Source organism: Erythrolamprus reginae, chromosome 10 (genome assembly GCF_031021105.1).
Source record: "Erythrolamprus reginae isolate rEryReg1 chromosome 10, rEryReg1.hap1, whole genome shotgun sequence".
Lineage (NCBI taxonomy): Eukaryota > Metazoa > Chordata > Lepidosauria > Squamata > Dipsadidae > Erythrolamprus > Erythrolamprus reginae.
Genome location: NC_091959.1, coordinates 19,720,796 through 19,864,974, shown reverse-complemented (window position 1 = coordinate 19,864,974; position 144,179 = coordinate 19,720,796). Strand labels below are relative to the sequence as shown.

At 41.1% G+C, this 144,179-nt stretch overlaps 1 protein-coding gene across 2 annotated transcripts; it reads right to left on the bottom strand.

Annotated features, from left to right (window-relative positions):
* Positions 1-45,162: 45,162 nt before the first annotated feature.
* On the bottom strand, positions 45,163-141,750 carry LRRK1 (leucine rich repeat kinase 1). Of its 2 annotated transcripts, XM_070763610.1 has the most exons (34): positions 141,481-141,750; positions 126,286-126,490; positions 120,745-120,911; positions 119,971-120,142; positions 118,140-118,319; positions 116,653-116,801; positions 114,061-114,287; positions 112,465-112,592; positions 111,381-111,544; positions 110,092-110,229; positions 108,131-108,243; positions 107,974-108,050; positions 106,088-106,217; positions 104,639-104,751; positions 102,144-102,358; positions 100,087-100,251; positions 98,527-98,699; positions 97,123-97,243; positions 94,849-95,008; positions 93,291-93,567; positions 88,939-89,110; positions 82,407-82,570; positions 78,974-79,113; positions 71,967-72,216; positions 70,338-70,504; positions 68,292-68,489; positions 65,924-66,201; positions 63,875-64,069; positions 60,794-60,942; positions 56,770-56,887; positions 54,817-54,933; positions 50,853-51,670; positions 48,595-48,696; positions 45,163-47,806 (listed from the first exon to the last, which is right to left on the bottom strand). In XM_070763610.1, exons 2-34 carry the CDS (start codon positions 126,350-126,352, stop codon positions 47,629-47,631), a joined length of 5,982 nt encoding a protein of 1,993 aa, XP_070619711.1. In that variant the 5' UTR covers positions 126,353-126,490; positions 141,481-141,750; the 3' UTR covers positions 45,163-47,628. The 2 variants fall into 2 exon arrangements, with proteins under 2 accessions (XP_070619711.1, XP_070619712.1); XM_070763611.1 differs by lacking the exons at positions 45,163-47,806; positions 48,595-48,696; positions 50,853-51,670 and adding an exon at positions 54,214-54,264.
* Between the last annotated feature and the right edge of the window lie 2,429 nt (positions 141,751-144,179).

Sequence of the window (144,179 nt, the reverse complement as noted above, 5' to 3'; positions counted from 1 at the left end):
TCTGCACCTCCTGAGATGAGTGACTCAGGAGAAGTGGAGGAGCCTCTTCTTGATGATAGGGCGTGCAGGGCCTCTAGGAGGTATGAGTGGTTATTTAGGAGGAGGTTTACTCATGAGTAGCACTGCTGGCTATTGGTCTATGCCCTCTGGCTGTTTAAAACAGTCATTTGTCGTTTCAGTACAGAGAACAGTGTCGTTCATCCTAGAAATCTAGATTCTGCTCTTGTATTTCAGCTTGTGTTTAAAAAGATCACATTCTTGGCTTTCCTGATGAGCTCCAGGCTTCCAGCCAAATTCTGTAAGTCGAAGATAAGAAACATACTACAACCTAGTAATTGTCTGCTGTATTTATCTATTCCTGAGACTCTGGCCAGCTGCTAAAGAGCGGTGAAGCCTTGTTAGCATTTAACTTCTTTAGAAAAAGACTCAAACTGCATAAGACTTTTGTACAAAGTAAAACCTTTATTAGTTAATCTGGTGCTGTGCATCTGATTCTTAGGGGGTGGCTGGGCTCAGCGCTTGGACAGAACAGGTTTGCCTATGAAATGAAATAAAAGGTTCAAGCAACATTTTTGGCCAATTTGCTACTAGAGTTATAAATCCTTTAAAAAAGTAAATGTGAAGAATTGATTTCAGTAAGATTAACACTGCTGGATTGTGCTTTGATTTCACTATCTCTGAAATTATACATATTACATTATACAGTACTACTGTATATATGCTGCAGAAACCCAGATGAACACCAGATTTTTGGAATTATGTTATAGACCATGTAGGGATGATCTTGTGGCACTTTAAAGACTTGGGCCAGATGTCACCTGGAAGACACACTATTCAAAATAGTGTCAAATTTCTTCTTTAATTCTATATAGCAGCAACTTAGAAGAGACTCTTCCATTCAACAAATGGAAACTATTTCTCTACTAACACCAACTGCTACCATATCTTAAAAGAGTCATTTACCCTGACATACACAAGAACAAACACATAAAATACACATAAAATACATTGAATAGGGCAGGGATAGGCAAAGTTGGCTCTTCTATGACTTGTGGACTTCAACTCCCAGAATTCCTGAGCCAATCATGCTAGCTCAGGAATTCTAGGAGTTGAAGTCCACATGCCCTGTTCCAAAGAACAGGGAGAGGCAAAGAATTGCAGCAAAACAAGCAATGTGAAGACACTGAAGAAATGTTATGTTAATAGATATATTTAAATAGATATGTAAATAGATATATTGCTCTTGGGTCAAGTGGACTATACAAGAAACACCCACCATTTGGTGGTGGGGAATGTGTGTGTGTGTGGGTGGTGGGCACATTTCACTATGCACTGTTTTATGTTGTGTGTAATATACATTTGTTAAAAATTAATTAATTTTTTTTTTTTAAAGACACTGAAGAAAACCATTAAAGGGCAAAGAAAAAAGACCAATTTAAGAAAAATACAGAAATCCTGCAAACTTTTAACAAATATATACATATGGGATTTTTAGTGAAAGACGGGCATGGTGGAAAATTGGATCACAGCTAGATAAAACGTAATGTGAATAGGAAGACTCTTTTTTTTTTAAAAAAAGGCCTCAAATTGATTCTATGTTTTCTTACATAGCTTAAAATGTTTTCAATGAGTCATATGAAGTCATTATTCATGGAGAAGACCCAGATGTTGGGAAAGCCAAAGCTAATTGGTTAAAAGGTTAACAAAAGATAAAGTGCGTAGATACTATCCTTAGGCGCTAGCGTAAGTTTACAAGAACTGAAGAAAGCCATTGCCAGAAGACAATCACAAATGAAATTATCAAAAAAAGAGAGCAGGAAGCAACAAAATCATCAACACAGAAAACAGAGAACAGGATGTGCATTATCTGAATTGATCTGCAAATATTTCTTGATGAGCTCAAAGGTTACAACTCAGTTGTGGCTTGTACATCAGAGGCTCTATTCTTCATGGCATCTTCACCCAAGCATTGTTTGAGAAGGAAGTTTCAGTAACTTTGAGGATTATCTAAAATACCATTTAATCTATTTCCTCCTATGAAGGAGGGGACAGCTTTTCCATTGTAGTAGAAATGGCAAACTAAAATCGTTGTCTCAGTTTATGTGAGCTAAGTATTTAAAACGGATGAAGAAAAAGAGTTCCGTGCAGATTATGTAAATTTTGATAAATGTCAAGAGTTTTGTAATGACCCAGCTTTATTTCAATGTTCAATCGAGAGCATTGTTCACGAATTGGAATAGCAATAGCACTTCTGCAACTGGATGACTTTTATTTTATTTATTTCATTTTATATTATGTTATTTACTTCATTTTATATTATTTTACATTTTATATTTTATATTATTATATCATTTTATATTTTATTATTTTATTTCACTTATTATTTTACTTCATTTCTTTTCTTTCATTTCATTTCATTTTAATTGCATTGCTTTGTTTTTGGTTTTTTTCTACCTTGCATCCCCCCCCCCCCCCTGTCTGAGCATGTTAATCTCTTTCTTTTCAATCAGAATAGAGCTGGAAGGGACCTTGGAGGTCTTCTAGTTCACCCCCTGCTCAAACAGGGCACCCCAAACCATTTCAGACAAGTGACTGACCAGTCCCTTCTTAAAAACCTCCAGAGATGGAGCACCCAAAACTTCTGAAGTCAACTTCTGTTCCACTGGTTAATTGTCCTCATGGTTAGGAAGTTTCTCCTTTATTCCAGTTTTCATCCATTATTTTTTGTCCTGCCTTTTGGTGCTTTCGAAAATAAGTTGATCCCCTTCTCTTTGTAGCAACCTCTCAAATACTGGAATATTGTAAACATATACTTAACGGAAGTGTGTGTTTCAAATTCTGTTGACAGAGACCACCTTTTTTTTTTTAATGGTCAAATACCAATAAACTAGTCAAAGAGAGAGAGGGAGTGGGGAGGGAGAGGAGAGGAGAGAGACGGAGACCTATAATTTGATCTCCCTCTTCTGAAAATTGATTATAATCAAAAGCTGGGTCTTGGGACCATGATAGGGGCAGGGAAGAGAGCAGTGAAAGGCTGCAAAATTTTTTACTACCACACTGTGGGCATGGTTTATTGTGTGGGTTTGGCTTGATGGTCATGTAACTGGGTGGGAGTGGCTTGTTGGTCATGTAACCAGGTGGGAGTGGCTTGACAATCATGTGACCAGGTGTGGCTTAAAGGTCATGTGACTGGGTGGAAGTGGATTACCGACCAAGATGAGTGTTCAAATAGATGCTTGGACTCTTTTTCATTTGATAAAGTCCCATTATTTGAATAGCCACAAAAAGGACCAATAATAGACAGCATTATTTGTTGAGGAGCACAGGAACATTTTAAGGCTTTGTACTTAACCCACAAGACTCAGTAGGATAACAGATTAGGCAAGTAGCTCAATTTGCTTTAATTGCTATAAAAGTTCAGTTCTAAGTAATGATTAAAATGATTAAAAGCGTTTATGGGTAAAATCATGCTATTGAATTATTTTCTATTTTAAAAGTAATTAAAGATCATACTAACGTACTAGAGAAGGAAAGACAATAAAAGAACTATTAAGTATTAAATAAATAGTGCATAAATTTACTACCGCAGCAGTCCATCACTGGAAGAGATAAACTAACTTATTGCCAAATGACTACATGTTTTCTTCCTGTAACTGCTCTTAATGCAGCTACTATATGAACCAGACAAAGGACATATTCAAATTACTCCACCCATTTTTTATGTTGCAAGGATTCTGCTTTATCCTCTCAGTCCTTCCCTGTCCTCAATCTGGAACACTCTGCTACTTCCTAAATCTATTGTTTTAAAGGTGTTTTCAAAAAGCATCTAAGTTTCCTTGTTCAAACATCCTTATCTTAGTCATGGTTGACCTACAAACCGATGTTTGTGAAGCTCAGCGGTTTAATCTCCTGGAAGCAAAACTTGCCTTCTGGTGAATGGCTCTCGATCAACTTGGATTTGCCGAAATCCTGGAGATTTGTATGTTTTCAGAGCTGGTTCTTTCTCATGGCTTAGTTCTGATACCTCTGAGCATATCAGCAGGGCTTCCCCAAAAGGATACCCCCACTTGATGGATTGGGATTCCAGCTCCCATAATTCTCAGCCCCTGTAGACAAAACTGGGAAAATTTCCCTAGCATTTGGGGAAGTTTTGTTATCTTTTGCCTCTTACGTCCCGTCAAAATATCAAGCAAATAACTGACCTTTAAAGCCCTACATGGCATTGGGCCAGAATACATCCGGAACCGCCTTCTACCGCACGAATCCCAGCGGTCAATAAGGTCCCACAGAGTTGGCCTTCTCCGGGTCCCGTCGACCAAACAATGTCGTTTGCCGGGCCCCAGGGGAAGAGCCTTCTCTGTGGCGGCCCCGGCCCTCTGGAACCAACTCCCCCCAGAGATTAGAACGGCCCCCACCCTCCTTGTCTTTCGCAAATTACTTAAAACCCACCTTTGTCGCCAGGCATGGGGGAGTTAAGTTATCCTTTCCCCCTAGGCTATTACAAGTTATGCATGGTATGTTTGTGTGTATGTTTGTTTTTTTTTATAATAAGGGTTTTTTAGTTGTTTTTATTAATTGGATTGTTCATGTTGTTTTACCACTGTTGTTAGCTGCCCTGAGTCTGCGGAGAGGGGCGGCATACAAATCCAATAAATAATAATAATAATAATAATAATAATAATAATAATAATAATAATAATAAATAATGAAGGGCTGCAAAATATTTTACTACCATGCTGTGGGCGTGGCTTGCCAGCCATGTGACCAGGTGGGAATGGCTGGATGACCATGTGACCAGTATATGGCTTAAAGGTCATGTGACTGGCTTAAAAGTGGCCAACTTGACGTCACTCACGTCAAGGATTTGGGTCAGGGTGCCTGGCCTCTCCTTGCCTCAAAGAGACACAATTTCCCTCTCCATTTACTATTACTGAACATCCAAAATATACTATTTGATTCTGTGTATATATGTCATACGTGTACATACATATTACACACAGGCACACAAAAATATACATTATCTACTATGTAAAGTATACGTACACACACGCACGCACAGCTTTTCTAAAATTATACACATTCAACCTCATTTACTGCAATAGGAAAAACATACCCAGAGTCCAGAAGGGAAAAAAAGAAAAAAATGCAAATTTTTTCTACTTGTTCTGCGTACCTGACTGTGCCCCATAGGAGCCCATCACTGGTCTGAGGTTGAGAGAAACGGAGTGCCTATTTTCCCTCAAAAGAGCATATACAGGTAGTTCTTGTTCAGCACTTCTCATTTAGTCTCATTTAGCAACCATTCACAGTTACAACGGTAATGAATAAATAACTTTACAACCAATCCCCCCATTTATGACCTTCACAGTTTTGTAAAACGAAGGAAAACAGAAGTTAGATAGTGTTGTGGTTAGCTCTGGCCCAGCTCCTGCCCCAAGGAATGTGCAGGTGGATGTGGGGGAAACATCCACATGCCGCAGGCCTGTTTTGCTCCCGATGGAATCTGCCGATGAAGCCTCCTCTGACCAAGGAAGCGTGAGTGACAGGGAAGAGAGGAGTTTGGTGTTTTAGCCTCATGGCAGTTTATCTGATTCATTATTTCGTCAAGATCGTGGTTTTTGTGCTGTTCAAGATTGTGTGTGGACTCTCTGGACTTTAAAATTGGACTCAATTTCCCAGTTACTGTGTGAGCAATTGTATTGCATTTAACCTGTGCCTTGTGTGTACCAGAAAATCCCTTTGACATTTAAAAAGGGAGCTGTTTCTGTTTTTGTGTTTATAAAAACTTTTGGGTTTTCCTTTTATCGTGTGGTGTATGTCTTCCTGGACTAATTACCCTGTAATTACAGGCGGTTGAAACACGCTGGCAGAACAGATAGTAAGCACAGTTATGGTTCCATTTAGCCACCCTTTGTTTAATCACTAAGTTGGCAGTCCCAACTGTGGTCACTGAACAAGGACTGCCTGGTATATCTTTGCAATTCTTCTGCTGGGATGCTTATCGTTCAAAGTAAATTTTACAAATTGAATAAAAAATCGTTAGTGGTTTAGACATCCACCTGAACTCAGTTTAAAAAAACCCAAAAACACCAGAATCCTCTTTCAGAGAGGAAGAAAAATTGGGGGCTAGGGGAAAAAAGATTTTTGGCACAATGGCAATTTTGAATACCCTTTAATTTATCCTGCTAACAATCAAAGAATGTTGTCCTTCTTTCTGGGACTTTTAGGATGAGAAATAACAGAAGACCAACAAAGAAATGAAACTTGATGTGTGAATATGCAAAAGCTATTCTGGAAGCATTCACAATTGGCCTGTCCATTAAAAACACCAATCCCTTGGTGTGGCTTCACACCTTCTAATGGTATTCTGGGACTCAGCCTTAATAAGGATTTCCTTCTGGGCCTAGATCCAACCCTTTACATGTGGCCTTGCTGAAGGGAAAAGTCAGACAATTAGAACGGTTTGTGAAAGTGGGGGACAGCTAGAGAAATGCAATAGCGTTGTTTGAAGGCAGTCCCTTTAAAAGACTCCTTGGCTGAGTGAATCTGGATTCGGTTGGCAAATTCTGAGATAGTATAGTATAGTATAGCATAGCATAGCATAGCATAGCATAGCATAGCATTTATTTATTTGATTTTTATGCCGCCCTTCTCCTTAGACTCATGGCGGCTTACAACATGTTAGCAATAGCACTTTTTAACAGAGCCAGCATATTGCCCTCACAAACCGTGTCCTCATTTTACCTACCTTGGAAGGATGGAAGGCTGAGTCAACCTTGAGCCGCTGATGAGATTTGAACCACTGACCTACAGATCTACAGTCAGCTTCAGTGGCCTGCAGTACAGCACTCTACATAGTATAGTATAGTATAGTATAGTATAGTATAGTATAGTATAGTATAGTATAGTATAGTATAGTATAGTATAGTATAGTATAGTATAGTATAGTATAGTATAGTAGTATAGTTTTTTTAAAAAATTTAAAAAATTATTTTGTCCAATACAAATTGAAAGTTAAAGAGAATAAAAACATGTAGTAGTAAATATCAGGGAAAGGATAGAAGAAAAGATATGAGAATAGAATACGTCAATGAAGAGTAGAGAAAAGGATAAATGAATGGGAGAAAAGCTATATAAAATATAGGAGAGACAATTGGACAGGGGACGGAAGGCACCCTAGTGCACTTATGCTCGCTTCTTGTATATAGTATAGTATATAGTATATATGTATATGGTATTGTATAGAACAGTACAGTACTGTAGTATAGAACGGTATAGTATAGTACAGTACAGTACAGGTTAGACTAGGAGTAGAATGGAATGGAATGGAATGGAATAGAATAAAATAGAATAGAATAGAATAGAATGAGTTGGTAGGGACTTTGGTGGTCTCTAGTTCAGCCCCCTGCTTAAGTAGAAGATGCTATACCAAGTGATGGTGAACCTTTTTTGGTTCGTCTGCCAAAAGAAGTGTGTGTGTGTGTGTGTGTGTGTGTGTGTGTGTGTGTGTGTGTGTGTGCCAGCATTAATGCGTGGGCCCACACACCTTCCCTTCCGGGATGCATTGCGCAGGCACGCAGGAGAAATGAAGCTGCCTGCTCTTCGCACTGATAGTGGCAGTAATGGGAATCCGACCCAGTTGTTACTGGTTTGGGAAATCCGGTCTGAACCCGGAGGAACTCACCCCTGGTTTTAGTCTCCAGGCCTTGAAGTAGTAACAACATGACACAACTAGCCCTCTCCTCCCAAGACAGTTTTGTGTTGTTATAAAGAAGAGAAGTCCATTGTTTGCCTCTGCTTTTATTTTTTCCTTTTCTTTTTAAATACTTTGTTAAGAAGTTTTGAGCATATAACAAACATTGGTCACACTTCTTTACACGCAAAGAAACCCCCGCTTGAAAAATGTCAGGGAAAAAAAGAGACAGAGGATACATCACCCCGGCCCCAAATAAATTCTAATGAGAAGTCCAAAATCTAGCACTTATTGGGGGAGGTAGGGGGGAGGAGGAAATGATCTTTCTTAAATGGATTCCAGGTTGGCTGCAATGATATCATTAATTTTCCTAGTTCACAGCTTGACAATAAATTTTAATTTGAGCCCTTTTTTCGTAGATGAAATGTTATGATTTCCAATTCTGAAGCCAGGGAAAAAATGTTGTGCTTTCAATACAGCTGAACTGTGGTTTTTTGGGAATTGTTCAGCGGTGTCTTCTCTATTGAATAAATAATAAATCACAGCTGCAGTGATAATTCATCTCCAGCAAATATACTTTGTGTAACAAATTACATATATATATGTACATGGCAAAAAGGAAGCTGTGATGCTCCTTCAATATACCAGGGTGATTGAACACAAAAAAACATGTCACCCTTCCCTGGTACAGAGCTGAAGGGATTGGATACTGTAGCCTAGAGGTTAATTCTCTGCCTTACAAGGCAAAGGCTGCAAGTTCAAGTCCCAGTGAGAAGGTATGGCTAGCTGATGATGCCAGAACAATGCCGAAATAGATCTATCCTAGTCTCCCTTAATTTTCAAATTAAATCAAAAACATGTGACATATATATACACACATACATATATGTGGTGAGTCCCTGTGTGTTCTAAATATGTACATTTCCCAGTAAATGGCAGCATTTAGCTGACCTCAGCTGATCTTGGAAAAGCTAAGGGAGGTCAGATCTAGTTATAACCAAGCTAGGAGCAGTGGTGAAATCTGTTTACCTTCCCTATCAGTTTAGAAGTGTGTGCAGGGGGCAGTGAAGGGCTAGGGATGTTTACTATCACCCTGCATTTTCTTTCAACATCTTTCAGTGCAAATTGGGTGCTCTCGGGTGGAGCTCCATTTTTGCTACCCCACTGCGTTCCACCCCGTCCAGGTAGTAGCCTGGCAGGGGGTTAAAAAAAGAAAATGGTGGCATCCGAGTGGGTGGGCAGAGCCTCATGCTGCCACCGCTACAGGTTCTCCAAGCTGGGCAGAACTGGAAGCAGTTCACCCCTTGCTAAGAGACTTCAAGGAAATTACAGCCCAATCAGTTAAACAGAGAAATCGAAACATGTCAGAAGAACACAAGGGCAAGACACTTCTGTATAATAATAATAACAACAACAATAATAATAACAACAACAACAGAGTTGGAAGGGACCTTGAAGGTCTTCTAGTCCAACCTCCTGCTTAGGCAGTGTTCTGCCGGGTTCTCTAATAGGAGCCTCCCGAAAATTCAAGAATACAAATTTCAGACACACACACATTTGAAAATTCAAAACAATGTTCTTTATCACAAAAGTCAAAATAAACTAAGCACTCTTTTTGTATTGCAAAGAGCACTCTTCCCAAAACAACCAGGTAGTCTGTACAATTTCCCTTAAGCAGTCATTAAGTACTTAGCCAGCAGCTGTGGAGAAACTTCACACCCCTTCTTCTTCCAATGAAGGGAGACACACAAACACACGCTGCTCTGCTTTGGTTTCAAAGGCGTGAAAAAGCAACAAAGTCCAGGACACAAGATTCCTGACGAAACTGCAACAGATATTCTTCCACAATGGCCAAACCCACATGCTGCTATTTATAGCAGCAGCCTTAATTCCTGGAGCCCCACTCAAACACAGGCAGCCTCCCTTATTTCCTGTAATATGTTCTTACTTGGTCTCTTCTACGCATAATTCTGTGCTTGCGTGGGTCCAAAATGTCATCATCTGAAGCTATAGAAGATAAGGAAGATTGACTGCCTGGGCTGTGTACCAAGCCCTCCTCTGCCGAGTCACTCCCACCTTCTTCTTCGTCCGAGGAAACTAAACTCTGAACTGATTCTGTCGACAATAACACAGGCCTGTGGCATGTTGAAGTTTCCCCTGAATCCACCTCCCCATTCCCTGGGGCAGGAGCTGGGCGAGAGCCAACCACAACAGGCAGGAAACCCTACACCACTTCAGACAGATTATTATTATTATTATTATTATTATTATTATTATTATTATTATTATTATTTAGGCTTGTATGCCGCCCCTCTCCGAGGACCTGTTATCTAACATCTTTAAAACTTCCAGTGTTGGGGCATTGCTGCCATAAACTTTAGGGATGTATTATGAAGTCAGATTTGATTTGAAAGAGGCTTTGCTAAAAATCTCATGACCTCAGCCTCAGAATCGATAGTAAAAATATCCAAGTGATAAGTAGCTTCTGCCTTTTAAGACCAATCATCAACAGTACAGAGGCAATCAGTCAAGAAATACATTGCAGACGAGCACTAGGTAAAGCAGTCATTAAAGTCTTGGAAAAGAAATTCAATGTTTCTACAAACATCAAAATTGTGGAAGCGCTGCTAGTTACTGTGATAGTCTACAGAAAGAAAAGTTGGGTTTTGAAGAATAGGAAGAGTATTGAATTTTGGTTTTGGAGAAGATAATACCATGAACAGCCAAGAAAACAAATTGATGGATCATGGAACAAATCAACACAGTATTCTTACTTAAGGCACGAATGATCAGGACTAAATTATTCTACTTTGGACAAATTTGATGAAGACCCTAACTCTCTGGAAAAAGCTTGAATGCTGCGAATGGTGGAAGGAAAGAGAAGATGAACTCCATTATAATGGCAATGGGTGCATCACCTGGATACTTGAAAGAACAGGTTAGGGAAGAGTTTGAGGGTTGTCTGAAGTTTTATGAAGGTTGAATCATTGCGATTGGACTAATTTACTAAAAATTACTTCTGTTGGAATGATTCAATCTTTAGGCAACTTCAAACAACCTTCAGACATTTCTGCCTATATGATTGATAATCTTCACCATCAGGTTAGGGACAGATTGTCAGAATATTCATGAACTGGGAGAGCAAATGGTGATAAAGTCTGCCAATGAATAGGCATCACAACATGGTCAGCCAATAGGAGCTAAACACATGTGAGTCTGTGCAGAGAATCGAAACTGTAGCTAGAAGGCTGGGCGTGGCTCAGCCCACTCTGTACTCTTGTCTATGCTGAACTCTGAACTAGAGGCTGCTTATATTTTGCTCATAACTACATGGCATTGGACCAGATTACATACGGGACCGCCTTCTACTACATAAGCCCCAGCGACCGGTCAAGTACCAGAGTCGGTCTTCTCCAGGTCCCGTCAACTAGACAATGTGGCTTGGCGGAGCCTAGGGGAAGAGCCTTCTCTGTGGAGGCCCCAGCCCTCTGGAATCAGCTCCCCCCAGATATTCATACTGCCCCCACCCTCCTTGCCTTCCGTAAGAATTTGAAGACGCACTTGTGCCAACAGGCCTGGGGACACTAATTCAGCCCCTGACCATGAATGAATGTACAGTAAGACCTCACCTATCGCTGGTGTTACGTTCCAGACCCGGCCGCGATAGGTGAAATCCGTGATGGGGAATTTATCAACTGATAGTACTTATTTAAGTATTTATATTGTAATTGTTTGGTACGTTTTCATTGTTTTAAGTGTTTATAACCCCTTCCCACACAGTATTTATTTTAGATACAGTATTTAAATACAGTATTTACAATTTTAGATTATTTTTTTTTGAAAAACCTGCCAATCGAGTTCCGCAGGCTGTTTAAATCTGCCGATCGACTTCCTCAGAAACCCACGAACCAGCAAAGATCCGCAAATGATTTTTCTCATTAATATTTCTTGAAAACCCGCAATGAAGTGAAGCCGCAGTAGGTGAAGCGCGATATAGCGAGGGACTACTGTATGTTGAATGGAAAGTATGTTGGCGGATTGGAAAAGACTATTTTTATATATTAAATTGGGGTTTTAGACTGTTTTAGTTATTGGATTTTAGAATTGTATTGTTTTTTCACATGTGTAAGCCACCCCAAGTCCTCGGGGAGGGGCAGGCTATAAATCCAATAAATGAAATGAAATGAAATATGAAAGAATTCTGTATTGTAGATACTCATCTGTTATTCTTGCATATAAAGAAGTTTCTTATTTAAATCAATCCTGCTACATCAGTCTGCCTGTGTGTGCTTCCTGGATTTAATTTTCTGCAACAAATTCTGATACAAATCGTCATGAAGAAAATCTGTTTATGTACACTTTATTCTGCTTAAAGCCTAAATACCACTTAAAGATTTAATTCTCTATATTTTTAGTACATTTTCATTCATTTGTTCACTCTGTTTATTTTTAAAATATCAGAGCAAGATAATTTAAAAAACGATATAACTCTATTTTTCAGACAAATGTGCAGATGTCATGGGATTGCAACTTGATTTGGGGCAAATCTCAGTTTTTGATCTTGGAAGATTTAAGGTTGGAGAAAGCTGTTCAAAATGGCTACCATAATCTCCAGCTGGTTCATGAAGTTCACACATCTGGAAGTTGCCTAGGTTGGGAAATCTGAAATAAGTCATAAATTATGGTTTAATGTGATGTATCAAGGCAACTTAAGCTTGGAAAAAGAACAAGTTTTTTTTTTCTCCAGCAGAAAGTTAAAAAAAATCAAGATGGGGGCCATGGTTGCACGACTGGAGCCCTACCTTTAAAAAAAAAAAACCTCCCCAAAACTACCCAAAAGTTTGGATATCATGGACAGGACCATCAGGAGGAGAGGGGAAAAAATCTTAATTTTTCTCACAAGGCATAAATAAAGGACCTTGGTAGAATGAATTTCTTGGCTGCTATTTGTAGTGGTGTTAAACTGAAGTTGAAACTCTATTGTGATTTGAAAAACAATATTTTTGTTTTATTGACTGTTTGAATACTGAAACCAAGCTTTGGTGGGTGAAGAGTGAATTAGAAAAAGGTTGGCTTTTTGTGCTTAATATGTCAGAATGTGTTTAATAACTATGTCAGCATTTCAATTAAATCAGCGTCCAAAACTTGGCCTTCTTCCAAGTTCCAATTTATTAACAGAGTCATGCTGGTTACGAACTTTAGTCAACCGATACTAACTTTTCTTATAGTTCTCCACCCAGGTTAAGGTTCATCCCTCATCCCCACACCCACAAGTTCATCACATGGACCACTCCGGTTCTCTCAACATCCACGATCTTCCCCTGTACTTCCGGCTGGTGCCGAACAAAAGATGACCTTGAATCTCTGGAAAGAATTTTTTGTGGCTAGTATTTTCCCCTCTCATGCAACCACCCCTCCCCAATCCCCACAGTACTATTCTACTTGTGGCAGGCCAAAGTCTCCAACTCAAAATGATGGCTTCAGCCTGACAAAATCTGTGTGAACTGGGACACATTCTCATTCCAATTGTCAACTTAATTTGGCAAATTGACAAGAGTGGCTCGAACTCTTAACTGGGATGGATTTGATTAAGGTTTGTTGAAGAAGGAAACCTATTTTTCAGGCAGGAACAAATCCAAGACTTTCAAATCAAACTGAAGGCAACTCGGTTGAAGGCATCAGTCAATGGTTTGAACCGACTTTCAGAAAATTGATTCAATCCACACATTTTAATTAAAATGGCATTGAATTAAACCTCTTCATTGAATAGTCTCATTGGTGGGTCTTAACTCACCATTAGTGATGGGCGAACCGAACCCGGACAATTCGGGTCCGTACCGAATTTTGCGGTGTTCAGTATGCCGAACATTCGCAGCTTTGACGTCACCGGCAGGTTGCTAAGGATGCCAAGGTGATCACTTCCTGGATTCCATGGAATCCAGGAAGTGATCACCTTGGCGTCCTTAGCAACCTGCCGGTGACGTCAAGGCTCCGCCCCTGGAATCTCTTCGTGGGAGGGATTCCCCAGCTCCTTCAAAGGGAGGTCTTCATGTAAAAATAAACATTGTTATTTTTACGTGAAAGGACTGCCCTTTGCTTGCAGCACCGCTGCGGTGTCCTTTTTCATAAAAATAACAATGTTTATTTTTATGTGAAAGGACCGCCCTTTGCTTGCAGCGCTGCTGTGGTGTCCTTTTTCATGACGTCAAGTCTCCGCCCCCGGAATCTCTTGGTGGGATTCCCCGTTCGGGTTCGGTTTGGGTTCGGCCAAATTTTGCGTAAAGTTCGTCCGAACTTGCCGAACCCGAACACCATTGGGTTCGCCCATCACTACTCACCATTGCTACTCAAAATTCCATATTCATTTATTTATGCATTCATGTATAATAATAATAATAATAATAATAATAATAATAATAATAATAATAATAATAATAGAAACACCACCACCACCAATAATAATAACAATAATTCATTAGATTTGTATGCCGCCCGTCTCCGAGGACTCGGAGTGGCTCATGTAGTTACATATATATGTGTGTGTGTGTATGTGTATGTGTGTGTATGTTTCTGTCTGTCTGTCTATCTATAATCTATCTATCTATCCATCTATCCATCCATCCATCCATCCATCCATCCATCTATCATTCTATACTGTCCATCTCACCTTGTATATAAAAAAAATAAAAGATTGTCTACCTGGTGAAAAGACGTAGTAGGGGGTGAGACGAAGGCAGTGTTTACATATCTCAGGTGTTGCCACAAAGAAGAGGGAGCCATGCTGATTATCCAAAGCACCTGAGGTAAAACTCTGTACCACATGTGCTTTTCTCCTGGAGGCATGGACTTCACTTAGAAATATATTAACATTAAATACTAAAATCCATGCTATGATACGATAGCAGTATATCTAAGGGGCTGCCACAAAGAAGAGGGAGCCAGGCTGTTCTCCAAAGCACCTGAGGGTAGGACAAGAATCACTGTGTAGAAACTAATCAAGGAGAGAAGCAACTTAGAACTAAGGAGAAATTTCCTGACAGTTGAAACAATTAATCTATGGAACAGCTTGCCACCAGAAGTTGTGAATGCTCCAATACTAGAGACTTTTAAGAAGAGATTAGACAACCAGTTGTTTGAAAAGGAATAGGGTCTCCTGCTTGAGCAGGAGATCACCAAAGACCACCTTCTAATTCTGTTATGTTTTTCTGATAAAATTTGCCCTTTTCCTCCCAAAATAAAAATAAAACAGTTGGGGGGGGGGGGGCGACATAATAAAGAACAATAGAGAACACAAAAAGAGAACATTGCTTTATATTTTTCTTTTCTTCCATTCTGATTCCAGGAACTGTTTTTCGTTTCTATGTCAAGGAATTACTTATACGCGATTCCATGAAATATGCCATTTGGAGTATTGACCATACTGTCTAATTGTTGGGCTTTGATCAAAAAAATAATGAGCGAGCCAATAGTTAGGGAACATTACATAAAAATCACTGCCAAGCCCAAGTGAATGGCTGAATGTCTATGGGTCTGGAAGTTTAAATGGACACAAATAAGCCACTCCTTGGCTTTTATTTGCAGAACCCTCAAGTCAGGTCAGGATTTAGCACCTGCGTTCATACAATGTGCTGGTAACTAATAATAATAATAATAATAATAATAATAATAATAATAATAATAATAATAATAATAATAATAATAATTATTATTATTATTATTATTATTAATTAGATTTGTATGCCGCCCCTCTCCGAAGACTCGGGCAGCATACAACAATAATAAACAGTGTACAATTCCAATATTTAAAAAACTATTTTAAAACTCTTATAGTAAAATAATCACACAATCCATACCCAAACCAAGATAGTTGGGGGATATGTCAGTTTCCCCATGCCTGCTACAAAGATGAGTTTTTAATAATTTATGAAAGGCGAGGAGAGTGGGGGCAGTTCTAATCTCCAGGGGGAGTTGATTCCAGAGGGCTGGGGCCGCCACAGAGAAGGCTCTTCCCCTGGGTCCCACCAGATGACATTGTTTAGCCGACGGGACCCAGAGAAGGCCAACTGTGTGGGACCTAATGGTCCGCTGGGATTCGTGCGGCAGAAGGCGGTTCCGGAGGTTACAGTAATTAATGTTACAGTAATTTCGATAATCAGATGTCCTTGGTGCTTTCTTAGCTTGAGTGTTTTCTTGCGAGTTTCTTGTTACTTAAATTAGCTAACATCAGATTAGAACCAGGATGGTGCAGTGGTTAGAGTGCAGCACTGCAGACAGTGAAGGGTTACCAAACTTTTTACTACCACACTGTGGCCGTGGCTTATGCAGGATGCCCTCCATTATCTTTCAATATCTTTCAATATCTTTCAGTGCAAATTGGGTGCTCTGGGGTGCAGCTCCATTTTCGCTACCCCACTGCGTGTCCCCCCCCCCCCATCCGGGCAGTAGCCCACCCTCACCAACCGCTCAAGGTTGACTCAGCCTTCTGTCATTCCGAGGTGGGTAAAATGAGGACCCAGATTGTTGGGGGCAAGTGGCTGATTCTGTAAATCGCTTAGAGAGGGCTGTAAAAGCACTATGAAGCGCTATGTAAGTCTAAATGCTGTTGTTTAGCATCCTATTATTATGTGTTGTATCTTCTGATTCTTGATGAATGTATTTTTATGTACAGTGAGAGTTTATGCACCAAAGACAAATTCCTTGTGTGTCCAAACATACTGATTCTGTAAACCGCTTAGAGAGCATTGTAAAAACACTATGAAGTGGTATATATCTAAATGCTGTTGTTTAGCATCCTGTCACTAAGTGTTGTATCATCTGATTCTTGATGAATATATTTTTATATACAGTGAGAGTTTATGCACCAAAGACAAATTCCTTGTGTGTCCAATCACAATGATTCTGTAAACCGCTTAGAGAGGGCTGTAAAAGGACCATGAAGCGGTATATAAGTCTAAATTCTATTGCTATGCTCAGTGCTAGAATACAGAGCAAACCCCACCCGCTTCTAGTACTGATGATATTACCCAATGGTGGATTCTGGATTTGTTTGCCACTGGTTCGCGCATGCACAGAAGCATCCTGGGTGGTGGGCGGAGCCTCCCACCCACCACCGCTACTGGTTTTAAGAATCGGTCTGAACCAGGAGCAACTTACCACTGATGTTACCTAGTTGGTTAAAAAAACATCTGCAGGAAAATCATCAAATTCAGAGAGCACCAAGGAGTCCATACTCATCACTGTCCTCCTCTTCCTGTCTGCACACTCCATTCCCCCTTGTAGCACTGATGAAGTTACCTAGTTGGGTAATGAAACATCTGCGAGAAAACAACCAAGCTCAAAGAGCACGAAGGACCTCTCACTTTAATCCTGAACTACGATTATTCTATCGCTAACCAATATGATATATTTTTTTTTGTAGTTTAGTCTTTGGTTTGAATATAATTCTCTCCAACATCTGGGTGGTTTTTGTTTTTTTATAATTGGGGTAAGATGGTGTCCCTTTCTAGCCAAGGATTTCATCTGGCTAGTTTTGCATTGCAACATCGATTGTGCAGATCAACCGAGCTCCTTCCATATTTCTGCAGGTGGCCAACTTATCTGGGCCAACCTTATCTAGGCATGATAATAAGCAGGATCAGCTGTGGTTAGTATACTAAACCCTCAGTTTATTGGGTCATTTAGAGGGAAAGGGTGTCTGTTAAAACAGAATGTCAGTGAAATCCAAAGTACTTTTTGTGCTCTCGCCCTGATGACATTCAGGAACTTATTAAAGACCTGGCTATTCTCCCAGGCTTTGAGCTTCTGTTGGATGGTTATTTTATTTTATTTTTTTCTTTATTCTTGGGCTGCTCATGATTTTTGTTTGTTTTTAAACATTTTGTTCAGTTTTAAACTGTGAGCTTCCCAGAGTTGCTGGAAGTTGGTGGCCTCCAAACTGTAAATAAATAAATTAAAAATAAATAAAAATAAAATAAAATACCCATCCAACCTTTGGTGAATCTATTACATTCTCTATTAAATTCTGTTGGCCTGCACTTTATAATCTTCCCAGGTTCCTCCCCCATTACCAGACTGTATGAACTACAGTCCTGCCAGTATTTCCCCACTAGTCTACATACCCATGTTAGATTGGATTTAGGGATTTTATAGGGAGTTACTTTAGTATATGGGTTTATAATGGGGTTTTAGAATTATTAATATTTGACTTCTTTTTATTATGGTATTGCTTCTGGTATTGTTGTAAGCTGCTCCGATTCCTACGGGATTGGGCAGCATAGAAGTCGAATAAATATTAAATAAAATTAAATTACCCTACCCCTGATCTTCCCTAATTTTCCCTGAAACAACAGGCCCTTGATTTAATGGACTTCCTGTTATTTAAGGAAGCTGAAGTTTGGGCTAGTATAGCTGAAGTCTGTTAAATCAAGACCCACTTAAATCAAGAGCTTAATGTGCTTGAATGCGACTCCACCAGTTCTGTAGACTGGACTAGGAAGATCTTTAATCAAATCAAGATGCATTTCCCAATAGCAATAGCAATAGTATTTAGACTTATATACTGCTTGATAGTGCTTTTACAGCCCTCTCTAAGTGGTTTACAGAATCAGCCTCTTGCCCCCCCAACAATCTGGGTCCTCATTTTGCCCACCTTGGAAGGATGGAAGGATGAGTCAACCTTGAGCCGGTGGTGAGATTTGAACTGCTGAACTATAGCTATCAGTTAGTTGAAGTAGCCTGCAGTGTTGCACTCTAACAACAGACAAGTACTTTATCTGTTCTTTTCAGTAATAAATATCCAATACAGCTGGTCCTTGACTTACAATGGTGCATTTAATGACCGTTTAAAGTTGCAACATTGCTGAAAAAAGTGACTAATGGCTGTTTTTCGCCCTTACAGCATTCCCACAGTCGCGAGATCAAAATTCAGACTCTTGGCAACTTACTCATGATTATGACGGTTGCAGTGCCCTGGGGTCATGTGATCAGCTTTGGTGACCTTCCGACCAGCAGATTCATTTAACTAGTGTTAATTTATTTAATTAGTGTTACTAATTAATTTAATTTAATTAAACTAGACTAATTTAACAAGTGCAGTGATCCACTTAACAAGCTTTAAGCATGAAATGTTGCAAAAGGAGGACAAAACTCAACAAATGTCTCCCTTAATGACCAAAGCTTTGGGCTCCAATTGAGGTCGTAAGCCAAGGACGGCTTCCATGTTTCCTATTGCTCAAGTAAGAGGTGGGTTCCAGTTTTCTTCACTGCTGGTTTGGTCAGGCACACACTGCATGGGCGCGCGGGCGTTGTGAACCTCACATGAGCATTGCACATATCTGTGCACATGCACAGTGCTAAAACAAAGCTTCTGTGCATGTGCGGAACAAAAAAAAAGATGGTGGCACCTACAGGGAGAGAACTGGCTTGGGGGATTGACAGGCCTGGGTCGCTGCCGTTCCAGTAACCCAGGCCACCGGTTCAGTACCGGGAGGGATGAGGATGCCACAACAGTAGTAAAACTGGAGCTGCGTGCTCCAGTTTTACTCAGCTGTGTGCTCCAGTTTTACTCAGGTCTCTGGCATGCACGCCTGTGTGTCCAGGTGATATTTTGCTTCTGCGCAAGAGCAGGAAGCAGAATCTCATGAGGAGACAGAGGCGCATGCGCAGAAGCAAAAAAATCATCGAAATCTCATGCACATGCATGTCCCTTCATGAGATTTTGCTTCCTGCGTATGCGCAGAAGCAAAATCTCGCCATGACATGAGTGCACGCCAGTGACCCAAAGCTGCATGCAAGGGCGCACAAGGAGCAGTAGGACCAGCAACCCCTACCTGTACTGGTTCTATAGAGCTGGTATGAACTGGGAGGAACCCACCTCTTGCTCAAATCTCTTTGAGGTGACTGTCTCATTTTCCCAAACAGCAGTTGATTAGAACAGTGTTTCCCAACCTTGGGAACTTGAAGATATTTTGGACTTCAACTCCCAGAATTCCCCAGCCAGCGAATTCTGGCTGGGGAATTCTGGGAGTTGAAGTCCAAATATCTTCAAGTTCCCAAGGTTGGGAAACACTGGATTAGAAGACTGGCCTGTTCCAGGTTCACACCACTCTCCTTGTTCTACTCAACGAAAGGTTAGCGAATGGACAGTGTTCTCCTACAGATTTGATTTGTCTGCCTTCCCTACTTTGCAAAGAGACAAGCTGCTTCTATCCTCCCCCCACCCTACTTTTTTAAGATCCCTAAGAATAAGGCAGTGTTAGGCCTTCTGATGACATCAGCCTTGGTGAGCTAAGTCATGGGTGAGTGTGTCTAAATACATAAACCGAAAGGAAGCCAGCTGGCTTTGTGAGATTTGAGCTGCGGTGAGAGTTACAAGAAGCCTGGGCTCCTTGCCCTGGAGATGCTCTCCTCTCCAATCTTACTACAGCAGACAACGCAGTGACTAAGACTGGCTTGCTGGTGAATGCCAGGATTCTACCAAGAAAGTCCGTTGCTACCCAGACCCCTACATTGAATTATTAAACAAACAAACAAACAAATTATAAAATAAATTATAAATTATAAAATAAAAATGCCATTCCTTGTCCCTGCTTCTTTAATCAGACTGGAGATACTTGCATATTAAGTTTATTAACCCTGGCTTTTCTGGTTTACTGACAGCACAGGAATGGAAATGCCATTATTTTTGTTTCTTTGTTTTCTTTGTCAAGTACGTATTGGTGGTATACAAAGATATAATAATATTTATATACCTGACACTAGTAAAAGAGAAACATAAGGACAGAGGATGGAAGGCACACTGCTGCTCTTATGCACGCCTTTCATTGACTTCTTAGGAATCGGGAGAGGTCCACAGTGGATAGTCTAAGGGTAAAGTTTTGAGGGTTAGGTGATGCTACTACAGGGTCTGGTAGTGAGTTCCATGCATCAACTACTCGGTTACTAAAGTTGTATTTCCTGCAGTCAAGTTTAGAGCGCTTTACATCAAGTTTGTATCTGTTGTGTGCTCGTAGACATACCTGCGTGTCCGTGTACTATTTCGCTAACTGCCCAGGTGTAGTTCCATAATTGTGCTGGACTCCACTAGCACTCAGAGCCACAGGGGCGAGCACACATCACCATTCCACCTAGGGGTGGGCTCCAGCCGGAACATTAAATTGCCACATCAGCTCATGAGTGTTTGCGGAGCCAGTGCAATTTTGCAATTTTGCTACCTGTGGAGATAGCAAATTTGTGCACATGTTTCGCGTGTGTTTCGGCATGCATGGAAACAAAAACACCTCACCGAAACATGGGCGCACCTTTGGCTCCGTGTGTGATTTTGCAAACACTGCGGCGAGCCCAATATAACCTTCTGGCTAGCAGCCCACCCCTGGTTCCACCTTAGCAGCCCACCTCTAGATAGGGCCCTCAGCACCCTTTGTGGTTGCTTAGCCCTTCCAAATTAATCCTTGGGCCTTTTCTTGATCAGGCTGGCTTTTTCAAGCCTTCCTTTTGGAGCCTGTCGAATGGCCAAGGGATCGCTGAGTTAAGCCAAAGCCATAAAGCTTTCTTCAGGAGCTCTGGCTTCCTATTGATTGCTGTCTTAATCCACGAAAAAAAAGGACACCCCTCGTCTCTCCAGTGGACTGCATCCCTACAGGCCTCAAATTTACCACCGTTCCATTGCTTACCTTAGCAACCGCATGCCTGTGGTCTTTGGGGGTCTGCCAGTGATGATCCCAGTAGTTTCTTCTTGCTTCCATTTTGAATTCATTAACTCCCTCTCCATGTGGTTGGTGACCATTGTTAAGGGCAACATGAAGCCAAAGCGGCCATTTTAAGAGGGGTTCAGGGAGCTGCCTATTTTGGAGGACACCATAGAGCTGAGGTGGCCATTTTGGAACTGGTAAAGGGCGATGGCCATTTTGGAAGACCTTTCTAGGCCACCATACGTTGACTTGCTGTATCCATATGAGGGTGGCCATTTTGAATGGGCCTGCTTATGACGGTAGCCTTTTTAAATTTTAAAAAATAAGGGGGAAATGGCAAATAATAAGAAAAATTGAATTACTATGCATTTACTGTAACTAGAGTAATATTAGACAATGCAACATAGCAAATTGTGTACTGCAACACGCTATTCTGATCAAGATCTTCTCTTTGTTATTTCTGTGGTAGTTAAGCAGAATTTATTTATTTATTCATTTATTTTTTATGCCGCCCTTCTCCTTAGACTCAGGGCGGCTTACAACATGTTAGCAAGAGCACTTTTTTAACAGAGCCAGCATATTGCCCCCACAATCCGGGCCTTCATTTTACCCATCTCGGAAGGATGGAAGGCTGAGTCAACCTTGAGCTGGTAATGAGATTTGAACTGCTGACCTGCAGATTTAGCAGTCAGCTTTAGTGGCCTGCAGTACTGCATTCTACCCACTGTATCACCTCGGCGCAGTGTTTTTTCCTGGTGCTTTTTTCCTCTATCTTGCAATGTTCCAGGGCGTATTTATGGAAGGGGAAAACTAAATAAATTCAAGGCGGCAGTTCGACCCTGTAATAAAAGCCCTGTTCCTTTTTAAAATGTGCCGCATATGAAACACACATTAAAAAGGGATTTAGCATTGATTGCATAGTCATAGTGGTAACTTGGGGTTTGTTGACCTTCCCCTTCAGATATATTGGCCGGTTCTAAAATGTTTTACTTCTTGAGCCGTTAAAGCAGCAAATGGTTTTGCTTCATTGGTTTCACTTAAAATATTCTGCTAGAAATTGCAACCGCTCAAGCAGACTGAAGCAAGGTCTGCAGTTTTGCTACTGAAGTTGTGAGATTTTCCTGGTTCATTGTTTTTAGCTTTAATTTACGCTGGGGATTAGGTGCCTTAAATTCTACTGAGCAAATAGTTCCGAGTTTCAGGAATCTCCCAGTTGCAAGAGATTTGCACTGCTAGGTAGAAAAGGTTTGAACTGTTCCAGCGGTGAAATCTACTTACCTCCCCTACTGGTTCAAAAGTGCGTGCTTTTTCACCCTCTGCACATGTGCAGAAGGCTTTGCACATGTGCAGAGGGTTAAAATGGCGACATCCGAGCGGATGGGCAGAGCCTTGTGCTGCTGTCATTCCTGGTTCTCCAAACCACTGGCCTGCAGCTACCGTTACACCTGAAATTGCCCGATACGGTAGCATTTGACCCCTGGTTTGAATTGTTCTCTTCCAAAGATGCGACAGCAGTAGTTACCCAACTTTGATGGGAGCAGTAATGGGCTGCTGGTTACGCGGTCCGATGCGCAGTCCCGGTAGGAAATTCTGAGGTGAGCACGCATCTGCGCATCCCCAATGGGTGCACACATGCCCATCGGCACGAGATTTGTCTTCTGCGCATGCATAGCGAGCAAAATCTTGCATGAGGATGCTTGCACGAGTGAAATTTCGGTGATTTCTGCTGATTTTTTGCTTCTGTGCATGCGCAGAAGCAAAAATATTGGCGAAAATTGCCAAAATCTCGCTCATGCACATGTCCTCACATGAGAGCACATGCGCAGAAGACAAATCCCATGCTGATGGGCGCGCCTGCAGTAGCCGTGGAGGGTATACCGGTAGCACCAAAGATGAGCGGCCCTTCGCTGGATAGGACATGGAGAACTTGAGAAATGAGGAAGGTTTTTCCCCATAGGAGATACTTCTGGTGGGACCCAAGGGCTTTCTCTGTGATGGCTTCCTCTTTCTGGAACATCATCTCCCCCACCGGAGATTAGACTGGCCCCCACTCAGGCCCTGAAGAGATGGTTCTGCCAGTGGGCCTGGGGAGCCCAGAGCAGGATGGAGTCCATTAAATGCCTTGCATGAATGTGTGTTATCACCAGGTTTGGAGTTATTTTATTATCTTTCTTTTTTATTATTTTTATTTTTCTGTCTTTTATATTGTGTTTTTATGTCCTATTAAGCCACCTTGAATTGACATGTGCGAGTAGAAATAACAGCAACAACAACAAAACAATAATAACAGCAACAACAGCAACAGCAAAGCTAGACAGGACCAAATTGCTAAATTAATCCACTGGACATTATGAAAAAAGATATGAATTACCTTTATCCAAAAAATCATGGGAGCACAACATGGGAAAAGTTACCGAAAATGAGAAGGTGAAGATCTTGTGGGACTTTTGAATACAGACAGATCGTCATTTGGAACGAGAGTATAGTTTATTGATATTGTTGTACCAGGGGTTTAAGAAAAAGAACTGGAAAAAAAACACAAAAATATTGCGACCTGACCATCAAAACTACGAGTTTATGGATGAAACATGGAAGAGTGATACCCACTGTCATCAGAGCACTTGGGACCATGTTCAAGAATTTTACAAAATACATCATGGAATTGCAGCTTCCTGCAATAACACCAGTGGAACTGCAAAAAACTGCAATAACACAAGTGGAATTGCAAAAAACTGCACTACTCGGAACATCATATATTTTAAGACGATATTTGGTTGTATCAACCATTAGCATCAATGGTATCTATGGCACATCTTTAAATGTTCAGTTGACTCAGTTTCAAGTTTAATGGAAACAACAACAACAACAAATTTCCAGTTGATACTACCCCTTAAACTGAAGAATTTATACAGAACCTCGGTGGTGTAGTAGTTAGAGTGAGTACTGCAAGCTACTTCTGCTGATCACCAGCTCCAGCACTTTGGCAGATTGAATCTCAGTAGGCTCAAGGAGATGGAAGACTCACCCTTCCATCCTTCCAAGGTCGGTAAAATGAGGACCCAGATTCTTGGGGGCAATAGGCTGACTCTCTAAACCACTTAGAGAGGGCTGTAAAGCACTGTGAAGCAGCATATAAATCTAAATGCTATTGCTATATACAGGAAGCACCAGTTGATAGTTGATTCTATTCCATAAATTCAAGAATTTACATACAGGAAACACTAGAAGTTACCATGCCTTTCCCAACCTAGTATCATCCAAATATTATGGGAACTCCCATAACTCTCAGCCAATAGGACCAAATTCTGGGAATTTGTAGTCCCACCACATCTGGAGAACACCAGGTTGGGGAAGGAAAGCTGACATATACCACCCTACAGACACAGATTGCCTGAAAATTGCCAGGAAGTTATCATCAGATCTTCAAAACTGGAAGCAAAACTCCAAAACTGGAGTAAACCCTGACTGCCCTCATACATCTTTAACTAAATATATGAATTAACACTCTTCCTTAGTTCTTGCGATGTTGGACCACAAGCTAATCAAATCATGATGCTGAAATTAACATGCTAAGCTGTAGAGAACTCAGCTTATGTTTGCTAAATTTAATGAAGTTTAATAAACAGTTTAATTAATCCAGCTTGGCTTCTTGTGTTGCTTGTATCCTTTTATTAATATGGATTGTTTCCTGCTTGCTTATTTGACCCCTAGGACAATCATTAAGTGTGGTACTTCACGATTCTTGACAAATGTATCTTTTCTTTTTTATACACTGAGAGCATCTGCACCAAAGACTTGCATGTCCAATTCCTTGTGTGTCCAATTAAACTTGGCCTATTCTATTCTAATCTAATCTATTCTATTCTAGTCTAGTCTAGTCTGTGAACTGTAAATGCGACTGCTAACTTGAAACTTATTTATTTATTTATTTATTTATTTATTTATTTATTCATTCATTCATTCATTCATTCATTCATTCATTCATTCATTCATTTGGATTTGTATGCCGCCCCTCTCCATTGTCATAGTAAGAAAAATATTAGAAAATAATGTATTATATATGCCACACCTTCAGCTTCTGGAAGAAAAGGTAGAATATAGAATGAATGAATGGCAGAAATAAATGTTTTTAAATGGAGAAATGAACAAAATGTAATGAGCAAAATATAAATTGTAGTAGTGGTGGGTTTCAGCAGCGTCTGACTATTTCTGGAGAACTGGTAGTGGAAATTTTGAGTAGTTCAGAAAACAGCAGAAATTTTGACTAATTCAAAGAACTGGTGGCAGAAATTTTGAATAGTTTGGAGAACTGGTAGATACCACCTGTGACTGGTTCCGGTCCCGTCTATTCTCTGCCTCCCGAGTCCCAGCTGATCAGGAGGAAATGGGAATTTTGCAGTAACCTTTTCCTGGAATGGGGTGGGAATTGAGATTTTACAATATCCTTCCCCTGCATGCTCACCAAGCCATGCCCACCCACCAACATCACCCACATCACGCCCATCAAGCCATGCCCACAGAACCGGTAGTAAAATATTTCAATCCCACCACTGAACTGTAGCATCATTTCCTGGTTTATGCATAGCAAGTATCTAAACAAAATAATAGTAATCAAGTTAACCCTGGGTTATAGATCCACAACGTACAGATACTTCTGAAGCTGGTACCCCTAATTGCTGTTTTTCATGCATGGAGGGACATTATTAAACACACTGTTTGTGGAGTCAAATAAAGTCTTTAATTCCTCATCTTCAAGCCTTGGGACAAGTTCTTTCTACAGAAGTGTCAATTTCCAACCAAAGAGGACTACGTTGATGAAATGTCTGCAAGAAGAGAACCAAGCTTAGAAAACATAGGCTGTGTGGAAATGGACAGACTAACTCTAAAAATGTTATAGGAAGAAACTGGCCGGCCATGCAGAGGAGAAACCATCTTAGTGCCAATAGCAGTAGCTGTGAGAAATCATTTCTTTACATCCAGAAGTTAGAGTTAAGTGGGAAGAATATCAATAGCATGATTTATTACACACTGCCCTGAGAACAGCCAAACCAGAGAAAGATTGATGTATTTGCATTTTTTTTTCAGCTAGGAGGCCAACAATTATGACAATGACATATTGGGCAGGGGGAGGACTCGTTCTTTGCATTTAAATTGTAATTCAGCTGGTGCAAGAAAGATACTCACATGTAATGAAGGGCATATTAACACTGTTGAAAGTCTTCCTCCCACAGTGTCTACAGGGATTCTCAGTCATCCACGACATAGTTTTCACAAAGGTGCTTTTTAAAAAAAATGATAAAGAAGATAAAAGGTAAAAATCAGCGCTGATAAAATAGCCTCAACAACTTTCAGAGAGAATGCTTTAACAACCAGATGACTGCAAAGAAGCACAATCTTTGTCAGGGTTAGCAATCCTGGGTGATATTTCATTGTATTACTTTATAAGGTAAAAGGTAGACTGTAAGCATGTTAAGGCTGAGTCATAGGATGTGAGCAGCAACCTGATTGGGTCAGAGCATTATAAGATGCAAATCAACTGTACCATGATTATTTTTTCTGTCTGCTGTTGTTTGCTGTTGATGGTGACGGTTGTTAGTTGGCTGGCTGGAGCAGTTTGAGCGCGAGTTAAATATTGAGTAGAGTAGTAGCAGTGATAAGAAGAAACCTGGATTGGTTTAGTATCCACTAGAAACCTGGATTGGTTTAGTATCTACTTCTAACCTGGATTGGTTAAGTATCTACTTGTAAGTAAGCTGAATATAGCTAAAGTAAAGTAAAGTTCCTGTATATAGAAGATTGAAGCAGAAGATATTTTGCACTGAAGAGTAAAACAATTGTTTGCTACAAATGTGTCTTCGTCATTTATCTGGTTCCTTAATTGCCACAATTAAAACCCTCATTGTGTATTGGACAAAATCAATCAATAAATTAAAAAATAATAAATATATTCTTGTATCAGAACTGCAGAAAAAGCAATTGCTGCCAACCTGCCTTCCATTGAGGACCTGTATACTGCACAAGTCAAAAAGAGGGTGGGGAAAATATTTACTGACCCCTCACATCCTGGACACAAACTGTTTCAACTCCTGCCCTCAAAACATCGCTACAGAGCACTACACACCAAGACAACCAGGCACAAGAACAGTTTTTTTTCGAACGCCATCACTCTACTAAACAAATAATTCCCTCAACACTGCCAGACTTTCTACTAAATCTGCACTTCTATTCTACTAGTTTTTTTCATCATGCCTATCACCCATTTCATCCCACGTTGACTGTATGACTGTAACCTGTGGCTTATATCCTAAGATTTTTATTAATATTGCTTCTTCATTGCTTATTTGACCCTTATGACAATCATTAAGTGTTGTACCACATGATTCTTGACAAATGTATATTTTATTTTATGTACACTGAGAGCATATGCACCAAGACAAATTCCTTGTGTGTCCAATCACACTTGGCCAATAAATTCTATATAAGTATCTTATCTAGTCCTCCTGTGTTGCTCTGCATATATCCGGACAATCCTTTCAAGATGATTTGGGGTCTGGAGGTTAACCCATTTGGTGAACGATTTATGGAAAATAGGAGTGTCACTTCTAACAAAAGAGAAAGCCTAGGGCTATGATGGCGAACCTATGACAAGCGTGCCACAGATGTTGTTGCTTTTCTTTGCACTCTTTCTAGGGTTGACAATCTCCATAGTGTCCCCTGGGTCAATTTTAGCCCTCTTTACACGTGCTGTTCTGCACGCTGCAGCTGTTTCCAGTTTCCATTTAGGACAAGGGAAAATATTATGAAATTTGTTGAGGCTCCTGACGCTGCTACATTGATGGATCGGTCCTGCAGATAGACACCCTTTGGCGACAATTTAAAGGACTCTGTTTTCTTTGAAAGTAGCCCTCTTTGAAGCCAACCATTTGCAATTAAGAGCAGAAAAATATAAAACTTTCTAACCACAGGCTGTCAGTTATACGCTTTTATAGATTCATTCCTGTTGGAATTGCCGTGTGGTTGGGGGGGGGCGGTTTAATTATTTTTTAAATCCTACCCTTTTTCTCCCCTCTCCAAATGATTTTTCTCCTGAATTGCAAAATGCTCTTGGAATCAGCATTTTTGATTCATTAAAGGGGCTCAGTTTGGCAGGTTACAGTGACATCCATTCACACAGCGAGGAAGTGGTAGTTCCAGAACTCCCAAAATTCCGGATTCCATTCAAACCCAGGCACTAGAGTTTTTGGCAAGAGGAAAACCCCGTAAAATCTTCTCTGGAGTTTGGCTGTTTCCCCTTCCATCAAGGTTTAGCAACTGTCCTGGTAGCTTCTTGATTGCTTATTTGTACCCTATGACAAACATTAAGTGTTGTACCACATGATTCTTGACAAATATATCTTTTCTTTTATGTACATTGAGAGCATCTGCACCAAAGACAAATTCCTTGTGTGTCCAATCACGCTTGGCCAATAAAGAATTCTATTCTGTTCTGTTCTATTCTATTCTATTCTATGGAGTCTACGGAGAGGGGCGGCATACAAATCAAACAAACAAACAAACAAACAAACAAATAAATAAATAAATAAATTCTACTCTACTCCACTCTACTCTACTCTACTCTATTCTATTCTATATATAATAAGAGGAGCTTGGGTGTCGCAGTGGTTAGAGTGCAATACTTTAAGCTACTTGTGCTGATCATTGACTGCCAGCAATTTGGCAGATCGAATCTCAGTAGGCTCAAGGTTGACTCAGCCTTCCATCCTTCCAAGGTCAGTAAAATGAGGACCCAGATTGTTGGGGACAAGATGCTGACTCTCTGTAAACCGCATAGAGAGGTCTGCAAAGCACTGTGAAGTGGTATATAAGTCTAAACGCTATTGCTATTGTTCTGCCGAGCTCTCTGGTAGGAGTCTCCCGAAAATTCAAGGGTACAAATTTCAGACACACACACGTTTGAAAATTCAAAACAATGTTCTTTATCACAAAATTCAAAATAAACTAAGCACTCTTTTTGTATTGCAAAGAGCACTCATCCCAAAACAACCAGGTAGTCTGTACAATTTCCCTTAAGCAGTCAATAAGTACTTAGCTAGCAGCTGTGAAGAAACTTCACACCCCTTCTTCTTCCAACGAAGTGAGACACACACACACGTTGCTCTGCTTTGGTTTCAAAGGAGTGAAAAATCAACAAAGTCCAGAAAACAGAAACACAGGATTCCTGAAGAACTGCAATCAGATACTCTTCCACAACGGCCAAACCCACACACTGCTATTTATAACAGCAGCCCTAATTACTGGAGCCCCACCCAAACTCAGGTGGCCTCTCTTATCTCCTCTAATATGTCCTTATGTGGTCTCTTCTACGCATAATTCTGCGCTTGCATGGGTCCAAGACTTCTTCATCCGAATCAATGGAAGATAATGGAGATTGACTGCCTGGGCTGTGTGCCAAGCCCCCCTCTTCCAAGTCACTCCCACCTTCTTCTTCGTCCAAGGAAACTAAACTCTGAACTGACTCTGTTGGCAATAACACAGGCCTATGACATGTTGAAGTTTCCCCTGCATCCACCTCCACATTCCCTGGGGCAGGAGCTGGGCCAGAATCAACCACAACACCTATAATGCTATTGCTATAATATGCTGCATATTATACAGCATATTAAAAACTAAAGCCCTTTCTCCATTGAAATTAAGATGCTTTGTTAGCATGCCTATCAGGATGTGACTGTGTTTGAATTATTATTCAATTCAATTACCAAGACCAGTGATGGCAAACCTATGGCATGGGGTGCCACAGGTGGCATGCAGAGCCACATCTGCTGGCACTCAAGCCGTTGCCCTAGCTCAGCTCCAATGTGCATGTGTGTGCTGGCCAGATGATTTTGGGCTTGCACAGAGGCTCTGGGAGGGCGTTTTTGGTTTCCAGAGAGCCTCTGTAGGGATGGGGAAGGTGTTTTTGCCCTCCCCCAGCTCCAGAAAAGCCTTTGGAGCCTGGGGAGGGCGAAACATGAACCTGGGAAACAGGCTGTTTCCAGCCTCTGGAGGGTCTCTGGGGGGCGGGGAAAACTATTTTCGCCCTCCCCAGGCATTGAATTATGGGTGTCGGCACTTGTGCATCAGCAATAGTGTGTGCCCATACTCTTTCGAATGCGCCCACACTGTCCTTTTACCAATTTGGGAGGAAAGAGGGCTCTGAAGACACATTGGGGCTTTTGTTGATTCAACAATATCGGATCTGAGCAATTTGGAGGGATTCTTCCGGAAGGTGAAAAGACAGGTAAAAAAAGTTTTCAAGCTGTGCGTCAGGATTACATCGGCCTCAGAGAATTCTCCTAATGCACTATGGCAGATTAATTCATTCTCAGGGATTGGCAAATCTCTGCCCTGAGTCTACGGAGAGAGGCGGCATACAAATCTAATAAATAAATAAATACTATTGCAAAACAAATAATAGGTGTGCAGAATTAGCATCTGTTTCAAAAGATTTGGACTAGGAGCACATGTTTTCACTCTGGGATTGGCTCCGAAAGTAATAAAGGAAGTGTGTGAAATAAGAACGTTAAGATCAACTTTGAGGATCAGGTCAAAGCTCATTGTGTTCCAGAAACTTTAGTTTCTCACGTTGGTCGATAAATATCTCCAGGGTATTCCAGCAGGAGATCTTCTTTGCTCTGCTCTTCTTCTGTCGCTGGAGTTAAGAAATTCATTTTCTTCAACGAGTCTTCCAAACTAAGAACCCTTGGCAAACCTGTCTTGTTTCTCCAAGTGAATAGCCATCACCACATTTGTAGCAATCGTATTCCAGAAGCTAATTATGTATTGTGGAAATAAATATTTGGTGTTGTCTGTTCTGAATCTTCTTCCAAACTTCACTTGATGTTCCTTAATCCTAATGTTTGAACAAAACAACTTCTCCTTGTCCACGTTCTCTATTCCATGTGTGATCAAATGTCATTTCTCATAAGATTAAAAGAAAAACAAAATTGGAAGGGATCTTGGAGGTCTTCTACTCCTGCTCAAGAAGGAAACCCTATACTATTCCAGACAGGTGGCTGCCCAGTCTCTTCATAAAAGCTTCCAGGGATCGAGCAAAGACAACTGAATGAAGGTTTCACTGGCTAATTATTCTCACTGCCAGAAAATTTATTTATTTATTTATTTATTTATTTGTTTGTTTGTTTGTTTGTTTGTTTGTTTGTTTATTTACTTACTTACTTACTTACTTACTTACTTACTTACTTACTTACTTACTTACTTACTTACGTCAATCAAGTATAGGATAGTAGTTTATATAAACATAACATAGAAGGTAATGATAAAAAAAGACAATAGGGCAATAGGATAGGGACAGTAGGCACAATGGTGCGCTTATGCACGCCCCTTACAGACCTCTTAGAAATGGGGAGAGGTCAACTGTAGACAATCTAAGGTTGAAGATTTTGGAGTTTGGGGAAGAAACCACAGAGTCAGGTAGTGAATTCCAGGCGTTGATCACTCTATTGCTGAAATCGTACAGAACAAAGTATTCAATGAGAATATTTCATTCATTTAGATCTAGGATGTGTTATTTGAGTGTTCCGTTTATTTTTTTGAATAGTATACACACACACACACACACACACACACACACACATATATGAAGATTTCTATTAATATTGATTGTTTCCTGATTGCTTATTTGAACCATATGACAATCATTAAGTATTGTAACTCATGATTCTTTTATGTACCCTGAGAGCATAGGCACCAAAGACAAATTTCTTGTGTGTCCAATCACACTTGGCCAATGAAGAATTCTATTCTATTCCATATATGAAGTTACATTTATTAAAATGAATTGCACTTACTATCTCAAGATCCTTTGGGAAGTCCTCACAATGCTAGATGGACCAACGTGAAGACCGTAGAAAATCACTTCCTTATTTTCCAGGGAAATTTTCTAATGGCTCATTTCCCACATTTGGTACCTTCCAGATGTTTTGATGCTACAACTAGCATAATTCAAAGCCCAGGGGATTCTCCGTTGCCAACCAACAGGTTCCAATATATCCTGAAGACACCCTGTATAGGGAAAAACTGAGACAAGCTTTCTTTACAATCATGCATTGCAGACGTCCTATGTTTTATTTCATTTTGGCTTGATATACCATGTAAATCCAGCCATTGTAGTCTTTTATAAAAATGCATCTTTTCTCCAAAATGTGTAGGGGGCCTTAAACAGTGCAGAGACGAGTGACAATTAGGGGACCGGAGACTAAAACATATAAAGAACGGTTGCAAGAACTGGGTATGGCTAGTTTAATGAAAAGAAGGACTGGGGGAAACATGATAGCAGTGTTCCAATATCTCAGGGGTTGCCACAAAGAAGAAGGAGTCAACCTATTCTTCAAAGAACATGAAGATAGAATAAGAAGCAATGGGTGGAATCTAAACAAGCAGAGAAACAACTTAGAACGAAGGAGAAATTTCCTGACAATTAGAACAATTAATCAGTGGAACAGCTTGCCTCCAGAAGTTGTGAATGCTCCAACAGTGGAAGTTTTTAACAAGATGTTGGATAACTATCTACCTGAAGTACTGTAGGTTATCCTGCCTAAGTAGGGGGTTGGACTAGAAGACCTCCAGGGTCCCTTCCAACTCTGTTGTTGTTGTTGTTGTTGTTGTTGTTGTTATTCAATTCAATTCAATTTATTAGATTTGTATGCCGCCCTTCTTCAAAGATTATTATTATTATTAAACCATGCAAGACTTAGGAACTTGAAATTTTGGTCTTAGATAGCTTAGTGCTATGTTGCCTTCATTATGATCTAAATGTAGTTCATAAAATCATCTATCACAATGTCCAAGCTGTCAATTAATACTTCAGCTTCAACCATAACAATGCACAAGTACACAATAGATTCAAACTCAATGTAAATCGCTCCAAACTTGACTGCAGAAAATATGACTTTAGCAACAGAGTGAACAATGCCTGGAATGGACTACCTAACTCTGTGGTTTCTTCCTCAAACTCCAAAAACTTTAACCTTTGATCAGTGGTTCCCAACCTTTTTTTGACCATGCCCAACCAAAGCATCTCTAAAATCCTGAGGCCTCCTCCCCCACATGACATATAATTCTTATTATTCAAAAAAGTGAATAAGTGATAAGCCATTACAGATAAACTCGATGTATTGTAAAATAATTTCATATAGTCACATTACTATTTCTTTCTTTCATGATGTGTACCACGTACAATCACATAATGGGAACTGTTTATTTCTTCTCTCCTTTCATGTCAAATCATGTCAGACTAATCTCATTGATTTCTTTGACTATGTCACAAAGGTGTTGGATGAAGGTGGTGCCGTGGATATTGCCTATCTGGACTTCAGCAAAGCGTTTGATATGGTTCCACATAAAGAGCTGATAGATAAATTAGTGAAGATTGGACTTAATCCCTGGATAGTTCAGTGGATTTCAAGCTGGCTGAAGCATAAACATCAGAGAGTTATTGTTAATGGCAGGTATTCTGAGCAGAGACAGGTTACAAGCGGTGTGCCACAAAGGTCTGTTCTGGGTCCTATTCTTTTTAATATGTTTGTGAGTGACATAGGGGAAGGTTTGGTAGGGAAGGTTTGCCTATTTGCCGATGACTCTAAAGTCATAGGGTTGATATTCCTGGAGGGGTCTGTAATATGGTAAATGATTTAGCTTTACTAGATAAGTGGTCAAAGCAATGGAAACTGCAGTTTAATGTTTCCAAATGTAAAATAATGCACTTGGGGAAAAGGAATCCTCAATCTGAGTATTGTATTGGTAGTTCTGTGTTAGCAAAAACTTCAGAAGAGAAGGATTTAGGGGTAGTGATTTCTGACAGTCTCAAAATGGGTGAGCAGTGTGGCCGGCCAGTAGGAAAAGCAAGTAGGATGCTTGGCTGCATAGCTAGAGGTATAACAAGCAGGAGATTGTGATCCTCATATATAGAGCGCTGGTGAGACCACATTTGGAATACTGTGTTCAGTTCTGGAGACCTCACCTACAAAAAGATATTGACAAAATTGAACGGGTCCAAAGATAGGCTACAAGAATGGTGGCATAAAACTTATCAGGAAAGACTTCATGAACTCAATCTGTATAATCTGGAGGACAGAAGGAAAAGGGGGGACATAATCTAAATATTTAAATATGTTAAAGGGTTAAATAAGGTCCAGGAGGGAAGTGTTTTTAATAGGAAAGTGAACCCAAGAACAAGGGGACACAATCTGAAGTGAGTTGGGGGAAAGATAAAAAGCAACGTGAGAAAATATTATTTTATTGAAAGAGTAGTAGATCCTTAGAACAAACTTCCAGCAGACATGGTTGGTAAATCCATAGTAACTGAGTTTAAACATGCCTGGGATAAACATATATCCATCCTAAGATAAAATACAGAAAATAGTATAAGGGCAGACTAGATGGACCATGAGGTCTTTTTCTGCTGTCAGACTTCTATGTTTCTATGTTTCTATTGTAAAATAATTTTATATAGTCACATTACTATTATTTTCTTTCATGATGTGTACCACGTACAATCACATAATGGGAACTGTTTATTTCTTCTCTCCTTTCTGTTTTTCTTTGTTATATATGTTTTGTTTGTCTTTTTTAATGTATATAACCAATAAAGATTTTATTTTTAAAAAAAGTGAACTACTCACGTGGAGGAAGCCTAAAAGGCCATTAACTAGGTTTAAACAAGGTTCCAATTACCCACATTAAAAATGAAATTGCCCCCCTGTAGGAACCAGAGCCTTAGGTTGTCTACAGTTGACCTCACTCCATTCCTAAGAAGTCTGTAAGGGGCGTGCATATACGCACCAATATGCCTATAGTCCCTGTCTTACTGTCCCAAATTTACCTGTACCTACTTTGCTAATGTTTATACTAATATTAATACCTGCTATCTTGTACATGTTTTTGACAAACAAATAAATAAAATAAATAAATTGGAATACTCATATCAAATCATCTAAGTGCCAAAGCCCATTGCAACAACATGACCAAAAAGACTTCAAGAGTTGTTAACTTTAATCCTACTTAGCTTCTGTTCCGGTAATATCACACTACTAACCAGAGCATAAAAAACTTTCACCAGACCAATTCTTGAATACAGCTCATCTGTCTGGAACCCACACAACATTTCAGACATAAACACTTTAGAAAATGTCCAAAGATATTTTACTAGAAGAGCTCTTCACTCCTCCACTCGTAATAGAATACCCTACGCAACTAGACTTACAATCCTAGATTTAGAAAGCTTAAATACGACTTAAGCATAGCCCATAAAATCATCTGCTACAATGTCCTTCCTGTCAATGGCTACTTCAGCTTCCACCACCACAACACACGAGCACACAACAGATACAAACATAAAGTAAACCACTCTAAACTCAACTGCAGGAAATACGACTTTAGTAACCGAGTAGTTGATGCATAGAACTGACTACCAGACTCTTGTAGTATCATCACCTAACCCCCCACACTTTACACTTAGATTATCCACTGTTGACCTCTCCTGATTCCAAAGGGGTGTGCATAAGTGCACCAACGTGCCTTCCGTCCCCTGTCCTAATGTTTTTCTTTTACTAGTATCATGTGTATAAATATTATAACTTTGTATACTTGACAAAACAAATAAATAAATAAAATAAATAAATGAACTCCCACCAACAAGGGGGGAAACGGATTTGAGGGTGGGTTTTAGAGTTTTAGGCAGAGTCTCTAACTCAGTGATTTTCAACCTTTTTTGAGCCATGGCACATTTTTTACATTTACAAAACCCTGGGGCACATTGAGGGGGGGAGCTAAAAAAAGTTTGGACAAATTTTTTTTCTCTCTTCCTCCCTTTCGCTCTATTTCTCTCTCCCTCCTTCTTTCTCTCCCTTCTTCTTTTTTTCCTCTCTCTCCATCCTTCTTTCTTTCTCTCTTCCTTCCTTCCTCTTTTTTGCTTTCTTTCTCCCTCCCTCCCTCTGTCTTTCTCTCTCCCACCTTCCCTCCCTCTCTTTCTCTCTCTCTATCTCTTGCTCTCTCCCTTGCTTTCTTTCTCTCTCTTGTTCTCTTTCTCTCTCTCTTGCTTTCTCTCTCTCTCTCTCTTTCTCTCTCTCTTTCTTTCTCTCTCTCATTTTCTTTTTCTCTCTCTTGCTTTCTCTCTCTGTCTTTCTCTCTCTCTCTTTCTTTCTTTCTCTGTTGTTTTCTTTTTGTCTCTCTTGCTTTCTTTCTTTCTCTCTCTCTCTTGCTTTTTCTCTTTCTCTCTTGCTTTCCCTCTCTCTCTTGCTTTCTCTCTCTCTTTCTCTCTCTCTTGCTTTCTTTCTCTCTCTCTCTTGTTTTCTTTCTCTCTCTGAGCTTCGCGGCACACCTGACCATGTCTCACGGCACACTAGTGTGCCGCGGCACACTAGTGTGCCGCGGCACACTGGTTGAAAAACACTGCTCTAACTAATGCCCACCATGCCATCTCCCATCCTTCACTATTCCCAATGAAAAGGCTTCAAAACTGGACGGCACGGATCCAACCTCTTAGCATAACGGTGAATTTGGCCCCCGGGTGGAACTCTTCCCAAAAGACTCCCGAGAACAAGCAACCGCATTCCGGCCTCCACCCAAAGCACAAAGAGCTGGTGTTGCCTCGAATGAAGACAGTTAACCATTTGACGTATGCCAAAGACTCTTCTCTGAAACATCTGCCGGCAACAGGAGTGCGGGGCTGGGGGGGGGACGAGTGGGAGAGGGAGGGAGGATGCGTTAAAAAACAGGAGGTCGAGTGACATTCGCAGGAGTGAAGGGATGGGAGCCCTGGGGCAGCTCTTATGCTGCCGCCCCTCGGCGTTTCTCATCATTCATGGGACGCAGCCGTTGTTGGGGTCCAGCTGCCAGGAAATCGTCTGGCTTGAAATGAAAGCCACTCTGGAAGGGCTTTTCAGCTGGCCCAACCTGTGATAAGGGACAAGGAGCAGGAAATGAAAAGAGGGAGGGAGCTCGGGGGCCTGGGGCTGTATCCTGTGGAAGGAGGCACGCGATGAAGGGATGGAGGAGGAGGAGGAGGAGGAGGAGGCGTGGGATAACTTTGCCTTTTGGAGGATCTGAAGGGGCGGAAGCCAAGAGGGGTGTGTGTGTGTGAGAGAGAGACACACATACACACACACACAAACACAGAGAGACAGACAGAAAAAGACAGAGACAGACAGACAGATAGAGAGAGTGTTGTGGGAGTGAGGGAGACACATACATACACACTTGTCTGGACCAAGAGAGAGAGACAGAGAAGGAGACACACACACACACAGAGAGACAGAGAGACAGAGAAGGAGACACAAGGAGAGAGAGAGAGAGAGACAGAGAGAGACAGAGAGAGAGGAGACACACACACACACAGAGAGACTGAGAGACAGAGAAGGAGACACACACACACACACACAGACAGAGACAGAAAGAGAGAGACAGAAAGAGAGAGAGAAGGAGACAGACAGAGAGAGAGACAGAGAGACAGAGAAGGAGACACACACACACACAGAATGACAGAGAGACAGAGGAGACACACACAGAGAGAAAGAGACAGAGACAAGAGGAAGACAGACTGAGAGACAGAGAAGGAGACATAGAGAGAGAGACAGAGACAGAAAGAGAGACACAGAGAGAGACAGAGAGAGACAGAAAGAGAGAGGAGACACACACACACACACAGAGAGACTGAGAGACAGAGAAGGAGATACACACACACAGAGAGAGAGAGAGACAGAGACAGAAAGAGAGAGACGGAGAGAGACAGAAAGAGAGAGAGGAGACAGAGAGAGAGACAGAGAGACAGGAGACACACACACCCCGAATGACAGAGAGACAGAGAGACAGAGGAGACACACACACAGAGAGAGAGACAGAGACAAGAGGAAGACAGACTGAGAGACAGAGAAGGAGACACAGAGAGAGAGACAGAGACAGAAAGAGAGAGACAGAGAGAGACAGAAAGAGAGAGGAGACAGACAGAGAGAGAGACAGACAAAGAAGGAGACACACACACACAGAATGACAGAGAGACAGAGAGACAGAGGAGACACACACACACACACACACACACACACAGAGAGACAAGAGGAAGACAGACTGAGAGACAGAGAAGGAGACAGAGAGAGAGAGAGACAGAAAGAGAGAGACAGAGAGAGACAGAGGAGACACACAAAGAGAGAGACAGAGACAGAAAGAGAGAGAGAGACAGAAAGAGACAGAGGAGACACACAGAGAGAGACAGAGAGAGACAGAAAGAGACAGAGGAGACAGAGACAGAAAGAGAGAGAGAGAGAGGAGACAGAGAGAGAAAGAGAGACAGAGAGGAAGGCAGAGAGAGAGGCAGAGAGAGAAATGAAATGTCTGTAAGAAAACAAGCAAGCTCAGAGGACCCCTCATTTCAACTCTGAGTTACCAATATTCTCCTTTATAATAACTGACGAAGCTTCTTGGATTAGATGTGAAAAGTGAAAAGCCAGGAAAGTCTATTTGCCTTTTGGAAAAGGGACTATTGGGGTAACCATGACCTGGATAATTGAGAATCTCCACAGACACCCTGCAGCCATGGTTCCTATTGTTGTTGTGGCTTGGGGGAAAAAATAACAATTCTGTTCTGGCCCGTTTGCATCCTGTGTAATTAGCAACGTATCCAGAGGACTCAGAGACAGTGGAGGCATGGTATAAGCGACTGGTGTTCCTGGCACCCAAGACTGACAGCGAAGAGGATGTGGTGTCAGAGGCTGAAGACCAACCAGGACCTTCTGCACCTCCTGAGATGAGTGACTCAGGAGAAGACAAGGAGTCTCTTCTTGATGCTGGGACTCACAGGGCCTATAGGAGGCAAGAGTGGTTACTCTGGAGGAGGCTTCCTCGTGAGTAGCACTTCTGGCTACTGGGGCACGCCCTCAGGCTATTTAAGGTGGAGTCATGCGACACTCTGGTGCAGAAGACAATGCCATTTCGTTCCAGACTCTTGCTGTATCTATTGCCTCTGGCTTGTGATTTTAAAATTAGCTTATAAATTGCAATAATAAATAAATACTAAATAAATAAATAAATAATAAATAAATAAATAAAATAACTACTTTATTGTCTGCATTAATTAGCTCCTGGCTTCCAGCCAACCTCTGTAAGTCTATGATAAGGAACTATGCTACAATATAGTAATTACTGTTGTGTTTGCTTATTCTTGGGAGTCTGGCCAGCTGAGACATTATTAGCAATGTGGGGAAGACTTCATAGATTTTACTTTCTTTTAGAAGAGACTCAAAACTGCTAAGACTTTTATTAGTAATAAACTTTTAATAGACAAATCCAGTGGTGTGCATCTTATTTTGGAGGACTCGACTCTGGGACAGAACAAATTCTCCGCGTGGCAAATAGCCAGAATGAAAATCCAAGCTAAGAAATTTAAGTTTCTCTATAAACCTATTGGGCAAGAGGCTGGAACTGGATGCCTTAAATCCTGCTTTTATAGTGTCTTTGTCTGGCTTCACGCTTCATTTTAACTTCATGTTCTGCTTCGTTTCCCACACTCACAACCCCCCCCCCCCCAATTAATGTGATTATGTTTTCATTATCTGTTGCATCACGTTTGATCATTCCAATTTGGAATAATAAAAGTTGATGGGGACGATGAAGGTGTTGATAACCCCAGCAAAAAAAGCACACAACCTAACAATAATAATAATACAGTGATACCTTGTCTTACAAACTTAATTCCGGGACAAGGTTCTTAAGGTGAAAAGTTTGTAAGACAAAACAATGTTTTCCATAGGAATCAATGGAAAAGCGATTAATGCGTGCAAGCCCAAAATTCACCCCTTTTGCCAGCCGAAGTGCCCATTTTTGAGCTGCTGGGATTCCCCTGCAACATTGCAAAAACACAGAAATCCGGAGGTGGGATTTCCCATGGAGGGGATCCTCTCGGGAATCCCAGCAGCGCAAAAATGGGTGCTTCGCTGGCAATGGAAGTCCGGAGGCGGGACATCCCAGCGGCGGTGGTGGGTTTGTAAGGTGAAAATAGTTTGTATGAAGAGGCAAAAAAATCTTAAACCCCGGGTTTGTATCTCAAAAAGTTTGCATGATAAGGCGTTTGTAAGATGAGGCATCACTGTAATAGAAAGAGTCATTTAATTTCTTACTGTTTGTTTTTCCAAGGACTAATAATCTACAGAAACATCTCTTTCTAGTCTTCCTTTCATATCAGGAAGACTAGAGATATGAGACACAAAATAGAACTTTGGGGTCTTCAAACAGAAAATCCCAAAGTCAACCCTGTATAATGTAAGATTATAAACATTAATTATACAAAGTGAAGGGGTGGAAATAAAATTGTTATTTAGTTAATCAGCTCTTCCCCGTCCCAGGGAGCTTGCATCACTGAGCATTTGCAAAAAGGTTGGATATAAATGCTTTTAATTAACTTTTGGGTTCCTTAATCATCTGCAGAACAGGAGGGCTTTCATTAAAGAAAAGGAAAAAGACAGCAAAAGGGTAAAAGGCAAATAAATCTCCAGCAGTGAAAAGGAGCTAGACAGGAAGCCTGGGTTACACAAGAGTAGGAAGAGCAGGAAGTTTCAAGAATGCCAGCTGAGCCTTTACCAATCGTCTTATAGCCCAGTGTGGTCTGAACTGGTTCTCTTGCCAGGTTTTTTCTTTTTTTTTAAGATTATATGTTCCCTCTGCTAAGATAACAATGTCGAAAGTATATGAATGGGAACCGATGTTTAATGTAACATTTCTTGAAAGAAAGAGTATTAATAAGGATCACCCACACTAACAATCACTCACCATAGCAAAAACACTTAGACTTATATACTGCTTCACAGCCCTCTCTAAGCAGTTTACAGAGTCAGCCTATTGCCCCTCACAATTTTGGGTCCTCATTTTGGCCACCTCGGAAGGAGGGAAGGCTGAGTCAACCTTGAGCCGGTGAGGATCAAACTCCTGGCAGAGGGCAGAGTCAACCTGCAATACTGCATTCTAACCACTGTGCCACCACGACTTTGTACAATGAAGCATATAAGGGAACACAGTATGAACATGGCACCGGACCAGATTATCTCAGGGACCGCCTTCTGCTGCACGAATCCCAGCGACCAGTTAGGTCCCATAGAGTGGGTCTTCTCTGGGTCCAGTCAACTAAACAATGTCACTTGGCAGGACCCAGGGGAAGAGCCTTCTCTGTGGCGGCCCCGGCCCTCTGGAACCAACTCCCCCCAGAGATTAGAATTGCCCCCACCTTCCTTGTTTTTCGTAAGCTTCTTAAAACCCACCTCGGCCGCCAGGCATGGAGGAACTGAGATACTCTTTCCCCCTAGGCCTTTACAATTTTATGCATGGTATGTCTGTATGTATGTTTGGTTTTATAATAAGGGTTTTTAACTATTTTAATATTGGAATGTTATATGCTATTTTTATTACTGTTGTTAGCCACCCCGAGTCTACGGAGAGGGGCAGCATACAAATCAAATCAAATCAAATCAAATCAAATCAAATCAAATCAAATCACAAACAAACTAAATAAACAAACAAACAAACAAATAAAAAAATGAACTAGTCAAAAGATACTATATTTCTATCTCTCAAAAAGTCTACAGTGCTGGGGAAAGTTGTACAGAGGAGAAGTGGATGAACTTAATCACAATAGTGTTGCGTGGATTGTTTGAAGGATCAGGTTGAAGTCTAATCTCTCTATGTATTTGCTAAGAGTTGGAACAATTTGATGGCAATCAGTCAGTCAAGGCAGATTTTTTTCACTCAGGGCATCTGAGAGTCAACTTTACTAAATTTAGCAAGACTCGCTTCTGAAAAGACACATTTTGAATAGTAGTGTGAGATATTTAATGCATGGAAGCAATTTTCTTTTTGGTGTGCCTGGGATACTGAGAAAATCAGAAATGCAGAAGGATAAAGATAATGTCCCCAAGAGCTTTCTACTGGGTTATGCATTTTGAAATGTTATGACATTCCCAAGAACATGTGTTTGTGTACACCGGAGGAGCCAAAAGTAACAGTGTTATTGCATTATCATTTTGAACATAAAATTCTGCCTTCCACTGAGAACCCCTGATGGTCTGTTTTGGCAGCTTTCTACAATTTTCAAGAGATGCTTTTTCCAACTTCGCTACTGCAGGTAGCTGCAGGAATAGGAGAATATAGATTCTGTGTGAGCTATGTGAAGTTTGTGGGCCGAAGTGTTCCAATTCCTCTCCTAAATTTCTGAACAGCTTAATTTCCAACTTTTTGATTTTAGAGATGTGGAAACATTAGGAAACTGTGTTCAGTAGAGAACAACAGTATTTTTCAAAAGACCAAGACAAATATGATAGATTCTCAATCAATTAAAGGACAAGATTCCTAGATTTCAGGTTTGACTTATTTCAGGTAGAGAACAGCAATATTTTTTAAAAAAAAAAAAAGAAGACAGAGACAAATAAGATGGATTTTCAATCAATGAAAAGACAAGACTGCTAGATTTCAGGTTTTGACCATTACTCCCCCCCCCATCCCACCCCAAAAAAGATTGGTTTTGAATTTTTTAAAATTTTGGTGCACTTTTAATTCAGTTTTTGATCCTTGGTGTCTGACTGGAGTTTTCTTGGCAAGATTTTGGAAGCAGTTTGCCGTTGCTTTTTTCCTAGGGCTAAGAGAATGTGACTGGCCCATGGACATGCAGATGATTTTATACTTAAGGAGAGACTAGAACTCACAGCTCCTCAATTTTGAACCTGATGCCTGTATTTATTACAGAGTATGGAAATTCACAAGACAAAGTATTTGCTGCAATGCTTAGCAAAAGATGAACATCTTCAACTGGTAGTCAAACTCATGGTGTCTCTAGTTTTAGGTTGGAAGGATGCGATAAAATGGATGTTACAAAACGGGTATTGGTACATGGTGGAACACATTCAATTTGAAATTATGGAAATTAAAATGAATTCAATTGATGAAAATCAAGTGGAAAAACTGATGAGAAGATGGGACAGGGTCAGAGGTTTTATGGCTCGTAGAATTCGAGACCGAGCCATAAAGAACAAATTGGAATCACTCTACATTTTGCAAATACGTTGATGTTCCTGGTTGTAAAAAAGTATAAATTAGTACACCCTTATTTGGTGGAGGGACTGAATGTATGTTGTTGGGTGGCAGGCGTACAATTCAATGTCCACTGTTTTGTGTTGTGTGCATTTTTATACTATAAAAATCAATTTAAAATTATTTTAAAAAACACTCATGGTGTCTTCATATTAATATATAATTCTTGAAAGAATTCCATTTAAGTGCTTGTGGATGGGGAAGCCCTGATGTCTTCATGAGATGTGCTGAATTCATACTCTAGTCTTAAGCCACAATTTCTGGAATAAATCACTGAAGGTGGCTTCACATCGCACTAAAACAAAACCAAAGCAATAAAGTTGGCTTAGAAATTTCATTGGTCAAGTTCTGATGCTACAACTGAAGGCAAAAAAGAAATAAAAAAGACGTACAGCGTTTCATTCAGTTGTCTTATCTTGGTATCCAGCTGCTAATGGAATTATGGAAGTTGTTTGATTACTCTGTAGATCAGACTCCCTCTAGTGTCTTGATTTAGGGGCATTATTAACTTAAGCAATTGTCTCCAAACTGGTGCCCCAGAGTGGACCAGGACACCTGGATTTTGTAATCCCTCTACATCTGGAATGACACTGTTTTAAGGCAGAGTGGTCAAAGCCGTTCATCGTTATGCTCCAGAAGTAACAGCTTTTCCAAAAAAAAAGATGGTTTAAGATTGGTGCTTTAGCTTATCATGAGTCCTAAAATACTAGGTGTTAGCTTAGTCCAAATTCAGATTCTCATTACAGGCTGAATTTGTAAGCTACAAAATAGACCAGGCTTACAGAACATTGACTAAGAAACAAAAACCCCATAACATTTAAATTTAAACAAATTAATACAAAGAGAAGATAGAGACAAGGCCTTCTTAGTGATGGCCCCAGACTGAGGAATGTAATGCCCCTCCAAAAAAAAATTCAGGGTCCTTACTCTTCTGATGTTTCCAAAAGCCTTAAAATGATTCTTTTGAATGGATTGCTGACTGGATGAAGATTCTCAGCAGCCATTTGACTGCAGAGGTCTTCAAACTTGGCATCTTAAAGACTTTTGGACTTCAGCATAGCTGGCTCGAGAATTCTGGGAGTTGATGCCCACAAGTCTTAAAGTTGCCTGTCCTGTCCTGTCCTGTCCTACCCTACCCCACCCCGTCCCGTCCCGTCCCGTCCCGTCCCGTCCCTTCCTATCTTATTCTACAAGGTCCCTTCCAACTCTTTTATTCTATTCTATTCTATTCTATTCTTCATTTTTGTAGGAGAGGGGTGGGTGCTAAACCTCCTTTGCCAATTTTGTACTTGTTCACTGTGTAAATGTCCAAAATACGGCTTTGCTTCCAAACCAAGCTTATTTCAGCTTCCTGTAACAAATCTTAAATTGATGTGGAAGGTACCATGACAACTTCAGCAGATGTAACTCTCACCTGCTGACCAAGTGTCTGAGTTGCATCCTCTGATTCTTGGGCAAACTGATTTATTTTGAGAAATCCGTTGTTCTGGAATAAGGTCACTGAAAAGCAGCTTGCATCTAAATTCTAACAATTAGCTCCCAACTGATGTGTGTATTGTGGACAACTCCCAATTTTCAGCAAGGACTCACCACCCAGTAGCCACGTTGAAACAAAAGACGGGCAGCAAATAAATGTAACAAATAAATAAGTTTCAAAATGCAGACAATGCACAAACATTTTTTAAAAACCAGGATGTTTTTTTAAAACAAACAAACAAAAATCATCTATCCATGCATTTACAAAAGGATTCCTTTTATATTTGCCACAGCACAGCCTTGGTGGCATTTTTATAAACTTATTTCAGACAGTAATATAAACTCTGTTAATATGTATAAAGCCAACAACTATCTCTATTTCTGGGTTGGAGAAGGATACCAAGGGTTAGTGCAAATGCATAGTATGAATAATGCTCAGGGCTACTTCACAAAAATGGCAGTTCTGCATTCTACTCTCTGTCTCTGGAATCATTTCTCACCAAATGTTTTAGAATTGGGAATGATAGTTTAACAATCTGGAAGGCTTGTTTGTTCCAACTCTGGATTATAGGAATGGTAAGAATAGAATAGAATGAAATGGGATGGGGTGGAGTGGAGTAGAGTAGAATAGAGTAGAATAGAGTAGAACAGAACAGAACAGAACAGAACTGAAAAGAAATGTAGAGTAGAGTAGAGTAGAGTAGAGTAGAGTAGAATAGAATAGAATAGAACAGAATAGAATGTTTTATTGGCCAAGTATGGACACACAAGGAATTTGTCTTTAGTGCATATGCTGTCAGTGTACATAAAAGAAAATGTACATTTGTCAAGAATCACAAGGTACAAATACTCAACCTTAGAGTAGAGTAGAGGAGAATGGGATGGGATGGGGGATGGAATATAGTAGGAACGCAGTAGCAATAAGAGTGAATGTATAACAAACCAAACCAAAATGAGATCAGAATGCATTTTCTAGTTTCCTTCTGTTGGAAAAACGATGTCAAAAAATCCTCTTCCAATTGTCAATACATTCCTAAAAATATAAATGTGATATGTTTTTGTTGTGTCTTGATTGGCTCCGATAAGGCTGAAATGATAGCAACAGCACTTAAGACTTATATACCTCTATATATTTCTAAGTGGTTAACAACGTCAGCCTCTTTCCCCCAGCAATCTGGTTCCGCATTTTACCAATCTCAAAAGGATGGAAGGCTGGGTCAACCTTGAGCCGATCAGGATCGAACGCCTGGCTGTGGGCAGAATCAGTCTACAATATTGCATTCTAACCATTGCACCACCACGGCTCTTAATTGATGATGATGATAAAATGATAAGAACACATTACACACACACACACACAAACAAACAAACACACTCATCGCAATTTAGTCCCTGATCCCTAAATGATTTCACTTGCATTCATTTGGGGCCAGCCTCAAAACGTGGTGGAAACTTTGCTTCTGTGGAACTGAGAGTTTCCATGTTTTATAATTATATTCTTAAGTGCATTGGGTTTAACGTGGAAGAGTTAATCTAGAATCGTGATGGCAAACCAGAGGTGGCACGTGGAGCCATATCTGAGAGCACACAAGGCATTGCCCTATGTCAGCTTCAGTGCGCATGTGCATGCTGGCCAGCCAACTTTTTTGCACTTCCAGAGGGCAGGGGAGACCATTTATCACCCTCCCCAGGCTTCAGGAAATCCTCTTGAGCCTGTGGATGGTGAAAAACAGACCCAATGGGCCTACAGGAAGTTCTTCTGGTAGGCCCACTGAGCTGTTTTTCACCCTCCTGGGGCTTCAGGAAAGCCTGTGGATGGCAAAAAAGGGGCCCAATGTGCCTACTAGAAGTTCAGCCCGTTGGGTCTGTTTTTTACCATCCACAGGTTCCGGAGGCTTCCCTGAAGCCTGGGGAGAGTGAAAAAAGGCACAACAGGCCTAACAGAAGTCTGGAGGCTTCAGTGAGTTCTGCACGCATGTGTACTGGGTGGGTGTTGTGTGCAAATGCGTGGAGAGGAGGGCATTGCATTATTGGTGCACCCCCTTTTAATACCCAAGCAAAAAAACGAGCTTTATTTATTTATTATTAATTTGATTTCTTTGCCATCACTGACCTAAAATATACTGCAAATATATTCTGAGACAGGTTGAGTAAGAAATATGAAGGCCCTTTCCACCACAACCAGGCGTTCTTCATACACCTTCATTTAACCTACTGGTAGTTTAATTGTTTTCATACTGTCAGAACTGGAGAATTTCATACAGGCACAATTTTTAATCACAACTGGACTCCCCCCCCCCCCCCCGTAGTCTACTACAAGAGTGAAAGTTGACGTGCAATTGTCAGTCATATTCTATCCTGGAAGAAAACACCTCCAAAGCGTTGTGTTTAGCAATGGGCTACAACACAAAACAGCATTACAGAGATGGAGTTGGTTGGTTTACATCCACATCGGATTGGAAGAAGGAGTTGTGGATGTTTGTTTGATAGTTATGTGGCTGGGAATCCAAATGTATGAAGATGAACAAGCTTCTTTGGTTTCTTCTTAGCAGCAGAACCAGGGAGCGACCACTCCCTTTTTTGAAAAGTTTGGGCGTCTTCAAAATATCAAAGGGTGTCAGTTTTCTGTCCGGGGCCTCTGATCTACAGACACTACCTTCTCTTGCGCAAGCAAATTTCAAGTCTCCCCAATTCTTCATGCGATTGGTAGAAAAGATCAAAGTCTTTGGCCCCCCAGCTCTTCCAAAGAGCCAAGCGCCATTCCATCGACTCATTTTGGAAGCAACACACAACCCGGTCTTTGGCCAGAACAGCAGCATCAACCAGGGACCTGAAATAATAAAACACGGAATGATTTAGAAACATAGAAGATTGACGGCAAAAAAACCTCATGGTTCATCTAGTCTGCCCTTATACTATTTCCTGTATTTTATCTTAGGATGGATATATGTTTATCCCAGGCATGTTTACATTTACATTTGGAAACATTACACTGCAGTTCCCATTGCTTTGACCACTTATCTAGTAAAGCTAAATCATTTGCCATATTACAGACCCCTCCAGAGAATTTACCAAGGAGAATTATTTCTTGGTAGAACAGGCAGCCCTGGACATACAACAATTTCAGTCTCTTTTGGGGAGGAAAAAGGTGCATCCTATACTCTGAAAAATACGGTAGTTCAGGTTCTTCCTTGTTTTTAGCATAATATTGTAAGAGGACAGGCAGAGCCTGGAGGGGCAAAGTTCAGAGAGTAATCAGCCTAGAATCATTACATTCCCACAAATGCTCTAAGTCTAACCTCTCTTGAATTCCGTTGACTGTTATCTAGTATCAATTTAGTACTGACTGTTGGTTGACTATATTCTTGTGTATAGGCATGAGCAATACATCAGACTAACTGGATCTTAACATGTAGTCCTGATAGTTTGCACCTGATAGGTAGATACATTTTCTTTTATCATAATTTGTTAGTTTTGAAGTTAACTTTAATTTAAGTTTCATCTTGGTGCAGAACAGGATCCTTGCTCAGCAGCCCTTCCCTGTTCCTGCCTAAAATTAACCCTTTGACTGTGGACCAGTCACTCATAGCATCATTTGTCTTTCCAGTTCCCCTTTACCCGTAGGAGGCCAGCTCCACAGCCTTCAGCACAGCAATGACTCTCCCCCGCTGAGAGATGGCTTCCTTCTCCAAGCCAATCACAATGATATCACCACCTTGCCTAGAATGGAGAAATGAGCTGGTCATGGACTTCGGCATACATCGGAAAGGGAAGTAGGGGAGAAGAGTTTATGGAAGAGGGCAGATCTTAACTGGGATTTCCAGATTCACAGATTGACTTTTTTCTTTTCCCCAGTGTTAATTCAGCTACTAATAATAGGAAAAAAATCAGATCCATATATTTACTCCATTGTCTTGTTCCCCAAAGTGGCCAAGTAGATCTTTACACAAAACCCAAAAGTAGGGCATGAAAGAATAGGTTTTTGCCCCCCATAAATTTTCTCCAACCATCAGAATTCAGTTTACATAGACTAGAACAGAATGATGAAAGATGATAACTGATAAAAGATAATAAGGACAGGAGGAAAATTAAAGTTAAGTATATAATTGACTTACAATAGCGATACATAATGCTGTAATATATGCGTACGGATATGAATATATACATACATACATACATACATACATACATACATACATACATATGTGTGTGCATGTGTATCCTTTTCCCTTTTTTTCTTTCTTTTTTATATACAGTATGTTGATTTTGTATATATATGTATGTATTTTGTATTATGTTTTTGTATTTTGTATGTTGTATGTGTGTACAGTAGTCCCTCGCTATACCGCGCTTCACCTACTGCGGCTTCACTTCATCGCGGGTTTCTGAGGAAGTCGATCGGCAGATTTAAACAGCCCGCCGAACTCGATCGGCAGGTTTTAAAAAAAAAAATCTAAAATTGTAAATACTGTATTTAAATACTGTATCTAAAATAAATACTGTGTGGGAAGGGTTTATAAACACTTAAAACAATGAAAACTTACCAAACAATTACAATATAAATACTTAAATAAGTACTATCAGTCAATAAATTCCCCATCGCGGATTTCACCTATTGCGGCCAGGTCTGGAACGTAACACCAGCGATAGGTGAGGGACTACTGTATGTTGATTTATTTTGAATTCAATAAAACTGTTTTTTAAAAATAGAATAGAATAGAATATTATTGGCTAAGTGTGATTGGGCACACGACAAATTTGGTTTTGGTGCATATGCTCTCATTGTACATGAAAGAAAAGATAAGTTTGTCAAGAATCATAAGGTACAACACTTAATGACAGTCTTAATGACATCAGGAAAAAAGAACCTCAGGTTTATATGAGCATTTTAAAGAATTTATTTAATCTGAACCACTGGGCATTTTTTTCTGGCATGAAATCTTGAACATCAGCATTGTTCTGCTCCTTGATGTATGAGAATGTCAGATGGGAATTTGAGAAAAGTATCACATAATAAAATCTTTAAATAGCCAGGGAAAGGGATAAGCAGCCTTATTAATTAAACTTCATGCATTCCCTATGGTTCCCAACACAATTTATCTGAGAAAATGAGATCTTCAGAAACTGCTATGGCTCTAAATTCAATTAAACTTTCACGAGATCTCCATGATTTTCCAAAACAATTTATCTGGAAGCATGGGAAGACATCTAAACATTTAGCAACAGCTCCCAATTCAAGTAATAAATGTTTAGATGCTTCCCATGCTTTCCAGAGAAATTATTTTGGAAAATCGTGGAAATAATAATAATAATAATAATAATAATAATAATAATTATTATTATTATTATTATTATTATTTATTAGATTTGTATGCCGCCCCTCTCCGAAGACTCGGGGCGGCTCACAACAACGATAAAAATAATATTATACTGGCACAAATCTAATATTAAAAAAACTAAAAACCCTATCATAATTAAAAACCAAACAGCACATACATACCAAACATAAATTATAATAAGCCTGGGGGAAAGGTGTCTCAAATCCCCCATGCCTGGCGGTTTAGGTGGGTCTTAAGTAGTTTACGGAAGACAAGGAGGGTGGGAGCAGTTCTAATCTCCGGGGGGAGTTGATTCCAGAGGGCCGGGGCCACCACAGAGAAGGCTCTTCCCCTGGGGCCCGCCAGACGACATTGTTTAGTCAACGGGACCCGGAGAAGGCCAACTCTGTAGGACCTTATCGGCCGCTGGGATTCATGCGGTAGCAGGCGGTTCCGGAGGTACTCTGGTCCAATGCCATGTAGGGCTTTAAAGGTCATGACCAAAATCTGGTGAAAGCACTGAAAATTGTGCTCACCGTGGCTCCCAACCCAATTTACCTGGGAATCCACAAGAGATCTTTTACAGGTAAGACCCGCACAGCTTGGAGAAATGTTTCAGACTTCTCGGAAGGAAGGTTTGGCTCCTGAAGCTTGTTGAGGTCTTCACAGTCGGTCAAAAAAGGTGTGCTAGAGGAACTTGCAGGTGAGCTAGGGAAACTTGAGGAAGATCTCAGGATCCTGTTGGGAGATGATGGCGAGTAAGAGGACATGGAGCAGTAGTCTGTCAGGGAGTCCTGATGGTTTAGTATTTGAGTGCCCAGTTCTCGGCTCTGAAGGATGCTCACGTTGGCCAAAGCGGTGCTTTCAGGGGCCACGTCCCTGTTGGCCGTTAGCGTTGTAGGAATCAAGGTTGAAGGCTGCTGAATCGTGAACATGTCCCTCAGGGGGCTACAGTCCCCACAGAAGTATCGGGCGCAGAGCTGATAGGTAGAGGTGTAGTACATCACCAGGAAGTTGGTGGTATCATCTAAGCACCAGACCACTTCTTCCCCATTGCAATCGGAGCTGCGCACGATGGATACCACTGCGGATGGCGGGCCGTAAGGCTCCAGTCGCCTGGTGATTTCCATGGCTTTGCAGTCTATGATAAGGATGCCAGGGCCATTGCTGTACCAGACTTCCGCTCCGCTGTTCGCCGTTTCCATGGCTTTCACAGGGTAAGGATTCTGGCGGGGGTCGTCATCACAGATGTTGAACAAGCAACGGTTTGCCGTGTGGGAGCAAAGATAGCAGCAATTGTCCTGCGGGACATCATCCTTGACTTGGAAAACTGCAACCAGTCCATCAGATAAGCCAGCCAGGACCACACAGCAGTTCTAGAGATAGACAAACACAAACAACCAGGTCAAGGTTTTGCACACATGTAGTTTTGAGCAGAGTAAACATAGAAACATAGAAGATTGACGGCAGAAAAAGACCTCCTGGTCCATCCAGTCTGCCCTTATCCTGTATTTCATCTTAGGATGGATATATGTTTCTCCCAGGCATCCTTAAATTCAGTTCCTGTGGATTTACCAACCACATCTGCTGGAAGTTTGTTCCAAGCATCTACTCCTCTTTCAGTCAAATAATATTTTCTCACATTGCTTCTGATCTTTCCCCCAACTAACCTCAGATTGTGCCCCCTTGTTCTTGTGTTTACTTTCCTACTGAAAACACTTCCCTCCTGAACCTTATTTAACCCTTTGACATATTTAAATGTTTCGATCATGTCCCCCCTTTCCCTTCTGTCCTCCAAACTATACAGGTTGAGTTCATTGCATCTTTCCTGATCAGTATTATGCTTAAGACCTTCCACCATTTTTGTAGCCTGTCTTTGGACCTGTTCAATTTTATCGATATCTTTTTGTAGGTGAGGTCTCCAGAACTGAACACAGTATTTCAAATGTATACAGGCACAGTGCAGGTAATTCTCAACTTACGACTACAGTTGCAGTCATATGTGGGTGAAGATGGATGATAGCAACGATGAGAAGACTATTGGTAATAGTAATGCAGACTTAGTGAATAGTTTGTTGAGGGAATTATTTGTTTAGCAGAGCGATGGCATTTGGGGCAAAACTGTTCTTGTGTCCAGTTGATCTGGTGTGAAGTGCTCTATAATGTCGTTTTGGGGGTAGGAGTTGAAACAATTTATGTCCAGGAGGCGAGGGGTCAGTAAATATTTTCATGGCTCTCTTTTTGACTCACGCAGTATACAGGTCCTCAATGGAAGGCAGGTTGGCCTTAATTGCTTTTTCTGCAGTTCTGCAGTTATCAACTCATAATCCTGAGTATGCAAGGAATAATACCTATTTCCCTTGCACATACATAATTTTTATAATAATGCGGTTACGCAGATGATTCACAATCAGGTCATTTGCATAATGCTATCTTGGCAAATGTTATCCTTTCCAATTAAACAATCAGGAATAATAGGCAATCTCTCAAATCTATTAAAATTAAATTTATGAACTTGGGCAAGGCAAGCCACTTTTGAGCATGGCACTCAAAAGAAGATGGAAACGAGGAAACAATTGAACTGAAAGTTAAAAGAAAGCTTGAAATTCGCTAATCATTTTTCATGGTGTATTTGTACAATCAGGATATAACCAAGTATTACAAGGCAAGTGATTAATCTTGCTGTGCATCATTATAGCGCTATCATTTTAATATATCTTTAAATAATGCTCTCCTGCTGTTTTACTGACTAATGTAAAATTATTTGAGAGAACAATCTATCTTGCTAAAAAAAAAAAAGGAGTTTAAAATATCCACCAGGGAGATAAAATGAATAAGAAGTGTGGGGGTTAAAAAAAAAAAATATGGACCCGGATCACAAAAATAATCCATGAGCTTCCCTGTAAAAACCTCTAGGAAAAAATTCCCGGTGAAGAAAGGCAGAAAGAAAATATACAGTTGTAAGATCTGGAGTGGAAAAATAATTACCTTTGAGGCAGAATTTTCACATATTCCACCCACCCTTGCATGAGCCATACAGGAAAACAAAGCCGTGTTTAAACAGCTTTTGCATTCCTAGCAAAGTCCAGCTGATCAAACTTTTCTAGTTCCAAAGACATTTGAAAGTCAGATATTGTTCCAAAGATGCCTTTTTAAGAATAGTTTTGGAATTTTTTTAAAAAAGGAGAAATGATACCGGGACTGTTATAACCTGTTGTGGTTAGCTCTGGCCCAGCTCCTGCCCCAAGGACTGTGGATGTGGGGGAGACATCCACATGCTGCAGGCCTGTTTTGCCCCCGGTGGAATCTGATGATGAAGGCTCCTCTGACCAAGAAGACATGAGTGACAGGGAGGAGGAGAGTGTGGCAGACAGCTCAGAAGGAGATCAATTATCTCGCTCCTCCTTGGATTCAGAACAAGAGTTAATGATACAGCCACGCATGCGGAGAGCGATGCATAGGCAGCAACAACTGAGAGATTATTATCAAAGAAAATGAGGCCACCTGTGGTTGGGTGGGGCTGTGGTGATTAGTGAGGCTGCTATAAATAGCAGCCTGTGGGTTTGGCCATTGTGGAGGATTATCTGATCATTGTGCTTCATGCCTGCTTTGCTGCCTTTGACCTTTTGTGTGCTGATTTTTCCACGCTTTGAAACTAAACCAGAGCAAAGTGTGTTTCATTTTGTGAAAGAAGAAGGACTGTGAATTGCCTCACAGCTGCAATCTAAGTATCACAGAACTGATAAGGGACTTGTACAAATTACCAGTTTGTTTGGGGACGAGTGCTCTTTGCTATACCGAAAGAGGGCTTAGTTTAAGTGAATTTTCATTATAAAGAACATTGTTTTGAATTTTCAAACGTGTGTGTGTGTCTGAAATTTGTACCTGTGAATTTTCGGGAGGAGTCTGCCAGAGAGCCCGACAGAACATAACCACTTTTTTTTTCTTAATTCTGTTTACGGTTGCTGAACTAACATAGGAAAGACCAGGATAGACTGTTAGCTTAGGAAGGTCTGAGGGAGAAATACAGAAGACCAGGTCATTGACTGAGATAGAAGTTATCGTAATCAATATGAAAAGTGGCAAATAACTTGGATTTTTTGGCTGCCCAACTTAAAAAAGAACAATTCTGAGTCACTCGCAATCATAAAACCTAGGCTTATACAAATTAGACAAAACATAAATTATAAAACCAGTAAACCAAGTAGCTACTGTTAGTAAATGGTGATGGCATGATGACGACGATGATAAAAATTTGATTCTGCTGATATTTTGGTAAACTAAGATTGGCCACGCCATGTATTATAGAGCGGAAGGAATGCTCAAGCATTCAAACAGGGGGGTTATTTAATTCCCTAACCTATCAGCAGGTGGAGGTGTTGCTTTAATTCTGCCGTGAAATTGACAGCCCTTCAGGTATCTTCAGCTATTCTAAGAAAAAAAAATAAAGAACATTCAAATGTAATTTTTGGTGTACGTGGAAGTTGTGAGTGCCTTGTGTTTGAAATCTCTTTTGTTTTACCTTTTTCATCAAAGGCACTGCAAGGAAGCAGGTGACGACAGCTGGCGTGTCTATGCCTTTCTGTGGAGTCTTCAGAGGACACATTCCTTGTAAACTATATATGTAAATCTTTTGGTCCTGTAAGAGATGAAAAGAAAATTTATTTATTTATTTATTTATTTATTTATTTATTTATTTATTTATTTATTTATTTATTTATTTATTTATTTATTTATTAATTATTTGGATTTATATGCCGCCCCTCTCCGAAGACTCGGGGCGGCTCACAACAAGTGGAACAAATCATAAATAATCCGACTAAATTTAAAATATTTGAAGATTTAAAAAGCCCATATACTAACAGACACACACACAAGCATACCATGTATAAATTAAACATGCCCAGGGGGAGATGTTTCAGTTCCCCCATGCCTGACGGCAAAGGTGGGTTTTAAGGAGTTTACGGAAGGCAGGGAGAGTAGGGGCAGTTCTAATCTCCGGGGGGCGCTGGTTCCAGAGGGCCGGTGCCGCCACAGAGAAGGCTCTTCCCCTGGGGCCCGCCAACCGACATTGTTTAGTTGACGGGACCTGGAGAAGGCCCACTCTGTGGGACCTAATCGGTCGCTGGGATTCGTGCGGCAGGAGGCGGTCTCGGAGATATTCTGGTCCAATGCCATGAAGGGCTTTAAAGGTCATAACCAACACTTTGAATTGTGACCGGAAACTGATCGGCAGCCAATGCAGACTGCGGAGTGTTGGTGAAACATGGGCATACCTAGGTAAGCCCATGACTGCTCTCGCAGCTGCATTCTGCACGATCTGAAGTTTCCGAACACTTTTCAGAGGTAGCCCCATGTAGAGAGCATTACAGTAGTCGAACCTCAAGGTGATGAGGGCATGAGTGACTGTGAGCAATGAGTCCCGGTCCAGATAGGATTTAATGGATTTAAATAGTGTTTACTCTCTCATTTTTTCCAAGGATGAAAATACGGAGCAACAGTTTGCAAGGAAAAGGGAGTCTTATAAGTATCTCAATATTGGCAAAAAATATATAATGGTAAAGCTTCTGTGCAGCCATTTTTAAAATTACATTAAAATATATTTTAGGAAAAAACAAGTTATCTGACATTTAGAGTCTCTTACTAAGTTCAGGATTAAAGAGAAAACATCAACACTAGTTAATTGTAAGAAGGTCACTTTAAAGGGTGGACAGAATCTTGCAACATTCCACCTTGCGCTATTTTAGAATTATTTTCTGTAATTGGAATTTCTTTCTTTCTTTCTTTCTTTCTTTCTTTCTTTCTTTCTTTCTTTCTTTCTTTCTTTCTTTCTTTCTTTCATATGCTGCTCACTCTGAAATGGACTCTGAGTGGCTAACAATAGTTGTAAATATAATACGAATAAAAAGAACAATAAAAGCATCAATAAAAAGTACAATACAAAAACTAATATATATATATATATATATATATATATATATATATATATATATATATACACACACACACACACACACACACACACACACACACACACACATATATGTGTGTGTGTGTGTTTTTCGTAGATTTTCACGGGTACAGGTATGACGGTCTTGGCATATTCGGGTTTCTTCCCATGTAGGATTTGGAAATTTCTGGCGACGTTTCGACGAGGTCCCACCGAAAGTCAGGAAATGAGGGAGAGGTGGGATCCTGTGCAAATGCACGAGGGACAGGGGAACCCTGAATTGTGGGTGTAGGCATACACACTTGTAGTTTCGGCACCCGAGGAAAATAAGTTTTGCCATCACTGGTATGAAATCTCCTGCCCTGAGTAGGGGATTGGACTGGAAGACTTCCAAACTCCTTTCCAGCCTTGTACGTTGTATGTCTGACCAACCTCAGAATCAGTTTAGCAAGGCCAAAGCTCTCCAGCCCTGATTGCAGAGAAGAAAAGAGTTCAAATTCAGAAGAGTTGGGTTGAGAGGCCTACCTCTGTTGCAGTCCAAAGAGAGCTCTGAAGTTTCAACTGGCAGCAAAGCTTCATTCCTGGACAACTCATTTTGGAAACCTCTATGAATCCTTTCTCTGTATTTACTACGGTGTAGTTCCTGAAATCAGGAAAGGGGAATTAAATCAACCACAGGACAGCACCAATGACAAGCAAAGAAAAATCACAACTCTGAAATGGGTTTGGAATTGGATTTTTTCCCTAAAAAATACATGTCACCATAATTTATTGATCAGATTACTATCTAGCATTTTCTAATCAAATCTAATGTCTGAAGGTCTGCACAACCCCGACTTGTATTCTTGTCCTGCTGCGCATCTTCCGTTCCCACAATTTATGTATGTAACCCAAATTAAGTTAGGTTGCCCATAATGTTTGTAGACCCATCTTCAAACAATGTATGAGAAGAACTTTTCCAAAGAGGAACAAAGAACTTGTTTTCCCATTAACCTCAAGATGATACCGTTTGTGTTTGCAAGGGAAAACCACAAAGAACTCATAAATTTAATCAGAAAATACTGGACATCTTTAAATGACTCGAGACAAAAGAGACATTATGCAGCTAAAGATTTGAATCAGATGTGCTCTTTTGATTTGTTGCCCTGTGAGAAAACACACAAACGCAGGCACGACAAAACCGTGAAGAATGGGAATTGTTGAAAATGAGCAATCCGTTATTCTTAACCTGGTCCACTTACCTTAGTCCTGTATATAATGGTCATTTTGTTAGCACAAAATGATCTCAGGGAATTTGTAATGAACTTCTAAAAGGTTAAGAAACCCTTTTGAGGAAAGCATGGATACTTCAACTTGCCAAATTTTGAAAGTTCAAATTTGAAAAAGGTTTATTTCAAGACTATCAGGATACCTAGATGGTTCTTTATTTTTCCCAGTGTATATCCACAATTGATATCCACCCCCGCCTTCATATTCACATATTCATATTTGTGATTCCCTAATTTCTTAAATATTATATGTACTACTCCGTACATATTGTTGTGGTTAGCTCTGGCCCAGCTCCTGCCCCAAGGACTGTGGATGTGGGGGAGACATCCACATGCTGCAGGCCTGTTTTGCCCTCGGTGGAATCTGATGATGAAGGCTCCTCTGACCAAGAAGACATGAGTGACAGGGAGGAGGAGAGTGTGGCAGACAGCTCAGAAGGAGATCAATTATCTAGCTCCTCCTTGGATTCAGAACAAGAGTTAATGATACAGCCATGCATGCGGAGAGCAATGCATAGGCAACAACAACTGAGAGATTATTATCAAAGAAAATGAGGCCACCTGTGGTTGGGTGGGGCTGTGGTAATTAGTGAGGCTGCTATAAATAGCAGCCTGTGGGTTTGGCCATTGTGGAGGATTATCTGATCGTTTGTTGTGTTTCATGACTGCTTTACTGACTTTGACTTTTTGTGTGCTGATTTTTCCCTGCTTTGAAACTAAACCAGAGCAAAGTGTGTTTCACTTTGTGAAAGAAGGACTTTGAATTGCCTCACAGCTGCAAGCTAAGTATCACAGGACTGATAAGGGACTTGTATAAATTACCAGTTTGTTTGGAGACGAATGCTCTTTGCTATACCAAAAGAGGGCTTAGTTTAAGTGAATTTTCATTATAAAGAACATTGTTTTGAATTTTCAAAAGTGTGTGTCTGACATTTGTACCTGTGAATTTTTGGGAGGATTCTACCAGAGAGCCCGACAGAACCCATATTATATTTCATTATTATATCGATTTATTACTTTACATACATTACATATTTAATACCATTTTATTAATATTTTCTAATTTATAAATCATCGCTATTGTATGGTTTCTTACTTATTTATTCCTAACCTCTAACCATTTACACCATTTGTTCCATATTAAATAATATTCCGTTTCATCTTTTTCTTTTATTTCTTTTGTCAATTTATCCATCTCCGCACAGTCCAAATTTTTCCTTATCGCCTCTTCATCTTTTGGTATGACATTATTTTTCCGGTTCTGTGCATAAGTTATCCTAGCTGCAGTTATTATATGGAGAATTAGCTATCGTATTTCTTTTATTATAATTTCTTGTAGGTATGCCTAATAAAAATAATTCCGGTTTCCAGTCTGATATGATGTTTGGTTATCTTTTTGAGCTACTTTTTAATTTTAGTCCAATACTTTTTTGCTGTTGGACAAGTCCACCATACATGATAATGTGTCCTGTATGATTTCTTACATTTCCAACAAATCGGTGATGTGTTTAGGAACATCTTAGCCAGTCTCACTGGCGGAAGGTGCCAACTATAAAATATCTTGTACTGGTTTTCCTTATAAGCCGCTGACATCATCAATTTCAAATTTATTTTTAAAGTATTTCCCATTTCTTCAAATCTATGTTGTATCCGAAAAAGACCTTTCTTTTTCTAATGGCCCAGTAGATCATGTTCTTCTAGTACAGTATATGCCTTCCATATGGGTTGGGAAGTAACACCCATAGTTTCTAGCCACTAAACTTAAAGGCCATATTCTCCAGGACCAACAGGCAGGTTAGTCTAATCAATTAATATTTTTTTAGTCTGGGTATGAAAGCAAAACAAATCACAGGTATCAATTGAAGAAAATACTTTTAGCTCAGAGTTGAATTGTGGGGCCTTTGGTGGTGGTTCTCTTGTAAAGATTTCACTACCCAACTAGGTGAACAGTAACAGTGAACTGATGATGTTATCTAGTTTGGTAATGAAATGTCTGCAACAAACCCCAAGGACCCCACAAATTGCAGTGTTTCTGATAAAAAAAGAAGGTGAAGAAAAAAACCCTTCATACAATATTTGAGGATAGCATAGAAACATAGAAGTCTGACGGCAGAAAAAGACCTCATGGTCCATCTAGTCTGCCCTTATACTATTTTCTGTATTTTATCTTAGGATGGATATATGTTTATCCCAGGCATGTTTAAATTCAGTTACTGTAGATTTATCTACCACGTCTGCTGGAAGTTTGTTCCAAGGATCTACTACTCTTTCAGTAAAATAATATTTTCTCATGTTGCTTTTGATCTTTCCCCCAACTAACTACAGATTGTGTCCCCTTGTTCTTGTGTTCACTTTCCTATTAAAAACACTTCCCTCCTGAACCTTATTTAACCCTTTAATATATTTAAATGTTTCGATCATGTCCCCCCTTTTCCTTCTGTCCTCCAGACTATACAGATTGAGTTCATTAAGTCTTTCCTGATACGTTTTATGCTTAAGACCTTCCACCATTCTTGTAGCCCGTCTTTGGACCCATTCAATTTTGTCAATATCTTTTTGTAGGTGAGGTCTCCAAAACTGAACACAGTATTCCAAATGTGGTCTCGCCAGCATTCTATATAGCGGGATCATAATCTCCCTCTTCCTGCTTGTTATACCTCTAGCTATGCAGCCAAGCATCCTACTTGCTTTCCCTACCGCCTGACTGCACTGTTCACCCATTTTGAGACTGTCAGAAATCATTACCCCTAAATCCTTTTCTTTTGAAGTATTTGCTAACACAGAACTGCCAATACAATACTCAGATTGAGGATTCCTTTTCCCCAAGTGCATTATTTTACATTTGGAAACATTAAACTGCAGTTTCCATTGCTTTGACCATTTATCTAGTAAAGCTAAATCATTTACCATATTACAGACCCCTCCAGGAATATCAACCCTATTGCACACTTTAGAGTCATCGGCAAATAGGCAAACTTTCCCTACCAAACCTTCCCCTATGTCACTCACAAACATATTAAAAAGAATAGGACCCAGAACAGACCCTTGTGGCACACCGCTTGTAACCTGACTCTGCTCAGAATACTCGCCATTAACAATAACTCTCTGATGTCTATGCTTCAGCCAGCTGCAAATCCATTGAACTATCCAGGGATTAAGTCCAATCTTCACTAATGTATCTATCAGCTCCTTATTCACAGCTCAAGAAATACTTGGCAAATCATCTATTCACACTGCAGAGCATAAGAAAAAGTTTGTGGGTTTTTAAAAAAAATACAAACCTTGCATCTTCCTTCCCATCCCAGAATACTACGGTGTGGTCCTGTCCTTGAGAAGAGAAGGCAGAGTGTTTCCCACAGGGCAAGCAGTACATGAAAGTGGCAAAGGAAGGACTTTTCATTTGTCCTATAACCGAAATGGCCAGGGGCCGCTGTATAAAAGGAAGGTTAGACTTGAAAAATGAATAGCAATAGCACTTGCATACTTATATACCGCTTCACAGTGCTTTTACAGCCCTCTCTAAGTGGTTTTACAGAGTCAGCCTATTGCCCCTGACAATCTGGGTCCTCACTTTACCCACTTCCAAAGGATGGAATGTTGAGTCAACTTTGAGCCGATCAGGATCAAACTGCTGGCAGCTGGCAGTCAGCAGAAGTAGCCTGCAATACTGCATTCTAAACACTGAGCCCTCTTCAGAACTCTGCATTTACAAACTGGATTTACCCAAAATACTAAACCAGGGGTCCCCAAACTTTTTACACAGGGGGCCAGTTTACTGTCCCTCAGACTGTTGGAGGGCCGGACTATTAAAAAAACCTATGAACAAATCCCTATGCACACTGCACAAATCTTATTTAAAGTAAAAAACAAAATGGGAACAAATATAATATTTAAAATAAAGAAGTAATTAAATAATTAAGTAATAAAGTAATTTATACTTCTTTATTAACAAGTAAATTTAAACTTAAATCAACAAACTCCCTCCATTTCTCCTTCCTTCCTTCCCTCCCTCCCTCCTTCCTCTCCATTTTTCTCTTCCCTCTCTTTTCTTCCTTCTCTCTCATTTGTTTCATTTTCCTCTCCCTCGTTTTCTCTCCATCATTTTCTCATTTTTCTCTTTTCTCTCTCTCTCACTCTTTCCATCTATCCCCCTTTCTCTCTTCCTCTCTATCTCTCCCTCTTTCTTTCTCTCTCTTTTTTTCTCTGTCCCTCTCTCTCTTTCTCTCTCTTTCTTTCTCTCACTCATTCTCTTTCTCTCTCCCTCTTTGTATCTCTCCCTCTTTCTCTCTCTCCCTCTCTCTCTATCTCCCTCCTATCCTCCCCGCCCCTTGCCTCTGTACCGCCTCCTCGCTCAGCAGCAGACTGCAGTGAGTTGACAGGAGATTCGGGAGCTTATTATATCTATTGATAAAATCTCGTGGGCTGCTGCAGGCCGGATAAATTGTCTCAGCGGGCCGCATCCGGCCCCCGGGCTGTAGTTTGGGGACCGCTGTACTAAACCATCAAGGCTGCAGCTTGCCCAATAAACCATAGTTTCAAGAAAAATGTATTTATTTATCATTTATCATTTATTTATTTGTTATTTGTTATTTATTTGATTGATTGATTTCTATGCTGCCCTTCTCGATAGACTCAGAGCGGCTTACAACAAGAATAAATACAAAGTACAAAAAAGTTTGTAAGAAATCTAATATTAAAATAATCTAAAAAGCCCCAATTTCCTTAAAAAAAAAATCCTATCATCCACACTCCTTCTATTTAAGTTACTCACTCATAACATCAGCCAGAGCTAGATATTAATGCTCAAGGCCCCCAGGCCTGCCGGAAAAGAGGGGTCTTCAAGGCCTTGCAAAAGGCAAGGAGGGTGGGGGCAGTACGAATCTCTGGAGGGAGTTTATTGCAAAGGGCTGGGGCCGCCACAGAGAAGGCTCTTCTCCTAGGCCTCGCTGGGATACATGAGGCAGACATGTGCTCCCATCTTATGACACAATCAAGCACCATCAAAAGATTGAAGCATTCGTTAATCTGCAATATGAGTGCTGCAGCAACCACAAATAAAAAAGGGATGGAAATCAATCTTCAATCCATTTCTGTAACTTGCAGATGTCCTGAGCCACAATTGCAGGGTCTCACTTAGATGGACCAAATAGTTGGCTGAGAAGATGGGGCATAGGGAAAGCTCCGTTTGGGGAAAGAGGTTTTCTCCCCATCCTGGCTCCGTTTGGCAATGGGAGGCTTCTCCCCTCTCCCACTGCTGTTTTGAGATGAGAGGCCCAAATGTGTGTGTGTGATGTGCACATGTGCAAGGGGCAAGATGCACAGGAAGGACATTGCATTATGTGTGTGGGCACTTACACATATGCGACAGTGTGCACACTTTTAGTACCCAAAGAAAAAAGGGTTTGCCATCCCTGATGTATATTACTACTACTACTACTACTACTACTACTACTACTACTACTACTACTATTATTATTATTATTATTATTATTATTATTATTATTATTTATTAGAGTTGAAATGGACCTTGCAGGTCATCAAGTCCAACCCCCTGCTCAAGCAGGAAACCCTACCCCACCCCAGCCAGATGGCAGTCCAATCTCCTCTTGAATATGTCCAGAGTTGGGGCGTTCACAACCTCCACTGTTAGGCCATTCCATTGGTTGATCGCTCTGACTGTCAGGAAGTTCTTCCTTATTTCCAGGTTGAATCTCTCCTTGGTCAATTACCATCCGCTGTTCATCATCCAGCCCTCTGGTGCCCTGGAAAATAGCATGACCCCCTCCTCTCTGTGGCAACCCCTCAAGTACAGTACCTGTATACTGCTATCATGTCCCCCCTGGCCCTTCTTTTTACCAGACTATCCATGCCCAGTTCCTGCAACCTCTCTTCGTATGTCTTGGTTTCTAGTCCCCTAATCATTTTGGTTGCTCTTTTCTGTACCTTTTCTGGAATTTCTATGTCTCTTTTGAAGTCTGGTGACCAGAACTGAATGCAATACAGTGGTACCTCGACATACGAGATTAATTCGTTCCAGACCCGAGCTCGTAAGTTGATCAACTCGCATCTCGAACGAATGCCTTTAGACTTTGTTTTTCGCGCCGAGATAACTGGAAGCAAGGAGATTCTTGCGCCACCTAGCGGAAGCTCGGCTCGTATCCCAAATTTGAGCTCGGGTGTCGAACAGAAATTTCGCTCGCGTCGCGGCTCGTAACTTGGAATACTCGCATGTGGAGCAGCTCGTATCTAGAGGTACCACTGTATAGAATAATGGCCAAGACAGACTAGCTGTGTTCTTTTAAGTTTCTTTAGCTGAGAAAGGTATCCGACATCGCTGCCCGAACGCCAAAATTCTCTTGTACCTTTTCAGGTTTGGTGTCCCAACACTCCACCATGAGAGCCTGCAGCCGGTGGAACTGGACTTCTTCCGCCTGGCCCAGCGTGGGCCGAATCCCCTTGGAGAGTTTCTTCGCAATTTGCAGCTGATGCTGTCGCAGGACAGGACGTTGCCCCGACAGCAGCTCATACAACACCATCCCATACGAAAACATGTCCACCTAAGCCAGAGCAGAACAAACAGAGAAACTGAGATTCAGAGACGCGGCAGTGGGGAAGGCAAGGGAGGGAGTATCAACTCTGCAGAGCTCCATGATCCTATCGGCCACTGAAGGGCCTCCCGCTGCCAGTGCTACCAATGCGGTGCCGGCGGTGGGCACAGACATGCACACGTCTGGCGCATAGGTGCGCATCCCTCGCATGAGATCCAGCTTCCGCACATGCACAGAAGCCAAATCTCATGTGAGGATGTGTGTACAAGCGAGATTTCAGTGATTTTCACTGCTAAAAAATCATCAAAAATCATCAAAAATTGCCAAAATCTCACTCGTGTGAGCATCCTCACACAATACTTGGCTTTAGGTACATGTGCAGAAGCCAAAACTCACATGGGGGCATGAGCATGCCCATTGGGGGTAGACAACTACACATGCATCCCGGAATTTACTACCACTCTCTAGAGTGGCCTGCATTGGGAACAGCCCATTACTGCTATCAACATGTGATTGTGGTAGTTGTATTTCACCAGGTTGCTTGCCCCTTCCTTTATGCATCACATTGTGGCCTCCCTTTTATTTCCAAAGGCTGGAATAATAATCAGTGCAAAGCGGGGGGGGGGGGGGTAACAGAGGAAAAGACACAAAATTAAAAGGCATCGGGGAAAAACACTAGGTCACATTTCAACATAAAGCGGATGTAAATCCTATTTAAGATTGAATGCAATCTAAGTTAGACACAACTGCACTATTGTTTCTCTGTGTGTCCTAATGTTGAAGTCAGGGACAAGAAATATTCCTTGCAAAAAAAGACTGAACTGTCAAGAAATATAGCTATAGCACTGAGACTTATATGCAGCTTCACAGTGCTCTATGGCCCCCTCTAAGCGGTTTACAGAGTCAGCCTCCTGCCCCCAACAATCTGGGTCCTCATTTGACCCAGCTCGGAAGGACGGAAGGCTGAGCCTGGTGAGATTTGAACTGCCAAATTGCAGGCAGCAGGCAGGCAGCAGAAGTGGCCTGCAGTACCACATTTTAACCACTGCACCACTGCAGCTCCTATATATAGCTTCACTTGTTGTCATGTTGATGGGAAATAAAAACTTGACTGTGGCTAACAGATGGGATATGAACTATAATTTGGATGGAGAGCCTGCCATGCAGTGGTAGGGTTCCATTTTTTTACTACCGGTTTTGTGGCAGTAGCTTAGTGGGCATGGCATGGCTTGGTGGGTGTAGCAGGGGAAGAATACTGTAAAAATCTCAATTCCTCCTCCAGGGGAAGGATACTGAAAAATCTCCATTCTCTCTCCACTCCATGGGAAGGTTACTGCAAAATCCCCATTTCCTCTCGATCAGCTGGGATTCGGGAGGCAGAGAATAGATGGGGGTGGGGCCAGTCAGAGGTGATATTTGCTGGTTCTCCAAACTACAGTGGTGCCCCTACCTAAGAATGCCTCTACTTACAAACTTTTCTAGATAAGAACCGGGTGTTCAATGTTTTTTTACCTGTTCTCAAGAACCATTTTCCACTTACAAATCCGAGCCTCCGAAACTATAATCGGAAAAAGCAGGGAAAAGCCTCCGTGGGGCCTCTCTAGGAATCTCCTGGAAGGAAACAGGGCCTCCACCCTCCCTATATTTTCCCCAATCGCACACATTATTTGCTTTTACATTGATTCCTATAGGAAAAATTGCTTCTTCTCACAAACTTTTCTACTTAAGAACCTGGTCACGGAACGAATTAAATTCGTAAGTAGAGATACCACTGTACTCAAAATTTGCGCTACTGGTTCTCCAGAACCGGTCAGAATCTGCCGAATCCCACCTCTGCTGCCATGGCACCTTCTATACACGTACCTTTTCATCGTAGACAATGCGAGGTCGTATCTCCGGAGCCTGATAGCCAGGCGTGCCCTCCACCCCCAAAGCTCCTTCGTGGAAGGACTGGCGAGAAATCCCGTAGTCCGATAGTTTGATATTGACGGTTTCCTTCACATCTAAGGACCATACGAGGATGTTGTCGGATTTCAAGTCACAGAAAATGATTTTCTTCTTGTGAAGGTAGGCCAGTCCTGCCGCAATCTGATAGGCGATCTTGAAGGTCAGCATATGTCCCAAGGGTACGAAGGAAGCTCCTAGACCAAAAGGCAAGAGAAAAGACTGACAAACCAGACTGACAAACCCAACCAAAGCAGGCACGGTCAAGACGATCCAAACTCTTGAATGCCAAACTGCATCATTTCAGCATTGATGAGGGCAAAACCAGATCTAGCTAATTCCCACGCAAACCCACCTAATTAAACTATAGTATCCTTCCTCCCCCTATTACTGCAGGTCACATTGTCCAATTGAATGTCATTGTATTGTTATGAGAAAAAGTTTTTGGTTTTGGCAAACACCTGCCAAAACATCCTTGGATCTCTCGGCTCGTCTTCTTGATGTCTGGAGCCTACATTCCAACTCCCCCTTCCCTCTCTCCCGGTTCGTTGGCAAGCTGAGAAGCGATAATGGTTGCAACAGCAAAAGCACACTTTGAACTTGACAATCTGATTGCCAGCTACACTAATATCCACCCCTAATAGTGTAATGGCATGTGGATAAGGCCTTGGGAGTTCAAAGATGCCACTGAATAGATAGTGCCACTCAGATAAGAGATAGTATAGCCCACAGCTGGATAGTGGATGGGGAAAGAAGTTCAGAAGACTAGAAACTCTCTACAGTTTCTTGGGCTGTACAGGAGTTGTTCGAGAGGATGTTAGGAGTGTGCAGAGTGATCTCTGAGTTATCAAAGATACTCATTCATTCATTCATTCATTCATTCATTCATTCAATTCATTCATTCATTCATTCATTCATTCATTCATTCATTTATTCATTCAATTCATTCATTCATTCATTCATTCATTCATTCATTCATTCATTTATTGGATTTGTATGCTGCCCCTCACCGCAGACTCGGGGTGGCTAACAACAATAATAAAACAGCATATAATAATAATCCAATACTAAAAACAGTTAAAAACCCATTATTATAAAAACCAAACATACATACAGACATGCCATGCATAAAATTGTAAAGGCCTAGGGGGAAAGAGTATCTCAATTCCTCCATGCCTGGCGGCAGAGGTGGGTTTTAAGCAGCTTACGAAAGGCAAGGAGGGTGGGGGCAATTCTAATCTCTGGGGGGAGTTGGTTCCAGAGGGCCGGGGCCGCCACAGAGAAGGCTCTTCCCCTGGGTCCCGCCAAGCGACATTGTTTAGTTGACGGGACCCGGAGAAGACCCACTCTGTGGGACCTAACTGGTCGCTGGGATTCGTGAAGCAGAAGGCGGTCCCTGAGATAATCTGGTCCATAGAGGAAACATGGAGTTATAGCATGAGTATATGAGTAATGGTTCAGTAAGACAAACCAGATACATTAAGTGTATAAAATACTCACTTAACAACTGTCTTATTTAGCAACAGAAATTTTTGGGCTCAATTGTGGTAGCACTATGTACATAACTGGTTGGGTTTGGCAATATATAAAACAAACCAGCAATGCATTGAAACACTAATGCTTTAAGAGTTAGTGTTACAGATGTCCATAAGAGGGAGCCAGAAGCATAATTCTCTCTCTGCTAATTCTATTATGTTCTCTGTGACTGCTATAGTAGAAACAGTGTGTTAAATATTGGTTTATGTATTTGTAAGCTGAACAAGGAAGACTTATAGTATTGTATATGCAGGGATGGGCTACTGCCTGGACAGGGGGGAATGCAGTGGGGTAGCAAAAATGGAGCTCCACCCCAGAGCACCCAATTTGCACTGAAAGATGTTGGGGAAAAATGCATAAACCACGCCCACAGTGTGGTAGTAAATATTTTGGTAGCCCTTCACTGTGTATATGTATTGATTGATTTAATAGTGTATGACTAGGACTGTTCTTGACTAAGATATTTGCCAAAATAAATAATAATTTACACACTTTATCTGGCTTGTATTACTGAACCATTACTCATATCTTTGGGTTATCAGCTGGATATCTGCTAGAACTCCATGTGTATGTGGATCTTTGACAACTCAGAGATCACTCTGAACACTCCTTAACAAATTGTGGTCATAAATCAAAGACTGCCTGTGCAATTTTGACTAAGGATCTCATTCATTCATTCATTTATTGGATTTGTATACTGCCCCTCTCCGAAGACTGGTGGACATATCTGGTCAGAAGATCTTCCTTTTACCTTTAGAGCTTTCTGAGAGAACAGTGGTCAAGCTGCCCAAAGGAGCCAGTTCTAAGGCCAAGCTGAGTGGGTGGACCCTGATCCCAACCAAGGAGACCACGCAGGGGTACTGCAGGGAGTGGAGCATGCTGGCTTCTTGACGGAACTCCGAGAAGTTCTTCATGACATCCATCGCCCGTAGATGCCTCAGCATGGTGTCTGTGCAAAGGAGAAGAGACATGTGTATGAGGTCCATCCTCTTGGATCATTTCCCAAGCCCATGAAATCCTGCATTATCATGGGGGGTGTCCAAATGCCTCTTGTAAGCCACTGGTCCCAAGAGTTACTTTTGCAGGATGAATTTGCACACCACAACAACTAGACACAAGGACAGTTTTTCCTCAGCATGCCACCACTCTGCTAAACAACTAATTCCCTCAACACTGTCAAACATTTTACTAAGGCTGTACAGTGGTACCTCTACTTACAAACTTAATTCATTCCGTGATCAGGTTCTTAAGTAGAAAAGTTTGTAAGAAGAAGCAATTTTTCCCATAGGAATCAGTGTAAAAGCAAATAATGCAGGCGATTGGGGAAACCACAGGGAAGGGAGAGGCCCTGTTTCCTCCCAGGATATTCCTAGAGAGGCCCCACGGAGGCTTCTCCCTGCCTTTTCTGGTTACAGTTTTGGAGGCTCGGGTTTGTAAGTGGAAAATGGTTCTTGAGAAGAGGCAAAAAAATCTTCAACACCCGGTTCTTATCTAGAAAAGTTCGTAAGCAGAGGCGTTTGTAGGTAGAGGGACCACTGTATTACTATTCTTCTTCTCATCCTTCCTGTTACGTATCTCCTTTTCTACTTATGACTATAGCCTTGTTGCTTGTATCTTTACGATTTATATTGTTTTATTTAGTTTCCTAGTATGATTTGATTGCTTATTTGGCATCCTATGACTACAACTAAGTGTTGTATCGTATGATTCATGATGGATGTGTTTATGGTGATTATGATCATGATTTATCACTTATATCTTTGAGGTACGCTGAGAGATTATGCACTGAAGACAAATTCCTTGTGTGTCCAATCACACTTGGCCAATAAAGAATTCAATTCAATTCAACTCAACTCAACTCAACTCTACCCTACTCTACTCATTTGAATTTGAATTTGCAAGTAGCAGTCAACTCGTAACTGTTGCCCACTTTGCTATGACTCTTTGAGATATAACAGGGCCTTGCATTCTGTATTTTAATTAAATTCAGATGCTTTTAATATGCAACTGAGGGGGAAGGTGTGATGTAAGACAATATGACTTCATCAGTTGTCTCTGTGAAACCAAGAACAGATCCATATTTCATCTTATCTTGTCATACATTATGCATTCAATTGTCGTCCGGATGTTAAAAATTCAATGGCCCCAGGCCTGTCGGCAAAGATAAGTTTTTAAAACCTTGCAGAAGGTTGGGAGGGTGGGGGCAGTACGAATCTCCATGGAGAGTTGATTCCAGAGGGCCGGGGCCGCCACAGAGAAGGCTCTTCCCCTAGGCCCCGCCAGACAACATTGCTTGGCTGACGGGACCTGGAGAAAGCCGACTCTGTATAACTTAATTGGCCCCTGGGATACATGAGGCAGAAGACAGGCCCATAAGTAGTCTAGTCCGATGCCATATAGGGCTTTATAGGTCATAACCAACACTTTGAATTGCGTTTGGAGACCAATCAGCAGCCAATGCAACTCACGAAGTGCTGGAGAGACATGGGCATATCCTGGAAGGATTTTGTACTACCTGCATTTTGTACTACCTGCAGTCTCCGAACGTTCTTCAAAGTTGGGGATGGGGATCTTGTAGTATCCTTCCCCTGCCATGCCCACCAAGCCATGCCCACAGAATCAGTAGGGAAAATTTATGAATTTCACCCCAGTTTTAAAGCTCCAAAAGTTGGAGACCCTTGATCTAAAGGCTACATTTAAACAGGTTCTGCTGATACTGAAACGGAGTAACAATTTGCCTTCATGTGGAAGGAAAAAAACACCACTCTTCCGCATTGCTCAATGCTGGTTCCATTACCTGCTGCTGAATTGGCGGAAGTCTTATATTTTTTAATCTGATAGCGCTTGATGGCTACTGGTTTCCCTTGATATTGTGCCCGATAGATAACCGTTCCGCTTCCTCCTTGGCCGAGGATACTGTTTTCATTTTCGACATATTCCAGTTTGCTATTTTCCAAGAATAATCTGCCAAGCATACCCAATGAAGCAAAGAGAGAAATGGGATTATTAAGCAATTCCGGTCAACGCCAGCCAAGATTTAAGATCATCCATTTCTCCTCTTCCTAATCTCCCAGAACATACAGTGCCCACTTCCCTAGCCAAGATGGGTCTCTTTTTTTCCCCTCCAGCCATCTGCTGACTAGAAGATAATCAAGAAGAGGACACATTTTTAATTACTATGTTTGATAGACAGGCTGTTTTATTGGCAGCAGCTAATGTGTTTTTTTTAATGGGTAGCATCACTTCAAAGCACAGATATGGGAGACTCGGGTAAGACAGGTGGCCAATAAATTTTACAGACGAACAAATAAAATAAAGAAGAAAACCAAGGAAACATGTTTTGACCTGTGCAAGAGGATGCTTTTTGAATGACAGTTTTCCCACCATTGAGGACCTGTATGCTGCACGAGTCAAAAAGTGGGCTGTGAAAATATTTACTGACCCTTCGCATCCTGGATATAAACTGTTTCAACTCCTACCCTCAAAATGTTGCTTTAGAGCACTGCACATCAGGATAACTGGGCACAATAATTGTTTTTTCCCAAATGCCATCATTCTGCTAAATAAATAATTCCCTCAACACTGTCAAACTATTTACTAAATCTGCACTACTATTACTATTAGTTTTTTCTCATCATTCCTATCACCCATTTCCTTCCACTAATGGTTGTATAATTGTAACTTGTTGCTTGTATCCGTACAATTTATATTAATATTGTTTCTTCACTGCTTATTTGATCCCAATGACAATGATTAGGTGTTGTAACTCAGGATTCTTGACAAATGTATATTTTCTTCTATGTATACTGAGAGCATATGCACCAAAGACAAATTCCTTGTGTGGCCAATCACACTTGGCCAATAAAAAATTCTATTCTATTCCTGGGATAACATGTCTGACTGCAGTAAAAATGCACAACAAATAGCTATCCAGTCTCTTCTTCAAAACCTCCAGTGATGGAGTACCCACAACATATAGAGTTTCCACTGAGTAACTGTTGTAACTGTATGAAAAATGCAACTGCCCAGATTTTACTGGTGGAAATTCTGGAAATTGAATTTTTTAGCATACCTAAAGAACATCAACCTCGAAATGATTGCTGAGATAGACTATGGTAGGCAGAAATATAAGGAATTTGCAACAAACATGACCCAAATATAAATTATTGTGCACAGTAGGTGATGGGGAAAATGTAGGAAACCCCAGGAAATGAAACTCAAAAGTCATAATTTTTGAATATAGTGTTTGAATCATTTGCACATATTTATTTCCAATATTCATCACCTTTAATTTTTTTGATAAGGAAATCCCAATTAAAGTTATTAAAGGCCTTTTGTGCATTGAGGAACGTAAGTTTCATGGGTCTTTTATTTATTTATTTTCAAAAGTCATAATTTTGGGAGAAAAAATGAAGTTCCTTATTACCTGGCTGGAAAGTCTGTCATGAAAAGTTCAGGGACCAGCTCCTGTAAAGGGACAGGTAGATCTGGATGCTGGGCACAGGTGATGTGGTCCTGCTCAATAGCTGTGAGAAAACAGTCTTCCATATTGAAGTACTGTCTATCTTCTTTTCTGGAGCTGTGTTCTCCGTCCTGGGTCTTTGTGGTCCAACAGATGGGGCAAGGTACATATTGCTCCATCAGTAGAGTCCCGTCACTCTCGGTGGCAGTGAGGGCTGGAAAAATATGTTTTTTTTATTTATATGTCAAAGTTCTGAGCCATCCATCTCCCTCACAGAGGGGACACAAGCATTCATACTTGAGATATCTCTTTCAAGAACTGGATAAGGAGGTGAAGAATGAATAGAACAGAACAGGAACATGTATAAACCATGCTCACGGAACAGTCCTCTGCATAGACTCTCCACAATTAATTGAAAACTATACTTCATGGATAATTCAAAACTACAGAACGCCTAGGGACTTCCCAGAGTGTTATTTGATGGATATTTCATTTCATTTCATTTATTGGATTTATATGCCGCCCCTCTCCGAAAACTCGGGGCTGCTAACAACAGTCATGAACAATATACAGTAAAAATCCAATACTAAAAACTAACTTAAAACCCCTTAATATATAAAACCAGCATACGTACAAACATACCATACATACAGTTGTATCAGCCTAGGGGGAGAAGAAGTCTTAATTCCCCCATGCCTGGCGGCAGAGGTGGGTTTTGAGTAGCTTACGAAAGGCAAGGAGGGTAGGGGCAGTTCTAATCTCTGGGGGGAGTTGGTTCCAGAGGGCTGGGGCCGCCACAGAGAAGGCTCTTCTCCTGGGTCCCGTCAAGTGGCATTGTTTCGTTGACGGGACCCGGAGAAGACCCACTCTGTGGGACCTAACTGGCCGCTGGGATTCGTGCGGCAGAAGGCGGTTCCTGAGATAATCTGGTCCGGTGCCATGAAGGGCTTTATAGGTCATAACTAACACTAACAAATAAGAGCCATGGTGGTGCAGTGGTTAGGATGCGGTACTGCAGGCTATTTCTGCTGCCTGCTGGCTGCCTGCAATTTGGCAGATCCAATCTCATCAGACTCAAGGTTGACTCAGCCTTCCCTCCTTCCGATGTGGGCAAAATGAGGACCCGGATTATTGGGGGCAATATGCTAACTCTGTAAACCACTTAAAGCACCGTGAAGCTGTATATACAGTGATACCTCGTCTTACAAACGCTTCGTCATACAAACTTTCTGAGATACAAACCTGGGGTTTAAGATTTTTTTGCCTCTTCTTACAAACCATTTTCACCTTACAAACCTACTGCCGCCACTGGGATGCCCCGCCTCTGGATTTCCATTGTCAGCGAAGCACCCGTTTTTGCGCTGCTGGGATTTCCCTGAGGCTCCCTTCCATGGGAAACCCCACATCCGGACTTCCATGTTTTTGTGATGCTGCAGGGGAATCCCAGCAGTGCAAAAACGAACACTTCGCTGGCAAAGGAAGTCCGGAGGTGGGGTTTCCCAGCGAGTGGAGCCTCAGTGAAATCGCAGCATCGCAAAAACACAGAGGTCCGGAGGTGGGGTTTCGAGGACTTCAATGTTTTTGCAATGCTGCGATTTCACTGATGCTCCCTTCGCTGGGAAGCCCCACCTCTGGACTTCCGTTGCCAGCGAAGCGCTTGTTTCTACGATTCCCCTGCAGCATCACAAAAACACAGAAGTCCGGAGGTAGGGTTTCCCATGAAGGGGAACCTCAGGGGAATCCCAGCAGTGCAAAAACGGGCGCTTCAGCTGGCAAAAGATGTGAATTTTGGGCTTGCACGCATTAATCCCAAGTCTTCGGAGAGGGGCGGCATACAAATCTAATAAAACTTAAACTAACTTAATCACTTTTCCATTGATTCCTATGGGAAACATTGTTTCATCTTACAAACTTTTCACCTTAAGAACCTCGTCCTGGAACCAATTAAGTTTGTAAGACGAGGTATCACTGTACTGTATTCTTCTGAGCATAAGCTGCACTTCCCCTCCAAAAGTGGCTGAAAATTTGGGTGCGTCCTATACTCTGAATGTAGCTTTTCCAAAGCTTTTTTTCCAGTTCTAACGCTAGTGAGTGAAGTGCTTTTTCAAGCTTTGCCTGTGTTTCTCATTGCTGTTCCCTCCAGCAACCAACTATGCCAGGGGATAAAAAACACACGTCCATGCTCAAAACCAGCAAACTCATGTGCTGAAGCTGACCAGACTAAGGACTAAGGTAGCCAGACAAATATCTGGTAGGCAGATTCACCCCCCCTTATTTTTCTCCCCAAAAACTATGGTGGGTCATATACTCCAGTGTGTCTTATACTGAGAAAAATACGGTAAATGCTAAGTGGTATGACTATCAGAGGAAGGGGGATTGCAGTGACAGGACAGCTGAAATCTGCACTTAAATCCAAATAAGATAGTGTGCTAGAATTGGAAGTATTGGAAGGCAGTCATAGTCTTCAGTATCCAAAAATCTGAGAGAATCTGCAGTTCCCACCGCCAATTTATTAAAATGCATAAAAAATGCTGACGGACTTCTAATTTTTGCCCTTGCGTTGGATTTCTGAACCCAGTTGCCAGAAAATTCAAACTCTCTCTGAAGAGGTGCTAGTTTCCCTGCCAAATATTTTTCAAGGTCTGAAAGGGCCATTGCAAAGAAAACTCTCTTCCTGTAGGCTTGCTGAGAAACTTGCTAGAAACACTACTTACTTAAAAACACATTCCCTTGCAGGAAAGTCTAAATCTTAGGAAGTTAAACTGGTGGGGAATAGTTAGGGATAACAGCTTAGAGGACCTATTTATCAAAATCATCCATTTCAGGTTTTTCTTAAAAAAAAAAAATTCAAGTTGTACAACTTCTTTCAAGTTAAGAACCATAATTTGCATTTGATGTGCCATGCCAGGGACACTATAGTAGCAGCATTATATTATTATTATTATTATTATTATTATTATTATTATTATTATTATTTAGATTTGTATGCCGCCCCTCTCCGTAGACTCGGGGCGGCTCACAACAATAACAAAGACAATGTAAGAACAAATCTAATAATTTTAAAAAAACTAAAAACCCCATTATTAAAAGCAAGCATACACACAAACATACTATGTATAAACTGTATAGGCTCGGGGGAGATGTCTCAGTTACCCCATGCCTGACGGCAGAGATGGGTCTTAAGAACTTTACAAAAGGCAAGGAGGGTGGGGGCAGTTCTGATCTCCAGGGGGAGCTGGTTCCAGAGGGTCGGGACCGCCACAGAGAAGGCTCTTCTCCTGTGTCCCGCCAAACGACATTGTTTAGTCAACGGGACCCAGAGAAGGCCAACTCTGTGGGACCTAACCGGTCGCTGGGATTCATGCGGCAGAAGGCGGTCCTGGAGATATTCTGGTCCGATGCCATGAAGGGCTTTATAGGTCATAACCAACACTTTGAATTGTGACCGGAAATTGATCGGCAACCAATGCAGACTGCAGAGTGTTGGTGTAACATGGGGATACCTTGGGAAGCCCATGATTGCTCTCGCAGCTGCATTCTGCATGATCTGAAGTTTCCAAACACTTTTCAAAGGTAGCCCCATGTAGAGAGCATTACAGTAGTCGAACCTCGAGGTGATGAGGGCTTGAGTGACTGTGAGCAGTGAGTCCCGGTCCAGATAGGGCCGCAACTGGTGCAAACGCCCCCCTCGCCACAGCTGAAAGATGCTTCTCTAATGTGAGCTGTGGATCGAGGAGGACGCCCAAGTTGCGGACCCTCTCTGAGGGGGTCAATGATTCTCCCCCAGGGTTATGAATGGACAGATGGAATTTTCCCTGGGAGGCAGAACCCACAGCCACTCCGTCTTATCTGGGTTGAGTTTGAGTCTGTTGACACCCATCCAGACCCCAACAGCCTCCAGGCACCGGCACATCACTTCCACTGCTTCATTGACTGGATAATACTAGATTATGTAAGTTGTATATAAGTCATATCATTATAGAAGTGACATATACCTTCACAGTGCTTTCTAGGAGGTTTACAGAATCAGTATATTGCTCCCAACAATTTTGGGTCCTCATTTTACCCACCTCGGAAGGATGGAGTCTGTTGGGATTCGAACTGCCAAATTGCAGGCAGCCAGCAGTCAGCAGAAATAACCTGCAATACTGCATTCTAACCACTGTGCCACCACGCCTCATTCCCCAAATATTTCCCAATATTCCCCAAAGTCTTGTGACCGAAACCTAATCATGAAATCAATGACTTAACCTTTAATTCTGTATTTTTAGTACTTAGCTTCTTCATCAGTTTAAACATCCCAACTTATTCAGATCACAATTTGAATTAAGATTCCAAAATACCATTCCTTTCTTCTTTTTCATACTTCACCAGCTTTTGGAAATGATCAAAGCGTTAACTTAATTAATGGAGTAACGTGATGATTAGTTGACAAATCAATTTACTGGGGAGGTTAAATGATCTGCATCTGCTTTTGAACAAAGACAACCTTCTGAAATTAAAAACAAAGTATTCTTTGATTTTCAATGATGCATGCATATTTCATAACTGACATTTCAGGGATAGGAAGGAAATGCGTCTTCAAAATGCATTTATGGATATTTTTTTAGCCCGTTAGTTGTTTTTGAGCGCAAGATCAAAGGCATGCATGCGCACGCACACTTTGTATTACATTATCTTCAAGTCTGTGAACTTTTTAAGTGAGCAATCACATTAACACAATATGACACCAGATGAAAAAATTTATGCATTTTCCACAAACCATTCTGAAGTGGCCAGTGCAATATTTTACAAATTATAGTTGAATTAGACCACCTGATATTGGGGTTGAACTCATAACCATGTGGAATTACGGTTTCTTAAATAAATAATAAGGGATTCACACCGTATTCGTAAACCACAACGTATGACTTATATTCATAATAACCGTATCCATAACATCTGTTCTCACAGGTGTTGAGCCAGAACATTAAGTGAGATCGTTTAAATAGTTTAAGTGATTACTTTACCATAGGGAACTGTCTCTGATATGGTATGTTTCATTGTTTTGTTCTATTTTATGTTTTTAGCTCATTGTTAGGATAACAGATAGGTGGCTGTTATGAATGAATGAATGAATGAATGAATGAATGAATGAATGAATGAATGAATGAATGAATGAGATGGATTCACAAAGACCAATAAGCCAAAGCAGAACAAATCACATAATTCCTAAGAATGACAATACAGTGATCCCTCGATTAGCGCGTGGGTTACGTTCCAAGACCTCCCGCGCTAATCGATTTTCCGTGTTATAGTGGTGCGGAAGTAAAAACACCATCTGCGCATGCGCGCCCTTTTTTTTCCATGGCCGCACATGCGCAGATGGTGGAGTTTGCGTGTGGGCAGCGGGGAAGACCCAGGGAAGGTTCCTTTGGCCGCCCAACAGCTGATCTGCTCCGCAGCGCGGAAGCAGCGAGGAGCCGAAGATGGAGTTTCCCCGTTGCCCAGGCAAAGGGGAAACCCCATCTTCGGCTCCTCGCTGCTGCCGCGCTGCGGAGCAGATCAGCTGTTGGGCGGCCAAAGGAACCTTCCCTGGGTCTTCCTGCTGCCCAGGCAAAGGGGAAACCCCAAGAGAGCCAAAAGAGCACCGGGCCGGTTGGTTCCCAACCAAAAGAGTTTACCCCGATTGTCCTCGGTGGGGGAAAACAGCGCGTCGCCAGGCTCCCCATCTTCAAGAGAGGCGCGACGGCTAGCCAGGATCCACGCAGGGGAGAAAAGGCGCGCGCTCCCAGCCGCTGCGCCCCGCTTGGAGAGCAGCGGCGAGCAGAGCACAGAAGACGACGAGGCTTTCGAGGGCTCCAAGGCGGGCGGCAGCGCGTCCTTCAAGCACGCCGGCGGCGACCCCAAGCTGAAGGCGGCCACCACACACACACACGCCGCCGTCGCCATCCACCCCGCCAGGTTCCCCGCTTGCTACCTCTTCGCCTTCTCCCGCCTCCGAGGCCGACCAGCCCAAGCCGCAACAGACACACACACACATACACGCACTCCCTCTCTCGCGCTCACACAGACGCACTCAGACAGAAAAGAAAAAAAAATCCCCAAAAGAGAGGGACAAGAGGCAGGCACAAAGCGGGGGCACAAGGGGAGCTGCCCGGCAGAGGTTGCTTTTTTTCTTCTCGTGGGCAAGTGGAGGGGGGGAGAGAGAAGGAAAGAGAGAGAAGGAAAGAAAGAGATGAGAGAGGGAGGAAGAGAGTGTGAGAGAGGAAGAAAGAGAGAGAGAAATGATAGAAAAAAGGGGAGAAAAAAAGAGAAATGAGAAAATGATTGAAGCAGAGAATGACAGGAAAGAAAAAGAGACAGAGAAGTGACTCTTGGTGATGACGTATGACGTCATCGGGTGGGAAAAACCGTGGTATAGCAAAAAAACCGTGGAGTATTTTTTAATTAATATTTTTTGAAAAACCGTGTTGTAGCGTTTCGCACTAATCGAGACCGTGCTAATCGAGGGATCACTGTATTTCAAGTTTAGGCCACTTCATCCCCATTTTAGCTGAAATGATAAGATAAGATAAGGTAAGGTAAGAGTAGGGCAGGGCAGGGTGAGATGAGATGAGACGGGATGAGATAGGACAGGACAGGACAAGACGAGACGAGACAAGATGAGAAAACCTTTATTGGAGGGGTGATGCTACAGGTTCAGCCCAATTCGCAGGTACTGGTAGCAGCCGCCGCTGGTGGTTCAGAGAACTGGTAACAGCGGCAGCATGAGGCTCCGCCCACCCACCCAGATGTTGTCATCTTCTTGTTTTTAACCTTCTGCGCATGCACAAAGCCTTCGGCGCATGCACAAAGGGAGAAAAAGTGTGTGCGATGGTGGTGCGCATGCTTCCAAATCAGTAGGGAAGCTAAGTAGATTTCGCCGTTGCTTTATTGCCGCTTTTCTGTGTATACAGCAGCACATATAAAAATGCAGAAATGATCCTTACCGGGAAACCACTGGTCGATCAAAGAATTGATATGATCGGTGATGAAAGCCATGGCTGAAAAATCCCTCACGTCTGATTGGCAGATGATTTTAATGCCGCCACTTTTCTTCTTCTTCCAATTCACATCCGAGGACTCCACGCTGCCGGAAGGAAAGCGAAGAGAAAGAAGATTGAGAAACTGATCAAATGGAAGGAGAATTGGGTATATTTCCTACTGAGACTCAGCAGCTAAGAAATCTCCTTTGTCCACTGTTAGCTGCTTATTTTAGAACCGGGGTGGCACAGTGGTTAGAGTGCAGCACTGCTGGCTACTTCAGCTAACTGCCAGTTGTAGTTCAGCAGTTCAAATCTCACCACCGGCTCAAGGTTGACTCAGCCTTCCATCCTTCCGAGGTGGGTAAAATGAGGACCTAGATTGTTGGGGGCAAGAGGCTGATTCTCTAAACTGCTTAGAGAGGGCTGTAAAAGCACTATGAAGCGGTATATAAGTCTAAATGCTATTGCTAAATCCAATAGGGGCGGCATACAAATCTAATAAATCTAATAAATAATAATAATAATTCATTTAACAACCATTTCACAACTGCACTGATTCTCTTTAACCACTGTGGCAAGAAGCGTCATAACATGGGGCAAAGTGCACATCAGAATAGAACTTTTGGGTTCAATTCCGGTCATAAAAGTCAAAGGACCACTTGTATTCCTAGTCACTGAACACTCCATTTTCATTTCCCAGTTCAACAGGATTCTTTTTATAATCAGAAAAGGGAAAAGGCTGGTCGTTGGAAATAAAACAGTGGGAGGTTATGTATACAACCCTCTGTGTGAATGCACAGCATGAATCCTGAAATTGCTCTTCCTTGTATGAGAATCAAAGAAGTTTAAAATTTGCATTTCTGTGTGGAAAATCCTCATTTGAAAAGATGGTGCAGATACGCTTAGCAAACTTGCAGGACTTAACTCTGCTTTCAGTAGGTAAGGGAATGATTCCCCTGCACATGTGTGCTGGTTGTTCCCACCTCTAGGGGGCGGTGCACATCTCCATTTCAAAGCTGAAGAGCCAGTGCTGTCTGAAGATGCCTCCGTGTTTTCATGTGGCCAGCAAGACTAAACGCCAAAGGTGCACGGAATGTTACCTTCTCACCAAAGGTGGTCTCCATTTTTCTACTTGCATTTTTACGTGCTTTCAAACTGCTAGGTTGGCAGAAGCTGGGACAAGTAACGTGAGTTCACTCCATTAGGCAGCCCTAGGGATTTGAACCACTGAACTGCTGACCTTCCTGTTCTACAAGCTCAGCAGCCACTGAGCCACTGTGTCTTCTTTCTTTCTTTCTTTCTTTCCTTTCTTTCTTTCCTTGCTTTCTTTCTTCCTTTCCTTGCTTTCTTTCCTCCTTTCTCTCTCTCCCCCCTCTCTCCCTCTCTTTCTTTTTCTTTCTTTCCCTCCCTCCCTCCCTCTCTTTCTTTTTTCTCTTTTTCCCTTTCTCCCTCTCTCTCTTTCTCTCCCTTTCTTTCTCTCTCTCCCCTCTTTCTTTCTCTTTCCCTCCCTCCCTCCCTCCCCCTCTCTTTCTTTCTTTCTCTCTCTCTCTCTCCCTCCCACCCTCTCTCTCTTTCTTTCTTTCTTTCTTTCTTTCTTTCTTTTTCTTTCTCTCTCCCTCCCTTTCACTATTCATCCCAAATTTTTTCCAAACAGAACCAGGCTCAAAACAGTGTTTATGGGGAATAATTTATTATTGAAGATTAAAACGATTTCAGAAAACTGCGCAGTCTGGAAATGTGTTTACAACATCAGAATAGAACTCATCACTCAAAAAAACCCATTGATCTCAAAGAACAAAAAACAAAGGAAAACATTACGGAGCCTCTAGTTAAGGCAAGATGAACGTTGTATGAGCAGGAGAATACAAATATCTATTTTGGCCTCCCAGCGTTCTGCTTTTAAAAATGTTTGATCTTCATCATTTTCAAACCTGAGGAGTTTTTTTTTCCTTTCCCTTTGGAAACTATAACCTAAAAATGTGAGAGGTTCAAATAATGAGTTTCAAAGTCTAAAGCTGGCCTTCAGGATAATAAAACAAAGAGAAGGAGGAGGAGCAGATGAAGAAGATGGCCTTGAGAAAAATATGTATCACTTATCTATGATTAATAATAATAATAATAATAATAATAATAATAATAATAATAATTTATTAGATTTGTATGCCGCCCCTCTCCGCAGACTTGGGGCGGCTCACAACAATAATAATAACAATGTGGCAATGTAACAAATCTAAACAAATCTAATATTTAAAAAACATCTAAAAACCCATCATTTAAAACCATACAAATTACAGGCAGCCAGCAGAAATAGCCTGCAGTACTGCACTCTAACCACTGTGCTACCGTGGCTCAAAATGGCAGTTTCCTGCTTTTCCCAGGCAAAACAGTGGCAATAACTATAGATAGTTCTTGACATATGGAATATGTGCCTACTTTCTAAAAAAAAAAACCCTCCTCTTCAATAGCTGAGACTTTAAGCACCATCTACGAAGTATCTTTTAGAATTTATTTATTTATTTATTACTTAGATTTGTATGCCGCCCCTCTCCGAAGACTCGGGGCGGCTCACAACATGTGGAAACAAATCATAAATAATCTAACAAATTTAAAATTAAAAGATTTAAAAGACCCCATATACTAACAGACATACACACAAGCATACCATATATAAATTAAACATGCCCAGGGGAAGATGTTTCAGTTCCCCCATGCCTGACGGCAAAGGTGGGTTTTAAGGAGTTTACGGAAGGCAGGAAGAGTAGGGGCAGTTCTAATCTCCGGGGGGAGTTGGTTCCAGAGGGCCGGTGCCGCCACAGAGAAGGCTCTTCCCCTGGGGCCCGCCAACCGACATTGTTTAGTTGACGGGACCCGGAGAAGGCCCACTCTGTGGGAACTGATTGGTCGCTGGGATTCGTGCGACAGGAGGCAGTCTCGGAGATATTCTGGTCCAATGCCATGAAGGGCTTGGACTGTGCGAGAAACAATAGTAACTCACGTTTCTAACATCACTGTAACCTTGAATGATTGTTAAGGAAATGGTCATAAGTCAAAGATTACTGTAAAAAATTTCAGTCTTAAGAGTGAATAGATCAACACTTATTTTAGTCTTTTAGACTGCAGTTGCATTTACAGTTATTGGAGAGAAATCGCCACTAAAACCTGTAGAGGTAAAACCAACAGCATAGAATTGCTCACCAACTTAATTAAAACTAAATAACCGATGATACAGTACTTGAGCCACTTTATATGGTTTCTGTACCGGCTCTAACCAGGATTGTGAAAAAAATTAAGCTCATATCTTTGCTTACCAAGAAATGTCAATGATGAGAGGCATTTTTAAGTTCCATCTTTGGGTTTGGAAGGCCTTAGGATTGAATCTACCTTCCGTAATATTTACCTCAGATAGCCTCCGTCGAAGGAGACAAACAATCCTTCCTGCCAATAGATTGTGTGGTTTCTTTTAACCCGGAATGTGCTGCATCTGTTTCTTTGCGTGCCCGCAAAATTGTAGATTACAGAACTTTTATTTCTGTTCTTGGTCACTCTCTTGTTTTCAAAAAACTAGAAGAGGGGGGAGGGAAAGGAACATATTACAAAAAGAACACTATCAGATCAATAATAAATAAAATAAAACCTTAATAAGACCTAGAATACTGCATCCAGTTTTGTTTACCACTATACAAAAAAAATATATGCTGAGATTTTGGAAAAGGTGCAGGGAAGAGCAACAAAGATGATTAAGGGTCGGGAGATTAAAATATTTATTTATTTATTTATTCATTCATTCATTTATTTATTGGTTTGTTTATTTGTTCGTTTGTTTATTCATTTATTTATTCATTCATTTATTTGTTTGTTTGTTTATTTATTTATTTATTCATTCATTTATTTATTCATTCGTTTATTTATTTGTTTATTTATTTGTTTATTTATTTGTTTATTTATTCATTTGTTTATTTATTTGTTTATTTATTCATTTATTTATTCATTTATTTATTCTTTTATTTATTTATTTATTTAGTCATTCATTCGTTCGTTCGTTCATTCATTCATTTGATTTTTATGCCGCCCTTCTCTTTAGACTCAGGGCAGCTTACAACATGTTAGCAATAGCACTTTTTAACAGAGCCAGCCTATTGACCCCACAACCCAGGTCCTCACTTTACCCACTTCGGAAGGATGGAAGGCTGAGTCAACCTGGAGCCGGTGGTGAGATTTGAACCGCTGACCTACAGATCTACAGTCAGCTTCAGTGGCCTGCAGTACAGTACTCTACCTGCTGTGCCACCCCGGTTCTCTCTTCTAGATATGTGAAGATATGTGAAGAATGGTTACAGGATAATCTAAAAAACAGAGGTCTGGGGTGACATGATAACAGTATTCCAGTATTTTAGGGGCTGACACAAAGAATAGAGGGGTGGAGGGTAGTCAACCCTGCCATCAAAGGTTAGAAGCGGGAGGGAGAATAGATGGGCAATCAAATGGGAATAGCAGGTGATAAAGACCAGAGAAGTTCAGAACCAATTTAATTTAATTTATTAGATTTGCATGCCGCCCCTCTCCGTATACTCGGGGCGGCTCACAGCAATAATAAGAACAATATACGGTAACAAATCTAATAATTAAAAAACTAAAAAAAACCTTCTGCTGTTCTGTTCGGGTCGTATGCGACCCGAAGCCAAGTTTGAGTCCCTGTAAAAAATTTTCCCTGCATATCTGAAACTTGAAATTTCATGACTTTTCATCATTTCAGGGGTTCTCTCTATGAAAATTTTTTTGGGGGGGTGGGGGGCTTAGTTTTTGCTGAGCAAAAAAAGTTCCTAATGTTATGTTCGGGTCACATACGACCCGGACCGAAAACACTTCATTTGAAGTGCTTATGTTTGGTCAATTTGAAAACTTTTTTCACTTGGAAAGTAGTCTGAACATTTCTGCACACAATGATATGAAAATTGAAATGAAAAAATTAATCCTTATTGGTTTATTTTGCACATAAATGTGCCGCACCCCCCGTTTTTGTGATTTTTTTTCAATTTATGGATAGTTTTGCTTGCAAAATCCATTCTATTTTACTGGAGTTGGTGTGGGATTGGTAGCTTGAACATTTCTGAATATAAGAAAAATATAAAGGAACTGAAAAAAATGATTCTTACTGGTTTTTTAACATCAGAAATAAGGCCTCCCCCCCCCCCTCGGCTGCTTGCAATCATTTTCACTTTTTATTTTTTTATGCTCCAAATCCGAAATATTCTTTAAAATCTTAGGCATTCATTTACTCAATTTAACAATGCTGGTCATCAAAAAATATTTTTGGGGTGGTGGCTAATTGTTTTCTGGGCAAAAAAAAATCATAACTTCAAATCTGTTTCTGTTCGTATATGACAGGACCAAAAATATTTTTTTTAGGTACTTGAATTTAATCTTTTTGAAAACTTTTTCAACTGGAAAACTAGTTTGAACATTTATGAACATAATGATATGAAAATTGAACTGGAAAAATTGAGACTTATATTTTTATTTTGATCAAAAAGCCCCTCCCCCCATCCTTTCTGAATTTCGTGTCAATTTATATTTTTTAAGGCTACAAATCCCTAAGGAATTTTCCCCCAAAAGGTTTGATATACTATATTGAACATTTCTGAACATGAGAAAAATATAAATGAACTGAAAAAAATGGTTCTTATTGGTTTATTTTTGCCACAAAAGGGCCACCCCCCCCCGGCCTTGCTGTGTGCCATTATTGTCACTGTTTATACATATTTGTCTATAAATATTTGGAATATCCTTTTGAAAATCAACCACATTGTAGCCAGATAACTAATTTTATGAAAGAAATCCATTTTACTAAAAAAAAGTATGTAAGTTTGAAATTAACAGCATAATTTTTATATAAATTGAAATAAATTTATATGCAAAATAAACCAATATGCATCAATTTTTCCAGTTCAATTTTCATATCATTATGTTCAGAAATGTTCAAGCTACAAATCCCACACCAACTTTAGCAAAATAGAATGCATTCTGCTAGCAAAACTATCCATAAAGTAAAGACTATTTCACAAAAACGGGGGGAGGCACATTTATGTGCAAAATAAACCAATAAGGATTAATTTTTTCAGTTCAATTTTCATATCATTGTGTGCAGTAATGTTCAAGCTACCAATCCCACACCAACTTTAGTAAAATAGAATGCATTTTGCAAGCAAAACTATCCATAAATTGAAAAAAAATCACAAAAACGGGGGGGGCAGCACATTTATGTGCAAAATAAACCAATAAGGATTAATTTTTTCATTTCAATTTTCATATCATTGTGTGCAGAAATGTTCAGACTACTTTCCAAGTGAAAAAAGTTTTCAAATTGACCAAACATAAGCACTTCAAATGAAGTGTTTTCTGTCCGGGTCGTATGTGACCCGAACATATCACTAGGAACTTTTTTCGAACAGAACACAAGGGTTAAAAATAAAATATACACACAAACATACCATGCATAAAATATATAGGCCAGGAGAGATGTCTCAGTTCCCCCATGCCTGATGGCAGAGGTGGGTTTTAAGGAGTTTACGAAAGGCAAGAAGGGTGGGGGCAATCCTAATCTCCGGGGGAAGCTGGTTCCAGAGGGTCGGGGCCACCACAGAGAAGGCTCTTCTCCTGGGTCCTGCCAGCCGACATTGTTTAGTCGACGGGACCCGGAGAAGGCCAACTCTGTGGGACCTAACTGGTTGCTGGGATTTGTGCGGCAGAAGGCGGTCCTGGAGATATTCTGGTCCGATGCCATGAAGGGCTTTATAGGTCATAACCAACACTTTGAATTGTGACCGGAAACTGATCGGCAACCAATGCAGACTGCAGAGTGTTGGTGTAACATGGGCATACCTTGGGAAGCCCATGATTGCTCTCGCAGCTGCATTCTGCATGATCTGAAGTTTCCGAACACTTTTCAAAGGTAGCCCCATGTAGAGAGCATTACAGTAGTCGAACCTCGAGGTGATGAGGGCATGAGTGACTGTGAGCAGTGACTCCCTGTCCAAATAGGGCTGCAACTGGTGCACCAGGCGAACCTGGGCAAACGCCCCCTTCGCCACAGCTGAAAGATGGTTCTCTAATGTAATTTGTATCAACATTCAAGGCCAGGTATCTGATAGGTATGTGGATTATCTCAAAACATCGCAGTGTTCTCAAAACACTTTGGCTAAAGACAGACTGTATTTTTGGCATGGGAGAAACCAGGATCTAGTCTGACTTTACTACAGCCAACATATTTTAGTAAGAGAACTTTTCATTTCAAACAAATGGAGTCGATGGTCTTTCTTTCCTAAGGAATCTTATTCAATGATTGGCTCCTACGGGTACGGTCAGGTACACAGAACCGGTTGAAAAAAATTGATTTTTTTTCCTTTCTTTCCCTTCTGGATTCTGGGTATGTTTTCCTATCGCAGTAAATGAGGTTGAATGTGTATAATTTTAGAAGAGCTGTGCGCATATGTGTGTGTGTGTACATACATTTTATATAGTAGATAATGTATATTTTTGTGTGCCTGTGTGTAATATGTATGTACACATATGGCATATATGCATAGAATTAAATAGCATATTTTGGGTGTTCAGAAATAGTAAATAGATAGGGAGATTGTATCTCTTTGAGGCAAGTAGAGGCCAGGCACCCTAACCCTAGACGTGAGTGACGTCAAGTTGACCACCTTTAAGCCAGTTACATGACCTTTAAGCCACTCCTGGTCACATGATCGCCAAACCACTCCCACCTGGTCACATGGCCAGCAACCCACACCCACAAAATAAGCCACGCCCACAGTGTGGTAGCAAAAATTTTTTAAACCCTTCACTTGGGCAGGTACTATTTACCTGCTTTCTGAAAGCTAATCATAACCATGTCCCTCAATTTCTTTCAATAATACAATACTTCCAACAATGCTTCCTGATCATCTTCATATGTTTCTTTTACACCTGTTTCAGTTTTTCCGAATCTTCTCCAGAATGGAGGGCTATGCTCAAAGTAAAGTCTGTCTGGCCCAATGAACAGTGAAAGATTGGGTTGTTTCAGTTTTGAGAAACTACACTGTTCAAAAAAATAAAGGGAACACTCAAATAACACATCCTAGAATAAAATAGTATTCTCATTGAATACTTTGTTCTGTACAAAGTTGAATGTGCACAACAGCATGTGAGATTGATTGTCAATCAATATTGCTTCCTAAATGGACAGTTTGGTTTCACAGAAGTTTGATTTACTTGGAGTTATATTGAGTTGCTTAAGTGTTCCCTTTATTTTTTTGAGCAGTGTATACTGCTATCGGTGGCATGTTTTGCTTGTCACACAGCAGTTGATCAGTCAGTCGCCTTGCCACTGAAGACCACTGTTTTGCATCCTTAATTCTGGGGTGACACCAAGAACACACCCTGCAGTGTTACCGAGAAATACTTTCAATCTTTTCCCCCTCCGAAATTGTTATGTTTATACAAGCCTACTATGGCCCTGAAATCATGCAGAATTATTCCCAGTGTTGATACAAATCAACTGAACAGCTTGAAGTGATGACAAGATAATAACAAGATAACAAGATTGGGTGGCTAATTACATAGATTGCCCATGAAGTTAATGCCAACGTAATCAAGTGCTTAGAATTAAGTAGTGCCAAATGTATTTCTATTATGTCTTCAGCAGAACACACACGCTTTGGGTACAGGCATCTTTGAATCATGTTTGCTTTGAAGAGGGAAACAAAGCTCTGTTCTATAATTGCGAAGGACGCTTTTGCCAGGTTCCTGATGCCATCCAAATACTCTCCTTGGGATCGGACCAAAATTTTAAAAATGTGGTAGGTACAATATATCCTGTAAGGGACTTAATTGAGTCTCTATTAGCAAACTCAAATTTGGCTTCCTTGCCAACATTATTCCTGAAAACCCTGTTTTCTGATCTCCCGACTATGATCATTTAGCAAATAATATTTTAAGTCACACAGTTACCCTGCAGTAACATTCAAGGCTGATAGGTAGGTAGGTAGGTAGGTAGGTAGGTATGTAGATAGATAGATAGATAGATAGATAGATAGATAGATAGATAGATAGAGATAGATAGATAGATAGATGATAGATAGATAGATAGATAGATAGAGATAGATAGATAGATAGATAGAGAGAGAGAGAGAGAGAGAGAGAGAGATAGATAGAGATAGATAGATAGATAGATAGATAGATGATAGATAGATAGATAGATAGATAGATAGATAGAGATAGATAGATAGAGATAGATAGATGTTAGATAGATAGATAGAGATAGATAGATAGATAGAGATAGATAGATAGATAGATAGAGATAGATAGATGATAGGTAGGTAGGTAGGTAGGTAGGTAGGTAGGAAAATATTAATGACTGACTGTTGAGTAGTGATCCTACCAACTCTAATTTAATGAATATAAAATTAGATAAAATTAACTCTAAACTAATGAATATAACTTTTAACTTTCTTTGGTGCACAACAATAATAAGCTAATCATAAGATTATGATCATAAGATCATAAGATCTTCACAGCTGACGCTTTACATTCCATCCTCCACCAGAACAGATGAAAGAAAAAGAGAGAGCTGAATTGCAACCATGGAGCGGGAGATATATTTATAATTATCTATTTTACAATTGCACTCATAACTGCTGTAAAGAAGAGTGGAAGCTGCTTCTCCTGTATCTTCTTTCTATTTAGATTTTCTCTTTCATTGATATTAGCTGTCTTGAGCCCTTCTTCCTACTCACTTTCTCCCTTTGTATTCGTCACGACCCCCTTTTATCTTAGAATCTTTTAAGCAAGTTAGATAAAACAATGCATTCCATTGTAACACTGAGACAGTGCCTTTGCCAAGACGGGCTGCGGTTTCGTCACCCGCTGAAGTTCTTTCATCCACATACCTGAAGATCCATCTCTGCAAGGCTGATCAGCATCCGGGCGATGAACCGTTGCCAGAACCCAACGGGGACAAAGCTCATCTTAAATACTCTTTGGATGGTGTTTGTTGTCTGGTGCCGTAAGCCATGGACATCAAACGCTGGCTTGGCAGGAAGCAGGTGGGGTAGGAGATAGCTGAAACCCAGTCAAAACATTCCGATTATACGAGGTGCAGTTTTGGAAGGCAGAACTTCATTACCCTCTGGTGGATGAAGCACCTACCGATACATCCCACTACTGTGGTCGCATACTTCACTTTCAGACACTTAGGTTTTAACATACTCTTTCCTATTTCACCCTCCTCCCACAATCTAGATTCTTCCCAAGCATTTTTAGGGTGTTTTATTAAGCCAACTTTGGATTTTGTAAGTTTTCTGTGTTTATTGTTTATTTATTTTATTTATTTATTTATTTATTTTGTCCAATACACAATGAGGGTTTTAGTGGGTATATATCTATATACACATAGTAAAATACATGATGAAGGTTATAGAGGAGATACTCATAGTAAAATATATCTAAGAAATAATAGAAAAGAAGATAAAGTAATAGAACATATCAATGAAGGAATAGAAGAAGAGATATAGGAATAGAAGAAAGGTATGGGAGATATTGGAAAGCAATAGGACAGGGGACGGAAGGCACTCTAGTGCACTTGTACTCGCCCCTTACTGACCTCTTAGGAATCTGGATAGGTCAACCGTAGATAATCTAAGGGTAAAGTGTTGGAGGTTTGGGGATGACACTATGGAGTCCGGTAATGAGTTCCACGCTTCGACAACTCGGTTACTGAAGTCATATTTTTTACCGTCAAGTTTGGAGCAGTTAATATTAAGTTTAAATCTGTTGTGTGCTCTTGTGTTGTTGTGATTGAAGCTGAAGTAGTCGCCGAGAGGCAGGACGTTGCAGCATATGATCTTGTGGGCAATACTTAGATCTTGTTTAAGGCGTCTTAGTTCTAAACTTTCTAGGCCCAGGATTGAAAGTCTAGTCTTGTAGGGTATTCTGTTTCGAGTGGAGGAGTGGAGGGCTCTTCTGGTGAAATATCTTTGGACGTTTTCAAGGGTGTTAATGTCTGAGATATTGTGTTTTGAATAATGTGACTTCGCACAAGGAAAGTACTGTCCGGATATATTGAGATTCGCAGCAGCTGGATACGACTTGTCTAGATACCAGGATTTATAGTGTAGCAACTCAGGAACCAGTTCAGATAAATAATGAAGAGACTTTAGTAGAAAAAAACAGTAGTAAACCGTTTTACTCTTCAGTGCAGGCAAAATATCTTCTGTCTTAGTCTTCTATTTACAGGAACAAACTTTACTTTAGCTATATGCAGTAAAGCTTATTTACACGTTGATACTAAACCAATCCAGGTTTCTCTGTATCAACACCACAGCTCTACCTCAATATTTAATTCACACTCAGCCAGCCAACTAACAACCATCCAAAACACCACACCACATCCACTCTAAAGGTGCTTTACATTTTATAATGCTCTGGCCCAATCAGGTTGCAGTTTACTCCCTATGACTCAGCATTCATTACTATTTAACAAACGTACAATCTTCTTTTACCTTATATGGCAACATAATAGTATACAAAGTATGTGTATGTACATACACAAACACACACACACACACACACACACACAGCTCTTCTAAAATTATACACATTCAACCTCATTAACTGAGATGGGAAAAATATACCCAGAGCCCAGAAGGGAAAAAAAGAAAAAAAATCAATTTTTTCCCTACCAGTTCTGTGTACCTGACCGTACCCGTAGAAGAGCCTGATTTTACGAATGAAATCAATTATCTTGATTGCTTTTAAGACCAGGAACCACTTTGGAGTGTAAGATGCACTTTTTCCCTCTTAAAAGTTGGTGGAAATGTTGGTGCATTTTATACACCAAAACCAGCCATTTTTGGCCTCCTGAAACCCTTGCCCTGCATGAAAATGGGTGCGCAGAGGATTTTGGAGGTCTGTAGAGTGCTCCTGGGGCTGGGGGAGGGCAATTTTTTTTTTCTTATTTATCTTTTTGAAATCTTGGTACGTTTTATACACAGGTGTGTCTTATAGTCTGAAAAATATGGTACATTACACATTGCACCAGTGGTTCCCAACCTTTTTTTGGCCATGCCCCACCTAAGCATCTCTAAAATCCTGATACCCCCTCCCATGACATATAATTCTTACTATTCAAAATGGTTTAAACAAGGTTCCAATTGCCCCCATTAAAAATAAAATTGCCCCGCTGTGGGGCATGTGCCCCACTCTGGAAACGAGGGCATTATACTGATTAATTAACAATCCATCTCTGAATCATGGTATGAATTGTGTGGTCACTGGTCCTGACTGATGCATTTTGGGGTCTGTATGAGAACCGAGTCAAGGGAACAAGTCAGCTACAGTTTCAGAATAACCCTTCAAACTGGAGCTCTTTAGCACAGAGCACATTTGTCTTTGTGAGAAGATTCCAAAATATGTTTCTTGGCTGAGAAAAGAGACAATTGTTTTTCTACGGGGTCACCAAGCGCTTGTCCGACAATCCAGACACTAATTGCCGATGATCCATCCTAAAGAGCTAATCATAGTAACAGTGTCAATAAAGAGCAGCATTTGAACAAAAGGCTTTGAAAAGGGTGGGAAAAGAAAGACTCAACAATGTTCTTCTTTCCTGTGATTGGTTTGGCAAGAAGAGAGGAGGAGGAGGAGGAAGAGGAAGAGGAGGGGGAGGAGGAAGAGGGGGTGGAGGAAGAAGGAGGAGGAGGAGGAAGAAGAAAAAGAAGAGGAGGAGGAGGAAGAGGATGAGAGGGAGGAGAAAAAGGAGGAGGAGGGGGAGGAGAAAGAGGAGGAGGAGGAAGAGGAGGAAGGAGATAGAGAAGGAGGAGGGAGAGGAGAAAGAGGGGCAGGAGAAAGAGGAGGAGGAGGAGGAAGAAGAGGAGGAAGGAGATAGAGAAGGAGGAGGGAGAGGAGAAAGAGGGGCAGGAGAAAGAGGAGAAGGAGGAGGAGGAAGAAGGAGAAGAAGAGGAGGGGAAAAGAAAGAGGGTGAGGAGGAGGAGGAAGAGGAGAAGGAGGAGGAGGAAGAAGAAAAAGGAAAAAAAAGACAAAGAGGAGGAGGAGGAAAGACCAAACATAAAGAAGAAAAATGTGCTTTTTTAAAAAAAAGCCCCAAACTAAACAGCTTCTGGTATTTAGAGGAGCTTCTGACTCATAATTCAGAGAAACCCATGGTGGCAGCCCTAAAGAATCCATTTCCTTAAGACAAGTCCAACACAAATCCCTCTAAATTCCTTCTGGGGAATGCAAAGACTTGACACCCTATCTTCTTGGCAGAAAGACCTGCTAACGTGTCAACTTCATGTGCAAAGTTTATTTTGATTCTTTTTAAGGCACACCCTACAGCCAGATGTAATAAATTGGGCAGAAGGGAAGGGAAATAGACCTTTGCAGAAAGTGACATATTCTATCAGTGGTATCCAGAAAAGGTTGGATTGTAGTTCCTACTATTAGCCGCAGCCGGAGTGGCCAGTGGTAAGGAACTGTTGTATCCAAAAATCTATAAACAACTAGGTTTCCCAAGTTTCCTGCATGTTTCGTTTGTGATGCCAACAGGTACCACGAAGAATGGAGAAGTATTCAATCTGTAGATCCACCACCACCACAAAGGTTTTCCCAACGCGAGTTAAGAGCAAAGTAGGACAACAAGATCAGGGGTGGGTTCTGGATTCCCCCACTGCCAGTTCGCTCAGTGACATGCCACGTGCATGGTTTGCGTGCATGCGCAGGACTTATTATTTTATGCTTTCTGAGCCTGGTCTGCCTCTGCAAATAACCACATCATAGGACAGTGAAGGCGAACCTTTTTTTCCTCGGGTGCGAAAAAGAGTGGGTGGGTGCTATTGTGCATGTGTGAGTGCCCACACCCATAATTCAATGCTTGGGGAGGGCAAAAATAGTTTCCCCCATGCCCTGGAGGCTTTCTGGAGACCAGAAACAGCCTGTTTCCCAACTTTTGTTGGGCCCAGTAGGCTTGTGTTTCGCTCTCCCCAGGCTCCAAATGCTTCCTTGGGGGAGGACAAAAATTTAGTTTTTATTTACTGTAATTTATTTATTTATTTTATTTATTTATTATTTAGATTTGTATGCCGCCCCTCTGGTCTAATGTACCTGCTATATGCTAAAGGTATTGCTATATGCTAAATGGTGTACTTGGTTATAAATACAGTATTTCTATCATTAGCTGTTAGACCAGCGTAGAATGCTGACACCCTTAATCTCAATCACTCCATTCCAACAACAATTACCCGTGTACCTGTTGTTTGCTATCGGCAATGCAATTTCGAACTTGGCGAGGAACTGGAAATACTGCTCTTCGGTTTCCTTGGTGAACCCCGTCCCGACCATCAGCAGCCGGAGGTCCTCGGATTTGATCACGCCGTTCTTGGCAATGGACTTGGAGCTTTTGATGTTGAAGATTCTCTGCAGGCATTCAGACAACCACACCGGGTCGAGGAAGTAGAGGTTCCTCAGCCCATGGCTCGTGTCTGGGAAATGCATCAGCGTCCCAGTTTCAATCAGGAAATTGATGGCTGGCGGGGAGGAAGGTAGATATGACAGTCAGGTGAAGGGTACAATCGCCTTTGAATTAACCCCTACCTCTGCTTTCTAGATTGCCATTCAAAAATCGGCAGTCTATCTTTAAATTCCTCTGTCTGCTCCATTCATTCTCTTAAGCTTTCCACACAGAGCTCCATCTCTAGGCCACTGCACCCACCTCGTTGGAGCATCCCCATGGACATGTGATCAAAATTTGGCACTTGGTAATGGGCAGATATATAACTCTATGGTATACGCATGCACATGTTCATACATACATACATACATACATACATACATACATACATACATACGAGCTGATACAGGAGACGAGCCTGTAGCCTAGAGGTTAACAAGGCAGAGCCCCTGGTTCAAATCCCAGTAAGGGTTCGTCATCACTGGTATCGCGTCCCCTGCTTTTGCAACCATCCAGCTGCCTTCCAACAATCAAAGCCAAATTCATGTAATGACAATGTGATTTACTTAACAACTGCAGTGATTTGCTTAATGACTCCAGCAAGAAGGTTGTTCATATTTAATTTTAAATGGTGAGCCCTCTTGACTTTTTTTACAGGTGGAAAAAACATATACAGTGTTCCCTCAATTTTCGCGGGTTCAAACTTCGCGAAACGTCTACACCACGGTTTTTCAAAAATATTAATTAAAAAATACTTCGCAGTTTTTTCCCCTATGCCACGTTTTTTCCCGCCCGATGACGTCGTATGTCATTTCCAAACTTTCATCTGCCTTTAAAAAACATTTTTTTAATAAACTTTAATAAATAAACATGGTGAGTAATAATCTAAATGGTTGCTAAGGGAATGGGAAATTGTAATTTAGGGGTTTAAAGTGTTAAGGGAAGGCTTGCGATACTGTTCATAGCCAAAATTAGTGTATTTACTTCCGCATCTCTACTTCGTGGAAATTAGACTTTCGCGGGCGATCTCGGAATGCATCCCCTGCGAAAATCGAGGGAACACTGTATAAAGAGACATCTTCACTGTTATTCCCTCTGTCTTTTATCATATCCCTTCCTTCTTGAAATACTCAAAACACCCTCGTTCAAATCCCCCTAGGAATTCCTTACGACACAATGGCTAACCTTGCTGCTTTCACTCAGGGAAACATAACTGCAGCTCATTTTTTTGAGTTTCACAAATGCCAGAAAAAGCTCGGGACCAAACACATGCTTAGTTCGCGAGCAGAATCGTCTTGTACGCTGCCAATCATGCTGTATACCTAGCCTCTGATAAAATTATGCCATGCATATCTACCGGACTGCATGTCTTCATAATCCTTGATGTCGTTGGCTGGAGTTTTCTCAATGATTCCTTGTATTTCCTTGTCGGTGAGATATTGCACGCTATCATTTTGGCTCCTCCTCTGTTGTTCAATTGTGATAGATACTTGAAGGCTCAAGTAGCTCCTCGGGACCTGTTACACGATAGTACAAATCAATCTCTTCATCAAAGCAAAATATCTGCTCAGTTTTATGTAGCACATTATGGTTGCTGAGACTAGGAGATGGCTGTCTTTTTTTCTTTCTTTCCATATAGAATGGAATGGAATAGAATAGATGTTGACTGTTCTTCTTGCAATGCTCTGCAGAGGCCCATAAGACATCCTTCCAGCAGTAAAAATAAACTTAAAAATACTCCCAAGATTTTTAAAAAAATCACAAACACAAAAATACAAAAAAATAAGAGTTTCTTTTTAGAATAGAGTTGAGTTGAGTTGAGTAGGGAAGGGTAGAGTACAGTACAATAGAATAGAATAGAATAGAATAGAATAGAATGTGTGACCTGGTGCATATGCTCTCAGTGTACATAAAAGAAAATATACATTTGTCAAGAATCATGAGGTACAACACTTAATGATTGTCATAGGGCTCAAATAAGCGGAGGAAACAATCAATATTAATAAAAATCTTAAGGATACAAGCAACAAGTTACAGTCATACAGTCATAAGTGGGAGGAGATGGGTGATAGGAATGATGAGAAAAAACTAGTGGTAATAGTAGTGCAGGCTTAGTAAATAGTCTGACAGTGTTGAGGGAATTATTTGTTTAGCAGAGTGATGGTGTTCGGGGAAAAACTGTTCTTGCGTCTAGTTGCCTTGGTGTGCAGTGCTCTATAGCGATGTTTTGAGGATAGGAAACAGTTTGTACAGGATGCAAAGGGTCAGTAAATATTTTAACTGGCATTCGGGATCAACCAATAAAAAGGCCTTAGTTCTGGATGAAAAAAGTGAGGTATACTTTATCAAGAATAGGCTAATAAACTATGCTAGTTAACTGTTCAAAGATGTGGGTAATGATCATTGACTCGTCTCTAGGCAAACTCGTTTTTTCCAAGCAGCTCCATGACTTTGAGATGCTGATATCTGTCAGAAAGCCACTTGAAGAGACTAAGAAGCAGTGGAAATGTGGACTTACAAGTGGCTGTAATAACAAACTGTGTCTAAATTCTCGAAATAAACAACTGCTTTTATGAGATCATAGCAGAGCACTGATCCTTTCACATTGGAGGGAGGTTGCAGGAGAAACAGACTTTAGAACTGCAGAAGAGCAACTTGATTCTTTCCTCTTACCCCAGATATGGCTGAATTACAATTCCACTATCAACTGGCCACAAGCCCTAGAGGATGTGGATCACCAACCTCTGGAGCAGTGTTTCCCAACCTTGGCAACTTGAAGATATTTGGACTTCAACTCCCAGAATTCCCCAGCCAGCAAATGCTGGCTGGGGAATTCTGGGAGTTGAAGTCCAGATATCTTCAAGTTGCCAAGGTTGGGAAACACTGCTCTGGAAAGCCAAACCTTCTCCCTACTTGACATAGATGATTAAGGAGATAAGGCTAGAAAAACTATTGCCTGTTGCTGTAATTCAGTCAGATTTATTTCCATACAAGTAGAAACATAGAAACATAGAAGACTGATGGGAAAAAAGACCTCATGGTCCATCTAGTCTGCCCTTATACTATTTCCTGTATTTTATCTTATGTTTATCCAAGGCATGTTTCAATTCAGTTACTGTGGATTTACCAACCCCGTCTGCTGGAAGTTTGTTCCAAGCATCTACTACTCTTTCAGTCAAATAATATTTTCTCATGTTGCTTCTGATCTTTCCCCCAACTAACCTCTTGTTCTTGGGTTCACTTTCCTATTAAAAAGCACTTCCCTCCTGAACCTTATTTAACCCTTTAACATATTTAAATGTTTCAATCATGTCCCCCCCTTTCCCTTCTGTCCTCCAGACTATACAGATTGAGTTCATTAAGAGATCAAAATGAGTTGGAATTACAGCCATACTCAGAGGTTACACCCAGTCCTAAAGTAAATGTACATTGTGCAGACTAGTTTGTCCCACCGTCCAACATCTGCCTGTTCTGGGCGCTCAACTGCAACTAAGGAGTCTTAATGTATACTAAACAGGGCTGTGTTTATATTATTTCTGAGCAGGGTTTATGTGTCTATTAAAAATGACAAAACAAAGAAACCCCTAAGCCCCCAAAGTGACACAGCTGTCTCCTGTAGAGAATTACACACCAATCTCCCAACAAGCCTCTGTGAGCCGATGGAATTTCCAACATCCTTCATGTTTGTACTGATGTGGAAGATCAGCTGTCGCAACCCATCCAGACCTTCCAATGTTTTGCATGAGAGTTCACTGCAAAAAAATATATATATGCAAGAGATAAATGACATGTAACTCCTATTGTTATCTGGGATAGCAATAGCGATAGCACTTAGACTTATATACTGCTTCATATACGTTTTGCAGCACTCTGAGACTTGACAGAGTCAGCCTGTCACCCCCAATAATCTGGGTCCTCATTTTACCAACCTCATAAGGATGAGAGGCTAGTCAACCTGGAATTGACTAGGATCGAACTGCTGGCAGTGAGCAGAGTTAACCTGCAATGCTATATTCTAACCACTGTGCCACCACAACTCCTGGTGACATTGCCAATTTCATAACACAGGTCTACAAAAAATATTTTTTGTAATCATCACAGTTGACCTTGTACTTTTCTGAATCATTTTTTTTGTTCTGATTTAAAAAATGTAGATTTTCTACTGGTATTTCAGCCACGGATGAATCAAGTCTGACCGTAATTAGCTTTTTGAGATAAGCCGAGATCAATTCAGCATTCCTTGTTACATTTGCTCCTTAAGGCTGTCTTTCTAATGATGCTCCACTATCTTGGGCAATTAAAAAGCAGACCAGTATCTCAGAAGTCATGTGTGATGAAGAAGGCAGACAATAAGCTATTGTTGACCTCTAATTTCTTCTCTACTTAAAAAAACCCTGTTCTCTGAACTGCTTAGAAAGTTATCTATCTATCTATCTATCTATCTATCTATCTATCTATCTATCTATCTATCTATCTATCTATCTATCATCTATCTATCTATCTATCTATCTATCTAATCTACCTACCTACCTACCTATCATCTATCTATCTATCTATCTATCTATCTATCTATCTATCTATCTATCTATCTATCTATCTATCTATCTATCTATCATCTATCTATCTATCTATCTATCTATCTATCTATCTATCTATCTAATCTACCTCCCTCCCTCCCTCCCTCCCTCCCTCCCTCCCTACCTACCTACCTACCTACCTACCTACCTACCTACCTACCTACCTATCTATCTATCTATCTATCTATCTATCTATCTATCTATTCGATTTTTATGCCGGCTTACAACATGTTAGCAATAGTGCTTTTTAACAGAGCCAGCATATTGCCCCCACAATCCGGGTCCTCATTTTACCCACCTCGGAAGGATGAGTCAACCTTGAGCTGGTGATGAGATTTGAACCACTGACCTTCAGTGGCCTGCAGTGCAGCACTCTACGTGCTGTGCCACCCCAGCTCTTTTGCACACTGAATAGTTGCACATTGGCTGAATCCTGCCACTGCCCATATGCAACTTACTGTAAATGCTTGAATGTGATGTCTGGAAAGCCAGTGGCCCTTGAACCCGACGGAGATCGACAGAGGGCCAGGACGTAGGCTCTTAGGGTGGCAATCCTTTCAACACGGAACTTTGTTTCAATGAGGTCCAGATGTGTCCCTACCACCAGCACAACTGAATTCGGAGCCTTGGCCTGCAAAGAGAGAGTGGTAATAAGCTACTTAAGTGGTAATAAGCTATTTAAGCCACAGTTGGTTGGGAGAGTGAGAACAAAGCAGATTTGGTCTTGCAGATAAATGAAGGGAACGTGTCTATAATTGCCACCATTTGTTTATCACCCAACGGCATATTAATCACACTTTTTCAAATAAGCCACCAGGCCTGCATTCAGACATTATGTAATGGACATGACACTAAGCTTCATGGTTAGGTAGATACCAGTATCTCATTAAAAGGTGTGTTTTTTTAAAAATCACATCCTATCTGTGATTCTGCCTGTGTTATGAAATAAACTTATTTGATTCCTCAACAACAAAACAGCTTAGACCTTGATTCTGAAGAAATATGGGAACTAAAATCCATCCATCCATCCATCCATCCATCCAGCCATCCATCCAGCCATCCATCCAGCCATCCATCCATCCATCCATCCATCCATATATATGTATATGTATATGTATATATATATATATATATATATATTTGTTTTATATATATTATTATTATTATATATTATTATTATTTTATATATATTATTATGATTTTAGAATTTTATATTTGGAAATCAGCCTTAAACAAAAAACTTCATAAAATCTTCATGTCATTCCTTCTAACAACTATGATTACACCAACCAATCAGATCACTGAAGCATAGTCACCCAATCTATTTGCTACATTCAAAGCAAATCTCCACCCCCACACTACATACTAAGAAGAAATGTCAGTTTGCTAATATTCCATTTACAACAACACAAAGATTGGAACTCCAGCCTGAAGATGGTGAATGTGATTTCACCGAAACGTCGCATAGACATGCAAAACATTACACAGGGCAAAACCCGAACTCAGAACAATCTACATATATATATATATATATATATATATGTATGTATGTATGTATGTATGTATGTATGTATGTATGTCTGTCTGTCTGTCTGTATGTCTGTCTGTCTGTCTGTCTGTCTGTCTGTCTGTCTGTCAGTCAGTCAGTCAGTCAGTCAGTCAGTCTGTCTGTCTGTCTGTCTGTCTGTCTGTCTGTCTACCTACCTACCTATCTACCCCTCTCTTTGATTTATAGGCAGCCCTTCTCCAAGCGGACTCAGGGCATCTTACAAGGGTAAAAAACACAATTATAAAATACAATTATAAATACAGTGTAAAACCCCCAATAATAAACATTCATTCTTCCTACATTCATAGCAGCTGGCCATAGCAGAGTGTGAAGCTCAGCAGCCCCAGGCCTGTGGACAGAGCCGTGTTTTAAGAAAGAACAATGGTTTTTGCCAAACTTGTCTAAGCCTCTCTGTACCACCACTGGGCCATAGACATCCCTGCAACCCATCCTACGGCTTTGCTCCTACCTCAATACTGAGTAACCAGAATTGAAGATTCGCCACAGCTTCTTCCCCCAGTGCCAAGTTCCAGATGACAATGTACAATGCCTTATCTGTGAAGAAGCACTGGTTGACTGTGGCCATGCTGGCGGGGCCTCCGATATCCCAGACGTTCAACTCAACGGCGTCAACCTAATGGGACAAAGAGCTACATTGAAGGGACCGTAATAATCCACTCAATAGCAGTTAATTTAAACGAGAGAGAGAGAGAGAAGGAGAATGGTGAATGCATAATGAGCTTGCACCCTCCAACACCTCCATAATGTATGGTATCTAAGCATCAATGGGTATCAATGTTCAAACTGAAGAAAGAGCACTTGTGACCAGGCAGCCACACCTTCCCACACAGGAAATGAAGCTCAAATTGCCCAAGGAGCTGCTGATCCAGTTCTACAGAGGAATCATTGACTCTGTCATCTGCACCTCTATAACTATCTGGTTCCCTAAACAAATGGTTGTAAGTCAAGGACTATCTGTAATGTCCAAATAGTCCCACTTTTCATATAATAATTGCCTTAATTATTTACTCTGGGGGGAAAAATGAAAGTGATGGGTATGATTCAGGAATGACATAATGAAACTATCACTAATCTCCTTCCGTTCTATTTTTTATTTTGTTTTCTTTGTTTTGTCAAGTATGTATTGGTGGTATACAAAGATATAATAATATTCATATACATGATACTAGCAAGAGAGAAACATTAGGATAGGGGATGGAAGGCACACTGGTGCTCTTATGCACACCCCTTATTGACCTCTTGGGAATCGGGAGAGGTCAAGAGTGGATAATCTAAGGGTAAAGTTTTGGGGGTTAGGTGATGATACTACAGAGTCTGGTAGTGAGTTCCATGCAACAACTAGTCGGTTACTAAAGTTGCATTTCCTGCAGTCAATTTTAGAGCGGATAGTTTAAGTTTGTATCTGTTGTGTGTTGTTCTGGTTGAAGCAAAAGTAATCATGGACAGGAAGGATACTGTATCAGATGATTTTATGGGCTATGCTTAGATCGTGTTTAAGACAATATAGTTCTAAGCTTTCTAAACCTAGGACTGTAAGTCTAGTTGCGCAAGGTATTCTGTTAGGAGTGGAGGGCTCTTCCAGTAAAGTATCTTTGGACATTTTCTAGAGTGTTTATGTCCGAAATGCAGTGTGGGTTCCAGACAGATGAGCTGTATTCAAGGATTGGTCTGGTGAAAGTTTTGTATGCTCTGGTGAGTAGTTTGAGATTACTGGAGCAGAAAATACGTAGGATTAAGTTAACAACTCTCGAAGCCTTTTGGGTGATGTTGTTGCAGTGGGCTTTGGCACTTAGGTCATTTGATATTTTCAATGGGTACTAGCTTTGAATTGGCATAATTTCTTGTCCGGAGAAGAACGAGCCACAGAAAGTGAGAAGTCATCTATTAAGTTCTCAAGAGGTCACTTGGAAATAGTAAGGAGGGCTTTTGATTGTCAACGAATCGATAAGCATTGTTCCATTAGTCAATGAACCATGGGGGCAAAGTGAATTGAAATCAAGCTGGCAAATTTGGCATGCCATGCGCAGCGCTTCAAAATTCCTTATGGAAAGTTGAAATTTTCTCTTTTCTATAGAAATAGCATTTAGACTTGTATATCGCTTCATGATTCTTTTACATCCCTCTCTAAGGGGTTTACAGAATCAGCCTATTGCCCCCAACAATGTGGTTCCTCATTTTACCCACCTCGGAAGGAGGGAACCTTGAGCTGGTAGTGAGATTTGAATCGCTAAACTACAGCTAGCATTTACTTGAAGTAGCCTGCAGTGCTGCACTCTAACCACTGCGCTATACCAAAGGTGCTTTTTTAAAAACAGGCAACTGGATTTTCTGTTTTTTCTTTGAAGAAGTTTGACTTCCCAAGAAGCGCAGAGGTGAAGAAGCTCCTTGGATGAGAAGCGAAACGTCTTCAAAGAAAAGCCCAGTTGCCTCTTGGAAGTTGCCTTTGGGACAACCCTGAACCTGGATAACTGGGAATCTCCACAGACATTTCTCTTTTCTATTTACCTTCGATTTGAATCCGGCAGGTCTCTGGAGTTCCCACCTTGTGGTCTGGATGGTGGTGCTGTCAGGCATTGAAAAAGAAGATCTCCCTGTTTGCAGGATCTCAACCAAGGTGGATTTTCCCTGTCGGGGTGGACCTACCACCACCATTTTCATCACGTTACATCTTTCGGCTTTGCGTAGCTGGGCACGTAGGTAGGCTAGAATGGTCTTGGGTCCTGCAGTTGAGAAGGGATGGAGAAAGCATTGGTAGACGGTTCCCCTGTCCAGTTGTGTCCTCCTCTAGGGGGCAGTGTTCAATGAAGAACTGCTACCAGAACAATAAGGTGTTCCATTCCAATAGTGATTTTGAAGATGTGTGCGCAGCTATGCGCTCCTGATGCGTGCATGTGCACCCCGAGCAAGATTTTACTTCTGCACACGTGCAGCAAGCGAAATTTTGTGTGAAGACGCTCGTGTGAGCGAGAGTTTGCTGATTTTTGCCAATTTTTTGCTTCTGTGCATGTGCGGAAGCAAAAATATCGGTGAAAATTGCCGAAATCTCACTCACGTGAGCGTCTTCGTGCCCAGCTACGCAAAGCCGAAAGATGTAACAAAATTTTCCTTGCTGTGCATTTGCAGAAGCAAAATCTTGCGCTGACAGGTGCATGCCTCTGCCGGGGGAGCCCACGCCCATGACGGCATCAGAGGGTGCGCCAGGAGGAAGATGGCAGGCTTTCCCTGGCAGTGTTCATTTCCATTTCTTAGCTAAGTTAGCCAGTGTTGTCCGAAGACACATCTGTGGTCGTGTGACCAACATGAATGTATGCCGAGGTACATGGAACATTGTTACCTTCCCACCAAAGTGGTACCTACTTATCTACTTGCATTTGCCTGCTTTCAAACTGTTGGGTTGGCAGGAGTGGTAGATGAGAGCTAATAAAAATATATATATTTTGATCAGGGTGAGCAACCTCCAGTCATCCTGGACTAATTTTCAAAGCTCTCTATAAGCAAATATAAGCCCTAAATAAGCATTATCTGAAGGTCTCTCCCATAGACCAATGATGTACAAATAACCCTGATGTACAAATATTCTCCTTGATTTAAAACACTTTAATATCCCCCCTTTTCTTTTCTGTTTTTTATTTAAAACAAAACATGTAAAAACACACAAACATAAAAGAAAAACACACACATCAGGGATGGTTTACACCCCAATTTTCATCAGAAGCACATACAGAGGTGTATACATTTTTACATTAATTGAGAACATTTCTGTCTATATTCACTGTAAATACTGTACATTGAAAGGCAAAAAAGACATAGAAAAATCTAATTCCAATACTGGAGGTTGCTCACCCTGACCAAAATATATATATTTGAACCGTGCATTTTATTTCACTTAATTGGCTATTTCTTTGTTTTCACCAATTGTAGAATGTATCTCAAACTCTGTAACAATCCGTTTGCCTTTTAAAAAATTGTTCTTGTTCTCTTGTTCTCTCTCTCGTTCTCTCTCTCTCACACACACAGTCTCCCTTTCTTTCTTTCTTTTTTCTTTCTCCTTCCTTCCTTCCGCTCTCTCTCTCTCTTTCTCTTTCCCTCTCCCTCCTGTGGTGGGATTCAATTTTTTTTACTACCAGTTCTGTGGGCGTAGCTGGGGAAGGTTACTCAAAATCTCCGCTATCAGTTCTCAAGAACTGGTCAGAACCTGCTGAATATAACTTTTGCCTCCTTCCCATCCTTTCTCTCTCTCTCTCTCTCTCTCCCTCCCTCCCTCTCTCTCTCTCTTCCCATCAATTCTTTACAAGCGTGGGATAACTAAAGAAGAAAAAATTTCAAAATGAATCCATAGTTTCTTTCACACACACAAAAAAAATCTTGGGTTCTCCTGATTGATTTAAACTTTGGGCTGAATACAGAAGTTACATATTGCAAAAACCAACCAACCGATGGACATCGCCAAGCAATAACAGGCCTATTCAAAACGAGTTAAACACCAGAAGACCGATTTTTATGTAAGCCAAGGATCCTTAATTTCCAGTTATGGTTTGTCTTGAATGCTGCAGAACTGCCAATAAATTAAGTCACAACAGAAAGAACCGTTCTTGAAAAATATAACCTTAGGCCAGCAAGTGACAAAACTGACATGGTCTGGTCGCGGGATGTCAAACGCTATGACTTTCTGCAAAATAATAAATGTCGCCTGTCATTTCCACAGCACTTACTCGGAGATGTAGAGTGTGTGTTTGGGGGGAAGTGGAATTCATTAAATGGCTGTACTGTGAGCTGGTGTTTGAAGGAGAAGATTGCCTGCAAAAGAACTGATCTAGCAGAATTTGATCTGTATGGAAAAATCTGAAGTCTGCAATTCTATTTCATAACAACAACGGCCTGGACAAAGGCCATCCCAAATTGCCCACCGTTCAATAATAAATAAAATCAGGCTTGCTTTGGATTCTCTCCCCGTTCGAACAGCTGAGATTAATCCGTTACAGAAAGAGAAGGAGCCTCACCCTCTTTTCTGATCTCCGTTGGAAGGTTGCCAATGTTTAGATCCTCGATATCCAGCTGCCAAAGATTAACCAGTTGTCCAAGTTCAGTAGGAAGTTCTTGAATGCCTGGGTTACTGTGAAGAAAAGGACAAATGCTCATCAACCGATCCTTCCTTCCAGGAAAACAATGAGCATATAATAATTTTCTTCAACCATCTCCTACCCCAATCCTAGATAAAATTCAGAGATGGCGATAGGGAATGTCACCCTGTATTTCCCCCTTCTTGGGGTCTTGAATCTTCCAACTGTGTTGAGCTAAAATTCCTGTATCATCTACATCAAAGGTCTTCAAAACTAGGCAACTTTAAGACTTGTGGACTTCAACTCCCAGGATTTGCTGGCTGGATAATTCTGGGAATTGAAGTCCACAAGTCTTAAAGTCTACGGAGAGGGGTGGCATACAAATCTAATTAATAATAATAATAATAATAATAATAATAATAATAATAATAATAACAACAACAACAATATTAATATTAATAATAATAATAATAATAATAATAATAATAATAATAATAATAATAATAATAATATTCAGCTGCTGCAAAAAGATCGCACAGACTGACTACAAGCATAGACATGATGCTGTGGCACAGATGATCCACTGGAACTTGTGCCGGAACTACCATTTACCAGTGGCAAAGAACTGGTGGGATCATAAGCCCGAAAAAGTGGTCGAAAATGAACAAGCAAAACTACTGTGGGACTTCCGACTTCCGACTGACCGAATTCTGAAGCATAACACACCAGACATTGTGATCGTGGAGAAAAAGAAAGTATGGATCATCAACATCGCAATCCCAGGAGACAGCAGAATTGAGGAGAAGCAGCTAGAGAAATTAGTGAAATACGAAGATCTAAAAATCGAGCTGCAACGACTCTGGCATAAGCCCGTGAAAGTGGTCCCAGTGATACTTGGCAAGCTGGGCGCACTACCAAAGGACCTCAGCTGACATTTTAAAACCATCAGAATGGACAAAATCTCCATCTGTCGATTGCAAAAGGCCGCTTTACTGGGATCGGCAAACATAATTCGCCGCTACATCACGCAGTCCTAGGTGCTTGGGAAGCGCCCGACTGGTGATGAAATATGAAATCCAGCATAGTGATCTCATTTGCTGTGTTGCACTGACATAATAATAATAATAATAATAATAATAATAATAATAATAATAATAATAAAGTTGCCATGTTTTGGGACCCCTGATCTACATTTTGGCAATGGTCTCTTGGAATTATGGAAACTCCTTCAAAAATATTTGGAGAAGACCGGGGGCGCCCAATCTTTGCATTGAAACTGCCAAGTTCATCAAAGGAAACTTCTGGAGTTTCAGCAGCCAATGAATTAAATATTCTCCCAAATTAATGGATTAAATATTTTCTACAACTGTTGGGAAGAACTCCACTCACTTTCCTAAGTAGAGCTCCGACAGCCCTCTGAGGAGACACACAGACTGTGGGACGGAGTCTAGCTGGTTGTCATTCAGGTAGAGGACTTCCAATGTATCGGCCAGGAATTCAGGAAACTGTACGGTATATTCTGGAGAAAGGACAAATACAAATACAAGTTAAGCGGGAGAAGATTCAGGACCCAGGCAGTCTGCAAACTAGCAATCAGATTTGATAGGAGAAAGTCTCCTGCTCAGCGGTGAGCGGTGAAATCTACTTACAGAAAGTAGGGAAACTACTGCTCAGCAGCGGGCAGCCACTTACTTCGCTACCTGGAGAGTTCTTGGTGTGCGAGCATCCCATGCGAGATTTGGCTTCTGTGCATGCGCAGCTAGCCAAATCTCACGAGATTTCGGCTATTTTCGCCAATATTTTAGCTTCCACGCATGCACAGATGGAAAAAAATGGAAAAAATTCAATGAAATCTCATGAGTTCAAGTGAGATTTTGACTATTTCTGCCAGTATTTTAGCTTCTGTGCATGCACAGAAGCAAAAAACAGCAAAAATTCAATGAAATCTCATGAGCGCAAGAGAGATTTTGGCTATTTTCACCAGTATTTTTGCTTCCACGTATGCACAGAAGAAAAACCCCCAGCGATTTTAGCTGGAAATCTGGTGGTTATGCCATTCGTGGCCCATTTCCGCTACCTGGATGGCATCCCCACATCTGGGGGGAGAAGCCCAAGACTGCTACTTCTTCAGAAGAGTGTGCTCATGTCACAATTGTGCATGCTTTTTCACCCTCTGACATGTACAGAAAGCTTTGTGCATGCACAGAAGGTTTTGCACATGCACAGAGAGTTTTTTAAAAAAGAGAAAATGGCAAAATCCGAGTGGGTGGGCAGAGCCTCCTGCTGCCGCCACTACTGGTTCATGGCCAGCAAGCCACACCCACAAAATAAGCCATGTCCACAGTGTGGCAGTACATTTTTTTTGCAGCCTTCACTGCCCACAACCATGGTTATCTGGACTGATTGTAGGCCAATCTTTCTACACGCAATTGGGAAGGGGAAGTACTCCGTCCTTCACTTCATCCTGCACATCTGTCTCTGTAATACAGTGTTTCCCAACCTTGGCCACTTGAAGATATCTGGACTTCAACTCCCAGAATTAATTAATTTGTTTGTTTATTTATTTATTTATTTGTATGCCGCCCCTTTCCGTAGACTCGGGGCGGCTCACAACATAATAAAACAATTCATAACAAATCTAAAAGTTTACATTTTGAAATTTAAAGTAGTTAAGAAAACCCCATTTTTAAGCAGACATACCTACAAACATACCATACATAAATTATATAGGCCGGGGGGAGATATCTCAATTCCCCCATGCCTGATGACAAAGGTGGGTTTTGAGGAGTTTACGAAAGGCAAGGAGGGTAGGGGCACTTCTAATCTCTGGGGGGAGCTGGTTCCAGAGAGTCGGGGCCGCCACAGAGAAGGCTCTTCCCCTGGGGCCCGCCAACCGACATTGTTTAGTTGATGGGACCCAGAGAAGGCCGACTCTGTGGGACCTAATCGGTCGCTGGGATTCGTCAGCAGAAGGCAGTCTCGGAGATATTCTGGTCCGATGCCATGAAGGGCTTTATAGGTCATAACCAACACTTTGAATTGTGACCGGAGATTGATCGGCAACCAATGCAGACTGCGGAGTGTTGGTGTAACATGGGCATTTTTGGGAAAGCCCATGACTGCTCTCGCAGCTGCATTCTGCACGATCTGAAGTTTCCGAACACTTTTCAAAGGCAGCCCCATTCGCTGGCCGGGGAATTCTGGGAGTTGAAGTCCAAGTATCTTCAAGTGGCCAAGGTTGGGAAACACTGCTCTAATACACGCGTACCACTTACCTATCTCGCTGCCAACGCAGGTTCTGTTCCTTGTGGTGAACAATGGAATCCATTTAGTTTTGGTCCCTTCCTCAGTTCTGCAGGCAAAAGACAGACCAATCAAACAGGGAGATTTCTTCTGTAAGGTGGCTTAAAGAGAAAACCCCCCAAAACTCACTTTCCAAGTTGATTCTTGGAGAGATCCAGATATTTCAACAACCGGCAGGACCACTTCTCTGGAGAAGGTAACATGACGATCTGATTTCCAGAAACTTTCAGGGAGACCAGAGACTAAAAAGGGAAATCGATAAAGATGGGGTTTGTGTCAACGTCCCAGGAAAGGGGAATTGTTCCAAATCCGCAAGATCGTGGATGTGGCATCATCATTTGTCGTGAGCGCCCCTTGTCCACCTCTGGTAATGTCAGTTTCTGAGGAGGATGAGCCAGGCCCCTCTGGATACCCTGGGCCAGTTGGGTTGCCAGCAGATGCAGAGAGTGAGAGTGAGGGAGAAATAGACCTGGAGGAATAGAGGTGGCTGATATACCAATGGGGGAGTGGTCTCAGTCGGAGGATGAAGGTGGGTTTTAAGGAGCTTACGAAAGGCAAAGAGGGTGGGGGCAATTCTAATCTCCGGGGGGAGTTGGTTTCAGAGGGCAAAGGCCGCCACAGAGAAGGCTCTTCCCCTGGGCCCCGCCTTAAGTAGAAATTTGTAAGAAGAAGCAATTTTTCCCATAGGAATCAATGTAAAAGCAAATAATGCATTCGACTGGGGAAACTACAGGGAGGGGGGAGGCCCTGTTTCCTCCCAGGAGATTCCTAGAGAGGCCCCACGGAGGCTTTTCCCCGCCTTTTTCAGCCCTGTTTCCTCCCAGGAGATTCCTAGAGAGGCCCCATGGAGGCTTCTCCCTGCCTTTTCCGGCTACAGTTTCGGAGTTTCAGGTTTGTAAGTGGAAAATGGTTCTTGAGAAGAATTCTTGAACACCCGGTTCTTATCTAGAAAAGTTTGTAAGTAGAGGCGTTTGTAGGTAGAGGTACCACTGTATTTTCCATTTCTAGTTAAGGTTAGAAATTCCTCCGGTGTGAAATCCTGGGCAGCTGTTCAACCTTCTCCAGAAGCACTGGATGAACATTTCCATCCAGAGTTTTCAAATTTCACTTGGCTGGTGTTGTAGGCCAGTGTTTCCCAACCTTGGCAACTTGAAGATATCTGGACTTCAACTCCCAGAATTCCCCAGCCAGCATTCGCTGGCTGGGGAATTCTGGGAGTTGAAGTCCAAATATCTTCAAGTTGCCAAGATTGGGAAACACTGTTGTAGGTGACGCATACATCTGTAGGAAGTCATGCTGAGAAAAGATGCATAGGCGATCCAGACCAAAGATCTGACTCACTATCAAGCAATTATGCAATGCTACAAATTTGTGTGTGTGTGTGTTTTAATACAGCTGTCTTCCCACAGCACTAATACAATTGTACTGAGGAATGGGCCAGAGAACAAATAAGTAACAGTGGAGCACCGCCTAGTGTTCAAAGGATTTAGATCACATGAATTTCACTTGCCATAAAGGAAGAGCCATTTTCATGTATGATATGGAATATATTGTACGTCTCAAGACTTAAAGTAGATAACTATTCCTAACAACGGCTAGCAGCAAGGTAGATAGACTTGATCCCAGCAGTGATAGATGTACCATTGGAAGCCTGAAGGACCAGGCTAGGGCCTGGAGAAAATTTCCGTGCAGTTGCTAAGAATTTACTTGATGGTATGCAAGCAAGCAAGCAAGCAAGCAAGCGAGCCAGCGAGCCAGCGAGCCAGCAAGCGAGCAAGCCAGCAAGCCAGCAAGCCAGCAAGCCAGCAAGCCAGCAAGCCAGCAAGCAAGCAAGCAAGCAAGCAAGCAAGCAAGCAAGCAAGCAAGCAAGCAAGCAAGCAAGCAAGCAAGCAAGCAAGCAAGCAAGCAAGCAAGCAAGCAAGCAAGCAGTTGACTAGAATAATACCCCTTCCAAGCACTGTAGATCCTTCAGATATTCATCAGACACCCCTGCTGATCTGAGATTGCAAATAAAATAAAGCAAACCATCCCAGTTTATTTTACAGTGTAAATGAAGTATCCCTACCAAAAGGTAGGAACAACCTACTTACTTCAAGCTGGAAGAGACCCTGTGGAAGATCTTTCAAGGAATTGTCGGAAAAATCTACTTCCTTGAGATGGTTTTTCCAAAACACTGCCAAAGTATCAGGCAGAGAGTCCAGCACATTTCTAGCTACTTTGCAAGATTTCTGAAAATATAAATAAGAGAAAAGTTTGCATTTGTCACTAATCAAAAATCTTTTACCTGGTTATGCATCTAATAAGCATGAGAAAATATATATGAATTCTAACGATGGAGATGCACATTTGAGCTACATCAAAGAAAATTAAGTTTCTTTATTAGACTAGAATAAAATAGAATAGAATAACAAAGTTGGAAAGGACCTTGGTGGTCTTCTAGTCCAACCCCCTGCATAGGCAGGAACCCTACACCACTTCAGACAAATTGTTATCCAACATCTTCTCAGTGTTGGAGCATTTGCAACTTCTGGAGGAAAGCTGCTCCATGAAATTTCATGGAGAGGTATTCTCACTTATACAGGTAGCCCTCGACTTAACAACAATTCATTTAGCTACCAAAGTTACAACAGCAGTGAGAAAAAAAAATGATGACGATTTTTCACATGACTGAAGCCAAAAAATATTGGAAGAGACTCCATAGGTGGTTACAAGAAATTATGGAGAATGTTATTGAATTCACCCCAGAATTCTTTCTGTTGGGCATTGTTAAAAAATCATACTCTAAAAATATGAAATATTTAATTTTATTTGTCTGTCTGTCTGTCTGTCTGTCTGTCTGTCTGTCTGTCTGTCTATCATCTATCTATCTATCTATCTATCTATCTATCTATCATCTATCTATCTATCTATCTATCTATCTGTCAATCTATCTGATTTATATAACAATGGCTGCAAGGATTGTCGGTGGGCAAAATGGAAAGACTTACAGATACCCGCTGAGAAGGAGGTTATTAAAAAAATATATGAATGCGCAGAAATGGACAAATTAACGATGGAACTCGGATTACTATACTACTTGGACCAAATGGTATAACAACAGTAAAAGATGGATGATAGAAAGATAGAAGTATAGAAATGCTCCAACACTGGAAATTTTTAAGAAGTTACTAACTATAACAATTACAATGATTCACAATTGTCACCAAAAAAGTTCATAAAATCGAGCAAAATACACTTAACAACTTTCTCGCTTAGCCATAGAAATTTTGGGCTCAGTTGTGGTCACGTTTATTCCAATGAATCCTCACACCTTCTAAAAATGACACATTCTAAAATACACTGAGATCACGTAACGAGCGTGATGATCACCCAAACTCACCAAAGGACAGGCCCATGGTAGAGGAAACACTTTTAAGTTATTGCTAGATCCGTTGAGGCTTTGCAATGATTTCAAGCAGTGCAGAAAGGAAACAGGCAGCTCCGATAACCTGTTGTCTGACACATCTAATTCCTGCAGTTTCCTTAATCCAATCCAGTTGGTTGCTGGGCAGGAAAAAATCCAAAGGAAAATAGCTCACCAAATAATATGAGAATCTTTGCTAGTTAGGTTTACTCATTCATTCATCCATTTGATTTCTATGCCGCCCTTCTCTTGAGACTCAGGGCACCTTACAAAGGTAATATAAACATGTTAGAAATCTAACTAAAATTACAATCTAAAAATCCCCATAGTTAAAAATTAAACAAACAGATTCATACATCATACATTAATCATTGGGTGGGGCAAGATATTAAAATTTCAATGGCTCCAGGCAAAGATAGGTCTTTAAAACTTTACGGAAGGCAGGGAGAGTGGGGGCAGTAAGGATCTCTGGGGGGAACTTGTTCCATAGGGCCAGGGCCACCACAGAGAAGGCCCTTCTCCTAGGCCCCGCCAGACGACACTGTCTGGCTGACGGGACCTGGAGAAGCCAACTCTGTGGAACCTGACCAGCTACTGGGATGTATGAGGCAGAAGACGGTCCCATAAGTAATCTAGTCCAATGCCATGAAAATTACCAGATTACCAGATTTTCTCTGAATTAGTTCTCTTCTTGGTCAATTTACTTTTTTGCAGAATGACAATGGCCAAATTCATAGACTATGCTAAGCCATCATGCAATTTCCTTGGACTTTGTACATTCGATGTATCCAATTATTGTGATGTGTAAAGATGATTTGTAAATTAAGACTATTAAATTATATATTTATAGTTTAGGGCTTTCCAAAAGAAGATTTGTGAGTGTGGGTGGAAGGATAGCCAGTAGGCACACTGAATGTGCTTCAGGGTATGAAAATAACTTCCAGTGATTTGAGAAGATGTAGGAAACAACATAAAGAAGGCCACCATAAGTTAAAGCCTAGAAAAATGTGTTTTCTTTAAATTCCAAAACAAACGGTTGAATTTTGAAGCTATCACTCACTGTTCTCCTCATCAAATAGTTTCTCCAAATAATTTTTGGCAGCAATGAGTCTTTGGAGTCTAGAAAGGTGCAATAAACCAGAAGGAAGGCTGAGGAACCTGTTGTTAGAGATGTCAATCTCAAGTAACCTGTGTATTTAAAAAAAAAGTAAATGGGAGATGATCGATGGATGGAGGGAGGGAGGGAAGAACAGGGGGGATTTAAAGCAAGGAAGGAAAAACTCTTTTTATTAAAAAAATTGAGAATCTTAAAAAACATAAAATATCAAAATTGCAATACATAAATGACAAAGAGCTACATAAACAACCAACACACACAAAAAAGAAAATAGAAAATAGAAAAAAATAAAACAGGAGGGGAAAAAAAAGAACACTTAAAATGAGAGAAATATCCTATTTTTCTCATGACTACGTGAGAAATACATGAAACGTATCTTATGCAGTTATTTGCATCATTTAAAGTTCTCATAATTGGTGTATAATAATTTATTATAATTAGTTATGATTAATAATAAGATTATTAACGTTAGATAGTTTATAATATGGATAGTTCTCTCCACATTAGGTGGGTGGGTGGATGGATGGATGGATGGACGGACGAACGGACGGACGGACGGACAGAGAGAGAGAGAGAGAGAGACAGACAGACAGACAGACAGACAGACAGACAGACAGACAGACAGACAGACAGACAGACAGACAATAAACTTCTCTCTCATCGGAATGGATTAAAAAATCCATTAGAGTAATAGAGATGTCAGACTTGCCTCAGCTAGGTCCCTAGGAAAGAACGGCCCTCAACTCCATTTGGTTAAAGTGATAGGTTCTTTTACTAAGGGCCAACAAACTAGGGCTGTTGTTAATTTATAAGGAGAGTAATCCTTGTTTACCAAGGTTGTGCACATGCAGAAACATTTAGATTGTTTTGTGAATAACTACTCAGCCACACACAGATGTAACTAAGTTGAATTAAAGTTTACTTTGAGAAATAACATATTCAGATAAATAGTCTAAAATCATACACATAAAAAGTCAGAATAACAATCCAAATATTATTAAGTATAAAGTCTTTCTTACCAGTTGTCTTTGTCGTAATCAGTAAACAAAGGTATCAAGACTAAACACATTTTAGCTACAATACATGACTGCAATACAGGGTGATTGCAGAGAAAATGCAGAGCAAACCTAACAGTAAGTAGCTTAGACAAAGAGAAACAGAGAGGGTGACTCAGAGAAATATGTTATAACTCTAGCTCCCTCTTGCGGCAGTCTGTAACACCTGCAGCCAATATATTGCCAACCCAACTGTTATGCACAGCCGTTTTAGCCAAGGAGAAAAATCAGTGGCAAATGGTTGGGGGCGGAATCCTGGGGATGAACTAGGAACAGTGAAGTGGACGAGGAGAACTGCCATAGACCCTCCCAAATGTTGTCTTAGGGAACAAAGCAATTTAAAATAGCTCTCGAACTAAGACTGTACAGAGCTGAGTCCATCGGTGGTGTTACCATTGTCGCCTTACAGCCTTTGCTTGACCCAAAGTACACCCTATTCACAATCCCTCCCAGGTAGATTTCTCTATGAAGGGGATCCCCTTACTTGGTGCAGATGATCCCATCAGAGGACTGGACATCAAGCAGCTGTTTTAATCGGTTGTCGGAGAGATTCAGTTTCTGAAGGCTCATCAGACCCCAAGGGATGATGGAGGGCAGGGAGGCCAGGTGATTAGCGGAGAGGTCCAGCTCCGTTATTTGGTGGGAAAGGTCTATCAGCCAATCGAAATCCACCCAAGGCAGTCGGAGCTTTGACCAGTTCACAGAAAGTCCCTGAAGGTAAAGAGATGAGGAATAATTATGGTTACAGCTCCCCAACCCCACTACCTTGAGCACAAAGTTCAGAAGGGGTTTCCAAGTATGGTAGAAACAAAGGGAATCATGGTTTTTTTTCTTTAACCAAAGCAATCAATTTAGCCATCTCTGCTAAATTCATCAACTTTTGCAGCCATTGTGAGAATCAAAGTGCCCTTCCATAACTTTTCAAACTATTCCTATGTAATAAATGCAATTTTAGTAGCAATAGTGCTTAGACCAGGGGTGGGCAATTAATTTTGCCATAGGGCCGCAAGAGAAATTGGGATGGTTTTAGAGGGCTGGACTAATATAATTAACTCAGTTCTACCCAACACTGTATATTATTGGGTAGAACAGAGTTAATTATATTATAATTATAAATTATAAATATATATTATATTATATTATATTATAATATTATATTATATTATATTATAATATTATATTATATAATATTATATTATATTATATTATATAGTTTTCGGAGAGGGGCAGCATATAAATCCAATAAAACTTGAAACTTGAATTATATTACATTACATTATATTATATTATCATACAGTATATTATATTATATATATATATATATATATATATATATATATATATATATATATATATATATATAATTATATATTATATATTCAAACTTGAACACCCAGCTCTTATCTAGAAAACTTGGACCGACCTCCGCGGGCCGGTCACAGACAGCGGGCCGCATCCGGCCCTCGGGCCGCATTTTGCCCAGGTCTGGCTTACAGTGCTTTCACAGCCCTCTCTAAGCGGTTTACAGAGTCAGCATATCGCCCCCAGCAATTTGGGTCCTCATTTTATCTACCTCGGAAGGAAGGCTGAGTCAACCTTGAGCCTGGTAAGATTTGAACTGCTAAATTGCAGGTAGGCAGGAAGCAGGCAGCAGAAGTAGCCTGTAGTACTGCATTTTAACCACTACACCAAAATCAGAAATACTTTTCCTTTGGAATAGGTAAAGGACAAAGGTAACCTTTGTGCCAGGGGCAGGTTGCAGTTACTGGCATACTAGAGTGATCTTGGCAATTTGGGCAGTTGTGCGCAAGCCCCCACACATGCGATTTTGCTCCAGTGCATGTGCAGAAGAAAAAAAATCACCAAAATCTCGCATGTGTGAGCAACCCCTCATGAGATTTTGCTTCTGCACATGCACAGGAAGCAAACTGGGACTCAAAAATTTTTTGGGGAAAAAGATGGACCGGCAAAGATGGCACAGGAGCGGTTGCGTGAAAATTGCACAATCTGAGGGCCACTATCAAAATGGCACACCATCTCGTACCAGTAAGAACCCACCCCTGCTTTGTGCCACAAAAGAAAAAAATTATAGTTGGAGTCTTCATGAGCATCACTATGTCTGTGGGTACCACAAACACTAGCACTTAAACTTAAATGCTGTTTTCCAGCCCCTCTCTAACTGGAAAAAGTGAAGGAAAGGGCAGCAAGAATGATCAAGGGAGTGGAGCATCTGCCTTATGAAACCAAGTTGTACCCAGGAGGTAAAGCTGACTTTTGATTTATCTATAGAAGTCAACCAAATGCCCTTGAAATCCTTGGTCTCTTCAGCCTTGAAAGACGGCGTTTAAGGGGTTACTAGATCGAAGTGTATAAAATCATGCATGGGAGAGAAAAGGTGGATAAAGAAAAATTATTTTCTCTATCACACAATACTAGGACAAGGGGGCACTCCCTAAAGCTCATAGGTAAGAAGGCGAGGACAAATCAAGGGAAACATTTCTTCACCCAGAGGGTCCTTGGTTTATGGAATTCACTTCCAGAAAAGGTCGTGACAGCTGTCAGCCTTGATAACTTCAAGGCAGGATTAGACAGATTCATGGATGCCAAGTGTATTGGTGGTTATGGAAACGGATGTCCATGTGCCGCCTCTATGTTGCTTGAGGCAGGCAGGATTCCCTTGAGTACCGTTTGTTGGGGGTCAAGGGAAAGGGAGGGTCTTGCCTTCTCTTTCTGCTCAAGATCCCCATGGACAATTGGTGGGCCACTGTGTGATGCAGAATGCTGGACTCGATGGGCTTTGGCATGATTCAGCAGGGCTCTTCTTATGTTCTGATGTTTACAGAGTCAGCCTCTCGCCCCCAACAATCAGGGTCCTCATTTGACCCACCTGGGAAGGATGGAAGGCTGACTCAACCTGGAGCCTGGTGAGATTTGAATTGCCAAATTGGAGGCAGTCGGCAGTCAGCAGAAGTAGCCTGCAATACTGCATCCTAACCACTGCACCACCATGGCTACTAGTAGATAACAATTACAATAGTTAAACCATTTCTTTGCCCCCACCCCCAGCACGACTTACTGGTTTTGCCTGGACATTCCTGGATGAAGGAACTGGTTCAATGAAATGTTTGCAAAGAAGCCGTTTGCTCTCCTTGGGGCAATCCATTAGTGTGTAGGAACACAAGGATGAACCATTCTCCAGCAAAAAGGCAGCGATATCATCATGGCCTAACAAATACAGATAAGCACCAAAGCTATGTTAAGCAATTAAAATACTGGTTTTCCTTTTTTTAAAATATTATTTTTATTGGTTTTTCAAAGTAACAAACACAACAAACAAAACATATAACACTTAGTGGAGCTACAGTCGCTCCACTCAAAATAGAAGTCTTCATATAAAAGTAAAAAGTTTATCTGTAAAATACATATTGTTATATAGAGTAAAAATTTCAATCTTAATATAAATCTAAATCTGTATCAAAATTTATAAAGATATATATGAAAAAGAAAAAGTTTTTATGAAAAAACAGAGAAAAATGAAAAGAAAAAGAAATGAAAGAAATTTATATTTATACTAATAATTACCATCTTATGCAATTCTAATACTAAATTCAAATATGCAAAATAATATAGCAACACACAGAGATAAGTGTGTTGCTATAAAATACTGGTTTTCCAAGACCTTTAAACAAAAAACATACTCAGTTCTAAAATTCTCCAGAACACCTGAGAGCAGGACAAGGAGCAATGGGTGGAAACTAATTAAAGAGAGAAGCAACATAGAACTAAGGAGAAATTTCCCGACAGTGATAACCATTAACCAGTGGAACGGCTTGCCTCCAGATGTTGTGAATGTTCAATCATTGTAGGTTTATAAGAAGAAACTGAGCAGCCGTTGGTCTAAAATGATAGGGCTTCCTGCTTGAGCAAGGCTTAGACTAGAAGACCTCCAAGAACCCTTCCAACTCTGTTATTCTATACTCTATTCTATTTTATATATTATAATACATTATATATTATACAGCATATTAAAAACTAAAGCGAAGCCCTTTCTCCATGGAAATTAAGATACTTTGTTAGCCTACCTATCAGGATGTGTCTCGATGTATTATTCAATTAACTGAATAATAATTCAATTCCATTACCTAGACAGTTGAAAGTCATTCCTTAAAACAAGAATATATAGGTAGTCCTCATTTAGTGACCACAATTCCTCCTCCCACAAGCCCATCACATGAACCATACATCTTATGACAGCGTATTCTGCAACTCCCAGCAGCTTCCGGCCAGATGCTGAACAAAGGCTGACCTTGAGAACCTAAAAGGAATGTGTCAGCCACACACACACCCAGGTTCCCACGGCAAGAAACCTTCCAAAAAGAACATAGCATAACGTGGCAGGCCAAAACCTCCAAGCCTTCTGGCTTCGACCTGGCAGATACTACGCCATGCATGTCCCAATTTCTCTTTTCTAGTGGCCAATCCCCCCTTGGGAAAATGCCCCCCGCCCTGAGAACTCCAGATAAGGAAAAAAATTGTCCCAGAAAGGACAAAACCATCACGCACCTTCTTGCATGGCGGCATAAAGCGGCAATCGAAGAAGGACCGGGAACTCGTTCTTCCTCACGGCGTAGCTGTCCGGATCCGCTCTGTATGCCAGGACTAAGAGCTTCACCAGCTCCAAATGGCCTTGCTGGCAAGCCACCACCAACATCCAATTCAGCAGTTGCAAGTTGTTTGTCGCAACTATTGAAACGAGCATTCGTGGACCAATGTTATAAACACACACACACACGGGGCGGATTCAACTTACTGCCACTACCAGTGCGCTTCCCGCGGAGGTCTGCGACCCGGCGTGCGCAAGCTCATGCCCGAGCAAGATCACGCACTCACGAGATTTGGGGGGGGGGGGTTGCTACTGCGCATGCGCAGAAGCAAAAAATCACCCAAAATCACCAAAATTTCACACACACGTGTGCAAAAGCAAAATCTCGCTTGGCCACGTGTGCCTGCCCGCCGGACACCCGAAGATGCGCACACAGCTCCATTTTCACTAATGGAGCACTGTCCACCCCCCCATCCAGGTAGGAACTCGAAATTGACAAGCAAAGACAACATGTGAAAGCTGGCAAGAAAATTTTATACCTTTCTTGCCAACACAGGAACAACATCAAGAGGAGGTGGGTATCAGACAATGCACTTAAATATCAATGTGAATTTTTCTGGACTGGGTTTGGCTTAGCATGTTGTGCAAGTGTGCTGTTCATCAACTACTTTTAACATTCCTGTAATCCCTTGCATTGTGGTGGAATCCAGGGCAACTGAATGGAGTTGAGTGTTTACTGGCTGGATGACCAATGTCACCAATGCAGAGTTTTGTTCAGCAGAAATATTCTCATTGTCTGGCGGGACTTGGGGGAAGAGCCTTCTCAGTGGCGGCCCCGGCCCTCTGGAATCAACTCCCCCAGGAGATTCGAACTGCCCCCATCCTCCTCGCTTTCCGCAAGACTCTGAAGACCCATTTATGTCACCAGGCATGGGGAGACTAATGCGCCCCCTTCTGACTAGTAAGACCTGAGTATGGTATGATTGTGTAGTATTGATTGTTTTTAATGATAGTGGGATTTTGATTTTAGTTTTAACTATTAGATTTGTATTATATTGTTATTGTTATTGTTGTGAGCCGTCCCGAGTCCTCGGAAAAGGGTGGCATACAAACCTAATAAATTATTATTATTATTATTATTATTATTATTATTATTATTATTACTACTACTACTACTACTACTACTACTACTACTACTACTGTGTCAAGAAGGAGAAATATCTACCTCTACCTAGGATCAAACTCACAGCGTCCTGATGGTGAGGCCGGAGCTCCACCTCTAGGCCACTGGCACGACTCTTGTGCAAATGGGCTGTTGTAACTCGTAAAACCAAAAGCACAGTTTGTTGAACACATGTCGGCAGCTTCTTCCATAAGCGGGGAGTCTTCACCCTAAGGCCACATCTGAGCCCCAGAAATTTGTGAAGCGAGTTTTGTTCTGTCTTACAACTTTTCTTGCTACAGTTGAATTCATTGCAGTTGTTAACGTGTCAAATTGCTTGTTAAGTGAACTCTGGCTTCTCCCATTGACTTTGCTGGTTGGAAGATAGCAAAAGGGGGAATCACCTGACTTAGGGGCTTTGCGACCATCATACGTATGAACCAATTGCCAAACATCTAGATTTTGATCACATGAAAATGGGCGTAAGTGCAAAAAACTGGCCAGAAGTCACTTTCTTTTCCAATGCTGTTGTAACTTTGAATGGTCACTAAACAGACTGTTATAAGTCAAGGACTGTCTGACGTTGGGGGAAAGTGTTCGGAAGGAGAAGGGCTAGAAGCTCAACTTACCAAGAAAAGAATCTAGCAATTCTTGTGCTATGTCCTTATGTCCAAAATATGCAGCAAGCACCGCTGGGTTATCGTCACTGGGTTCAAGGTTTATGGTCACACCTTTCTCCTTAACCAAGTATCTCACAGCCTCCAGGTCTCCATAGGTGGTTGAAACGTTCAACAGGTGTCCCTGGTTTGAGAAAGGGAAGCATTAAAAATGTTTAATTTTGAGATCAGAAGCCCTCAAAATCTTCAAAATCCTTCATAAAGCTTCAATTTATTGAGTCTGTCATCTGCACCTCTATAACTGGTTTGGCTCTGCAACCCAACAAGACCAACACAAACTTGAGAGGATAATCAGAACTGCAGAAAAAATAATTACTGCCAAGCTGCCTTCCATTGAGGATTGTGAAAGAGGGCTGTGAAAATATTTACTGACCCCTTGCATCCTGGACATAAACTGCTTCAACTCCTACCCTCAAAACAACGTTATAGAGCACTGCACCCCAGAACAACTAGACAGAAAAACAGTTTTTCCCCCAATGCCATCACTCTCTAAACAAATAATTCCTTCAACACTGTCCAATTATTTACTAAGTCTGCACTATTATTGATTAATCTTATTATTAATCTTATCATCATTCCCACCACCCATCTCTTCTCACAAATGACTGTAACTTTGTTATTATGAGAGTTACTGGCTGAGGAACTCTGGGAGTTGAAGTCCACAGCTCTTAAAGTTGCCAAGGTTGGAGACCCCTGGTAGAGATAGTCCATCTCATCAGTCCTCACCTTCTCCTCTTGAGAAAGATTCCTCTGACTGGCTGCTTGGACCAGCTGTAGAGCAGCCTCAAAGTCTCCACGTCGGTAGAGACTTTGAATGGTCTCGTTCGTGGCGGTCTGGCCATTGGAGAAAGACTCCTCTGCCGTGGACTGCTGGCCACCCACGTCCGACATTTCTGTACACAAAAGGTAAAAGAGAAACCATTTAATGGCAGCAAATGACAACAAGACAGACAATAGGTCAGAGTGGTCAGGTGCAAGTCTAGGTAGCCCTTGACTTACAGCAGTTCATTTAGTGACTGTGTGACATTAGAATGGCACTGCAAAAGGCAACTTGTGAGCTATTTTCACCCTTAAGAGCATTGCACCATCCCTATCTGATCAAAATTCAAATGTTTGGCAAGTGGCTCATATTTATGATGGTTACAGTGTCCTGCGATCATGTGATTAATAGTGATGGGCGAACCCAATGGTGTTCGGGTTCGGCGAGTTCGGACGAACCTCACGCAAAGTTCAGCCGAACCTGAACCCAAACGGTCCGTGGCGTCAAAGCACCGCCCCCAGAATTCCATCATTTTTTATTTTTACAAATTTTTTATTTTTATTTTTTTATTTTTATTTTTTATTTTTTTTTATTTTTACGAAAAAGGACGTTGCAGCAGCGCCGCAAGCAAAGGGAGGTCTTTTCATGTAAAAGTTTTTTTAAAAATTACGTGAAAGGACCTCCCTTTGCTTGTGGTGCCGCTGCAGTGTCCTTTTTCGTAAAAATAAAAAAAATAAATTTTTTTTAAAAAAATCGGGTTCGGGTTCGGCATGCCGAACACCACAAAATTCGGTACGGACCTGAATTGTGCAGGTTCGGTTCGCCCAACACTAGTGATTAATCATCTTCCGACAAGCAAAGTCAATGGGGAAGCCAAATTCACTTAACAACTTGCTTATCAACTAGAGATTCATTTAAAAATGGAATGGAATGGAATAGAATAGAATGGAATAGAATAGAAAAGAATGGAATAGAATAAATAAGAATTATTATTATTATTATTATTATTATTATTATTATTATTATTATTATTATTACTATTTATTAGATTTGCGGCCCCTCTCTGAGGAATGGAATGGAATGGAATAGAATAGAAAATACAATAGAATACAATAGAATACAATAATCTTTGTGACTTTAAGTGTACACTAATCAGCATACATTAAAATGAAATTTTGTTGCATTCAGTTCTCAAAAAATAACCATTACATATACACACATCAGAGCCCAGAGAAACATCACAGTCCAGTTTGATTGATTGATTGATTGATTGATTGATTGATTGATTGATTCATTCATTCATTCATTCATTCATTCATTCATTCATTCATTCATTCATTTGACTCAGGGTGGCTTACAACATGTTAGCAATAGCACTTTTTAACAGAACCAGCCTATTGCCCCCACAATCCGGGTCCTCATTTTACCCACCTCAGAAGGATGGAAGGCTGAGTCAACCTTGAGCCGGTGATGAGATTTGAACCGCAGACCTACAGTCAGTGCTGTACTGCAGCACTCTACCTTCTGTGCCGGCTCATACATATACATGGTAGGGGGAAAAGAATCCGGTGAAATTACTAGACGGATGGCATAAGGAACCAAGTTGTGGCAAACGAAGGACGCAGAATGCCAAACCCATTTAAAAACTGTCTTGTTTACGGTAGTAACCAAATTTTTGCGCTCAATTGTGGTTGTAAATTAAGGACTTACCTGTAACCAGGAAAAAGGAGTTTAGTTCAAAGCAATAAAAGTTTATTACATGCTATCTCTACAGGCAGCATATTTTATATTCTGTCTGACAACTTTCATTGTGCTTTGAATCTTTTTTTGAAAAAAGCAATTAGAGAACCCTAACAAAACTAATCAGCATGAATGTGGCAGATCAAAGGAAAGAGTGGAAAATCCTTGCAATATGTAAATATGTATGTACATATATTTGAAATAAATGGAATGAAACAACTTCCTTATTATTTCTATTAATGGTACTTTCCATGGGGTGATTCCTAACTAAACAAAGGTATTGTCTCAGCTTATCAAGGCAGACCAGATCAGGAAACCAAGAGTTTTGCAATTCTGGGAGTTGTGAAAAGTGTTTTCTCTTTCTTTCCTTACTTCCACTCGTTGCTAAAAAAGGACAACTGTTATACCCTACAGCAGGGTAGGCAAAGTTGGCTCTTCTATGACTTGTGGACTTCAGCTCCCAGAATCCCTGAGCCTATCATGCTAGCTCAGGAATTCTGGGAGTTGAAGTCCACATGTCTACCCCTGCGGTCTACAGGAATACGTCAAGGAGGTAAAGCTGACTTTTGAGTTATCTATAGAAGTCAACCAAATGCCCTTGAAATCCGACAGTTTCAGCTACGCATCAAATCTTCCTCGTCAATTATTCAAAAGAGAACTCAGGTCTCTGAGACATCTAAGACGGCTTTGGGGAGTTGCAAAGACATCAGCGGTTTTTGCAGAGTAATTCTCAGACGTTTGAGGGTGTTTGAAGGATGCACAAAAAAACTCAGGAGTTCTGAAATCTAGGCAGGGCAAAAACTGAACGCTTGAGCTGAAGGCCGGCTTCAGCAACCACCATGTGTTTTATTACCTAAACTGGATAACATAATCAGTGCTAGTCACTAGAACTTACTAGTTCGGCTAATAAAACAACCAAGCTTTCAAGCCGGTGCAGAAGGTGGTGATAAATCAACAGCTTGCCACACTATCTTCCCAAAAATGCCCATGTTACACCAACACTCCACAGTCTGCATTGGTTGCCGATCAATTTCCGGTCACAATTAAAAGTGTTGGTTATGACCTATAAAGCCCTTCATGGCATCGGACCAGAATGTCTCCGGGACCGCCTTCTGCCGCACGAATCCCAGCAACCGGTTAGGTCCCACAGAGTAGGCCTTCTCCGGGTCCCGTCGACTAAGCAATATCGTTTGGCAGGACCCAGTAGAAGAGCCTTCTCTGTGGTGGCCCCGGCCCTCTGGAACCAGCTCCCCCCAGATATCAGAGTTGCCCCCACCCTCCTTGCCTTTCGCAAGCTCCTTAAAACCCACCTCTGTCATCAGGCATGGGGGAATTGAAATTTCCCTTCCCCTAGGCTTATAGAATTTATACATGGTATGCTTGTATGTATGAGTGGTTATTTAAATTGGGGTTCTTAAGATTATTTTTAATATTAGATTTGTTTACATTGTCTTTTTATACTGTTGTTAGCCGCCCCGAGTCTTCGGAGAGGGGCGGCATACAAATCTAATAGATAGATAGATAGATAGATAGATAGATAGATAGATAGATAGATAGATAGATAGATAGATAGATAGATAGGGGCGGCATACAAGTCCAACTAATAAATAAACAAATAAACAAATAAACAAATAAACAAATAACACTTTGTTAAAAAAGTGCTATTGCTAACATGTTGTAAGCCGTCCTGAGTGTAAGGAGAAGGGCGGCATAAAAATCGAATAAACAAACAAACAAATAAATAAATAAATAAATTATCAAAATTATACAGCCTCTCAGCTCACACTTGGCCAATAAAGAATTCTATTCTATTTCTATTCTAGTTTCCTTTTATTTCTTTGTCGGTAAAATATAAATTCAACTTCAAACTTAAACTACCAAATAGAAGGAATAAAGTTAACAAAAACATTTCTTATAAAGACTACCAGGGTGCCTCATTCTTAGAGCAGCTTTCTTCCAATTCTTTGATAAGCTGCAAAGTAGAATTTGCATCAGAACCAGAATTTACTTTCAACTAAGAGCTGATATAACACAAGCACTCGAAAGTGTACACAACACTACAGACTGAAGGAAGAGAAAAAAGGTCAGCTATAACAGGCTTTTCAGTTAATAGATAACGAACCAGAAGATATTGACTTTCTGCTAATCTTAAAACTTCCAAACATTCTCACACAATGAAACCTGTGTTTCGCAGCAAGAAAATTTGATTTCTGCGATTACAGCTACCCAGTTTCAAATTAAATTCTGTCCTGGGGAGTTTCTTGAATCACCCAATATCTCAGCTTGTGTGCTACATTCATTTCCCACATCCAGATGTGAAAACCGACCATATTCACAAGGTGATCATAGAAATGATTTGATTTTCCTGTGAAATTGACTAAAGGGCTAAAACCTCTTCTTCACACAACTAAATAATATGGCACAGTGGACTACGTTAAGTTTCCATGATTTATCTATTGTCTTCATTTTCATGGAGCCTGTACATGGAGTTCTCCATCTCCTGAACTTAGGAAAGTTGTCTTATAATCAGGTACAGGTGACACCACTTAAAACATATCACATCTGTATTTACCGTATTTTTAGGAGTATAAGATGCACCTTAGTTTTGGGGGAGGAAAACAAAATTCTGCCTCTACCTCCCAGCAATTTGCCTCCCAACAAACATCAAACAGTACAGATAATATATACTGTTTGTTGTGTAATTCTGTGCAAGTGTGCCTGACCCCTAGAAATAGCAAATAATTTAAGATTTAAGATTTATTAGATTTGTATGCCGCCCCTCTCCGAAGACTCGGGGCTGCTCACAACAACAACACAACACATAGAATACCAATCCAATAGAGTTAAAAAACGAGATTTAAAACCCTGGATATTAAAAGCAACCATTACTGCACAATCACACCATTCTCATATATAATTGGAGAAATGTACATTATGGCAGTACAGTATATTAATGCCAGAAAGTTTTCCTAAATGTAGTCACACTAACTCCTCCCAATTACTTAAATAGATCTACTCCAAACATGACTAAGTCAGGGTTTAACTCAGCTGCCTTATCGTAATACTAAAACAGTGTTACATTTCAGATTATACTTGTACAGATGCTGTTAAAACTGATGTGGCTTTCTGGCCTGAGAATCACAAATAAGCCATCTTCTAAAGTCCTTTTGTGCTATCTATGATGCCATTGATTTTCTATACGTTACAATTATACCAAATAGATTTAAAATAGATTAAAGGAAAAAGAAGAAAAGGAAAGTCGGGTTATAAGAAAAAAAGGTGTTTACTCCATACATATCTACTTTCTGCTTTAACTCCTCCTCCTTCATTTGTTTTTTAGTTTTTTATATACTATTGGATTTTTAACTATTAGGTTTAGTGTTAGGTTGAGTTTTACTCACTATATTGCACAGTATTTTATTCTTTTGTTGTAAGCTGCCCTGTGTCTGCGGAGAAGAGCAGTATAAAAATCCAACCAAACATAAACATAAACATAAACATAAACATAAACATAAACATAAACATAAACATAAACATAAACATAAACATAAACATAAACATAAACATAAACATAAACATAAACATAAACATAAACATAAACATAAACATAAACATAAACATAAACATAAACATAAACATAAACATAAACATAAACATAAACATAAACATAAACACACAAACACACAAACACACAAACACACAAACACACAAACACACAAACACACAAACACACAAACACACAAACACACAAACATAAACATACTTACCGTTTTGCTCCTCTTTGGGATTCTGGCCATTTTCTGCAGATTCCTCTCCACCAACACACCAGTACATTCTCGGTACTGGGCAGAAAGTTTTAAACCATCAATACTCCAACACATTTAATATCTGAAACATTGTCTGCAAAGCCAGACTAGTAAATCCATCTTCAAAGCATCCCGACTATACATCACAGCTCAGAAGGGAATGGCTCTGTTTAAAAGGAGGAGGAGGAGGAGGAGGAGGAGGAGGAGGAGGAGGAGGAGGAGGAGAAAGAAAAATAGAATAATCAAAATTAATTTTCCTTTATTAAACAAATCATTGGAAAACAGTAACAGTGAAGATTAAAGTGTTCTTTTTTAAATAGAAATCCAAATCTAGTTTATTTCAGGAATAAATATATTGGACTTTATCTAAAGTGTTTTAGCACCATTTTCCTGAAAATCCTAGTGGAAATTTTAATGCGTTGTATAAATAGTAATACACTGTAATGAATGGCTTTTCCTGAATGAGTTTGTACCCTCTTAGCTGCTTATATCATTTTAGGTTACCTCCACTATATGTGAATTTGCAATTCAGGAACATGGGGTTTAAATATATTACATTTTCCATGAATTGTTTTAGCCCCCTATTCCTGGGTAAATCACATGGAATGTATTTTTTTTAAAAAAATCAAAAGCTAAGAATTATGCTGGAGAAAGGAAACAGCAGGATAGTTTAAGCTACATATTCTGATCTATTGCATAAGAAATTTCAAAAAGTAGAGTTTAAGCTCAAGTCAAGAAAAACTGGATCTTATTCAGAGGTGGGTTCTTCCCAGTTCGGACCAGTCTATGGCACTGGTAGTAACTTAGAGGCCTGGGTCGCTGGAACTGGCAGTGATCCAGGCCCAATGAAGGGCTACAACATTTTTTACTACCACACTGTGGGTGTGGTTTATTTTGTGGGTGTGGCTTGCTAGCCATGTGACCAGGTGGGAAAGGCTTGATGATCATGTGACCAGAGGGTGGCTTAAAGATCATGTGACTGGCTTAAAAGTGGCCAACTTGACGTCATTCACATCAAGGGTTTTGGTTAGGGTGCCTGGCCCCTCCTTGCTTCGAAGAGATACAATTTCCCTATCTATTTACTATTACTGAACATCCAAAATATACTCTTTAATTCTATGTACATATGCAATGTCGTTTGGGGGGCCCCAGGGGAAGAGCCTTCTCTGTGGCAGCCCCGGCCCTCTGGAACCAACTCCCCCCGGAGATTAGAACGGGCCCCACCCTCTTTTGCAAGTTACTCAAGACCCACCTGTATCGCCAGGCATGGGGGAACTAAGACATCTCCCCCAGGAGATGTTTATATTTCATGTTTGGTATGTATGTGCTGTATGGTTTTTAATTGTTGGGGTTTTTATATATTTTTTATTATTAGATTTGTCCCATTGTTACACTGTTTCTTATTACTGTTGTGAGCCGCCCCGAGTCTTCGGAGAGGGGCTGCATACAAATCTAATAAATAAATCTAATAAATAAATATTACACACAGGCAGACAAAAATATACATTATCTAGTATATAAACTGTATGTGTATACACACACAGACAGACACACACACACAGCTCTTCTAAGATTATACACGTTCAACCTCATTGACTGCGATAGGAAAAACACACCCAGAGCCCAGAAGCGGGGTGGGTGGGTAGCAAAATGTTTCTATCGGTTTTGCGTACCTGACCAAATTTATTCTACCGGTTCTGCGTACCTGACTGTACTTGTAGGAGCCCATCATTGTGCAGGCCTGACAGACTCAGAACCGGCTCCCTTGGTGGCGCCATTTTGTTTTTCGCTTCTGCCCATGCACACGTGTGGGGGCGTAACAGGAAACAAAATGGCAGCAAGTTAAGTAAGAACCCACCCCTGATCTTATCTAAATCTGCTTTTAAAGCTTAAAAGCACTGGTCCTTTTAAAAGTCCCATAAAAGACTCATTTTGCAGATCACCAATAAACTGTCCAATCTTTGCCACCCCCTTCAAGAGCTCTGCTTCTGAAGTTCCCCTTTCGTTATGCAAATGTCAGCACACTTCATCAAACAAAAGAGCAATGGCTCAGAGGCTCAAAGGTTATGCAGCTGATATTCCTTCAAACAGCCTCAGTAGACCATGAACTTCTGCAGGGAAGAGACATCAAATACCAACCTTAAAAAGGACTCCAAATTATTCCCTGGAGGACCATTACAAGATAATGTGTCTGGTATCCCAGATCTTTTGTTGTTGTTGTTGTTATTATTATTGTTGTTGTTTTGGTTTTGGGTAACAGGAGTGATCTGTGGCTGTCAGAATTATTTTTCAGGGTCTCCCAAAGAACCTCTAACCGCAACACTGACAGCAGCTTCCTGCCATTTGGAGATGCCTAACGGTCACAAAATGCTCATGTAAGCCTTAAGTGAGGTTACTATACAGTAGTTCAGAATACCAAGAAACCCCTTTAAGCTCTCTGCATGGAAAACATCATCTGGAGGGTAGTGCTGTCCAATGGCTAAATTATATAGAGATCCAGCCATAGTTTTAGTCAAAAAGAGGGCGGGGAAAATATTTACTGACCCCTCACATCCTGGACACAAACTGTTTCAACTCCTACCCTCAAAACGTCGCTACAGAGCACTGTACACCAAGACAACTAGACACAAGAACAGTTTTTTTCCGAACACCATCAGTCTACTAAACAAATAATTCCCTCAACACTGTCAGACTTTCTACTAAATCTGCACTTCTATTCTACTAGTTTTTCTCATCATTCCTATCACCCATTTCCTCCCATGTTGACTGTATGACTGTAACTTGTTGCTTATATCCTAAGATTTTTATTAATATTGCTTCTTCATTGCTTATTTGACCCCTATGACAATCATTAAGTGTCGTACCACATGATTCTTGACAAATGTATATTTTATATTATGTACGCTGAGAGCATATGCACCAAGACAAATTCCTTGTGTATCCAATCACACTTGGCCAATAAAAATTCTATTCTATTCTATTCTATCTAGAGATCCAGCCATAGTTTTAGCCATTCTACTGACTAATACATAATTTAATTCTATCCAAATTTTTATTTATCACTCATGCTCTATGCTTTTGAAATAATTCACTGTTCTGATACTTTATATATTGAAGCATGTTTTATATGCTGGTTTCTCTGAATTTTAATGCATTATGACCTATAAAGCCCTACATGGCATCAGACCAGAATATCTCCGAGACCGCCTTCTGCCACAGGAATCCCAGCGACCGGTTAGGTCCCACAGAGTTGGCCTTCTCCGTGTCCCGTCGACCAAACAATGTCGGCTGGTGGAACCCAGGAGAAGAGCCTTCTTTGTGGCAGCCCCGGCCCTCTGGAATCAACCCCCTCCAGAGATTCGAATAGCCCCCACCCTCCTCGCCTTCCGTAAAATGCTGAAGACCTACCTTTCTCGCCAGGCGTGGGGATAATTACCACCTTCTCCCCCCTTTTTATTATGTTTTCGGCCTCACTGTATGATGGATTAGGTTGAATGTGTATGATTGTATAGTTAGGGTTTTTAATATGTATTAATGTTTTAAAACTGATTTAATTTTTAATATTAGATTTGTAATTTATTGTATCACTATTATGTTGTGAGCTGCCCCGAGTCTTCGGAGAGGGGCGGCATACAAATCTAATAAACTATAAACTATTGATAGCAATAGCAATAGCATTTAGACTTACATGCCACTTCGCAGTGCTTTACAGCCCTCTCTTAACAATTTACAGAATCAGCCTCTTGCCCCCAACAATTTAGGTCCTCATTTTAACCACCTCAGAAGGATGGAAGGCTGAGTCAACTTTGAGCCTGGTGAGATTTGAACTGGTGAACTACAGCCAGAAGCAGCTTACAGTACTGCACTCTAAACACTGCACCACCATGGCTCATAATGCTGTATTCTGTTTTGCTGCACAAAATAATGGATTTGGTAAATGCAACTGACGCCTGCAAATACATCCACATTTCTTCCCATATATTTCCCAGATTGGGAGAATTTTTACCAACCCCAAGTTCTGTTTGTCAGAGTTACAACGGGCTGAATCTCAGCAACCAAGTGGTGTCAAGTTTAAAAAAGCAGTCAGCCCACCAACGCACAGCCCTCGATAAGATATCTACCTGTTGCTTATCTCCTTTATACATTCAGTCATAGTTCCCTCTAAGTTGAGCAGTGAGCAATCGCTCACTTAAAAATCATCATCAACTCAGAGTTTTCCAAACCTGCCCAGAAGCCGAGAGGGAAAGAGTGAGAGGGAAGGAGAGAGAGAGGAAGAGAGAGAAACAGATAGAAAAAAGAGAGGAAGGAAAAGAGAAAGAAAAAGAATGGAAGTAAGGAAGAGAGAAAGAAAATCAAAATCTAGTTTGAAACTAGCTCAACTATTTAAGTGGCATTTTGATATTGATAGAGTTGCCCTATTATGAGCTCACTGTTATAGACACACAGTACAGTATTTTATTTTGAAATTCTCTGAGGCAAAACAGGGTGGGTTTTTTATTTATTTATTTATTTGTTTGTTTGTTTGTTTGTTTATTTATTATTTCTGTGCCGCCCAGTCCCGAAGGGACTGTCGCTCAGACACTATACTTTTCTGCCTACCCCCCCCCCCCAAAAAAAATTAGAGGGAACACTGCATTCAGTCATGAGTTTAAACTATAATTAAATATCTGTGACTCAAAGGTGGTTCAGTGACTTCCAGGTGGCACAGCCTGGAAGTGGGAGAGAAAATTTTCAGGCAATTATTCAATCCTTCTCAAAGTCCAACTGTAGCTTTGATAAGATTTGAAGGTAAAAGTTTCCCCGTCAGTTCCTTGTCAGTTGCCCAATTCTAGGGCATGGTGTTAATCTCCATTTCTTGGCCAAGGGGAGCTAGTGTTGTCCAAAGACAATAAGAATACATTAAAAAGTAAAAGAAATGAACAAATAATTCAAAATTTTATACAACTTACTCCAAAAAGAAAAATCATTATATTTCAGATAAAAGGAATGGCAAAACCCCTCGGTAGATGACTATCCAACAGTTGCAAAATGTAAATATAGGAAAAAAACATGTAGAAACTTTTGATGGTATCTAATTTGGAAAGTTGTAAACTAGCAGTCAACAGTATAGTTGACGAATTTGTTGTTTATGTCTATGTGAAATGTTTTGTCAGTCTTTGCTCCTCTTGTTTCTTTTTTTCTTACAACATGTTGCTATTTTTTCTTTGTTGTTTTTAATGTATTTCATCAATAAAAACCTTTTTAAAAAAACAATACAAAAATATCCTAATCCAATTAAATTTAAAACTAGTTAATCTAAACCCCATGTTTTAAAATCAATCATCTCCATTCAAACAAGGCAAATATACATTTCCATATCTCGGCGAGGGGGCTGGAAACTAATGACGCCAAGCCTGATGGCACAAATGAGTTTTCAAGCTTTTGCAGAAGGCAAGGAGGGTGGGGGGCAGTGCGACTCTCTGGGGGGGAGTTGATTCCAGAGTGCCAGGGCCCCTACAGAAAAGACTCTTTCCCTAGGCCCCACCAAATGACATTGTTTAGTTCAGTGTTTCCCAAAGTTGGCAACTTAAAGCTATCTGGACTTCAACTCCCAGAATTCCCCAGCCAGCATTCGCTGGCTGGGGAATTCTGGGAGTTGAAGTCCAAATAACTTCAAGTTGCCAAGGTTGGGAAACACTGGTCTAGTTGACGGGACCTGGAGAAGGCCGACTCTGTGAGACCTAACAAGTCACTGGAGCTCATGCGGCAGGAGGTGGTCCCGTAAGTAATCTGGTCCGATGCCATGTAGGGCTTTATAGGTCATAACCAACACTTTGAATTGCATTGCATCCAGAAACCAATCGGAAACCAATGCAAGCATGATCATAAATCAAAGGTTTACGGAACATTGTTTATTTATTTATTTATTTATTAGATTTGTATGCCGCCCCTCTCCGTAGACTCGGGGCGGCTCAACAACACAATAAAAATAGTTCCTGACAAATCTAATAATTTACAATTTAAAATTAAAATAGTTAAAACACCCCATTTTTAAGCAGACATACCTACAAACATACCATACATAAATTATATAGGCCCGGGGGAGATATCTCAGTTCCCCCATGCCTGACGACAAAGGTGGGTTTTAAGGAGTTTGTGAAAGGCAAGGAGGGTAGGGGCAGTTCTAATCTCTGGGGGGAGCTGGTTCCAGAGAGTCGGGGCCGCCACAGAGAAGGCTCTGCCCCTGGGGCCCACCAAACAACATTGTTTAGTTGACGGGACCCGGAGAAGCCCACTCTGTGGGACCTAATTGGTCGCTGGGATTCGTGCAGCAGAAGGCGGTCTCGGAGATATTCTGGTCCGATGCCATGAAGGGCTTTATAGGTCATAACCAACACTTTGAATTGTGACCAGAAACTGATCGGCAACCAATGCAGACTGCGGAGTGTTGGTGTAACATGGGCATACCTGGGGAAGCCCACAACTGCTCTCGCAGCTGCATTCTACACGATCTGAAGTTTCCGAACACTTTTCAAAGGTAGCCCCATGCAGAAAGCGTTACAGTAGTCGAACCTCGAGGTGATGAGGGCATGAGTGACTGTGAGCAGTGAGTCCCGGTCCAAATAGGGACCTTCCCACCAAAGTGGTACCTATTTACCTACTCTCATTTGCATGCTTTCAAACTGCTAGGTAGGCAGGAGAAACGAATGGGAGCATGTGTGGTACTTGGGTCTCAAACCTAGTCAACTCTCCAGATGACAAGCTCACATCTTTAACCACTGAGCCGTCATGCCCAGTAGTGGATTGCCACTGGTACGGATGACGACAACGCACCAGTAGTGAAAGTTCCACTGTGCATGCAGCTTCTGTTCTCCTTATGCGCGCGCACACACCATAGATTCTTTTTTGTGCTTCTGAGCATGCACAGGAAGCAAAATCTTGCAAGGGGATGCGTGTGCGCGAGAGAGATTTCAGTGATTTTTTGCTTTAGCGCATGCGCAGAAGGAAAAAAAATGCTGAAATCTCACACATGCACACTGGTAGCAGCAAAAATGGGAATCTGTCCCTGGTTGTTGTTGTTATTATTATTATTTAGATTTGTATGCCGCTCTTCTCCGAAGGCTCTTAGCTCTGGTAAGGAGTGCCACTTAGCATGATCAAAAATCAAGGCAGAGTTACAAGAGGACAAAAGTAAATAAACTGTATTTTGTATTATGAAAGCGATTTTGCTTCAAGTCTTCTGTAAGCAAAAAAAATACTTTTTTTCTTTGACAGCAGCTAAAGATAGAATTTGTTTCCACTTTGACTCAAAGGACAAAACACTGGTTTTTCTTTTACTACTGGATTGTTCCTTTTTTAAAAAGTTATATCTTGCTTTCCATCAGGTCTTGTTTTTTCAATGGATTCTCTCTACAAGCTCAGCCCTCCCTGGATTGTTTTTTAGTTACATTGTTTTGCTTTTACTTCTTGCTCTCTTTGCATTTTTAAAAAAATGTACTTCTAAAAACTCAGTTCCTCCAAATGTGCCAATGCTGGTATCTTCCCTCCTTTTGCTGATTGATCTGCTTCTTCTTTCCAGTCATAACCTAATTTTTTTTTTTTTTAAAAGAGATTGGCTCAGAAATGAGTTTACCCTCTGACGGGAATATCACTGTGCATAAAACATCATTTCAAAAATATTTTCAAAATTAAATCCAAATTGTTGGTGATGCAAAAAATCTAATGGCACCTTCTTTCAGATATGGTGCTTGTGTTCTAGGACAAAGACATTCTGGAGGAAAATCCATAAAGGGCTATAAGAGATAATAATAATAATAATAATAATAATAATAATAATAATAATAATAATAATAACAACAACAACAACAACAACAACAACAACAACAACAACAATAATTTATTGGATTTTTATGCCGCCCCTCTCCGTAGACTCGGGGTGGCTAACAACAATGATAAAACAACATGTAACAATCCAATAATAATAAAACAACAACAACTAAAAACCCTTATTATAAAACCAAACATACACACAAACATACCATGCATAACTTGTAATGGCCTAGGGGGGAGGGATATCTCAACTCCCCCATGCCTGGCGGTATAAATGAGTCTTGAGTAGTTTACAAAAGACAGGGAGGGTGGGGGCAGTTCTAATCTCCGGGGGGAGTTGGTTCCAGAGGGCCGGGGCCGCCACAGAGAAGGCTCTTCCCCTGGGGCCCGCCAAACGACATTGTTTAGTCAACGGGACCCAAAGAAGGCCAACTCTGTGGGACCTTATCGGTTGCTGGGGTTCGTGCGGTAGCAGGCGGTTCCGGAGGTAATCTGGTCCAATGCCATGTAGGGCTTTAAAGGTCATGACCATGATAACGCAAGTAAGCCTAGAATTCACTCCAGAATTCTCCAAATCTCAGATCTCCAAATAGGAAGATCATGCGTAACTCCTAAAATTAGAATAGAATGAGTGAATAGAATTTTATTGGCCAAGTGTGATTGGACACACAGGGAATTTGTCTTGGTGCATATGCTCTCAGAGTACATAAAAGAAAAATATAAATTTGTCAAGTATCATGTGGCACAAGTGTGAAAATTGTAAATATGTAAAAAGAAACTTATGATTATATGTACATGTGAATAGGAATGTATAACTATATAAATTATTATTTTTGGTGTTACGGAAGTAATGTTTGAATTGAGAGTACTATGATGAAATGTAGGTACAGTGATACCTCATCTTACAAACTTAATTGGTTCCGGGACGAGGTTCTTAAAGTGAAAAGTTTATAAGATGAAACAGTGTTTCCCATAGGAATAAATGGAAAAGCGATTAATGCATGCAAGCCCAAAATTCACCCCTTTTGCCAGCCAAAGTGCCCATTTTTGTGCTGCTGGGATTCCCCTGAGGCTACCCTCCATGGGAAACCCCACCTCCAGACTTCCGTTGCCAGCGAAGCGCCCGTTTTGCACTGCTGGGATTCACCTGCTGGGATTCCCCTGCAGCATCACAAAAACACGGAAGTCCAGAGGTGGGGTTTCCCATGGAGGGTAGCCTCAGGGGAATCCCAGCAGCACAAAAACGGGTGCTTCGCTGGCAATGGAAGTCTGGAGCCGGGGCATCCAAGCAGCAGCGGTGGGTTTGTAAGGTAAAAATAGTTTGTAAGAAGAGGCAAAAAAATCTTAAACCCCAGGTTTGTATCTCGAAAAGTTTGTATGACGAGGCGTTTGTAAGACGAGGTATCACTGTATATGAATGTTCTTTTCATGCATCAATGCAGAACTACTACATATAATTATGTTATTGTTTTTTAAATATATACTGTATATATGAAAATTAATAAAGTTTTCTATTAAAAAAACATCATTTCATCTCCAGAGTGAAAACACTGGATATGTTTATATCAGAGTAAAGGTGTTTTTTTTCCCTAGCAAAAAATTTTGTTATAGAATTCAGCCAGAATTTCTTGGGAGAGTTCTTTGCTCTTCAAAATAATCTGCCTGGAAGAAAGTCGAAAGTAACTTTTTCCTGCAATTCAAATTTGCAAGAATTGCAATTTGCAGGAACTGACAAAGAAACAATGGATGGAAACTAACCAAAGAGAGAAGCAATGTAGAACTAAAGGAGAAATTTCCTGACAGAACAATTAATCAGTGGAACAGTTTTCCTTCAGTGGTTGTAGGTGCTCCATCACTGGAGACTTTTAAGAAGAGATTGGACAGCTTGTGCAGTAGGTTGGACTAGAAGACCTCCAAGATCCCTTCCAACTCTTGTTATTCTGCTTCATTTGTTCTGAGCCTATTCTGCAATGCACAACAGTAGGATAGTTAAAGACCTCGGTATACCAATAACAAAAGATTTAAGTGCCAAAGCCCACTGTAACAACATAGCCAAGAAGGCTTCAAGAGTTGTAAACCTAATCCTACGTAGCTTCTGCTCTGGCAATCTCACACTGCTTACCAGAGCCTACAAAACTTTTGCCAGACCCATCCTTGGATACAGCTCATCTGTTTGGAACACATATCGCATCTCAGACATTAACACCCTTGAAAATGTCCAAAGATACTTCACCAGAAGAGCCCTTCATTCCTCCACTCGAAATAGAATACCCTACGAGACTAGACTTTCAATCCTGGGCGTAGAAAGTTTAGAACTAAGATGCCTTAAACAAAATCTAAGTATTGCCCACAAGATCATATGCTGCAATGTCCTGCCTGTCGGCAACTACTTCAGGTTCAACCACAATAACACAAGAGCACACAACAGATTTAAACTTAATATTAACAACTCCAAACTTGACTGTGAAAAATATGACTTCAGTAACCGAGTTGTCGAAGCGTGGAACTCATTACCGGACTCCATAGTATCATCCCCAACCTCCCAACACTTTACCCTTACATTATCCACAGTTGACCTATCCAGTAAGTAAGGGGCGAGTACACCATCTGTCCCCTGTCCTATTGCTCTCCTATATCTCCTAGACCTTTCTTCTATTCCTATATCTCTTCTTGTATTCTTTCATTGATACGTTCTATTACTATATCTTCTTTTCTATTCTTTCATAGATATATTTTACTATGAGTATCTTCTCTATAACCTTCATCATGTATTTTACTGTGTGTGTGTGTGTGTGTTTGTGTGTGTGTGTGTGTATATATATATATGTATGTCTCAAATGTTTTTAGCTGAAATTTTAAAATTAAGGGAGACTAGGATGGTACCATTTCGGCCTTGTTCTGGCCTCACACCCTTCCTTACTGGGATTCGATCTGGTAGCCTCTGCCTTGTAAGGCAGAGAATTAGCAGTTGAGCCACCAGACCTTGATCCCTCCAGCTATGTATGTATGTATGTATGTGTGTGTGTGTGTGTGTCTGTGTGTGCGTGCGTGCGTATATATATATATGTCACATGTTTTTTTTGCTGAATTTGAAAATTAAGGGAGACTAGGATAGATCTATTTCAGCCTTATTTTGGCCTCATCAGTTAGCCATACACACACACACACACACACACATATATATATATATATATATACACCCACTAAAACTCTCATTGTGTATTGGACAAAATAAATAAATAAATAAATAGATAATAACGATATTTTAAAAATGCAGGCACTATTTTGAACCAAAATCTTGCAAAGAGGGGGATTACAATTATTTGCCTTACAATGGAATTACGTCATGGAAATATGTAAACACAATCAGAGAAAACATCAACATTTCAAATTATTTTTGAACATGCAAAAATGCAACTTCCTGGACTGGACTATTTTAGAATTAGATGTGTGTTTATATAGAGCTACCTATCCCTGAAGCAGTTGATTATACAAAGAAACACAGCATGTCAAGAAGGAATTTGCAATATATTTTACAGTTAGAAGTCTGCTGGGAAATCCTGAAACCCCTGGAATTTTAAGCAATGAAACAAGGTTTCTGGAGAATAGGCATTTTTTTCCAAGGGTTGAGAAGCAGCAAATAAACATGGATGTCGCCATGAACATTTGAAAGGTATTGTTGGTATTAATCATTACATGGAGTAGGCCTGCAGCAATCTATGACATTGCAATAGCATTTAGACTTACAGTATATATCACTTCATAGTGCTTTTACAGCCCTCTCTAAGCGGTTTACAGAATGAGCATATTGCCCCCAACAATCTGGGTCCTCATTTTACCCATCTCGGAAGGATGGAAGGCTGAGTCAACCTTGAGCCAGTGGTGAGATTTGAACTGCTGAACTACAGCTAGTAGTTAGCTGAAGTAGCCTGCAGTACTGCACTCTAACCACTGTGTCACCCAGTTCGTAACATTTGAAAAGACCATGGCTTACTAAAACTCACTCAAACCCAGAGTTTACTCAATAGAGCTAATTAGACTATTTACAGGACTGCCTCCGACCTAGACCTAATACCTCATTGCGGCCATTAAGGTCCCGTCCGCCAAACAATGTAAGTTGGCGGGACCTCGGAGAAGAGCCTTCTCTGTGGCAGCTCCGACTCTATGGAATCAACTGCTCCCAGAGATTCTCCTCCCTACTGATCTTCCAGAAAGCTGTTAGGAATTGGCTTCTCTGGCAGGCCTGGAATTAGATTGATTGTGTATATATGTTTTTTTCAATATTTTTCAATATTAGAGAGGTTGCTATAAAGATGAAGGAGTCAACCTATTTTTCAAAGCACCAGAAGGCAAGAGAAGAAACAATGGATAGAAACTAATCAAGGAGAGAAGCAAGCTAGAATGAAGGAGAAATTTCCTAACAGAGAAAACAATTTAATGAATGGAACAGCTTGCTTTCGGAAGTTGTGGGTTCTACATTGCTGGAGGCTTTTAAGAAGACACTGGATGGTCATTTGTCTGAAATGGCATAGCGTTGGGGTCCTCAACTCCCCGGGCCATGAACCAGCACTGGGCCATGGCATGTCAGATACCAGGCCATGCAAACCAGCAATGTCCCATCAGTGGGATGCAGGCAGTACATGAAGCCACGTCCCCTCCAGCCCACAGAAAAAACTCTCTCCACAGAACCAGTCCCTGATGCCCAAAAGGTTGGGGGCCGCCAACATAGGGTATAATAATAATGATGAGGATGAGGATGAGGATGATGAGGATGATATTGATCATATCCTCAGTGGCTGCAAGAAAATTGCACAGACTACAAGCAGACGCACAACTAAGTGGCCCAGTGCCACAACTACCACCTACCAGTGGTAAATAACTAGTGGGATCATAAACCTGAGAAAGTAGTTGAAAATAAGCATGCCAAAACACTTTGGGACTTTCCAAACTGACAAGGTTTTGAAACACAATACACGGAATCTCATGACTGTGGAAAAGAAAAAAGTGTGGATCATTGATGTCACCATACCAGGTGACAATCAAATTGATGAAAAACAACAAGAAAAACCTAGCCAATATCATGATCTTAAAATTGAACTACACCGACACTGGCATAAACCAGTACGGGTGATCCCAGTAGTAATGGGCATTCGGGGTGCTGTGCCAAAAGACCTCAGCCGGCAATTAAAAACAATAAACATTGACAAAATCACAATCTATCAGTTGCAAAAGGCCACCGTACTTGGATCTGCAGGCATCATATGAAAATACATCACACAGTCCTACATGCTTGGGAAGTGTTGGACTTGTGATATTGTGATACAAAATCCATCATATCAATTACTGTTTGTATTACAGTGTTTTGTGAAAATAATAATAATAATAATAATAATAATAATAATAATATTATGATAATAATAATAATAATAATAATAATAATAATAATAAAACAACAACAACAGAGTTGGAAGAGACCATGAAGGTCATCTAGTCCAGTGTTTTTCAACCAGTGTGCCGCGAGACATGGTTAGGTGTGCCGCGAAGCTCAGCAAGAGAGAGAGAGAGAGAAAGAAAGCAAGAGAGAGAAAGAGAGAGAGAAAGAGAAAGAAAGCAAAAGAGGGAGAGAGAGAGAGAAAGAGAGGCAGGGAAGGAGGGAGAGATAGAAAGAGCAAAAAAGAGAGGAAGGAAGGAAGAGAGAAAGAAAGGGATGGAGAGAGAGAGGAAGGAAGGAAGAGAGAGAAAGAGGGAGAGAAATAGAGCGAAAGGGAGGAAAAGAGAATTTTTTTGTCCAAATTTTTTTTAGCCCCCACCCACTACCCCCGCTCAATGTGCCCCATGATTTTGTATATGTAAAAAATGTGCCGCAGCTCAAAAAAGGTTGAAAATCACTGATCTAGTCTAACTCCCTGCTCACACAGAGACTAGGGAATTGAACCTTTGAACTGCCCAACTTTCTGATCCTCAAGCTCAGCCACTCGTTCTTTAGCCACTGAGCCACCTACCAGGATTGGGCTAGATATTCCACCCTTTTTGAACCCTTCCCAAAGACTCGATCCCTTCTCTTTCTGCCCTGTCCCTTTAAGCAACCATTCGGAAATGCAATTCTGGAAATCGCAGAGTTTCCTTGAAGTGAGGAACCGAAAGGAAGCGCTTTGCCTGCTCCAGTTTACAGGCGTGGATATGCCGTCGCCAGGCAGCCGAGAAAAACAAGCTGCACCAGCCGCTTTCCTCCCCAAGCTGGCCACTTCGCAACAGGTCCAATCTCTCGCCAGAGTGGAACTTTCCAATCGCCAAGAGCGGCTGTCAAAGTCAGCACGTTGGAGAGAGGTTTTTAGGCGAAGGGTTCCCCAAAGGGTTCTAACCCTGCCCGGCAATTGCAGCCGCCGAAAGGGAAAGCGTGGGGTGGAAGCCAGCTGGAGAGGAAGAGAAAGTGACGTCCCTTTACCCAACCCCCTAAAAGCGAGACAGAGAGAGCAGAGCTGCCTTCGTCTGCCTTGTAGGGCGCACAGAATCTTCGCCTAGGAAGATTCCCTTCGAGCAGCAGATCCAGAAAGGGGCTCTTCGCTACAGGGTGGTTCGCCCAATCGGGGCAACGCCAAGCCTGCCTTGCAACCAATGTTGGACAGCAGCAACCCAGAGGCCTGGCTGCAACTTTGGGCAACGGGCAAGCCGGCCTCCAGGGTCTCGCCAGCCTCGCCCAGATGTACCGGACGCCAGTAACTAGGTTTAGAAAACTTAAGAGCTACGTCGCCTTCAACACGACCTAAGCATAGCCCATAAAATCATCTGCTACAAGATCCTTCCTGCAAACGACTACTTCAACTTCAACCACGACAACACACGAGCACACACTTAAAGTCAACTGCTCCAAACTCGATTGCAGGACATACGACTTGAGTAACCGAGTAATTGATGCATGGAACTCACTACCAGACTCTGTAGTATCATCACCTAGCCCCCAAAACTTTACCCTTAGATTATCCACTGTTGACCTCTCCCGATTCCTAAGAGGTCAGTAAGGGGCGTGTATAAGTGCACCAGAATGCCTTCCGTCCCCTGTCCTAATGTTTCTCTTTTACTAGTACCATGGTTATAAATATTATTATATTTTTGTATACCACCAGTACGTACTTGACAAAGCAAACAAGTAAACAACATAAATAAATAAGTGCCAAGTAAAGAGTCCGACGAATCTGTAGGGTTCCCGCGCGCCCTCTTCCTCTTAGCTCTTCTGGACTGCGCTTGGTTCCTCGAGCGGTCCCCTAGAGACGCCTCCAACGAGCTCAATCATGCGCGCTGGTTACCGTCCAGCGCCACGAGACTTTCCAGCCTGCGGCGCGCACTTACCGGGGCCTCGCTCTCCATCTGCGCAAGCCTTGCGGAGAACCTCGGCGCGCTCTCCGTGCCTTGGGGACTTGGAAAGGGAAGGAACCCGCGGAGGAGGGCGCGTGGAAGGGCCGACTGCGTGGGACACCCACCAGTGTGGGATGCCCGTCCCTGCCTGCGCTCTTGGGGAAACAGCAAAACCCGGAGGAGGAGGAGGAGGAAGAGGAGGAGGAGGAGGAGAAGGAGGAGGCGCGTTCAGCTTCCCTGCTCGAGCAGCCCCGCCACTTCCTCGATTTGCCCGGCCGGGGGTGGGGTCTTCCGGCTCGGCAAGGCGAGTCTTGAGTGGCCGCTTCGGGCTTCTGGGGCGGCGCAAGGCGAGGACGGGCGGGCTCAGCTGGGGAAGTGCTGCGCAAGGCGCAACCCAGCTGGATCGGGGACAGGAGCCTGGGCGCGCGCGTTTGGAAGGTATTTTCCCACCAAGCGCCCTCCCGGTCCCATCCGCTTGTTTCCCCTCCCCCTCTTAGCATCAGTTCCGACGTTCCTGCCTGAGCAGGGGTTGGACTAGAAGACCTCCAAAGTCCCTTCCAACTCCGTTCTTCTGTTCTTTCTTAGTATCCCCGCGCGCTCTGCCTTTCTTTCTTTCTTTCTTTCTTTCTTTCTTTCTTTCTTTCTTTTTCTTTCTTTCTTTCTTTCTTTCTCTCTCTTTCTTTCTTCCTTTCTTTCTTTTTCTTTCTTTCTTTCATTTCTATGCCGCCCTTCGAAGCAACTCAGAGCGGCATACAACATTGTAACTACAAACAATATACGTGAGAAATCTAATTTTTTTTAAAAGGACATATTCAAAATTAATAAAAATCTAAAAACCCATTATACAGTCATCCACATTTACCCAATTCAATCATTCATCTTCTGGGGAACAATCTCGTGGCTCACGGCCCCCACAAACGCCCGCAGAGGTAGGTCTTCAGAGCTTTACGAAAGATCAGGAAGGAGGGGGTGGTACTATCTCCGGAGGTAGTTCATTCCAGGGAGCTGGGGCCACCACAGAGAAGGCTCTTTCCCTAGGCCCCATCAGGCAACATTGTTTGGCCAATGGGAACCTGGAGAAGGCCAACTCTGTGGGACCTAACCGGCCGATGAAGGAATCCTTCATGCAAGATTCATTTCTTAGAAACATAGAAGATTGAAGGCAGAAAAAGACCTCATGGTCCATCTAGTCTGCCCTTATACTATTTCCTGTATTTTATCTTAGGATGGATATGTTTATCCCAGGCATGTTTAAATTCAGTTACTGTGGATTTACCAACCACGTCTGCTGGAAGTTTGTTCCAAGCATCTACTACTCTTCGTCCCTCAAGTGCCTTTTATTTATTTATTTTATATTTTGCTTCTCAGAGAAACTGCACAGCTGGAGATCTTATACAGAGTGAGGTTGCTCCAGGTTTACTCATAGGGTTTTAAAAAGTCACCTTCTAAAATTGAAGAATCCTGGCAAGAATTTAGCAGCCAGAGAGGATTCATTCACTCTATGTGTGTGTGTTTGTGTGTTTGGGTGTGTGAGAAAATTAAGCTTGTAAGCAACTGTTCGAAACTGGGATAGTGTCACTACTTATTCTGCAAGCAGAGCACTTTGTAAATATAATTTCAAGAAAATGTGCAGACCTCAAAGTGGAGGCTTTGCGTACCTCAAATCAGGATGCTGTACAAAAAATATCCAATAATAATAATAATTAATAATTTATTGGATTGGTACGCCGCCTCTCTCCGCAGACTCGGGGCGGCTAACAACAATAATAAACACAACATGTACAATCCAATAATAAAAACAACAACTAAAAACCCCTATTATAAAACCAAACATACACACAAACATACCATGCATAACTTGTAATGGCCTAGGGGGAAGGGCTATCTCAACTCCCCCATGCCTGGCGGTATAAATGAGTAGTTTACGAAACACAGGGAGGGTGGGGGCAGTTCTAATCTCTGGGGGGAGTTGGTTCCAGAGGGCCGGGGCCGCCACAGAGAAAGCTCAGGCGGTTCCGGAGGTAATCTGGTCCAATGCCATGTAGGGCTTTAAAGATCATGACCAACACTTTGAATTGTGACCGGAAACTGATTGGCAGCCAATGCAAGCCAGGGAGTGTTGAAGAAACGTGGGCGAATCTTGGAAGCCCCACGATGGCTCTCGCGGCTGCGTTCTGCATGATCTGAAGTTTTCAAACACTTTTCAGAGGTAGCCCCATGTAGAGAGCATTGCAGTAATCGAACCTCGAGGTGATGAGGGCATGAATTTAATTCCTGGCAAGGAAAGCATCACTATGTTTTGTCACTGCAAATCCATTAAAAGCCTTTCAGTCACCATGAATCGATCGTGTTCTTATATGCAATGCCTGGTTTGCCCTCAAAGCAAGAGAAGTGAGAATTGTGGAGAACGTTACAACCACGGTAAATGCAGGCATCATTATGAGTGGCGAGCAATTCAATTCACTACTGCAGTTACTTCTTCCAGTATTAAGTTCCCTGGTTGCCCCAGGAAAATGTAGCCTGGAGCTTTGGGAAATTCCTTCAGTGGGCATCAACTTGGCAACTGCTTAATAACTGAAATGTCAAGGTCCGATTCTAAAGACATACAAGGGATCTAGACATACAGCTCAACAATAGTAACTGTGAGAGGGGCCTTGGAGTCCCAGTGGACAACCATTTAAATATGAGCCAGC

Bases quoted from the DNA above. Each gene is read 5' to 3' on its own strand.
- LRRK1 (XM_070763610.1), bottom strand. From the start codon at position 126,352: ATGTACTGGTGTGTTGGTGGAGAGGAATCTGCAGAAAATGGCCAGAAT. The intron at 118,320-119,970 runs GTAAGTTGAGCT...TCGTTTCAATAG, and splicing joins ATTGCTAGATTCTTTTCTTG to TTGCGACAAACAACTTGCAA. The intron at 56,888-60,793 runs GTTTGTATTTTT...TCCTGATTTCAG, and splicing joins GATGGGAAGGAAGATGCAAG to GAACTACACCGTAGTAAATA.